At 37.8% G+C, this 144179-nt stretch overlaps 2 protein-coding genes across 7 annotated transcripts; both read right to left on the bottom strand.

The window, feature by feature from the left end:
* Positions 1-57017: 57017 nt before the first annotated feature.
* On the bottom strand, positions 57018-117311 carry LOC306877482 (chromodomain-helicase-DNA-binding protein 9-like). 5 transcript variants are annotated; one of them, XM_079429248.1, is made up of 39 exons: positions 117210-117311; positions 107108-108779; positions 89112-89506; positions 83411-83519; positions 81928-82074; positions 81633-81701; positions 81085-81140; positions 80768-80885; positions 80534-80620; positions 80282-80419; positions 78648-78769; positions 77476-77719; positions 75973-76149; positions 75734-75877; positions 75374-75629; positions 75071-75281; positions 73514-73709; positions 73267-73437; positions 72899-73084; positions 72391-72501; positions 71747-71943; positions 71143-71342; positions 70872-71031; positions 68337-68426; positions 67691-67794; positions 67486-67603; positions 67313-67370; positions 66709-66757; positions 66340-66592; positions 65299-65504; positions 64309-65181; positions 63013-63173; positions 62565-62795; positions 60456-60633; positions 59770-59909; positions 59422-59643; positions 59167-59304; positions 58954-59058; positions 57018-58281 (listed from the first exon to the last, which is right to left on the bottom strand). In XM_079429248.1, the coding sequence occupies exons 2-39, from the start codon at positions 108644-108646 to the stop codon at positions 57406-57408; spliced, it is 8835 nt and encodes a 2944-aa protein (XP_079285374.1). In that variant the 5' UTR covers positions 108647-108779; positions 117210-117311; the 3' UTR covers positions 57018-57405. The 5 variants fall into 5 exon arrangements, with proteins under 5 accessions (XP_079285374.1, XP_079285375.1, XP_079285376.1 ...); XM_079429249.1 differs by having other exon boundaries at positions 60456-60630; XM_079429250.1 differs by having other exon boundaries at positions 62619-62795.
* A 1024-nt stretch (positions 117312-118335) lies between these two features.
* On the bottom strand, positions 118336-130005 carry LOC306879284 (AKT-interacting protein). 2 transcript variants are annotated; one of them, XM_079432099.1, is made up of 10 exons: positions 129932-130005; positions 128411-128514; positions 126954-127162; positions 126566-126630; positions 125946-126046; positions 122736-122824; positions 122542-122640; positions 122058-122165; positions 119521-119581; positions 118336-119361 (listed from the first exon to the last, which is right to left on the bottom strand). In XM_079432099.1, the coding sequence occupies exons 2-10, from the start codon at positions 128450-128452 to the stop codon at positions 119254-119256; spliced, it is 882 nt and encodes a 293-aa protein (XP_079288225.1). In that variant the 5' UTR covers positions 128453-128514; positions 129932-130005; the 3' UTR covers positions 118336-119253. The 2 variants fall into 2 exon arrangements, with proteins under 2 accessions (XP_079288225.1, XP_079288226.1); XM_079432100.1 differs by lacking the exon at positions 129932-130005 and adding an exon at positions 129367-129510.
* Between the last annotated feature and the right edge of the window lie 14174 nt (positions 130006-144179).

Raw genomic sequence — 144179 nt, 5'->3', positions numbered from 1 at the left:
TATATTTTGTTGTTGATATGGACTACGTTGACGAGAGTGATGTAGTAATGTTCACTGTGAAGTTTACATTGTAATGTACCTGAGAGAAAACAGATCTGACCATCTAATTTTCACCAGTAAGAAAAAAGTGTTTTAAAGCTTGTTGTTTTGCAGAATGTCCCAGTATGACACGAGAATAAGCCCTGAAGTTAAGAAGAACATTTTAAGTAAAATATAATTATATTTTCATGTTTTTTTCTCTGCTCAAACCTTGTCTGTGGTGTAAAAAACCCCCTGGCCAAATGCCCCCAGAGGGCATCACTTCCCACTTTGATAATTACTGTAGTTACCATGTTCTGAACATCACATCCTTTCTTTTTCCCTCAGATGTAATCAATCTAGGTGGTTGAATAAAAATATTTGGACTTTATATCTAAAAATTTCCAGTTAGCATCAGCTAACAATATTTACTTATTTTCAGTATGGTTATGAATAAACATTCATATCTGTCACTCGGCTAGTTGATCTAAACAATATAAAAATGTATACTGATGATAAACAATATAAAACATAGGGCTAAATGCTTAGCATTTGAATAAAACTGCTAACGTTACAGCAGTGGGGAATATGAACGTGCATGAGTTATTTTATTTAATCTGTGTTATTTTAATGTTTCGTTTTTTGACCTAAAACAGAGACACTGTCATTGATGTGTTTGCATTCAAGCATTTCAGTGGGCTTAAATAGATCACACGTTACAGCAGATTTAGTTCACAAACAACTGACAGTTTTGACCTAAATATGATTTTCAGTTACAATAATTAATCCTAAAATTCGACATTATTAACTTCTCGCAGCATCAGTTGCCCGCCCGCGCATGCTCACAAGATATATTATATATATATATAATAGTTGATTTTCACGCCCTGGCTCTTAATGAATGGTTTTTCCTTCTGGAGCATCAGTGAGTGTTTGAACACTTTCTGTAGTAGTTGCATATGAGTCCTTCAGTTGTCCTCAGAGTGGAAAGATGAATCTCAAAATCATACAGTCATTGTTGGAAAGGGTTCAAATACACAAAAATGCTGGAAAACCAAAGAATGTGTGGGACCTGAAGGATTTTTCTGAAGAACAGCAGGCAGTTTAACTGTTCAGGACAAACAAGGGACTCGTGAACAATGATCACTAAACAAAAAACACAGCTTTGGATCGTCCAGATAACAACACAGTATTAAGAATCAAGTGTATGTAAACTTTTGAACGGGGTCATTTTTATAAATTCAACTATTATTTTCTCTTGTGGACTATATGTAAACATATTTTATGTGAAATATCTTATTCAGGTCAGTACTGAACTAAATAAACAATAACATGCATTTTGTATGATCCCTCTTATTTTAGTATAATAATTAACATTTTGCAGATTCTGAAAGGTGTATGTAAACTTTTGACTTCAACTGTGTGTGTGTGTGTGTGTGTGTATATATATATATATATATAGCGAGCATGGTGCATCCTCTCATTAGACAATTAATGTGTCTGACCAAACCAGCCGTGTGTTTGTATTGATCCCATGAGATGAGAAATACTTAGAAAAGAAAAGGACCCTGGCCTGAAAGGCCTGAGATAAACCATTTCTGCTTCACAACCTTAGTGTCTTTAACGGCATTCTAAATATATAAATCTTATTATATTGATATCCTCAAAGATTACAAATATTCTCTCCCTCTGTCTTTCTCTTCCTGACTCTTCTCTCAGTTGCCTGAGTGCAATAACACCAAACAATAGAAGATCAAATTTAATAGGGCCATATAATAGTGCAATAAACAGAAAACATCACACTTAAGTTTCATTGCCTTAGTTAAAAACTAATCATTAATTAAACGTTTAAAACTCGTTTTTTACTGCACAGACAATGACTCTTTCAATATCACACCAAACCAAAGCTCAATTTCTCAACTCAGTAAAACACTGTGTCATTTGTAATACTGTTGTGCCTGAATTAATGAACTCCCAGAAGTGAGTCGCAGTGAGTCGTCTTGTCCTCTCAGATATAAATTCCTGAAAACTGAGAGTCTATATGAGCAGGGTACATGGGAACGGCAAATATGAATGCCATATGGACCATGTTTGAATCGATTGCTGGTCAGAAGAAATTAAACTTTAACAACACCCAAGTTTTTTCTTAAAGTAAACTTTAGGCCTCAGGACTTTTTATTAGAAAGCTCATGTGTAAGATGTCATGCCAGTGCTGCTGTTTTCTGAATAGCAAGTACATGCACTCTTTGTCTCATTGTCTCTGGTCAATAGTTTGTATGGTTTTATGTTTGTCTTTTCTTCATTTCTGTCTCACTCTACCTTCCTTCCACCCCCTCCTCGAGGGCAATGGTAGTGCTTCAAGCTTGAAACTCAATTTCTCAGCCTTTGAATGGACAGCAATTGCACTGAGCTAACTCAATTGTTGAGATATAGCAGCACTGGCCCTTCAATAGATTGGGGCCTCAGCTCTAATACTACATCTCTCATGAAACAGCCAAACACATTGCTATTCCATTTCAACCACTGCACTTACAAACTGAAGCCTTCAAATGCAGGCTATGCTCAGTATTGTAGAGGAAACTAAACAAATCCCATGAATATATTTAGCAGCAATTTATTTATTTATGTTACAGTTGTGTGTTACATCACTGCATGTTGCTTTTTTTCCTATAACATACATTGTAAAATAGTTTTTGCGCCCAGAAGTGAAACAACAAACAATGACAGTAAGCCATCTGAAATAACCTCTTCAACAAAATACAAAATACACATTTGTGCCCAAAGTTTATTTACTGGAGAGATAGTAATTTGTAGAATTCAGATAAACATTTTGACATTGCGATGACTGTTACAATGGCCCAATTTACTCTATATTTATTAAATTTACCCTTTATGGTGATGTGCATTTTCAAACCTATATACAGTTGTGCAAAGACATTATAACTTATTGCATAATTACAAGTTCAAGAAGATTGTGAGTGAAATGGCATTGAACTGTTATATGTAAATTCTCAATGAAATGGAAGTAGAGACATACTAGCTATATTTTGTTCAGATATATATATTCTTGACATTTTTAAGTTATGACATTTTGATTAAAAATGACAGTGTCCAAAAAAATTGAAACATGCATGGATGAATCATTCTCTATAAAATAATCTGTATTTTCATTTTAACACCAACGTTAATAGCTTATTCAAGAAGGAATAGCATTTATTATGGTGAAATAAATTTATATACACTAAAAAAATCACTATAACATTTTTCTTTCTAACCATTTCATACTGTCAGTGTGTCTGTCTAATTTCATTTTTATGAATTTTAAGTGTTTCAGCATGAACTTGTTCATCAGTAAATGTATTCAAAGCATTTGGGAAAAAAACTTAAGGCAGCGATTAAATTTGAGATGCAGTTGGAAGTCATTTTCAAGCCTTTTTTAATGACCTAATAACAAACAAGATTTCTGCAAAGGCACACTGGACTAACAACAGTACACATTAGCAAAAGAAGCACAGGGCTTGTGAACAGAGCTGTGTAATTATGTGGCAATGCTCTGCTCCAGCTGGGTTTAAACTGCTGATGGGGAAATTTGTGATAACTGCTGAAAAGTAGGTGAAATGCCTGACTAAAATAAAATGTTTTTAATGCAAAATCTAGATAAAGACTCGAAGCTCTAAATCCTTAACAATTACAACTAGGACGTTTCCTAAAAATGATTTTTTTTTCTCAGCAATACTTGAAGTGCTCAAAGCAAGATGAAACCGAATCTCAGAATCGGTCGTCCTGACAGGCTGAATCATGGTTCTCCCTGAATGTGAGAAGACAGACCATAAGTTAGAGGCGACTGGCTGTTGCTGGCTTGTTATTCTCTCACATAGTCAGCTGTGCCGAGAGAGAACAACATCTCAAACTTAATTACCTCTCAGGTCTCTGCATCATGCCAGAAGTTCAATGTAGAGAGATGTCAGGAGAACACAGCCATTATATACATGCGTGTATGTGAGAAACAAAACAAACAAAAGAAGCACGTATAGCATCTACTTCAAGTCTTCACATTAGCCTACAGGTGCCTTCATTGTGAACAGCTAACATGTAATTATGTTTTATTGAACAACATCTCTGTACTTTTATTTATCTGCTCACATTAATAAGCTGAGAGCTTTTATCATATGAGCCCAGAGCTGTTACTCTGCTACTGGGACTCTATACTGGAAAGTAACGGCATGTTTACTTGCTATCCTGACAGTAATCCTTCAGTTTTATGCAGTAAATGGCTGTAGTGTTTTCTGCTTTATTGAGTATTACTTTTGTTTTATAGAGCAATTACTGCTCTGTGGCCTACATTGAGTGAGTGAGCTTGCAGGTCTAGCACGTACGGTTTGAAATGAGCATTTTGCGTCGTTCGCTGATGACACGATGTGCCACCCGAAGACACAATGAGATGCTTTGCTCAACACAAAGCTGTCAACTGTGATTGATGTGTTTTGGAGTAAATAATGAAATTTACCCACTGACGGTTAGAAAGAGCCAAGTGTTCTATAGGAGAGAAAATAATGCCACTTTCTTGAGCTCTAATCACCATCATAAATATACCGTTTCTATGATTCATACACACACTGTATGGAAGATTACAAGCCTAATTAGATCATGAGAGCCAGCCAAAATATGTCATCAATTACACACAGCTGTGCATTACTGCATGAGCTGTAGAGATGGAGAGAGAGAGAGGAACACAGACTTATGGATCTCCATCACAGAGTGATTTCCACAGGACACAGCATAGACAACAAGCAAACACACTCTGTACAACACCTAACTTTAGCTCCGTCTAAAGCTCAGTTCATTATTGATATAAGGGTGGGGGATTCGCATTTGGCTTACAGAACACTCTCTTCTCTCAGCTCGCTCGGCCAGCCATACGCTCACTCTCACTGCATGGAGAGCATAAGATAAACATATAACATATTTAGCAAACCGCAGAATGAGAGATGTCAGGGTATTGAGTATGCCATGCAGAGCCCAACATCCATCTGCAGACACGAGTAGCCAGGGCCGTTTCAGACATTAGGTACAGTTAAGATAAGAGATATGTGATTTTGGCCTCAGGTCCAAAATTGCCTCTCTACGAGTTTTAGAAAATAACCCCAAACTTATTACTTGATCAGGTGTTGGTGTTGTTAGTGGTATTATTGAAATAAAGAAAAATTGTCTATACAACTCAACAGAACTATAAATCCATATAAATGAAAAAATATATGTATATAAATTAAAGATTCCTATTAACATAATGCAATAATAATATGATACTTCTATTATTAATATTATTATAATTAATAATTAATACATATTATTGTAGTTGTTGATAATAAAATGTTATAAGTAGCATCATATTATTCATCTGTTTGGAACTTTTAATGATTCCACAGAATGACTTTGCAAAAACCCAACCACACTACTTAATATAATAATTGAGTTCTATGAAAAATCAATATAAAACCTCTCAAACAAAGGCAAACGTCAGTGCAGCTGGAAACTATAACTCATTTCAAAGAAATAAGACTGTTAATTTAGCCGGTGTTCTGGGAAACCAGATTCCTCAGGATTGAATGAACAGAACTGGCTCCATAAAAACTGACAGATCCTCTCATGTCTTAATAAATTATGATGTTGCTATGATTTCATGTCATAATTAATGTTTTACATCTGGTTTGGAAAACTCCCTCATTACATAAGACAGAAGTTATGGTCTTGGAAAAGACCTAATATAATTTGGTGTCATTTCATGTAATAGATTAATATAATTATGTTTACACTCATTATACATATATATATATATATATATATATATATATATATATATATATATATATATATCTGCACAGTTTTGTTTATTTAACTGGTTTGCACTCTATCTGCCATGTGCCTTATGCCACTTTATCTATCTCTTTTTTTCTACAATGTCCTCATTTGTATATCTGTTTGTATGTACATATATTTAAACTGTATTTATCTGTATTTTTACATCTACTGTCAGTGTTTAATGTTAACTGTGCGCATCAAGGGTCTGAGAGTTATGCAATTCTCTGTATGTATGTGCTGTACATGTGGCAGAATTGACAATAAAGCAGACTTTTACTTTTGAATTTGACTATAATATTGGTTCTGGAATCCTGATAAATAGGCCCCAATTCTTTGCTATTTGTTTTAAGTATGGCATTTCCACAGATGTATCAACAAGAACATACACAAACACCTCAAAACAGACACTCAGTTTGTCTGTCTAGTCTCACCATTACCAGTACCAGCTGTAATGTCTATGGTTTATAAAGTAATCTGTGAGGTAAATAAACAGACCATTAAGCCAATAAAGAAATAAAGAAAATATACTTTTGGTTGATGTTAATTACTTTACATACAAGCAATTTTTCAGTTCTGATATTTTCAGGCTTCCTATTCAGCCATTAAAATTAATGTCTTGATGCTAACCTTAAAGTTTAACATTTTTTAAGCATTGAAACTAGTGTTATCTAAAGAAGTGGTTCTCAAACCTGTCCTGGGGACCCCCAGCCACCACATATTTTGTATACCTCTCACATAGTCCACACCCATTTCAAGCCTTGCAGACGCTACTAATGAGCTGATGAGTTGAATCAGGTGTGTTAAATGAGGGAGACATACAAAATATGCTGTGGTTGGGGGTCCCTAGGACAGGTTTGAGAACCACTGGTCTAAAGTACCAGGACTTCTGTCAATATTTACATTTTAAAAACATAACGATAACGATTTTTTTTTTTTTTTTAGCAGGACTTTTCACTCAGTCAGTCAGCTTGTACTTTCAGTGAACTTAAGTGATATCAGCTTCATAGCTTATAAAGAGATCGCTCTTAGGTCGATTTCTGTATATAACCCATTCATCATTTGAATAAAAAAGTATTTTTTTTTATGCTCCTAAGTTCTAGTGCTATCAAACGATTAATCATGATTAATCGCATCCAAAATAAAAGTCTGTGTTTACATAATACAGTCATGGCCAAAAATATCGGCACCCTTGCAATTCTGTCAGAAAATGCAATACTTCTCTCTGAAAATTGTTCCAATTGCAAATGTTTTGGTATTCACGTGCTTATTGTTTTTGTTAGCACTGCAACAACACAAAAAAAAAACTGAGAAGAAAAGTCAAACTTCAATAAATTTCACACAGAACTCGAAAAATGGACTGGACAAAAGTATTGGCATCTTGTCAAAATTGTAAGAAATAATTGCTTTTGAAGCATGTGATGTTCCTGTAATTTGTATTTAGACACAACTGTGGCAAGTAACAGGTGTGGGCACTATAGTAATCACGTTTGCAACCATTTAAAATGGAGAAAAGTTGACAACCTTTGTGAAAAGAAAGAAGATTTGTCTGTGTATTTGAGAGAAAAAATTGTGGAAAACCATGGACAATCTCAAGGCTACAAGTCCATCTCCAGAGATCTTAATGTTCCTGTGTCCACTGTGCGCAATATCATCAAGAGGTTTACAGCCCATGGCACTGTAGCTAACCTCTCTGAATGTGGACGGAAGAGCAAAATTAATGAAAAATTACAACGAAGGATTGTTCGAATGGTGGATAAAGAACCCCCGATTAACTTCCAAACAAATTCAACCTGATCTGCAGACACAGGGTACAACAGTGTCAGCTCGCACTATCCTTCGCCATCTGAATGTAAAGGGACGCTATGGTAGGAGACCCAGGTGGACACCACTGCTGACACAAAGGTATAAAAAAGCAAGACTGGAGATTGCCAAAACTTATGTGACAAAACCACAATCCTTCTGGGAGAATGTATTGTGGACAGATGAGACAAAAGTAGAGCTTTTTGGTAAAGGACATCATGGCACTGTTTACAGAAAAATAAATGAGGAAGAGGAAAAGGAAAAGGAAAAGAACACAGTCCCTACAGTCAAACATGGTGGAGGTTCAAAGATGGGCTGCTTTGCTGCTTCTGGCACTGGATGCCTTGACTGGGTGAATGGTATCATGAAATCTGATGATTACCAAAGAACTTTGGAGCGCAATGTAGTGGCCAGTGTCAGAAAGCTGCGTCTCCACCAGAGGTCATGGGTCTTCCAGCAGGACAATGACCCAAAACGCATTTCAAAAGCACTCAGAAATGGTTACAAACAAAGCGCTGGAGAGTTCTGAAACGGGCAGCAATGAGTCCAGATCTGAATCCCATAGAACACCTGTGGAGAGATCTCAAAACAGCAGTTGGGAGAAGGCATCCTTCAAATCTGAATGACCTGGAGCAGTTTGCAAAAGAAGATTGGTCCAAAATTCCAGTAGAGAGGTGTAAGAAACTCATTCATGGCTACAAGAAGCGACTGATTTCAGTTATTTTTTCTAAAGGGGCTGCTACTAAATATTAAGTTAAGGCTACCAATAATTTTGTCCAGTGCATTTTTTTGGGTTCTGTGTGGAATTGTATCAGATTTTACTTTTAGATGTGCTTAGATCAGATGTGCTAAAACATTAGCCACATTTAAATCAAGACTCAAAACTCATCTGTTTAACTGTGCATTTATTGAATGAGCACTGTGCTATATGTCCGAACTGACTGCAATACATTTTATGTATAATCATTTTCTTTAAATTTATTTTAAATCATTTTCTATATCATTTTAAAATTCCTTGTTTTTATTATTTTTATTTCCATGTTTTTATTGATTTTAATGTCTATTTCACTTTCTTTTATGTAAAGCACTTTGAATTACCACTGTGTATGAAATGTGCTATATAAATAAACTTGCCTTGCCTTGCCTTGCCTTTTATTCTCCATTTTTTTTGTGTGTGTGTTGTTCCAATGAAAACAAAAAAATAAAAAATAAATGTGAGTACCAAAACATTTGCAACTGCAACAATTTTCTGAGAGAAGGGTTGCATTTTCTGTCAGAATTGCAAGGGTGCCGATATTTTTGGCCATGACTGTATGTGTGTGTGTGTGTGTAATGTGTATATTTATTATGTATATGTAATGCACACACATTCATGCATATATTTAAGAAAAAATTTGGTCCCACTTTATATTAAGTGGCCTTAATTACTATGTACTTACATCAAAAATAAGTACAATGTACTTATTGTGTTCATATTGTTTGCAATACCAAATTTTTTTGGTCCAACATTTGCTGCTATTGAGGTGGAATATGGGTAAGGTTAGGGACAGGTTTGGTGGTATGGGTAGGCTTAAGTATGGGCTAAGGTTTAGGGGATGGGCCAACAGTGTAATTACAAATGTAATTATAGAAACTAATTACCTGATGTAATTACATGCAGGTATTTTATATATGTACAATGTAAAAACATGTATGTACACAATAAGTGCATTGTACCAAATGATTAGTTTAAATGTAAATACATAGTAGTTAAGGCCAATTAACAAAGTGGGACCAAAAATATATATTTATATATAAAATATTTATATGTAATTGTAACGTGGGATTTCACCTTTGTAAATAAACTGCACTTGGGTTCATCACTACGCTCGCCTTCAGTGGACTCTCGTTACAGTAATCTAAATTATATATACGTAAATACATACAAATATTTTTTTAATATATACATATGTGTGCATTTATATAATAAATATACACAGTACATACACATATATATTAATTAAACACAATATTTTATTTTGTATGTGATTAATCGTTTGACAGAACTAAGTAAATAATGCAAAGTTTCGGGTGTGATGACCATATTAAAATGCAGGACTAAATCTAAATTGTGATGTTTGACATTGTGATAGCAATGCAAGAAACAAACATTTAATCAATCAATAAATATTTAATATGATGTATCAAAGTGGATCTGTGCATTAAACCTTGCAGTGCAAGTGCAATAGACCTGCTACTAGTTCTGTTATGTTTCTTTGAAAACAATTGAAACTGTTCTGGTGCTTTAGAAGCTTAAACAAAACACACACACACACACAAATAGTGTATAACAAATTAGTTAAAATACTGATCTCCCTTTTTAAATCAGTCACATAAGGACAAAGCATAGATGGCCCTGCAATGCTTCTCCCCTGGAGGCAACACTCTGTTTGAAGTGTTGCGGTTCCTATCAGAGCTGAACTGCATCAAAGCCGGAGGAATGCTGATTGGGAATTTTTAAGGTAAGTCACCTCTATATTGAGATGACACATGGGTACACACTGGCACTGCTGGTGTTTAAAGGTGGCAGCATCCCTCATTCTCCTTCTTATGCTACTTTTCTTGAATGTCAGTGAAGAACTTTATTCATACTCAAATAATGCTCTCAAAGATTCATCTCTACTTTTACAACGTTGAAACCAATGGCATGAAATAAGATTTGAAACCAAGGACATCTATAATTTATAGAGCAGGTGTTATTTAAAATTGTTTTAACAATACCTAAGACACATTTCTCAATACATTTCAAAATTTTTCACAAAGTTCTACTAACTTTCTACTTGGCACAGTAGTAAAGTTCACATCCAAAGTGCACAAAACTACCAAAACACTTCATGTCTCTAATCAAGTCATTCTTCCATAACACTCGCAAAGGCAGATCAAACATATTCTGACACTCATAAAACCATGACCTAAAAAACACTAAAAACAGATAGCATTACACAGTGTTTTCTTCTGTAAAATGTATTTTCAAAACAAGACAGCCCTTTACTGTTTAGAATTCACTGCTGCATTTTACATGGCTCATGTTTACATTAACATTATCCTGTGTACAGGTAGGTTCAGCCATATATAACAGTCTAACAGTATTTCATGTAGTTCTATAGGGTATTACTGTAGAAAATGTATTTAAATATGCAAATTGGCCTGTAGGTACATCGAATTTTGGTGGTGGTTGTGTGAACAGAATTCATATAATTGTAAAGATGTAGTCACTGAATGAATTTTGTGCCAAAGCAATGTTATTGGATCCACAGTTTAGGAACTTTTAAGAAATGGGTTCTAGTGATTGTTTAAAAAAAAAAAAAAAACTGTAATCATATTTTGATAAACTCTTAATGGGAAAGTTGGTGGGGGCATTTATGTATATTTCACAGTGCAAAAGAAGAACTGTAACTGGCTCTGGGCCTACTTCGTCCTTGTACTTTTTTAGCTAAATTCTCAATATATCAAAATATCCAGAAGGCAGTTCCTGTCATGGTTGTACCAGAAGGAGGAAGGCAAATGAAACAGCTGGTGCAATCCACAGTTTAATAATAACAAAAAAGCAGAAGGATGATGGAGAACACAACATAGTATAACTGTGACCAGGCAACCAAAGACTGTACAGTCTGAGGCTTAAATACATACACAAATGAGGGTAATTAACTAGACACAGGTGAACAGAATGAACTAATCAGGGCAACTAAAGCCCAAGACACACTGCACGATTTTCAGCTGTCCCAGACGAAAGACTGGCATCATGAAAAAATCGTAGCGATTTCTGATTCGCTGCGATTGTTTCACGATGCCAATCTTTCGTCTGGGACAGCTGAAAATCACGCAGTGTGTCTCGGGCTTAAGGAAAACTAGGTCACAGTGGAACAGGCCAACTGAAAACACAATGAAAACTAGGACAAAACATACTGAACGTGTGACATTACCCCCCCCCTCCCGGAAGGCACGTCCCGCGCCATAACAATTCCACTGGGAAGGGGGGGTGGGCACCCTGGAGGCTGGTGCAGAGCAGGAACAGGGCGGAGACAAGGGAGATCAAGGCCTGGGCTGAACTTGGGATCTGTGGCCCTTCCTGGGCCAAACGGGGGAACAGTAGGCCTTTCTGGACTTGATTTGGGAACAGAAGCCCTCTCTGGGCTTGATTCAGGAACAGAAACCCTCTCTGGGCTTGATTCAGGAACGGGAGTCCTTTCTGGGTCAAAGTTGGAAACGGAAGCCCTCTCTAGACTCTGGTCAGGGGCTAGAGCCTTTTCTCGACTCTGGTCAGGGGCTAGAGCCATCCCTCGACTCCGGTCAGGGGCTACAGCCATCTCTCGACTCCGGTCAGGGGCTACAGCCATCTCTCGACTCCGGTCAGGGACTAGAGCCATCTCTCGACTCCGGTCAGGGGCTACAGCCATCTCTCGACTCCGGTCAGGGGCTACAGCCATCTCTCGACTCCGGTCAGGGGCTAGAGCCATCTCTCGACTCCGGTCAGGGGCTACAGCCATCTCTCGACTCCGGTCAGGGGCTACAGCCATCTCTCGACTCCGGTCAGGGGCTAGAGCCATCTCTCGACTCCGGTCAGGGGCTACAGCCATCTCTCGACTCTGGTCAGAGGCTAGAGCAGTGCTTCTCAAAGTCCGGACTCCGGTCCGGATCCGGACCCGGAGGGAATTCAATCCGGACCCGCTTCTATTTCATATTTCAAGAACACTAATTATATTTCCTACTTTGATAAACACACGTTAAACTTGTAAATCATTTGTTTATTTATTCTTATTTTTTTATGTCTTTTGGAGAAGGTCCGAAATTGCAGGCGAGATATTGAAACGTTTCCTTCATGACATTTGTTGTCATCATGACATCCAGTGAGCGTATGACGTTTGACGTAATCGGGTGACATTTCACCGCTAATATTTAATTTTTTTTGTTTTGTTTTGCTATCACTTATATTATGGCAATTTGTCTTATAGCAGTGCCCAGTGTATACATTTATTTGTGGCGGCTTGTCACAATATCAAAACTGACCGCTACAAATAGATTTTCCAAAAGGCTTATACTTCGTTGAATAAACTGAGCACTGCGCGTTTCAAAAATAAAATGCTGCGCGGGTGTTTTTATATGAATGTATCTTTTAAAAGAACCGTCCGTTTTCTTCAGAAAAGCTTTGATGTCAATTTTAATTTGGTCTTTCCTGTAATGGCTGATAAAGTAGCGCTTATTTGATTACAGTCGTTACCGGGGAAACAGCTATATATCACGCTCCAGCAGCGCCTCCTGCTGGCAGAGAATCAACTTGCATTTGCTAGTCTGCGGGAAACACTGGTGTCTGTCAGCAAACATAAACAAAAAAGCATGCTTCAGAACTGTTTTGAGAAGGTGCTTAAGTTTTGAGCCATGTATTATTACTATGAATTAGGCTACTACTACTACTATTACTATCTTATGCCCTGCAATAACCATTTACGCAAACTCTCTTTTGATATAAAGGGAAAAAAAGAGAAAATCTGCCCAAAAAATCAGCATCATGTATCGGCCATAGGCTGCCCTGATTTCTAAATATCGCCATTGGCCAGAGAAAAAACATTATAGGTCGACTTCTACTGCTGACACTTAAATTAATTGTTTTGCCACTTTTGCACTTGCTATTAAAGTATTTTGAATGCAAAGGGAACCTTTTTTTTTTAAATGAGTGTTTATTTGTTATATGTTATGTATGTTTATTAAAAACACGTTTTGTAATAACCAATTGTTCCGGACCTTTGACACTGATGAAAATTCAGATTTGGACCTTTGAATGTAGACTTTGAGAACCCCTGGGCTAGAGCCAACAGCCTTTTCCTCCTCATACTCCTCTTTTGGGTAGATGTGAAGGAGATAGCTGCTGTCATCCTAGGGTTTAGAAATGGAGCGACCGGTGGGCCTGACAGTGGAGCGGACGGCGTTTCTGGACTGAGGACAGGAATGGACATGAGAGTTGGAGACGGACGAAGGGAGGCGGCATTGAGCGCTGAACAGACAGATGTAAAAGCTGGATCTGCCATTTTGGTTTCATAGAAAGAGAATGTGCACCAAATGAGTTGCTGTAAAAACCGAATATTTTAATGGTTGTGGACGAAATAGCGTCATGCAATAATGATCTGCAGTGCCTACAATCTTCATTTAGATGAATGTTTCTTCCTTTTCCTGGCCAAAACATTTATAGGCCTACCAATAAATAAATAAATCTTGGTTCTTCGAGCAGTACACAGGTATCAGCATGCCAGCTGCTAATATACTTTCACAGGGTACACCTGGAGCATGTGGTGCTCCTTGTGTTAGGCCATAAGAGCAGAGAACAGAAGAAGCTCCCCAGGGGAACCGAACCTTGCTTTTCCTTTCATGCTCTTGTGCTCTTTCCCACCTGTAATAAATATACACAGCAGCGAAATGCTGAAACTTACTTTTTGATATCTGCTAAGAGGCTGAATCATAATGCAAATAGGAAGATGAAGTGGTTACATGCAATTTTAAAACTAAGTGAAGGCTAGATAATATCTAAAGGTTTCTGATTTATCGACCCTTTAAAATTTTGAAAAATGAATTACTCTTAGAAAAGTTCTTGCGTATAGCACAAGAGGATTAACAAGTTTAAAATGTCAAAAGCAAGCAACCCAACTCAAACAAGAGGGTTTTCACTAAAATAAAAAAGGAAATGTGGCTACTCCTTTTAGTACAACCAAATTGAATTTGATAGGTAAGAACATTAATACAAGCTCCCAACCATAATTAACTTCTTTATATATATATATATATATATATATATATATATATATATATATAGCGAATGCTGCACTCAGTATCTCAAGATATATTACACACTTTCAATAACTCCAATATAATTAAGTAGTCATTTTTATAAGGAGAGTAATCATTTATCCTCTTCTGTAATAGGCTATACATCAGCAGGCGCTGGTACATTTCATTCTTCCAGAGGAAAGAGAAAAGCCGAATGTTAATGATTTGCTCCCGCTAGCATAATTTTAATTATGGATTTTCCCGACATGATCGATTTGAGGAGAACCATAGTAATACAAGTTGTACATTCCACTGTATTAAATATTTGATATCCATTACATTTTCATGATTAATGTCCTGGAAAAAAATCAGTTTCTCTAAGCCCTTTGGTTTTTATTGCTGGCTAAATTAACAGTCTTATTTCTTTGCCCACGAGTTATAGCTTCCAGCTGCACTGACGGTTTCCTTTGTTTGAGAGATTAAACAATTTTTATATTGATCTTTCATAGAAATCTGCCCTTATATGAAGATTTAATTAGTATTGCCTCTGTGAATCCAACAATACAGGATAAAGTTTTTGAACCAAATCTTATTCTTTTCACAAGGCATTATTTGTATTTTCCCATTATCTAATTTTTTTAAATAATTATCATTATCCTATTTTCGAATTCTTGCTCATTTTATTACACGTAATGTACACTGTTAAATGGACAGTTCATGCAAAAAAAAAGACCTCACCTTTATGTCATTCAAAACCTGTATGAACATGAAAGACCATATTATGTTTTCCCAAACAAAAAAAGTCAATCGGGTCCAATGTTGTCTTTTTAGCCCATTGACTTTCATTAAATGTATGGACAAAAATCTTCAAAATGTCTTCCTTTGTGTTCTTCCGAATTGTCAGTTTGGGGTTCACTGTCCCTTTAATAGTTAATGTAAACTCACTGTCATCATGTCTTTGTTGATGAAAGTGACATGCAAGGCTAAAGCCACTTATATAAGGGCCGAATCCCTTATGTTTGAATGGAATTTGTCATTTCTGTTTAACATTCTCCTTGCAGCTTCTGTAAAAATTAGCACATTTCTACTTGTAATACAGAATTAATTCCCCTGTCTCCTCTAAATGTGTTTTTCCTGCTTTTTCTCTGTTTTAAACAGAACTTATTTACAGCAGTGTGCTCTTGAGAGGTGAGCCAAAGCACCCTGCTGCGTAAATCTTAATGATATTGGCTCCCTCTCCTCAGGGAGACAGTTACTTTTATGCCAACTTCTATATCACACATGTCTGATGGTGCAAATTTAATCTCACACTTCTGAGACATGTGATCTGTTTCTCTCTCTCTCTTTCTCCACCTCTTTCTTTTTATTGAGCGTTACAGTGGTATTTACAGTATGTTTTCATATATGATATAAAAAGACTAGACTTGAGACTTTTTAAACTTTTCATTACTTCTAATCACATGCCTTACAAAAATAACAAAAAAATAAAATAAATACAAAACTTTTGTCTCACAATAAATTGATGCATAGCTTACTTGGAATGCTTGACCTTGACACAATAAACCAGCTGCTAAACAAGCAGAGATGAATTTGGCATAATGTTCCCTAAGTATATTCCACACAATCTGAACATACTCTACATTGAATGTAGTGTTAATCAGGACTAACAGAAGTAAGTGATAGAACATGATAGTATCTGTTCCGCTTCACAACACAACATTTGTCCTGTGTAGTTTAATTAGCTGAATATTGTCCTGTTTAGATCATATTTTGTCTATACTACTTTTTAAGTGACGACAAAGTCCCTTCCATACAACTGAAAATGTGCCATAGGGGGAGAGTACACACAGATATTCATGTTTAAATAGCTACAGCAGATAAGACAGCCCATCGAGCAGAGCAAAACAAGGACAGGACATACAGGCGAGGGAAGAAAGTGGTCTTCGTTTTGACATCCATTTGGACAAAAGAAAGGTTTAACTAATCAGTGTCCTCAAAAAAAAACATTATAATTATGCTGATTTGCTCTCACTATTCACTTACCTGTATGTGGTTCCAAACCTGTATAATGAACACTGTTTGGTTACCAACGCTCTTGAATATATCTTCATTTGTGTTGCACAGAAGTAAGTCATATAGGTTTGGAGAGACATGAGAGTGAATAAACAGTGAGATAAGCAATATCTCTTATACATCCAATGTTTGAAAATCAAATTCATGACCTTGGCGCCGCTAGCATCATTAATGTAACATGCTGCTCATCTTGTGGGTTGAAAGAGCAGCAAAATAAATAAATAAATAAAAAACTGGTAACGATTTACAAGTTCAATGCGCCTACATTTTTTATTTTACCTTTATTTAACCAGGAAGTCTCATTGAGATTTAAAATCTCTTTTTACAAGAGAGACCTGGCTAAGGTAGCAGCCATACAGTAAGACAGTTTTAAGAATACAAGTACACATTACAACAATATTTAAACATATCTTCTCAACAAAAAACTAATCACAAGCTTCCAATACCACTCTCTTTATGATGCCTTCACCAATTCACCAATAGACACAAATTTATCTAGTTTTAGATCTTTTTGCAAATTATTCCATGCCCAGGGTGCATAATATGAAAAAAACAGTTTTCCTCAGTTCTGTACAAACTCAAGGTAATAATGCATTATTTAAACTATAATGAGAGATTTTACAGCTTTTATTAATAAAGTTAATGTTAAAAGTTACAAATGCTAATACAATGTTAACATTTCAAGTTGTATAAATTAACATGAATGTATTACAAACAAACATGAATTAATGTCCTATATTATAAATTAGCATTAACCTAGAGAAGTAAATGAAAATCACTGTTAGATCAACGCATTAACTGCAAATGTATTCAATCTAAAAACACACAACTAAACTGTACAAGCTGGACATTTGGGCACATACTGTATATGTGGTAACAGAATTGCATTCTTCCTCTTCATGCAACATCAGTATTCAGAGAGGAAAGAAAAGCCCCCCAAAATGGACTTTTCATCCTCTGCCTTCTGTTGCTTAAAGAAATTATTCTCTTGTAGCCCAAAGAACCTCTGGCATGTAGATTGGATTTCAGTGTTATTTTATTGAGGTACCAAGAAGGGACTAGAATGCCGTTCCAGAAAAATCACACTTGACCATTTACTGCTTGCCTGGGATTTCTCCCCTCTTCCATTACACCCCCTTTTTTCCATTCTTCTTCTAACCCCCCTCCCCCATCTTCCTCTTCTTTTAACTCTCTCTCTCTCCTTCAATCTCTTTCACTGTATTTTCTTTATCACAAGTCCCTTGTCAGCACACGTGTTTTCCAATTCTCAAGTTCATTATTGTTAATAAGTCAAATGTATTGCATCTCTCTCCATCACATTGCTATGTTCAGCTACAGCACATTTTTTGTGCATTGTAAACCAATTTACTCTCCTTCCACCAATGCAGATAGTATTAAACAATGCCCTAAGAGCACACAGCTGTCTGAATACGAATGATTTATTGCAGAGTAAGAAGTCTGTGCGTCGCTTTCTACGACTCTGCAGTGTAAAATAAGCTCATTTATATTCCATATTGCCACAGCTGCCGCACTTAATATTACTGTCAGTAGAAGCTGAGCCGTGAATTCTTCTGGATACAGCCGCAGTGGAAAGGGCCCATGCCATCTTAGGGATGTGTACAAACAATATTAAACACATTTCATCGTATTATGCGTTGTGTAGGAAGCAGCTCTCTGATATAAGGAAGCAGGTTGAAGCAGCCTGTGGGTATGCTTGTCTGATTAAAGAGTTGTGTTCCTGATGGTCTTAAAAGGGAAGCTGGAGGTGATTGCTAAAAAATGGACTTACATGTCTTAACACTTGGACTGGCAGTATTTAAGAGTCATTGAATCAGTCATTCAACTGATTCATTCAGGAATGAAAAAAGTCAAGAGTTGCATCTGAATATGTATATTTCCCTATTATATAGTAGGTGAAAAACAATATTTGAAAAAAGTGAAAACTGATTACTTTATAAATGAAACACTGTTTGTTGTTGGCGGAGCAAATATATAAAAAGTAACTGTTAATATTGTGTCCAAAATATAATTGCAATCAGGGTTAATTAGCATGCTTAGTTTCTGGCGTCATCATATTTGAATGACTGCACGAAGATGAAATTAAGGCTTGAAATGACATACCCTATGAGCTAGATGACATTTATTTAATGACTGACTGCAGAAAGACTGCGGGGAACATGAGTTTGTAGTCATGGTGATAGTCAGGCACTGAAATGTATTTTCTCCTTTCTCTGTCTTTTCTCCACTCACAAGAGATTACACCTATCTCTCTTCTCTACCTCTGTCTATTTGCATCAGTTATCTGTAATTAAGTCAAAAGAGGCTAATTGTTCTTTATAGCATTGAAAACCTTCCATATGCACACCTAGAGCGCTCCTATTTATAGTGATAATTGCAGTTGTCACACAATCTTATGGCATTTATGTACAGCAGCATGGGGTTTACATGAGTTTTCATTAACTATTAAAGGGATAGTTCACCCAGAAATTGAAATTCAACCAAACAGTTGCTGGTCTCCGACTTCCATAGTACTGAAAAAAAAAAAATAACAAACAATTTTAAAATACTAGTCCATCTAGACCAAAAACTGCCTTCTTTTGTGTTCAAATATAGGAAAGTATGTCAAACAGGTTTGTAACAACATGAACGTGAGTAAATCATAACATTTTCATTTTTGGGTGAACTATCCCTTGTAGAGAATGAAGACACTTGAGTAATACAGTACAATTAATGTGTTCAGAAATGAGAATGGGAAAATATGTTGCATGATGCTCAAACAAACCAGTGTGTGTAATCTACAAATAATGTGTATCATGAGCACCTGCATTATAGCTAACATATACACATTTACTATGTATATTATTTGTTTAATAAACATGTTTAGACAGGCTATCCAAGGCTGTAAATGCCCCGGAGAGATCATACAAAAGAGCAGCGATACCACAATCACACATGCATCAGACACACACACACACACACACACACACACACACACGTAAACATGTCTCATGCTTTGCATCACAATTCAGGTTAACAATGGACACGAATAAGGGAAAAACAGTGCCAATGTTCTTTTGAGTGTATGTGTGTGTGTTTCTCTTATCAAATTTCAGTGCTGGACTAGGTTAATGGCCATTCCTTTAATTAGCCCCTCTGACAGAGAATAAGTGCCCTGCCCCTTTAAGAGCACAATAGAAGTGCATTTGTATTCACACAGAGTACAACATGATGTTCTTTGGGTGACCCCCACCATTAGCGGGTAGAAACCTGGGCACAGACAAATTTGCCTAACAAGAAAGAATCTCTGTGTTATAAGAGAGAAAGAGCAAAGCTTGACCTTAGCCAAAAATGTCAAACATCCACTAGTCTTCAATATGACTTAGAGTAGTTTGTCATCAGATTTAATCAGAACATATAGGACTGGAGATTTTGCCCTTTGAGGCTTATAAGGGGTTATTGGCTGGAATACTAAATGTTGAATAGATAGTGAGATGATGTTCAAAACAGAGTTGTCACAGTTGCATTTGAAATGTGAATATTGTCAATACAATATAATATGATATATCATTGTAATTCTTTGGGAATAGGGAACTACAACTATACAACCACAACTATAATGATAATGAATGACACAAAAGAACAATCTCATTGGAACCACTTTCAGAATATTTTTTTTTTTCCAGCTCATAAATTATACAGCAAAAACAGAGTGCCAATCAGAATCCACCCAACTTTAAAGAGCTTGAGCATTTAAAGTGGCAGCTGACAAAACTGCAATGCATGCTTATAAACAGAAGGTGATTGTGCGTTGGTGTGGATGCTAATATAATGTCATAGTCGCTCTTTATCAGTCCATTAATGTGTTCATTTGTCTGTTAATCCATCAAATCCAATCTACCTCTATAAAAAATAATTCAATATTTTTGGTTAGCAAAGATTTTGTTTATGCATTTTCAGTATTTGGATGACAATTTTATGCGTTATGGATCCCAACGTTGAACGATCGCCCTAGGCCTTTTCACCTCATGTCATAGGTCACCATTCTGTGTGTGGCATTGATGATGCACATCTCAAAGGTTGCGAGAGAGATTTTCAATAGTTGACCTTCAGATTGGTGGCAATATGCAGGTTTGGTCTTTCAGTAATCATGCTCAATCTCATCAGTCGGTCCCCTAGGCCTGTGGAACATCAGAGTTTAGAGAGGTTTACACAGGCAGTCACAGTCAACATATGCTTGGTGTGACAGTATCAGCCCTGTGATCAGTGTATCAGCATATGGGCCTGCACTCTATCAAGTGTCTGGAATAAACTTCCAAAAATCCCAGCAGCCAAACAGGAAACAGAGTTCAGTGTAACTCCAACAAGAGCAAGTTAAGCTGTTGATCTATTGACTTCCCCTCCCTACTGTACCAACCCCGTAGCTTGTCTTTGATAAGCCTGCCAGCTCAGCTTAAAATGCTGTGAGATGAGGTTTTGAAGCAAACCGATGAAGGACTCTGTATCAACATTATCTTGTAGCCCAGCTACAACACATCTCTAATTCTGTCTGTACAATGCTTTAATAAGCCATGCAAGCCTTAAACAAATGCAATCCAATTCAGCCTTAGATCAAACAGAAACTCTGGGAGAACATTTTCAGGCTTTGTTGCTGGGCCAAATTTAGAGTGGTTTCCATTATGGAGCAAATTACAGATCTACTTTTATTTAGTTGATAGAAATGATTTGAATTATTGATTATTTTATTGCAATACAATAAAAGACAGGAAACACCAACAATGTAAGACACACACTAGAACAAACAAAAAATAATTAATTAATTAATTAATTTTAAAAAATACAGCAGAAAAAGTAGAATATGAAACATGGATATTTAATTATTATTACTAATTACAATTATTATTATTATTATTATTAAGGCCATTATATTTATGGAAAGTTGTTTTGCCGTCTACATTGTGTGCAATATAGAAGAAAAATATATCAGAAATATTCAAAAGGGAGAAGCAAGGAAGTGATAAGTATAGAATGCAGGATCGTTTTAGAGGGAGGAACTGAAAGGCTCTTATGATGTGTCGTGTGCATGTAATCAATAATGTGAAAGAAATATTGCTTTGCTGTGCTCCGAGTAAAGAGTTCTCCTTGCCATTTTATTACATATTTCTCTCTCTTTCATATGGTAGGCACAGCTCTCCATCTCAATTGGGAACAGGAGCTCTTATATTTAAAATATTTTTCACAATTTTACACGTGGGTCATACATTTTTAAATCTCATAGCGCACAGCTTCTATACTGCTGTGTATTCTCCACCCAGAGAGAGAGAGAGCTGTGGTGCTTTTTTAGATATGCACACTTCTGCAGCTATTTCACAATAATCAGGTTCAGTAAAAGTGAGATTGACTAGGACTGTGAGAATGAAGAGGGAGGGAGAGTTAAAGGAAAGACAATAAACTATTTGACATCTCTGCTGTACGAGCAACAGCTCCTCTTGTTTTCTTAGGCTTCCATCGCTGCTTGTGTTGTGATCGGAGTCAAAGACCCGCTCCTCGCAGCATAAGGGAGGGGTGCAGAGGGGGATGGTGCTAGATCCTGGGGCTAGATGTTGATTTGAAAAGAGAAAAGAAAGAATAATAGTCTTTGATGTTTAGGAATAAAAGCTCCTGCCTCTCAGCTTTGAAGGCTGAATGTCAGGAAACCGCAGACTAATTGGTAGTGTTATCTCAGAGGATGCTGGGCTAGTGAAGAGACTGCTTACATGAGAGCGGAGGGCTAAGCACCCTACATAAACTACCTATAGGTGCATCGGACTCAAACATGGGCAAAGCACTGATTGTACTTCCGTCTCTAGTGTTTCTCATGGATCTGATCAGTTATCATCAGATTTGCTTTCATTTATCAATAATGGTTGGTATTGCATATAGTGTATGTTTATATTTCTTGTATCAAGTTGACTGAATATGGAGGTAATATTAATGAACTCTTTGTATTTAAAATGACTTAAATTACTTATTACTTGTAGCTTACTGTAATATTACTTTCATGTTATGACCAATAATCAATAAATGACTGGTTTTAAAATTCTATTTTATCGAAACAAAATAAAAATGAAACATTAGAAACTAAAATAACTGCATGTGAATTCAAGCATCACAATATTATGAGTGTTCACAATAATGGATATTCATTTTGAGCTTTACTAAAGATTATATCTAAAGGGACAATTCACCCCAAAAAATTCATTTCCTCACCCTCATGTCGTTCCAAACCTGTATGACTTTTTTCTTCTGCGGAACACAAAAGGTACTTTAAACAATGCCATTAACCAAGCAGTTTAAGGTGGGAAAAAAAAGAATATAATACATTTTTCATCAAGATCTTAAACACAAGGGCAGATTTAACAGCAGACAAAGGTAGAGAGCTGCCTAGGGACCCCTGAAGACAATCAGGCCTGTACCAACCACCATAATAGAACTGTTCAATGTCTCCAACAAAATTAACGACAGAGAACAACAACACTTCTGTGCAAGCTGTACAATGAAGTGAGAAAACCCAGGTAAATAAATTGATTTGAGAAGGACAGACCACACTCCTGTCCTTGCCTAGGGCCCCAACATCACTAAATCCATTCCTGCCTAAACACACTGTCATAAGTTGAGAAATGTACATCATTGGGAATTTTTTTTAGAGTTCAGCTGAGAGTGATATTTCATGGTGTTTGTGAAATGTGGCTGGTCAGAGTAACAGAGCGGGACAAATATTTTGATTGCGTTTCCCCTCTGATATGGATATTTAACCTCCACACTGGTGCGGATTTTGGGATCAGTGTGAAAGCTGTGATGGTTTCACCCCTGCTGCAACCGAGCCAGAAATACACTGATGTTCCTACAAGCAAAATTTGACTTCTATCACATTAGTAGAGCCATATCTTGTACATTACTTTAACAGATTGTACCCTTCATGATGGCATAAATTATTAACAACACAGATCGCAAGCAAAATGCAACCTAGCAAATCTCTTTTACACAGCTAAATTATTGATTTAATCTTTTAAAAACTTCAATCTGAAACTTTCCTGAACACCAACTAATCTCGATACTCCGTCTGAAAAGGAAAGAGACTAAATAAGGCTTACGTGTTCAGATTATTTACAGTTCTGCTATATCAAAGGCTTTAAATTCATATGAATAAAAGAAGCAATATTGGTACCGAGAATCACAAGCATTCCCAGTAGAGAGAAAAACAGAAAGAAAGACAAAAAGAGACAGAGAAAAGATAGAAGAGAGTGAAAAGAGACAGTGTTTGGAACTCATTAATAATTCATCGATCTGAGTATTTCTATGAATGGCATTATTCAAATTATGTTAAGTCACATCAGCCCACCTTCTCAGCTGTGAAGAGTTCTTAACATGATGATGAAAGAGGTGTAATTTCCCCAGTGTCAGACACAATGTTTGAAAGACCCCTGTGATATGAATCACCTTCAGCAGTAGTTATGACAAATTTTCTCTGTTGCAGGTTTTGCAGACATAGTTATCATGCACTACGACTGAGGAACTGTTTCAATGGAGAATCGCTTTTCAAAGAACATCACAGTTCATCTGCCAAGACTAAGTGAGTATTTTTCATTATCCCAAAAAAATAAATAAATAAAAAACACGGGGTGTGCTGGCTTGGTGTGAAATGAATGCCTAAACTACTGGTGTAATGGTGTAACTGATTTGCTCCTCAAAGAGTATATGAGGCCTAACTATTTATAACTATTATATATCAAAATATATATATATTTATATATATCAAATATAAATAGGCCTAACTATTTACATTTCACAACATTTTATGGTATGACTGCAACAACAACAACAACAAAAAAAACACTAAAATCAATTGAATTTAGGCATCATTAAAAAGTGCAGTATATGCAAGTACAGTGTATTAACTTTGTAAGATGTTAGATGACAGTAAAAGGTAATACTGTACATAAATAGGAGGAAATATGCATACACAATTAAATATCCAATGTCAACAGATCTGTTTCCAATTTCAAATGATATAAATTAAAGCAAAATTATAAAAAAAAAAACTGACATGTTACAAATAGTGCGTGTGCTATATCATAATGTTACTTCAATCATCATTACTGATCCTAAAATTACACTCAAAACCAAACATTATTTTAAAATTGGTATATTTTTAGAAACACATCTGTGGACTCTATCCCAGCCACACAGCCTGTGCAGAATCTGATTTCCACAAACTGTGACTGACAACATATATTTTTGCAGTAACCTCCTTCAGTCCCCTATCCAGGTCCTAGATGGGTCAATAGCTGTGATTCAGTAAATTATAGTAAAATGGCAGATGCTGAATTAAAACATGGCAGAAAAGAGTGTGCTGATGAGACACAATCAAATGGCCCATAATTCAGTCTGATAGAAGCACTCTGTTGCCAGGTTACACCATTTGGAAATTTAACCTTCCAGTTTTGCACAGAAAAACCTCACGTTTTGAATTTTTCACAGATTCAGTATTAGATATTTAACAACTACAACATGTCTGTTTTAGACATTAATTTATTTCTGAGTTCCTGTGTATTTCAGTGGATGGTAAAATCCAGGAGGTAATAACAATCACCACATATTCACGTCAAACCCATGACATTATATGCTCGTGACTTGCTGAGCACTGGATTTATGTAACGGCTGGTTGCTGAAATGATGCAGCTAATTTAGAGCGAGTAGTTAATTAAAAGATTAATGAAGGGCAATGGCAGGAGACAAAAAAAACAGACTGATCAATTAAACATCTGATTAAAGAGATATATAAAGGTATAAATGCTGTATGCGTCTGTCTGTACTAGTAAAAAACAACAACAAAAAAAACAGTAATCATCAAAAAGAGTAAAGATTCCTGCTTGTACACACATCATGTTGAAGAACTATAGACTCTCAGCTGAATCACTCACTTATCTCCATATCTCCCAACTTCCTCAGAGATCCTAAAATACCCTAGATCACCAATTTGTCTGACTGACAGTTCAGTTTAGAAATGGGTTTAAAGGGATTTCTCAGGTAAGACCTAATTTCCACCAAAGACAAAAGAAGAAAAGCAAAATATAAAAATCTACAACTGTGAATTAGAAATAAATCAAGCCTCTTTGGCTTCCTAAAGACTGTAGAGAGCGGTATAGTCCCACTGGGATCATTCGAGTTATACTGTGACATTCACCACATACCTGAGGAAGAGAGCAATAGAATGAGAATAATAACGCTACGACAAAAGAAAGAACAAATAAATGAGTAACAGAGAGGAAATGTGGTAATGAAAGGGTGAGTGAGTCATAAAGGGAGGTAAAAAAGCACACTTGAAAAAGGCTGATTTATTTCCTTCTGCTATGTGTTTAATATCACCGTATTTATACGCAACATCCATTGAATGTAATTTAGCCTGATGCCAAATGAAATAAAAAAGCATGATGTGATGACAAACAGACCAAATATGAATTATATATTAATATCTAATGCATATCTCTATGGTCTCTCTTTTTAAAAGCTCTTCGCCCTGAATGCCATTGGTCACCGCAGGTACACAGCAAAAGTGGGGTCTGACTTAACAAATTGGCTTAAATTGAAGTCATCTGCCCATCACTTGTACAGTATGCCGTGTACATGAAGAAGAGGTTATTATCATTAATGGAGGAGGCTAGTGAGGAGCACCATCTCTCTGCTCGTGGACGGATCCAATGGAGCAGTAATATTCTAATTGGATCCATCCCATTAAAAAAGCTTGTTTTCCTTGATTACTTTGATGTTTGGCTTGGAGCAACGGGGGCAGTTCCATTTATTTACTCCCTCTCTCTCGTTCTCTCTCTCCTTGTCTTAATAAATTGGCTCAGCAACTGAACTACAGCAAACAGACTCAGCCTCATTCACAAAACACTCTATTGCCCCCTACAGGCGAACGTCCGAAAAACAAACATTAGCTATTCTGAGCACGTGGCGCTCTGGGAGAACAGAGTAGATCAAAACAGGCCTCCAGATTTATGATTTCATTCTGTTGCCCCATGAAATTCCTTTTAGCTGTCTTGTTCATCAGTGAGATTCAGGAATCATTCATGTCACCTTGAACACAACACAGAAGTTGCATGTGAGTTTTCAACAGCGATCTAAGATTTTTGTCTGAAATAGTTGCATTATTATATAGTTAATGCAAAGATGTCTTCTCACACCAGCACTGTCCCCAGAGTCTGGTTTCATATCAGCCAAGCGTTTAGATACAAAAGTGCACTGAGGCTGCCACTATAATCCCGGATCTTAATTAAACTAGGATTATGTGTCAATTAGGGGACTAAAAGAAACAGAGATATAATACAAGATAAAACAGTATTTCACGGTTAACACACTGAAGAAAGAACAAATTGAGGACACTGGCAAAGTAACACAGAGAGAAAACGGGGAAGGCAGAACAGGAGTAAAATGTAAATTCAAGCCCATTACCCACTGAAGCAAGAGTGAGGCAGTCAGCCCTGGCACAAAACTTCCCCACAAACTCAAACTATAATACACATATTCACACAATCCTCACATCATTGATTTGAGCATTTCAATAATCTTTTCCCCTAAATGACAATGTTCCTGTAGTGTTCTCACGCATCAATACAGAGGATGAATCTGATCTGATGAAGGTTTTTGAGTGTTTTTACGGCATATGAGGGCCAAAGCTAACACACTGATGAAAATCACAGCACCTTCCAAACGCACACTGAAGCCACTAATATCAGTGTATTTCAGTCCTGATCTAAAAGAGATGAATACTGACACCCAGAGAGAAGTGTATCCTGAGGCCAAATGCGTGCTTAAATATAAACAACAACACACCACGATACACACACACACACACACACACACACACATATTTACTTGGCAATCTAAAAGGAGACATTTCATAAACTTTAGACTGATGAAACTGATGCATTTCTTGCTGGTAGTAAAGAGTAAAGAAAAAATTATCGGCATTTCTACAAAAAAATATTAAGCACCACTACCGTTTTAACATCGAAAATAATAAGAAATGTGTCTTGAGCACAAAATCAGCATATTAGGAAAATTTCAGAAAGATCATGTGACACTGAAGACTAGAGTAATGATTGCTGCAAATTCAGCTTTGCCATCACAGGAATAAATAACATTTTAAAATATATTAAGAAAAAAGTTATTTGAAAATAATCATATTTCACAATATTACTGTTACTTTTATTAAATAAATGAAGCCTTGATTTCATACGTAACCTGAGACGTTTTCCAGCATCTTATGCATATTGACCTCATTCCAACAATGACTGTATGATTTTGCGATCCATCTTTGTAATTTATGTAATTTATTCCTGTGATGCACAACTATTACAAAGGGTAGAAATACTGATGCTCAAGGCGACAACACAATGCAGTAAGAGATGGGGGGGAGGATGTGTAAACTTTGAACGAGGGGATGATGTGTGAATTTTGTGTGTAAAAAAAATGATGTGTAAATGATTTTGTTTAAAGATTTATGTTTTTATTTTAGCATTGCCCCTCAGAAGCTACATACTTGCATGTTTCCCAGAAGACAGCATAAGTACAATTTACCCCAATCACTCTATGTAGTATCACTATATTTACTAAACTCCAACCACAACTCTACATCTAAAACTAATCCTCACACAAACTCAACAATACTAAAAGTAAGCATGATTTGGCAACCTTTGAGTTTCAAATCTTCTTACAAGTTCAAGCAGCTAGAGTCAAAGCTGTTTACAAAGAACACTGGTGCCTTGTACAAAAAAAATAAATAATAAAAAAAAAGATAATGGAGAATCTACTTTAATGATCAAACATATACCAGTTTAATAGATAATTTAAAGTGATTATACAACACAGCAATTAAGATGGGACTCTAATGAACTGCAATACATGCATTTGATAATTTAATAAAATTACCCACAGACTTCAGACACTGAGGGTCAGCATAGTAATGTCTCCATTAATGAGTTATTTAATTTAGACTTTTATCACACAATGACTGTTCAACTTGAGTTTGCATTAATAAAGTCACTTTCAAAGAGCATTGTTCCTGTGACTTTCATTTCGTAATTTAGGCTGTACTGAATAAATTAAAGCTCTGTCAGCAATTTGATAAGCCTTGCAAACTTTAGCTGCGTTCCTATCAAGCTGTACACTTCTTCCTTTCTGCATCCTCTCTCGCTCTCAAGATAGTGCTGCATTCAAGTCACTCAGATTAGTGATTGTGATTAGAAGGTTTCTCTTAATTAACCTCCGTTTTTAATTCCTTATGCAACTCATTTTCAACAGAAATAAAACTGTAGCAAAGCCTCATGGGATACCTGTAGCTGAACAGCTGCCTTTGTTTAGTTTATATGACTGTGTGCGAGGAAAAGAGTTTGTAATTAGTGAAATCTGGACTGGATTTTTATCTGGATTGGCAGTTTGTTTGCACAACAGTTGGCAAAACTTGCCAAATTAAGTTCAGCAATAGTCACTTACAGTGAGTGTTAATGTTCAGAAGTGTTTAATGGATATTCCACCCAAAAAATATTTTGTTCCACAGACAAAGTATGTGATTTTTGAGCGAACTAGTCCCTTAAAGTCACAGTTAAGGCTGTTCAGATGAGTCAGATGAATCTGCAGGGACTTCCAGAGGCGACTGAGCAGTCAATATCATCTCGTGCTTCACTGATGAGTGCAAACCACAGCTATGTTCTGTGTAAAACATCATACACAAATGACAACTTTTAGTGCCTTGTGCACAATCCATTCTCTTTCACTGCAGAATTAAGCATGAATTGATAAATGTGATCAACACTCAAAACTTATGCTTTGGATTACACTAACAGTTTATTATTAGGAGTTACCAGTCACTATTAATTATACACCCACCCAGGAGTTGTCCACAAACTGAAATGTTTTCTTCATCAGTCATTTGAGAGCTGAGGCCTGAAAGATTAGCAGAAGACAATCATTTGTCTTTTTCTGTCTCTCTTTCTATGGACAGACTCTGCTAATACTATTCTACAGTATAGAAGTTCATACAGCACATGCACAAAATATATATGTCACACACTTATTAATGTCTAATATATATATATTACATTCCTTTTTTACCCTTTACACAAAATAGTGTTATTTAAAGGGCTCGTATCTTACATATTGTTATTATTACTACCCTTGAGGTTCATATATAATGTTGTTTATTTGCCAAATCCAATAATTTTTCACCCTCTCTCTAACCTTTAGAAATAAACAGTCTGTTTTCCACTGCTGAGCAAAGTTGAGGCTGTGAAAGTTCAGAATAACTTTTTGTTGCTCAGTTTCAGTAAATGTTCTTTTTGACAAGGAGAAGAGTTCTTGGACCAGATTTACTAACAGGTTGTGCCAGCGCAAACCATCTTCTGGCGTTAAAATAGTACTGTCAGGATTTACTAAAGACGCACAGTGAAGAATTAGCGCTGAAAAGGCGTGGACAAAGTTATTTTTGCACCTGACCTAATTGAATATGCATTTGTAGGAGTTTCTCTTTCAGACACAAAATTCATGGGAGGTGAGTATTAAAATGAATCATGCAACACGATTTACTAACGTTTGTGCTCGTCACTGGTTTTTGCGCTATTATTTAACACCCCCAAAAAAGCATGTCTTAAAGCATGCGGTATTTTGCGCTGCTCTTGGTAGATTGCGCTGGTCATTATGGAAATGATCTGGCTGTGTCTATGTTTTTAATATGCGCATTGTTAGTAAATCACCTGCAGAATTTTCCCCACCCATCACCGCTTTTATGGAATTGCGCGCTAACACTAATTTGCCCTGTTAAGTAAATTTGGCCCCTTGAGTTCTAAAAATAATTTTTATGCTATTTAATCTCAAATAAAATGTAATTCCTTAGATTTAGAATTAGATTAAATTTCACACAACAGATGTGTTTGTCAGCACACATTCCCCACCTACGCAGGGACACACATTCACATGCTATCTCTTCCAGATTTGTTTATGTCATGTTAATGAACATAACATCTCTCTCCTCTCTTGTGCACTAATAATTAGTCATTTAGCAGACATGTCTATTCAAAGCGATTGGACAATCACCCTGGCGCAACCTGGAGTTAAGTGACTTGCTCAAGGCACAATGGTGATAGCTCATGGCTGGCTCCTTACAGGGCCTCAACCAGCAAACGTCCGGTTACTTACACTTAACCACCACACATACCATACCACATAGCGTACATGCAGATACATGAACATAAATACAGGATAAATACATAAAGTGTAAATAAAGGCTACTACACAAAAACGTCCGGTAAGAACCTTTACCCTCATTTTCCGTTACGTTAGTGCTGTCAAAGGATTAATCGCGATTAATCGCATCCAAAATTAATGTGTTTTTTTTTTGGCATAATGTGTGTGTGTTCTGTGTATATTTATTATGTATATGTAAATGCACACACATACAGTTGCCACGGTTTGGTTCCTGTTTAGTTTCCCCTTTGCCCTTTTTTGGTATTTCCTGTTCTAGTTTCCAGTCGTCAGTTAATCATTCATTCTCATCACCTGTGTTTAGTTAATTATCTTGTTTCCTCATTTGGTTTATCCCTTTATAAGTCCTCAGTTCTCCTTATGTCTTTGTCGAGTCTTAAAGTTATGTTTACATTGTTTGGAGGTTGATTTCTTGTATTCTGAAACTCTTGTTTCATGAAAAGCTGTTTTTATAGTATTGTATACTCACCCGCTGGTTCCTGAATTCCTTAGATGAGCGTTTCATAACAACAGTATATATTTACATGTCTATATTTATATTCATATAATTTATATTATAAATAAATATATTTATTATATAAAAAATAATATATTTTTCTGAAATATACGTGTGTGTGTATTGATTTATACATAATAAATATACACAGTACACATACATATCTTATGTAAACTAAAACTTTTATTTTGGATGCGATTAATCGTGATTAATCATTTGATAGCACCAGTTTCTATATGTGGAGTCCCTGAGACAGCAGTGATGCGTGTGTAATTTCAAACTTGACCTCTCACAAAAATCTAGTTACCACAATGTAGACGTGTTTTTGTGTTATTTATATTCGATTAACATTTCCATTCAGAGGTCAAAATAAGTAATAAAACGAAGACAAGAAGAAGATAAGAAAAGTCAGTAGAAGTAGGACACAATGTACAGTATCAATTTGAAGCAATTTTTCCTGGATTGAAAAGGGTATTTTGTGTTTTAGGGATAAAGGACCACTTGATACATAATGTCCTTGCAGAAAATTACCTGCACCCTTTCCGTTTATCTATTTGTTTTTCTTACAGTGCAGAAGTGCATCTCTACATTGTGTATATTAGCAGAGAACGTTATCAAGTGAAAATCAATACACTCTTTTAGACCCCAAACATAATGTTAGATTGTTCAGAAAGAAAGGTTGCAACATGTCAGCAAGATGAAATTTTGTTTATAAATAGTCAAGATGAAGACACACCATCAAGTACCAACCGGAATGTTAAGTATGTTACTGAGCTATTAAAATGGCCTCAGGGTCTCTCAGACCCCAAACACAGGGGTTACACACTTCCACACAATCACGTTCACCCAGACCCACTGTTTCTTCTCCGCTTCATCTCTAGCTATAAATCAATTCTGTACTATAATAACAGATACAGCTGGCAGTCTAATTTGCTTTTGACTGATAACATAAAAGAAGCTGTTTCTCTCAGTTATGGTGTTGATGAGCGCTTTTAAAATAGTGCTGTGTTCTTATGTTGTGAAACAACACTCCAGCCCGTGTCATCTGCCAGTGTCATTTCACACATCGCTGAGTGTGAATCAGTTTCATTCCTGGGAACAATTACTCCACATTTCTCTCTCTTTCCCCTCTCCTCTCGCAGTGCGATCAGTCCTTTCTCTTGTTAGCGCCGCGTCGTTGCCCAGACCTACACAGACAAGTCAACAGAACATTCTTATGGCATGACAGGTCAGACTCAGCCTGCCAGGGTTTGATTTCTTTTCCTCTCCATGTATTTGTCCTCTAATCTGAAAAGCTGCAGTGAAAATTTTCACTCTGTTATTTCTTTCGTCTTTTTCTTCCCCAGGCTAAACAGCACCAATGACCCCTGTGAACTTCATGAAGAATTTCTTGGGTTTACATAGCGGGAGAAAGTAGGCTAGCTAAACAAGAGAACAGCTAAAGGGATGAGAGCTCTCCAAATGTTAACACTACAACACGCATAAAGAATGATAGCCTAGGGGTACGAGAGAGGAAGAGAATGAGAGAGAGAGGACTGACAGTTACAGCTTTGTCTGTGGTAAAGATGAGGGGTGTCAGGAGTTGCCATGCTTCAACAGCTAAAGAGGTTAATATGAGAAACAGTAAGAGATGCCGAAGACAACCAAGAGAAATAGAGAGCAAAAGATCAGCGCAGGCCTGGAAATTGTGGCAACATTCACGTCTAAACACTCTTCTTCAGAGAAAACTAAAGCGTTGTGCAAAAACACGTTTGTGTGATGAATCGAACGGATCGATTTAATTATGCTGCTATAATTGTTGTCTAATGTACAAAATTGTTAACAATCTTGCACCCTCACCCTTGAAGGAATTGTTTTTTTCTGGTACTGAAAATATAAGACAAACTAGAGCTTCGTCTAGAGGTGATTGTGCAGTGAATTTTAGAGCTACTGATTTTGGTCGTTCAGCTTTCTCTGTAAGGGCTGTTAATAACTGGAATAATTTACCAATTACTATAAGACAGTGTTCTACTTTAGCACACTTTAAGCTACATTTGAAATCATGGTTAAAAACGAGTCAGGTGTGTGACCATTATACCAAATACAGAGTATTTATGTATTTTTAATGAAATTGAGTTTTTTATAATTGTTTGTAGGATGATGCTTTGTATTATTTATAGGGGATATTTTGTAGAAATTTGGTTTGTAGTTTCTATGTGAGAAATCATATTTTTTATGTTAAATTTTGGAGGGATTTTACTGTAAATGGTATTATACTGATGTTTTTCTCACATAATTTGTTTTGTATTTTCCTGCCCAGGGACAGCAGATGAAATTTAGCTCTGTAGCTAATTCTGGGGCAGTTTTCTGACTGTCTATTGTCCCTGTCAAATAATGAATTAAATAAAAAATAAAAAATCACAGTATGAGCGTAGGCGTGTGTCTGTATTTATGCATTTTGAGCTCTGCAATGTTGTGGTACTTGTCTTTAAAACAGCCTAAATTTACTGTGCATTGTGTCACAAGCGCCATATTTCTCTATATTCTGCCAGACAGCTTTACAAATAGACGAAGTACAACAACATGACAGTTTTTGTTCCTGAATTACTTTGCTATAGCAGACCACGTGAGTTAAACAACCAACAAACCATAACTTTTCCTGACGTTTCCCTCCCCCTGGTGACCATTGATGGATTCTTCCTGACAAAGCATTCATTATCGCGCACAGCAGAATGTACCTTTCTCTTATCCCAGACCAGACCACTGCCCCCCTGCTTTCCTCTCTCGCTTTTCACCCAGTTTGTCTAAACTGAGATGATTTCCAGTAGAAAATGCAATGGATCCTCCTCTGCACCATCTCAGCCAGCAGGATTTGAACTCAATCAAAAATTTGAACCTAATATTTTCACCTTATAATCACTTTGTCCCTCATTTTGCCACAAATCGGGATGTCCAAAGATCAGTGCATGCAATCCTGACCCCCTGACCTGTTTATAGTTCACCAAGGCAGGTGATTTCAGGGGTTCAGGAACCCAGAGGGAGCAGTAAGTGGTCCGCAGAAAAATTGAAAGGTAAAATTACTTAAAATATATTTTTAGGCCATGCAGACAAAGTTAGATTAGGATTAGCACAACAGTCGTAACATATTCATTGAATTTGAACATGTTTCAAATCACATTTTAAATATTGGTCCATGTCATAGATTTCTCACAATTAGGTTATTTTATTGTACTGACCACAATAGTTTGTAACAGTGAGACATACAGTTTCATGAAAAAGAAAAACGTATTTCTAAGCTTTTTTTGTTGTATCTTTTTAGGGAGTTTTTCCACAGCAGTCACCTTTAGCTGCTCAGTGAGGATTTATTGTTAAATAAATTAATGTTTCTCTTCAACCTTAAACATCAAGCATCTTCTACTCTAGTAGTGGAGAGGGGAAAAAAGTACACTGCCAACTTAAAATAAATATTTTCCTGATCATTTGCTTTGGCTTTAACACAACAACAAAATAAAATCCAACTATTTAATTTAGGGGGGAAAAAAACATTGTCTTTATAGTTTTCTCTAACAGTATAAATAAGACCTTATACATGAATATATAATATGAATATATAACTGCCTGAAGAGGGTCCTTCACAAGGGTATCATAATATTTGGGAGTCCTTGACATTAAATAATTTCAACCCCCCTGCCGCAAGGGAGTGTGATGAATATGGTAGTTCATACAGCCTTTGAAAAATAAGGATGCATATTACTGATAATAATTCTTCAGTGTGAAGAGGCGTTCTGCTGAATCTGAGGCAATTCTTCATGCTCAACATTTTCAAGTAAACAAACATTATGAGAAAAGCTTTAAGCTCAAATTCATACGTCAAAAATCAGAACATCCCTACAAAATTTATCAGCCTCTGAAGCTCATTTCAGTAGAAAAAGAGTTGATTGTGGTCTCTCTGGCATACCTTTTCAGTGCACACAGTCATTCTTCATGGACAGATTGCTTCCATCTATCCCAACCAATTCAGCTCTAGATGACAGCTAGCATTAGCATTCTGCACTAGCTACCACAGCATGTAGCCACGCTTCAATCACAAAGCTCTCTGACAGCTCTAATAATGGACACAGGCTGATTTATGAGGCCGAAGATGTTTTTAAAAGAAAAATAGTAGTGAATAATATGTTAGGGGAATACATGCCAAAGAAGTTTGCGCACTGAAAACTGATTATTGAAAACTTCTCCACTGTTTACTAGGAATAGCATTAAAACGGCTTTTAAAAATGTATTTCATGTTGGCTATATTGTCTAAAAACAAAAGAATGCTAGTTTTACTTACTCGGACCATGCGCATTTGTTCAGTGAATTTAACACGTTAACGTGGTCTGGCGAAAGACGGGACTAGACGATTCTGCACTTGAAAAAACTAAATACAAATCGCTCGGCTGGAACTGAAGTCACAGGCACGCAGAGAGATAACTACAAGCAAGCAGAGAGTTTCGAAAAGAGCCTGGAAATCCCGCAGCACCACTGAAGTGAGTCTTCGTTTAGAAGAATAGACGGCGCGGATGGGATCACGGACCGCAGCAACGGGTTGTAGTGTATGAAAGATTGACATTTTCTGGCATTTTGGCTAGCCTCCAAGCTAACGCGTGCGTGCCTGTATTGAATAAGATTACGCATCGCTCCAGTAGAGTTATTGTAAGCCAATTTGACATTACACAGTTTACACAACTTTTCCATCTCCTTCTAATTAAAAAAAAAATCCCACACCTTGCTGGTCTTTCGCGTGGTCATTTTGAGCTCGCCGCGCAACTGACATGAAGAAAAGGCATGAGAGGTCTGAGGTAAAAATTTAGTTTCTGCCCAGATATGCTTTTAAAAATATTTATATATTTAAATATTTTGATATGTATTCTTTCAAAAGTTTAATTTTAACTTGTTATTTAAAATGTTTTAAATGTAACGTTAAAATTATGGTAATTTGAATGATAAAATCATGGGGGGGGGGGTGTTCTCTCTCGTGTAATAGACTATTGTTTTCAGTGTCGACTAGTAGGAGCTGTACCGTTTAGTCGACTATACCGCACATCCCTAATCACATGTTTACAAAATAATACAGATATAAAATAAATAAATAAACATATATATATAACTCATAAACAAGGAGCAGGCAGAAGTCAAACGTTGAGATAATAATGATCTGAATTACAGAATTAAACATAACAAAAAGCCATCAAGTCCATCAAATTGCTCTGCATATCTGGATGGGAATAATTTCAGTCGTAACAAAGTGAGTCGTAATGTAATAATTCACTGTGTAATTATCTTGAGCTAGTGAGCAGAGCAGAGAAGATGCTCTCATTTAGCTGGGGTCCAGTGAGACTGCAATCAGTACAATATTACACAAATATAAACACATTATCTCTCATTACAGACCTCAGACATTCTGACTTCATCACAAACGCACACACTGGATTTAGTCCAGCTTGTTGCCATGGAGTCATCAGGGACGGAGACTGAACGACGGAGAGACTGCACATACTGTAACAGACATAACAGGTGTGTTGTTTGCTCATGTCGCACTGCTGTATTATTCTGTTATATCTGTTTGCATTATGCTCATGTGCCGTTGTCCTTGTTTCTCCTGAGCAGCAACACATGGTTCATGCTCTGTGAGTTTATCTGAGAAGACGGGTGTAATGTCTCTGAGCCCGGGGGGCCACAGACTGACTTCTGTACACATACAGACCCTCTCGATCCACGAGAGTCTTGATGACAAGTGTGCTTCTGGTCAAGGGCACTAATCAGGTCACTGTGATCAAAACGCTCCGGACAGGACCACCATATCAGAAGATCGCAAGCAGAGAGTGGATGTCTGCCCAATGTTTGTCCAACCCTCAAAACCACATCTGACATCAGGGCTCGTGGAAAGATCCCCGGTGCCCCAGAGACACAACATCCAACTGATAACAAATGACAGCTCATGATGAAGTACACTCAGAAGACAATAACATTATTTGATTTTAATGTAATAAAAATAACATTTAAAGCTATTTTGAATCATTAGTCTTGAGTTTTGACTCCTTACTATTACACTACTAAGGAAACTAAGTAAAAACATCATTAGGTATTAGTCTTTAGCATCTTATATTTACGTCTTTCAACACTGCGTTGAGGAATGAGGGGACTGAGATGATCATAATACGAGTATATCTTTATTTTGATATTTAGACCTCTGGAAGGGCTCATACATGTTTCCCTTGAGCACTCCTACTAGAGCAAACCAGCTACAACGTGTCTGCCTGCACAGGCTAATCTATTAATTACTGACCCGTTAGGACTCACATGGGGCTGATTAGAAATAGCTGTTGGTTTGTCTTTTCAGCTCACAGACTGTCTAAGCAAGCCACTGAGTTCTAGTATGAGACTACGAATATGATCTGAGCATTGATCTGCCTCATTTTTAAACAGAAGGAAACATTTTCCGTGGCACAAGAGTGCCTGTTTCCAAACAGGTTTCTCAAATACTTCTACCATTCCTTCAGTACTACCCCAACTACCCCATGTCCAAATATGCACTATTTCCCTAAAAGCAGTTCACCAAATAAGTAGTATTCATGAAAATTAGCTGAAAACTGTTGCTGTTCAAAAGTTTTGAGGGGTTTCTTTTCAGCAAAGATGAATTAATTTGATCAAATGTGACATAAAATGTTAGCATTTTATAATATTTATAATGTTACAAAAGATTTTTATTTCAAATAAATGTTACTGAAAGAACCCTGAAAAAAAAATATATATATATAAAAAAAACAGTTTCCACAAAAATGACTGTTTTCAGCATTGGAAATAAAGACTGGACTGGACTGGAGTAATGGCTGCTGAATTACTCATACATTTATCATACAATTAATTTATACAAATAAATATATATAGCAAACAAAATGTGATGACAGAAGACATTCTCATTCACCATTTAATTAGCTATATGAAAAAATAACTGAACGAAAGAGGAAGGAATAAGAGCTTGAGGTAAACAGTTTTATTTTTTAGCGCCATGCAGCATTTTTATTGGCTGGTCAAACGTGGGTCGTAGCAGCAAACATACTGTGCGATGATCATGCTCAATTTCTGACACTGTCAGAAAATTATCGTAGGCTCTCTTTGGTCGCAAGACCATGACAACAGCCATATTTTAACGTCTCTCACTGTATGACACAGGACCACCAATTAGGAGCCACGATCACGGAAATCGCCACGATTGTTTCATGATGCCCATCTTTCGTCTGGGACAGACGAAAATTGTGTAGTGTGTCTCAGGATTAGGACACACTGCATCCACTGAGATTCTGAAATTAGTTTCTGAGGAACACTATTCCATGACCAGTCAGAAAGTTGCTGTAGAGTTCAAGGGCTATTGGAATAGAATAAAACAGAACAGTACAAAACAGAACAGAACCATCAAACAGGGCTGTGTCCCAAAAGCAGCAAACCCAATTGGTACTGATGTTTTTTATAGTCTACTTAAGGTAACTGTGATTTTGAGAAACGCAGTCTTGAACAACAAAACAGAACAGAACAGATACTGCAGTCTGTCTGAGAAACAAAAGAGCTGTGTGTCTGTAAGTGGGCGATTCCACCTGAATAGTTCTCCAGACAGAGTTTGTTTGGTGATTTTGTGGAAAAGGTCACAATGAGCTTGGTATTGAAATGCATTGGTTTTTATTTCACAGTCTATTGCCTCCCACTTCCATTACTACTAACTCACGCAGTCTCTCCATCTCATTTAAAGCACAGCAGAACTGACAGGATGCTCCAAATGACTTGTGCTCCGCTCCCGAGCAGAACGCACAGAATGCTCACAGCTCCAAACAAAACACAGATAACAAATGAAGCTGTGGAGATAGAGCTATCAATGAACACAATCAAAAAGATAATAAACACTACAAATGCAATTGTGCCACAGATGGGGGAAATATGTATTACTGTGAATAATGAGTGGTGACTAGATTTCTCCAGTCTCTCTTTAATGTTTCGTCTGTGCTCATGGCCAGCAGGCAAACGACGCAATCACATTTCATCAAAACAAGCTCAAAGAAAAGCATTTTTTCCTGGTTTTAAGGACACAACATGCTCGATGAATATTGTGGCTCATTAATACAAAGCACTGCCTTCATTACATTCATGTGCGATATGATGTATTAAACAGCAGCTGATGCAGCATCACCTCTAGTGTTGTATTATGACATATTCCTAACTGTGTTTTCTTTCTCACTTCACCTTATCCAGAATAGCCTCTGGCTTCTCATTTTAGCTCTGGCAACCGCTACACATTTAATGGGTTTTTGAACTGTCAAGGCCTCAGGGTCAACACTCCACAGAATGAGCAAGATATCTGAATGGAGCTTGTTCACTCCCTCTCACACACACACACACTTCATCTGCACTGCAGTGTTACATTGAACTCTGTCTGTCTCTGTCTGTCTGTCAGTCTGTGTGTGTGTGTGTGTGTGTGTGTGTGTGTGTGTGTGTGTGTGTGTGTGTGTGTGTGTGTGTAATGAGCAGATGTTCTCAGCTGTCAGTTCTCAGATCCAGAGGGAAATCAGATGAACTACATACTATAAAATTAAAGTACTGTGAGAGCAACATGCTCTCATTAACTATGTTTTAGCTACACCAATACCTGATCTGTTACAGTTACAGTACCATCTCCAATTAAAACTATTTATATTCACCTACAGTATACCCATAAGCTCATCCAAATACATATTTATACCATTTTGTGTACAATTTCATTCTGTTTTTCCATGCTTGATATATATTCAGTGTATCAAACAATTGAATAACCTTTTATTGGTCTGACATTAGCTGTTACCACATGGTTATTCCTATTGATTGATTGCATTTGACTCGTTTGTTCTTTGTTATCTCACTCATCCTGCCTTAGATCAATGCTGTTGCTTGTTAATCTCAATATTTATTAAGATATCAATGTCAACATTCTATTGGTAAACAACTTGGGCTCAACATGGGAAGCTGTCTGATAGTTTCTCATGAGATCTGACAAAAACTGACCACTGATAAGGCATATTAAAACAAACAAATATGGTTTACCCTAAATCTCAGGACAAGATCTTGAACTAAGTTCAACATTTCATTGTACTTGTGATAACTTTGGTTCATTTTGTAATATAAAGAAATAAAAAGGTAAAAATGTTGCGCTTGAAAATAATATATTTAGTTATCAATTTATCAATATGTTTTTGCTGTATAGGAACTCTCCAAACTGCCTGTATAAAAGTCTGGCATTTAATTGGGGCTGTGAAATACAAAAGAATGCAATAAAATAGATTGTTCTCAGTGCCTGTCTCTAAAACTTTCTCTTGGCTTCTTTTTATTAAATATCTACGAGGAGACTGGGGAGTGTTGGAATTATTTAGTTTCAACATCTGTAAAAGGGTTCATATTCTCTGCAGTATCTGTCTGTCAGTTTGATATCTTCGCATACTTATCTGCTTCACATTTATGTAGTTTAGAAATCAACATTTCTAAACTCTCAATACAAACAGTACTACTGTACCCCACTACCAGGGTGAGTTAACAGCAAAATATGGATATCACTTTCATTTTTGCACATTTGTTTACAGTGACAACCTAAATAATTAATGATTGTTTAAACGAATGGTTATGCAATCTACCTTGTCTTAAATATTTTAATTAAAAACATACAGGAAACATGTTACTCATTCTCACCATTCTCAAAATCTGTTATAACCCTCACCATCTGCTCAGAGATATTTCTAGATCTTTTTTTAACACATAAGTCTCTCATTAGTTTTTCATCTACAACTTCTACTGTCATCTCAAGAGGATGGTGGTCATGTATGATAGTGAATGATACATATATACAGCGAGTATAATACAGCGAGAATAAAAATCACGCTTTCTTTCTTTGCGTATATGTTTAGGTGTTGTTATGCAAATCTTCCCACACAGTGACATAGACATGTGGGGGAGTGTTTGAATGAGCCATTTTAGGGGGGCGTGGACAAGTCTTAACTTTTATAAAGAATATCTCTTTGAGATTGAGGCTTTAGTCTTTGCAACTTTAGGGATCTTATCCATGCATGAACAGCTTGTAACACTTTAAAGAGAAAGGAAAACTTGAAATCGCATCATATGACCCCTTTAATCACCAAATCAGCATATTAGAATGATTTCTAAAGGATCATGTGACACTGAGCACTGGAGGAATTGCTGTTAATAATTCAGCTTTGCATCACAGGACAGAATTGCATTTGAAAATATATTAAAACATAAAACAGTTATTTTGATTTCTAGTATTTCATATTACTATTTTTGATCAAATAAATGTAACTTTGGTGAGCATTAAAAGACTGCTTTCAAAAGCATTTAAAAAAAGCTTTTTTTGTTGTGTATATCTTTCTTGCTTACTTGTCTTTGTATTGCTTTGGCAAGTCTATATTATGACAACCATGACAGCCAAAGCCTCACTAAGAAAGAGAGAAAGAGAGAGAGAGAAGAGAGAGGAGAGAGAGAGAGAGAGAATGAGAGAATCTGGGATGATTTTCCCTTCTTATAATATCTTGGCTCTTTGACTGCTCTGGTTAATAACACACAGTCCAGTCATCATTCTCCAGTGAACTGGTCTTCTGGATTGGCCATTTCTAACCCACCTTCACCTCTGTGGAGCTGCTAGTGAGGTAAAGGGTTTTAAAGGATGTAATTCTATTGTAAGGTTACAATGGTACAGTATGAGTAATTTTGGGCAGTGTTTCAGCTGCAGCACTGAAAGGATCTTAAATGCCTTGTGCTAACTGATGCCATTTGTTTTGAAGTAATCTGATATTTAACAGGTGGGTGTGTTATTGCATGGCTATATGATACACTAGGCTGTTCGACATAATGGAAATCTGACTCGAGTCCAAACTATAATGCCCTCAAATTTAATCACGCATAGTTTGGCCTCTGCTCCCTTCCTCTCTCGTCTCAAACAGAGGACAGAGAGAGTTATTTATGATTGGACTCTAATGGTTCTCTCTCCCCTGAAATGCACCTATTCTCAAAGAGACGAGAGAGACAGTCACATGTCAAAAGCCTCTCCACAAGCAATTTAACCCCACAATATTCTGGCTTTTGCATCATTTAGCGTAATTGCTTGTGACTAACTGGCCTGCAGTACAAGTACTTGATTTCTTTGAGACGAGAACATGAATGTTGTTCCTCTACATTAAAAATGTAAATATGAAAGAGCACTAATGACGGTGTTGAGTGCTCTCTCCATCTCTCGCTCGCTCTGTCTCTGTCCTCTCCAGTAGAGTAGAGAGATCTATATTACTTCTACATGCTGATGCTCACCCACCCACTCACCAACACACACATTAATGACATTCCTCTCAGATGAGGCTCTGCCAATGCAAAATTAACTCAGCTTTCGTATTCAAGTGCATACAGAATCATGGACATTGACAAGCAAGTACACAGCCTGGAAATGACATAGAAACATGGTACAGTGAAAGGGAAATTTCACTCAAAATGAACATTCTGTCATCATTTATTCACCCTCATAAGACTCCAAACTTGTATACAATTAGGACATCCTTTCTGCTGCTGAACACAAAATATGATATGGTCACACTTTAAGGTCCAATTCTTGCTATTAACAAACCATTAACTATGACATTTGCCTCAATGAACAACCAATTTGCTGCTTATTAATAGTTAGTAAGGTAGTTTAAGTTTAGTTTTTGGGTAGGATTAGGGATGAAGAATATGGTCATGCAGAATACAGTCAAACCAAAATTTATTCAGACAACTTCAACATTTCTCACATTATCACAGTTTGTTCGCTAGGCCTATAGTTTAGTATAGTAAAATGGTAATAAAATATGACAAGAACTATTATCAGAACAAATTCATCTTGATAATTCCATCCTTCTGTTAGACTGTCTCACAAATGAATTAGGTTGAATAGCTGCCAGCTTTTAGCTGTTAAATTTAAGGACACAATTAGATAATACCAATTTAGGTCAACCAGTTACCAAATAATGCTTAATTTTGTTCAGTATGTGGTGTAAAAATGTCACATTAGCAATTGAAGAAAAAACACTTAAGCAAAACAATTCCAGGTTAAAGTGTCTGAATAATTTTTGGTCCCAAATGTTTTGTCAGTTTTACGGGTAGTCCACTGTATGAAGAATTTTTGGGTATAATATGTCACAGTTTACTTTATTTTGCTATCCTCACTTACGTAAATGAATTAGCTATAGTTTCCTGCACACACTAGTAAAAAAACATAAAAAATTATATCTGGTGTCTGAATAATTTTTGGTTTGACTGTATGTGCTTTATCAGTACTAATAAACAGCCAATATGTTATAAATAGGCATGGTAATAAGCAACTACAGTACTTAATAGTGAGAATTGGTCCCTACACTAAAGTGTTACTGATGATATTTTGCGAAAAATGTATCAACTATCTTTGCTTATACAAAACCTGTTGACTTTCATTGTATGGACAAAAAAAAAAAGGTTAAGGTATGTTTCAAAATATCTTTCACAGAAGAAAGTAAGTCATTCTGATTTGGAACAAAATGACAGTGAGTACAATTTTTAATTTTCTGGTAAAATACAATATCCCTTCAAATGAGAATTTTTTAATGAGTTCAAACAGTAGAGCATGGTGTTAGCAACGCCAAGGTCATGGGTTCAATTCCCAGGGCAAGCAAGAACTGAAGAGCTCATAAAATATGTATCTTGAATGCAATGCAAGTCGCTTTGGATAAAAGTGTCTGCCAAATGCATAAATGTACATGTAAATGAAAATGCTATGAAAGCAATAGCCACTTTTCCAAACTGGCCAAACCGCTCTCGTTGCTTAACCATTCGATTCCGTGCCGGCCTGACCTAGCCGGTACAGTTACGGTTCATTTTCCACTGTGGGGCTGATAACAGATCTCGTAATACAAACGCGTCAGTCATTGCTTTGGTAACACAAGTGTTTATATGCGTTATGAGATGTAAATAGCAACCATGTTATGGAGGATGGTCAGATATTTTAATTTACTTCACTCAAATAGCACACTTGGCCAGTTACAGATAGAAACTGGTAGCCAGACAACAAACAAGTGACCGATCGTGAGTACATCACTACACGCATTCTACCAGCATGATGAGAATTTTGGGCCAAGAACGGTTTGTATTTATTCTGTGCCAAACCAAACTCAAATAGAAATATAGCTGGTTTTTAGAACGGTTTGCCTAATGACTAGTATGGATGGGATAGTGTATGTGGTGAATACAGAAATTAGGTCTGATGGCATTATAATGTAAATGAACAACATCAGTAGGGTTTATGGCTCAATAAAACAATCAATCAGAGATCCATCTGTTTTTGTGTTGATGAGGTGCAACAATGTATCCCTGACAACTGCATATTCACCCTATAATTACAAAATTACTTGTTCTAGGAAATGTGTGCTGTTTCCATGACTCATGTAACTATTGTACTGAAATTTCAACTGAGAGAAAGATTGAGGGTGAGAGAGAGAGTGATTTGATACTGTTATATGAGCTCTGAGAGGCTTACGCAAGGGAGACACAGTGATATGCTGTGGCCTTCAATGTACCAAAACTGGCACAACTACTACACTCACACACCCCGATACCTCTAAACATAAACAAACTTTCTCACACACACTCGCAGAACTGGAGCTAATAACTCAGGGCCTCCATTGTAATTTTCTACGGACCCCTCATTGTTTAAAAAAAATCTAATTATGCTTTATGAATCAATACCCTAAATCATTTTCACTCACTTGGTCTTCACATTTTTTATACATTCCACATCTCAAGCTCTGCACAATAGCAACACAGCACCACAATACCACACCAAACAAGTTAAAAGTGTTTCATTTGTCAGCAAACTCATAAATTGCATTAAGGCTAACATCAGTTTTGGCAAATTTGCAGGCAAGCTGCTGACACAGTGTAATGGGTTGCTGTTTAAACAGTGTACGGTATTTATACATGAAAGTGGAAAACTAGTTTTCAAGGATTTGAAACTATCCAACGTTTTTAGCAACATCCATAACTAATAATGTATGTGGCATAAAATCAAATAACTGATTAATAAACTGCAATGACAGTTTTAATATTATTCATGCACTAGCTAAATTTGAGATTTTGGGCTATTTTGCTTCTTTAACAGTCTTCTTTCAGACTAGTTCAAAGAAAACATCTGAAATATAGCCTAGATTTAAGTGTTTATTTTATTACACATATATTTGCATCCGTAGATTTCTTTTACAATACATATTAAAACAATACGTTTAAAAAATGAGCTACAAGTGTCCACAATATTTTTACTGAGGAGTTTTTGTATCATTTGCTTGATTTGTGTAGTATTTCATTCCTAAAAGTTTGTGTCAAAAAAATTGACACAAATGTTGGACCTGGCTTCATCCAATGTACAGATTACTGTAACTGAAATGCATGCGAATTTAATGAATTCTCCTTTTGTGTATTTAAAACATGTATATTTATTTCAGAAAACTTGTAATACAAAACAATTGCTTGAATGTACTGTAATCAATGAGCTGGGGAAGTATGATGATGCATCAGTTACATTTTGCGTTAACTCAGCTCAATTCAGAAACAAAACAATAGGCCTACCTCAAAAAACCATTACAAGATTTCACATTCATCGGCATCTTCACAGCATATCTTTGCATGCATCAACTCTATTGACTAAAAAGTAATCATTCTATGTAAACGATTCACACCATCATGATACATATTAAAAATACTGAAAAGCTTGCTCACCGGTACAAACAGTAGGCCTAAAGATGGGGCAATAGGCCTACTTCTTGTGAGCCGGACCAGACCTGCGCAATTTCCCCGCTAGCGCTATTAAGTGCCATGCACTGGTATAGTGGTATATTTATGTAGGCTATGCATTGGATAGCTGTACATGTGCATTTGTTGCTGCCATAAAGCAATCCACACTTCTTGCGTAACGTATCCGCTTACCAGACAACAAGTACACAGAAGGCAGACATTCATAAATAATTAATTATTTAATATAAATAAGTAAATAAACAAACAAACCAACTTGACTAATGGGGAGACCATATTGCCTAACAAAGACTGCACTTCTGGAACGAAATCACTTTATTGGTATCTGACTCTAGCTCTATATTGTCCCTCCAATGTCTTTGGTCTTGTTCTTATTTTTATGTTTATTTGTTTGTTTTATTAATGGTAATAATCCAGTGAGATTTTTGTTTGCACAAGGAGTCTGACAACAGCCAGTGCAAGATGCTTCAAGAAACCTGCCTGCAAAGCTACAGTACTGTTAAAAGTTTTAGGCACTTGTGTAAAAGTGCTGTAAAATGAGGATGCTGTCATAAATAATGTCATAAATAGATTTTCTTTATCAATTAACGTCTATTAATGACATTAAATCAACATTTGTTGTGACCATCTTTGCATTTAAAGCAGCTTTTTGCCCTAGGTGTACTTGTGCATAGTTTTTCAGGTAGCTTTGCAGGTTGGTTTCTTGAAGCATCTTGGAGACATTACCACAGTTCTTCATGTTTCTTCATGTCATTCAGTAAATTTTTGATTTATATTATCCATTTTCATTTTAGTTTTATTTTATCTTTTTTAAAAAACATGTTATTATTAATTTTTATTTCAGTTCTAGTTATTTTAGTACATCAAGTTAAACAAAATGAAAATGAGAAATGTTGCCTTGGCAACTATAGCTGAAATAAGTTTTTTTAATATTTTATCAGTTAACATTTATTTTGTTTAAAGTATCGAGAATGTTTTTTTTTTTTATGGTTTTAGTTTTAATTAACTTTAACAACCATATCACACGGTGCATGATTTGTGAATTTATTAATTTCTACTGTGACGCAGAATGCATTGTCACTACATCAGTAATGCAGGACTTGAAGCTGTGACCCTCCAGAATCAGTGCCACCTTTTCACCCCATCACTGGTGGCCCAGCACACACACATATACACACACCCTTTATATGGGCTTCATCTCTTATCAAAATGTGGTATTTTACAGGATTCTCTTGTCCACATTTACAACAAGGGATAGATGATATTTTAAGGTCAGAGTGACATGGTGGCTGAATGAATGACATTTAGAATATGTTTTCCCATTTTTCTCCATTTTCGCTGAAAAGACTTCTCTCTGCCTCAGCTCTGAAAAAAGAATAAGAAAAAAAAACTCATCTGGGAGATGAATGGCTACACCTGCCAGGCAGGCATTTTATATACACACACCAGCAGCTTTCACATAATTACACTGCAGCTGCCAGAGAGCTGCTTTCACTCTCATTCACCTTGAGACAGAGCAGATCACACAGCACACACTCCACATGTACAGTCAACACACACATGATGCACATACAGGGAACCAGCTGCTTTGTCTCACTCACCTTGAAGCAAGACAGAGATCAATCATACACAACTAGCTCTACTATAAGATACTGTATGTGTGGACTTATTTAATTATTAATTATGAATGTGTAGTTCAATTCAACTTTACAGTCTTAATGTATGTGTATACACTCAGTGGACACTTTATCATCACACATTACATCTTCAGTTCTTAATGTTGCAGATACAACATGGTGCTGGAAATGAAGAGAGTGTCATTCAACTGCATCTATCTGTTGGAATTAAATCTAGTGACTGTGGAGGCCATTTGAGTACACTGAACTCATTGTGGTGGTGTTGTGTGATGAGCCTGGAATGACGTGTGCATTGTGATAGGGTGAGTTGTCCTGATACAAGTAGCCATTTGAGAATGTGTGTGAAATGGCTGCACATGGGAAGCAGTAGGCTACTTCATAGGCTGTGGCATTTAAACAAGGTTTATTGAAAAGAATCTTGAAAATACCACCACTGATATGAACCATAGAATACTGCAGTAACCAGGTATTTTTGTAGGCTAAAACCCGGAAATGAGTCAGCATTTTAGCACTTTGTGGGCTAGCGTTTTAGCACTTAGCATTTTAAATGTCCGAAATAAGGTCTGTGGTAAAAACAAGCTTAATATATTCTCATGTCTCAAGAAAATACATCAGCAATAAGTTTTCAAAGCCTTTACTTGACTTGAAAAAGGCAGTTGTTATTGATGTTGAAGTCATGTGACTGTGTTGCAGTTTGTTTATAGCCTGTTTATCTGTTTACGTGTGGTTATTGTATTTAGGCTTTAAAATGCATAAAAGTTGTAATCATAATGAACAAAACATGTAAGAATCAAAACGCTTGTTGGTCACAGAGCTTATTTTCTGTAATAATCCAAAAGCCAATGGAAAAATCTTATTGGGTTTCTATTTAGGGAACCCAGAGGATGTACACTTCCAGGTTGGCCTACAAAAATACATAATCATGAAATCCAAAACTGAGATTTATCAAACCAGATGACATTTTCTAATCTTTTACTGTCCAGTTTTGGTGGTCACGGTCATTTTTCTCATGCCTTTCTCATTAACAAAGGCTTGCTGCTTCAAGAATGGTGATAATTTTGCTTTTGGTTCATTATGTATGACTTTTGCGTGTGAAAATCCCATCTGCAGATACTCTTATTCATTCACATGTTTGGTTTGAACAACAAGTGAATCTCCTGTCCATCTGCATGCATAATCTGCGTGCTGTTATTATGCATGCTGCCACATTTAATACAGTTAGATATTTGCATCAACAAGCCGATGTACATGTCTAATCAAGTGGCTACTGAGTGTATACGAAATATTTGAAATAAAGAAGAGGAACCCTGTCAGAGAGAATAGTATATCTCTAACCTCCCAAAACATCCCAGTATCCTCATTCCTCCAAGATCTTCTTGTCTTATTAAACTGATATGAAAAATGTGATATTTTAGGAAAATGGATTTCATTTTTCAGAGGTGTAAATTGAATCATCTCAGATCCAGATGTTGGTCACACTGCATACAGAATTACCCAGTGAAGCGATATTTCTAAAGCCAATTGTCTGTGACAACAATTAAATTAAATTGATGTCAATCAATGGCTGCACTAGACTATGCTCCCACAGAGGAGCGCGTGTATTAGCATAACATTTCGTTAACATCAATGGATCATTTGGTTTAATGTAACCACAGAGATAATGGGTATTTGAAGCATTCATATTAATGAACTAATAAAGAGAAGATAAGACACCGGCTCACTGCAGGTGTGTTTGCTCTCATCAATACTAAGAGGAAACGGCAGGAGAAATACTCTTAAGTCCTTCTTTTCATGCATCACGTGAAATTAAAAAGCTATTAGGTGCTACATTTTCTTTAAAAATGCTTTTCATTTATCTCCTCAAACATTTTATTCATTCACAGTATCCATTTGCGTAATAATAATATTTTGCAGCAATTTCCTGCTGTCTTTCTGATGAGACTGTGAAACTGGGCTTTATAGAATAGCTTTTCTGCGAGCTCAACCCACTCTGTGCTAATAATCTAAAACATGCATTTCGCATTAAATGCTCTCAGCAAGGGGTGGAAGCTGGAGAAAACGCTCATTCCATTATAGAGCACTTTTGCCCCCTAGTGTTGCCTAGCCGTTTGTGCCAATTTTATGAGTCTGGTTGTGCCTACATTATGAGATCAGACTGTAATAATGCAGTAAAACCTAAAAACACTTAGCCTGCATTATGAGAAGCAGAACAGTCCCCACGAGGAAAACATCTTAAATACAGTTTTAATCAAAATCTAAAATGAAAACTGTTTGGTTTAGTTGCAGCCAGGGGTTGAGAATATAATTAGCTTAGTATAAAAATAATAAATGTCAATGGAAAGTCCCCACTCTGACAAAAGACTTTTAAACAACTTTGTAAATTAGCATTATTTTTTTAAGGCTCCTTATAACACATTATTGTCCTTTATTACTTAATATAGCTACTATGTAACATCTTTAATTTGTTGACTTTCTTTCTTTACTTTGTATTATATTAATTAAATTTTTTTATTTTATTTTGAACTTCTGACATATCATTATTTATTTTTTGTCTTATGTGTTGGTTTTGTTAATATTACTCGTTTACTTGTTATTTTACATTTATATTGAATCATTTAGCAGTTTTAATCGAAAGTAACAAATGAGGACAATAGAAACAATAAACTCAACAAAAGGGCAACACTATGTAAGTGCTGTGACGTGTCCTAGTTAGTCTAACAAAATACAAAAAAAATAGTTTTTATTAATTAATTTATTAATTTATTTATCTAGTTGTTTGCTTGTTTATTTATTTTGTTAATAACTTTCCAATTTCTCATTGTACATGATCTCACAAAGGTTCAGTTTTTATCAAACATTAATAAGCTTATTTAAATTGAGTTTTTTTTTCAACTGCTTACACACATTTTCAAAATTGCCTCTTTTTTTTCTTTTTCAAAACTTACACACCTATCCAAGAATTGCACACACAAAATGCAAAAACATCTCTTGCAAAATGAAGCACGGCATTTGCAAACACCTTTGCCATAATATTAATTCCTGTTAGATGTTTGTGTCTTACATAGACAATTGTGTGATGTGTTTTGCAAAAAGTGTTGCAAATTGAAAACTGAGTCAAAGGCCAAGAATTAGTGTATGGTTCTGCAGATTTGGTGTGTGGTTCTGGTGTTTGAGTGTCAGGTTTCAGAATATTTTGTGTGTAAGCAGTTGAAAAAAAATCTGTAAATAGACAGAGAGAGGCATCTGCTGGTCTTGGAAGATATTTCAGGTTAATTCCAGAGCTCATGTTTTTTGACTTCACATACTTTACTGAATTATCATAATGGTAAAAATTAAAGCGTGTGGTTGTTTGTGTGTGTGTGTGTGTGTGTGGGTGTGTGTGGGTGTGTGTGTGTGTGTGTGTGTGTGTGTGTGGGTGGGTGTGTGTGTGTGTGTGTGTGTGTGTGTGGGTGTTTGTCAAATAAATAAATAATGCATTTTTCATTTCTTAAGAATATTTATTTACATTCTTAAAGAATAGAATCGGCTAATAATATAAGAAAATCTCTGCTAATGTCACAATAACAATGAATGTTTAACATTTGGCACTTTCCTCAGCAGTCTGGTCATACAGGGAACCAAAAATACATACAGAAAGAAGGTATTGAAGTAGTTATGATGGACAGAGATGACATGATACATACACACACACACACATATATATATATATATATATATATATAGGCCTATATATAGATATCATGTAAAGAAACAGGCTGGTGCAGATCTCCTTGCACTCTCCTGGAAACTTCAGCCGATCACAGCTGGACCGAATAGAAACGGCAACTAACAGATAAAAAATATAATATCAAATACATGATATCTTCTCAACAGTTTCTGATGCATGTCGCTCACTAGAGCAGATAAATAAACTAGTATGCAATATTATAATACAAGCTGATATCAAAACACAAATATGTGCATCTTACCATAGAAACTTGAGGAAGGTAACCAGAAAATGAACATTATCAGCTGTCTTCTGTCACAACTTCATTATTCTCTGTGTGTGAGATTTCATTGACATTGTCCTCTTCTTCTTTGTCCGATGAGTTGGCAGATTTGGGTCTATCTTTAGGCTTTTTGGATGGATCCGTGATTTCAGTACCTTTACTTGTGTTGCACCCCATAATACAATCCAGAGATTCCTGTATGGAGTCTTCAAAAAATTGTTTGCAAAGTATCTCAGTATAAGCAGATGTTGTCCAAAGGCAGTAATGTGCTCTTTAGAAATGCATCAGTAAAATCTCCTGCCTAAGTACGTTTCCTTTGGCACTGTTGTGGAAGTCAGGGCTGTGATTTCTATGACAACACACTGAACTTCCTGTTGGCATTGGTGCAGGTACTGCAAACATACTTCAGCATGGTCCCAGTTAGCAAGGTTTGTTGATTCAGATTGTTACAGACTGTGTGTTTCACCTGCCAGGCAACGTGAGTTGACATTTAACCTGATGACGTGCAAAGACATGGTTACTGATAAACAGAGCAGGGCCGCTCTGTCAATCAGAGTCTGTCCGTGGTAACAAATCACAGGCTGAACATGCAGAAAAAGCCCCTTTCATTAATCTGTGTCCACAGGGTCAAAGCATTATCTACACGGCACATGACAGCACTGACCCACTGATTCATTTTACAGGTTGTAGCACTTTCTGTCAAAAGGTTTGATTTATTAATCGCTATTTTATATTCAGATGCCCTTTAGTCTACATAGACTTGTTAAATCGACTCAAATTCAAATGTTATACTGTATGTTAAGAACCATGGAGAGCCTTCTTAAAATATAAAGATGGCTTTATATACACTGTCATTCAAAAGTTTGTTAGCATTTTTGTTGTTCTTCATTGTTGTTTTTATTCTTTGAAAGAAATTACTTTTCTTCAGTAAGGATGCATTAAATTGACCAAAAGTGACAACGCTACTAAATTAATATTTGAAATAAAAAAGAACTTTTCTTTTTTTTTATATACAAAAATGTTAATCAGCACGACTGATATTAATAAGAAAGGTTTCTTGAGCTCCAAATCAGCATAAAAATCAGCTTGGTCCGTAGGAATAAATTACATTTAAAATATATTAAAATAGAAACAATTAATATTATTTGGTGAGCATACTATTAAAAATAAAACATTTAAAAAAATCTTACTGATTCCAAACTTTTAAATAATGTATAGTATATATAAGACCTAATTATACTGTCTGAAAGGTGCAACACAAAATTACGTGTTTGGCTTTGATATTGTTAATGTATTGAAGTCAAAGCAAATTATTATATATCTAATATAAAATGCTGATTATTTTCCTGTCCACTATTAGAGTAATGTTAGTGTAAAAAAAAAGTTTTTTTTTTTTTTTTTTGCAGCATGCAACCAGTATGCATAAATATATATTTACATTGTGTTGTCAGATATGATTGATCGTATAAAACAGCGAAGGGGAAAAATGAAACAAGTGAGTAGCTGAGACTGCATCAAATGCCTCATTTGTCTAATCAACAACTTGATGAATTCCCTTGATGTACAACACACTGAATAGTTGAGTACATATCATCATCGTGTGAATACAGGTGTGTAACATCAGGCAGGGCTGTTTGTCTTCTGATGAGATTGGCAGAGCTGCAGCTGTAGAGATCTCTCTCCAGATTACAAACATCCCGAGGGACAGAAACAACTGTTCTGATATCAGGAGCACTTGTGTTGCTCACTAATTCATTTTCTTTGTCCCACGTTTCATAGACATGGAAGTAGCCAAATGTCTCCATGCTCAAATCTCACAACACACATCACGGTCTTCTGTAGTTAGGCTAGTTTACTTTTAATGTACTTTCATAATTCTGGAATGTACAGGGGTTGGACAAAATAATGTGAACACCTGCGAAACAAGCAATATTTATTTATTAAGATGTGTTTTACCACCATTTGCCTTTAATACTATCTCCAACCTTCTTAGAAGAGATTCATACAATTGCTAAATAGTCTTCAGCTGAATGTTGTCTATCAAAACATCTGCCAGTTGCGTTAGAGATGTTGGAGGAGGGAACTGGCTTCTCAATCTTTTTCTGCAGAAAGGTCAATAGTGGCTCTAGTCAGGTGATTTGGTTTTATGATCGTGACACTATCTTTTTCACGTTTTAGCATTAGTTTCAGTGATTCAAATTTGATCAGTTGCAGCTCTTTCATGGATGTTGGCTTTGTGAAGTTCTTTGTGGTCTGTTTTTGTGGAAACACGATCTTCCAGGTAAATGAGGTTTGCTGTCTGTAGTACTTTGGCGTTGACACAATCCTCCTTAGTGTTTAATGTCTCTATCATTCTCTTTCATGTTTCACCCACTATTCTTCTTCTCTGATGAATTCTAGCCAAGCTTTGTGTACGCTGCCAAAACCGTAAAGACTGTTGTTCTCCATTGGGAGGTTGAGGAGGTTACAGATGCCCCTGGTAAATGGGCTGCCATGATTTGTTCTTTTTGGAAGTCTGACAAGTCACCCATTTCACATTTGGCTTGAAAACGTATACTACAATGATATACAACCAAGACAATACAGACAATGAATATATATATATATATGATAATTGCAATGCTTCCGTTTTTCACTGTAGCTAACAAAATTTATATTAACCCCTATCATTTTTTCTCATTTTGTCCAAGCCCTGTAATGATGTGTGAAGTCACAAACGACCAAAAAAAAAAGAATATATGTTGTTTGTCAATTATTAGTTGTCTGTTATTAGTGCAGTATTACTGTAGAATTACAGCCAGCATTTTCCTTCTGATCATGTCAGATTTCTGAATAGGGTGAATTTAATGTTACTCTACTTCTCAATCATTATATAACATTATTAGGCCATCACTGCATTATATGGTCACATTCTGTGCTGCATGTTGTTACCGACAAACGTGTTTTTCGACAAGTCTCATTTGTGCACTGCACTGTCATACCTTAAAATACTTTAACATTCCAACCACAATCAAACAAGCTCAGTTTATCATCACAGATTAATAAAAACATTTTTAGATTTTTAGACAGTTTTAGATTTTAATAACTGGTGTTTCAGCTTAAAACAAACAAATACATTTGACAAATTTCACATGAGACAAGATTTTTCTGTAGAGTCAGAATATGTTTAATAAAAATAATTAAACCTCAATTTCTTCTATAGAACTTCATAGAAAGTAAATCAATAAATTACAAACTTTTTAAGACATGAATCCTGCACTACAAGAAGCATTAATTGACTACACAGGCCACAACTTGCAAGTATTGCAACTGTCCAAAAACACATTTAGCCAAAAAAAAAAAGAGGGGCTTTAATTTCAAAATATTAAAAATATGAAACAAAATAAGCCATGAAAACAAACGACTCTTGTCCGTCAATTCAATCATTTACATAATTGAAAACAAACGTTTATTTGCAGTAGTGTATTTCTATTTCATTTGCTGTTGCATGGTGGATGTCATTGTCTTTGTGCCACAACGGCAAGTCTTGCCCTGATTCTGGTCAGTAGTCCAGCAGTTCATAACGCAACAGGAAATACAACCAAAATATTGAATTAATATACGAAAAAAAAGGAAACTCAACATGAATGTCCAATTCTCAGTCAAAGCTGTAATTCTTCTCAGAACATCACTCAGTGAAATGAAATGCTAACGCTGCGGATGTCATAAAAAGAGGAACTAGATAGGTTTCATGTGCGGGTTTGGGAAGAAGTGGAAAGCAGCAATACCTGTACACAGTTTCAAAGTGCGTGGCTCAGCACGAACTAACTGGAAAGAGGAAGATCTGATGCCACAGTGGAGAGGAGACGTCATTCAGAACATCTAACGAGGCAAAGTTACACTGAGATAGATAAGAGAGAGGGCATCTGTGTGAAACCATGGAGGAAATCAAACATGCTTGGAAAGACCCATTAATATAACAGTGTTCACTAGTGAGACAGGCAAAGAGTTGCATTGTGCAGTGCATCCCGAAGAAATTTGCATCACAAATGGAAAACTTCAGAAGCCGAACCTGAATATGAACAAACGTGACGCAGCAGAGACTCGCGTGAATCGAATGAGCTTAACAGTCTAGAACAAGCACATCAGCACACATAACAGAGAACGAATACGTCCTGATTCAAAACGCCCAATGAGGTTCATCATGTTGGCCGAGGTGCTGGATTGCGACGAATCGTGTTATGAGAGACAGACACTGAAGTATGGCATAAGGACACTTCTAGATCAGTCATTTACATCTAACAGCAGCGAGGCGACTACGTGGATCTGCATTTTGACAGACTAAAGGAACGTGTGATTTTTGACCTTTGTAACATTTAACAATCCTACTATCAATTCATCTGCACTAATAGAGTAACTGAAATACTACTGCAAATACTTGAATTCCTCTCAATACTCTCACGTGGATTACAAATGCGATGAGCTAATATGACAATACTGTAGCAGTCTGTGGAAAAGAGAGCATCATGTGCACTTGCTGTTTATCACGAGGGGGTTTGCACGTGAAGCTGACAGGACCTTGGACACATAGATTTTCATGCAAATTGAAGCAACAGTGTTCATATGCACAGAACATCACACACACACAGTGCTATCTGAATGCTAAAAGAAACATGAATATATGGATGTGAAGAAAGTGATCTGAAACTGAATGGTTATGTTTGTAGCAAACATATGCACACACATTGATTTGAGGCTTTGTGAGGAATGTGTCCCTTAAAGAATGAATGGTTCACTGTGGATGTCACCGTACAGCATGTTGGCAAGATGGATTACATGTTCCCATGTACAAAACTCAAATCTTTGGGTAAAATAGCTGTATGAAAAGAATTTGAAAGAAAGAAAGAGTAAAGAAAGAACAGACCTTGGGTAGGAGGCAGAGTCTGGGCCGGTAAAACAGATGCATAAATCACAAGAGAAGTGAATGAACAAGAACTTGTGATGGAGGAATGAACGAACGAATGAACAAACAAACGAATGCAAGGTCTCTACAGCTTCAGTGACATTCATAAGCTGCCTGTGTGTTATTGCTGTGGATCTGTAGGTATGCTCTGTGAAGTCTATGTGTTCAGGATCCTGCTCAAGTATTTACAAATGAAACCCAAACAGTCGATGTGTTCTTTCTCCCAAAACAAAATATATTAATTATACAGCTCTGCAATGAGCAACGGCGTCCTCATCTCTTTAATAAAATTAAATCCCGACATAACTATAACAATAATGCCTTTTAGTTTTTGCTTCTTGTCTGTTACAATTGTACATCATGGTGTAATACAATTTCACAAAGTTTTTTGTTTTGTTTTGTTTTTCGACATGCAAAACGTCTCTTCGAAACAACATTGTACCTAAACAAACACTGAAATCTCAATTCAGTTTCTCTAGGATCTCCGTTTTCCGTTTTTTCCCCTTCATTACACAACACTTTAGTTATATTTACATGGAAACAAAAAACATGATGTAGTAAATGCAGGATAATTCCTATATGTGTTTATATGTATACATTTCTAAGAGATGTATATAAATATATAATATTTATTTATACATGTATAAAGACTCAGTCTTCGTCGCTGGAATCGGAATCCTCAGATGACTCGGAGGAGCTGCCGGACTCGGAGGAAGATGACTCCGCCTTCGCTGAGCCCTCTGGACCACTGGTATCCTTCTTTTCATCGGGCTCCTCCCCCTCATCGCTGTCTTTGTCCTCCGAGCGGCCGGGCAGCTGCACCATGGCTTCGGAGGCAGCAGGTTGCAGTGGTGGGGTTGGCTGAGTGTTTGCAGCTTGCGGCTGGTTGGCCACAGGCAGGTTAAGGCCTGGCGTAAGAAGCATCCCTGGGTAGAGCATACTAGAGAGGAGAAGGGGGTTGAGGGCCAGTGGGTGGCCTGAAGCAGACGCACTTGTTTGACTGGAGTTGGCGGCAGTTGAGGTGGTGGCTTTTGAGCTTTGACCCTCTGTCCTTTCCGCTTTGCCATCAGGACTCAAAGTCTCAGCCGACCCTTTGGGTGTGGCAGACTCTCCACTGCTCTTCTTTTTCCCGTCATCATCGCTCGACAAAGCCACACCCGCCGTGTCCTGTTGTCCGAGGATACCGCTCATTCCGAGGAGGTTCGGCAGACCAGTCATTCCGGATAGCATCATCGGAAACATGGTGGCCATGTTGGTGGGATCGTGAGGCAGTCCCATGAGGCCGGTGGTGAGTTGGAGAGACTGGAGGCTCTGGAGGTTGTGCTGAAGAGCTTGAAGACTAGGCAGGTCCAGCCCGGCGAGGAGGCTGTTGGTTAGGAGTGGGTTGAGCCCCAGGGCGGCGTTGGCACTGGCCACAGTAGATGCTTTTGCCAAAGCGTTTTTGGGACGTCGTCCTCGCCGGCTCACTTCTTCAGGAACAATGGGTCCGGTCAATATACGGTCAAACATACTTTCAGGAAGGTAACCCTGGAAACACAAACACATCTGTTATACAAGTAGGAAAAAACATCCATAACGTTATGGTTTCCTTCAGGTTTTGGTCAAATTAGAATCATATTTTAGGGCTGTCATCATTTTCGTAACAATTATTGTGGCCAAAAGAATTCACGATAACACTATTACTGCTAACTATACTAACTATTGCTAGCTTTTACTGCTAGAAGTCGAATTCATCTTGAACTTTGTTCATTTTGTGCTTTCTCTTTTTTGGACAATGAATCACTCAAAACATGAGTGTATGGAGGCGGACAGAGAGGTTGTAACCATAACTGTGCAAAAAGAACTTGCTGTTGATTGGCACTTCCAGCAGACTGGGGTGTCTAACACCACTTCTTTTTTATGAAATCCAAAAACTCCCACACTGGCAAGCTCACTTTTATGAGTGCGGGTAGAATGTCTCCTTCAACATGATTTTGTGTGGCAGCAGTAGCTACACAATGTGTGCAGTTGTCTTCTTTCTGAAAGGTGGTAGCCAGCATTACACAGTGCTGGATTGTTTACAATATTATCGAATGTATTGTACTAACTTATTATTATTTTTTAAATACTATGGTTATCATCATGTCGGTATAGTGCGGCACCACTAATTTCTGTTAATGCGCTATATTTGAAATGAATAATGTTTCTCTTTTTACTCACAGACTGTTTAACAACGTCAGCCCACTCTGGTGGGACACCATACTCTGGATTCTCCTGCAGGAACCGACTTAAATCTTTCAGAGGAGGAGCAAATGCACCACCAATCTGGAACAAAGAAATGTAAAACAAGTATTACAAACAACACTCAGTATCATTAAAAAAAAATAAATGAAATAAAAATGTCCATAAAATCTACTACCATCACAAACTCACCTTGCGAGCATTTCGCCTGTTGATGATCTGTACTCGCTCTTCTCCAGTTAGGCTGTTGATGTCAATTTTGTTTGGGTTTCTGCAGCGATGTCTCTTCTGTTTTGGTCTGCCATCTTGAAACTGCAGCTTGTTTGCGGTCTGCAATAGAGGTATGATCAGAAACTTGCATACATATTTTTACAGACAGTCATCTGAAATAAAAACTTGTTTGTTTGTTTTTTAAATCCAGAGATTAATAAAAAATCTGCTATTTACGGGAATAAAGGATCCCACATCTGCCACGAAGCCTGGGTGCTCTTTTAGCCACTGGTCAAGATCTTTCCGTTTTGGAGCGTCCTCGCCGGCTAGTCGCGTCCCATCTTTGAGGCTGATGACGGGAACGCGGCTTTCCATATCAAGGGTGCTGGGCCCCTGAGGTGTGCTCAACCCAGGGGGAGCGGATGTACTGGCGACACTGCTACTCCAGCCAGCAGGAGTCTGCAAATATAGGTCATGCATTCGCCTTATTGATACTGAAGCATGCCAACTTTTTAGATTTCTGAATATAAAATGAGAAGTAAAAAACAAAACAAAACAAAAAAACAGGTCATATGCAAGTCAAACCTGCTCTGCCATCATAGGAGGCTTGTTTCTGTTCATGAACAGCAGGTCCATCCCCTCCACATTCTTCCGCCGTCCTCTCTTCTTCTTTATTACGGGCTGTCCGTCCATAACTCCATTCAGTCGCATTTGCTCTGGCAGTACTACAGTAAGACAAGGAACATGCACTTTTAGTGTCATCCAGTACTTATATTGCATACAGTGCCGTGTGGTTGGTGGGTAAAGCAGATATCTGGTTGAACATGTGCGCCCTTGGACCACAAAACCAGTCGTAAAGATCAATTTTTTGAAATTGAGATTTATACATTATCAGAACGCTTTTCTGAAACCTTTCCATTGATGTATGGTTTGTAAGGATAGGACAATATTTGGGTCGAGAAACAACTATTTGAAAATCTGGAATCTGAGGGTGCAAAAAAATCGAAATATTGAGAAAATTGCCTTTAAAGTTGTCAAAATTAAGTCCTTAGCAATGCATATTACTAATAAAAAAATTAAGTTTTGATATATTTACGGTAAGAAATTTACAAAATATCTTCATGGAACATGATCTTTACTTAATATCCTAATGATTTTTGTCATGAAGAAAAATGTATCATTTTGACCCATACAATGTATTGCCACAAATATACCTGTGCTACTTATGACTGGTTTTGTGGTCCAGGGTCACGAATATGCTTGAACATTACCTTGTGGATAGCTGTTCTGTGTTTTGGTGTAGTCTGCAAGGCTGGTATCAGATGCGTTCTGTAACTCTTGTAGCCGGGCTAAGTACTGCTGCTGGGCGAGAGGTCCCTCCTCACCCTCCAGGGGGCGCTTCAGAGGCAAACCTTGCTTCTGGAAGGTCAGTTTAAGGCTGCCCTCCTGCTGCAGGACACAGGCCAAGGGTCAGAGGTTAAAGACACATTGCTAATAGGGCAGGTCCCTATGAAGCCTATGATACTGGTTTGAGACCAGTGAAGAACAACGAGAACAGTTTCCACATATAGAAACACTCATACGAGGTTATAAATGGCATCAGGTTTTATACAGAAAAGAATTTAAGCAAATCGCCTCTAGTGGGTTGAGGTAACACAGAAACACAGTGAAGTCATACGGCTTAAAGCTGATGTGTGTAATTTTTTTGGTGCACAAATACTTTTTCTATTCTCAGTTTAATATGCAAAAAAATAAGTTGAACATTGGTTGATTCTCACAAGTTGGTTTTATCAAAACATTGCTTTGTGTGTTTGAGCATCACGACCAGTTGGATATTAGCAACATTAGCTCAGCTAATAAGAAATATTTCAACCAGGACTACTTGTTTATCAAAAATAGAAATGTATACATGTCTCTAATGCTCACCCACACAGAATTTTATTTGGTCAAAAATACAGTAAAACAGTAACATTGTAAAATATTAAAATGAATTATATAAATATTTAAAGGTGCCATAGAATGGAAAACTGTCTTTACCCTGGCATATTTAAATAATAACAGTTCTGTACATGGAAATGACATACAGTGAGCCTCAAACACCATAGTTTCCTCCTTCATATGTAAATCTCGTGATTAAAAAAGACCACTGAAAAACAGGCGAATCAGAACATAACACCGACTGTGACGCAACAGTCGGGATCACTACACCCCCAACATTTGCATAAACCCGCCCTTGTTCTAAGCCGGCCGAACCATCAGAAGCTCTGCAGGTATTGTAAATAAACAAGCGCGGACAACAGCGAAAATAACAAAATAAATTTTATGTTCCAGGCCGTGCAGGGGGTGTGAAGTGCAGGGATGGGTTGGTGTCTGTATTCAGAAAGGCACAGAAAGCAAATAACGCGAGCCACTAAAGGGACATGGTTAGCTCCTTGCTAGCGGTAGCCTGTTACAGTACATACGATTTCACTCTCAGTAAGGAGAGATGAGGATGATGGCGAATGACTTACAGATCCTGAGCACCACTGACAAGCATCTGATCTTGTGAAATGTGTGGTAAGTACTGTTGCTCTATAATGTAAACATAGTTTGTGTGATCGCGTCTCTTGAAAGTGAACTATAACGCGATCGATGGATCGTTCAAAAGCAGTTTCAATGCCTCGCATATTAATAACGGCTCCCTGATGCCTGCGTTTTATAATACAGTATAATTACCCGACGATATAACTGCGAGAGAAAGTATTTAAATATATATTTTCCTCCCTGTGCTTCCTTCTTGCTGATGAGCCGTACTGTGAAACAGCCAATCAGAGCAGAGCTCATTATTATTCATGACCCTGCCAAATAAGCCAATAACAGACCGTTTCATTCTAGGGAGAAATCCTAGGGTTGTAAATGGACATGTAAAATCGTTTCTGGAGATTTTTTGCCCTTACCTAAGCCACATACCTTCTGTGTAGATATCAGAGAACAATTTAAAATACTGTATCAATGCATTCTATGACACCTTTAAATAAAGTATAAAAATTAATATAATATTATTACACACTTCACCTTTAAAGCAAAGGACAGAGGCTAAGACTGATTTTGTGCACTGGGTTTAGTTTAATGTGCGAATGTTGCAACTTCAGTGAAGAGCAAGAGTCACAGGAATATACCATTGGTCTCCAGACAGATATAGAAAGCAAAAATGCTGAGAATGTAAACTAAAAATTAAACTGAAGCTGCAAAATTTTCAAAGCAAAATGAAAGGAAGAAAGAAACAAACAAATACTGGAGGAAAAGGGGGAAGACCAAACAATAAAAACAAACAAAACATGCCAAACACTGCAATAACACTGCAGATCGGCATTTGTGGGGGAGAACGTAAAATAACATACGTCATTGATTTTGACTGAGAACTCCTTTTCTCTGTCTGCAACATGCTTCTTCACCTTTGAACCCTGAGGGGAGGCTGAAGGGTCTTCTGTGAGTGTGGTTGTGTTGTCCAGGAGTTTGGTGGTGTAGAAAGAAGTCACTGCATTGCCTTCGTATGCACGACGAACCCCTGGCCATTTACCCTTCAGCACTGCCTGACATATACTGTCCAACCGGTTTATCATGACACGGTCCTGCAATGCGTGGACAATATTAATGTAAGGACATTACAAGTAAGTACTGTACTTTAAGGTGGAACATTATGATTGTGGTGGGGTAGAGAAAAAACATATTCCAAATATTCCAAACTTTTTAATAAATGAAACAACACTGCTCTTACAGTGACAGAGCCGAAACTAAGATACACTGATAGAGAGAGACCAGAAACGGATGTTGGCCTGGGCTGCTCACCTTTGGCCAGTAGGAGGCAGCAAGCATATAACCTCCCTGGAAAGGGTGGGGAGGGTTAGAGATACCGTTGGTCACATGACTGTCCTGCATGTCATCTTGTGTAGTGTTGATAGAGGCAAAGCTGTCTTCGTCAAAGCCTTTAACACCAGGCACTGCTGAAGCTACCGGAATACAGACAGAGGCAACAGTGTTATACTGATCAAACATACTTTAAACATTATCCATTTCACGGTTTACAAACTCAAACAACCTAGTACATTTGTCAAAATGTACTTAACGCTCAACTTGACCTTCCATTTCCAGTGTGATGAATGAACCAGATGCAATATCAATCTCTTTTCTTGACTCAGCTGACAGACAGGACATTTTTACATAAAATTGGATTCAAACTATTTACTTCTGCAATGACAACAGAACGCCACTTGCTGAATGTAAACATGTAATAGAAAGAAGATATATCGCAACTTTGTAGCATGTTAAAAGCTTATTACATAAAAGCTTCACATATTTTTAAGAAATAGTGGGCAGTATACAGTATATAGGGTGCACACTGACGTATGCACTACACAAGCTGTTTCCCATTTTAAGCCACACTGAAGATATACATATTGAATAAAGCATTTCTCTCTCTTAAAATAGTCTCTGGGCATGCTTTAAAACTCGTGACCCTCATAACTGATTAATGCATCAGTGAGTCAAGTGAATGGACACCTGAATGCTGTTACTGGGTCTGCCTTCTACCCGAGAAAAAGTGCTTAAAATCACTTTTGCACTGGCACACACATGCAGTCATATTTTTTTTTAAAACAAAAAAACACTACCATATACTGTACACTGTTCACCACACACTATCATTTAAAATTTGGGGTTGGTAAGATTTTGAATATTTTTGAAAAAAGGGCTCACCAAGGTTGCATAAAAATGATATTACAACTCAAATTATTTATTCCTGTGATGGCAAAGCTGAATTTTCAGCAGCCATTACTCCAGTCTTCAGTGTCACATGATCCTTCAGAAATCATTCAAATATGCTGGTTTGGTGCTCAAGAGACATTTTTTGTCACAGTTATTGTTGAAAACAGTTGTGCTTCTAAATAGTTGATGAACAGAAAATTCAAAAGAACAGCATTTACTTGAAACTGAAATCTTTTAGAACATTATAAATCTCTCTATTGTCACTTTTAATCAATTAACTGCCCTAAATAAAAATAATAATTTCTATTAATTAAATAAAAACTTACAGTTACTGTAGAAAGGCGACAGCTTACTATTTAAGTTAATCAGATAACTACTCACCGTTCTTTGGTACCTCCTCGCTGTCACTGTCTTCTGAAGATGAGGATGACGATGATGATGAAGACGAAGAGCCTGAAGAACAGGAGGAAGACGAAGACGAGGAATTGGATCCAGACCGTGATGAAGACGAGGATGAGGAAGAAGATCTTGAAGAACTTGATGAAGAGCTGGATGAGGAGCCATCCGAGTCTGAGTCAGATCCCGACCCCCTCCTGGCCTCTCTGCGGCTCCGTTTACTCAACTTCTTCTGTTTTCGAGTTACTGAGTTCGGCGTGAGCGGTTTTGTTCTGGCCGCCACCATCCGGCTCTCGTTCTCTCCCACTTTGTGGATGTCATCTTTCTCATCCACTCCTGAAGGTGTGGGTGGTCTGATAGAGGGTGTCTCCAGCTTGGGATTTTGCTCTCCACTCTCTTCCTCTCCCTCTGACAGCGGCTCTTCCTTCAGTTCAGTTTGGTTTGGGAGCGGCGAAGCAGAAGCCTCTTTAGCCTGAATATGCTGGAGGGGGGTTGGGATGTGACACTGTCCCAGTGAAGGCGTCTGATTCTGGGCTTGGACTTGTACTGCAGTTCCCTTGTTCTGGCTGTAGTTTCTCTGTGCCTCTATAAAGCAGAGCTCCGGGTCACGGAGGATATGGTAGTCTGTTCGGCTGACTCCGTGTTTGGCCGCCCCAAGCAGAAGATCCCGATCGTGGGATCCTGTTTCCCACCACACTGGAAGATCTGGTCCTGGCTGGCACAGTGCGAGACGCTCGTAAAGCTGTGGGTGACGCAACACCTGTTCTCTTATCTTCCGCAGCAACTCAACTCTGTATAAGGTACGGGAGGCACGCTCCTCTGTGATTGGTTGTATAGCAAGAGAGGAGTCCATCATATCTGAGGGGAAAGCAGGCAAAAATTGATGATGAATGAGCACAAGATAATGTATTGGCAGACTGGCGGCAAACCAAGTTGAGCATATGTTGTGCATCGATAGATGTTTGTGGCACTGACCTCCCTCTATAGCAGGCAGGCGACAGACCCTCCTGCACATGGCAATAAAGGCACACAGGTACTTGTGTAGACTCTCGTCGGTTTTCTTGTGCAGTCGAGCCATGGCTCTGAACTTGGTCCAGTCAAAGCGGCCCAAATCTGGATCAAACACTACCCCAAATGTTGAAACCACGCGATAGAAATCCGCCTCCTCTCTCCGCGTCCACCTTTTGAGAAATAGAAAAAAAGATCAATTCATAAACAAAGTTACTGGCCCACACAAAGAACTTCTAGACAAAAAAGTGAACCGCAATCATACAAAGATTTATTTTATAAAGTTTCTTAAAGCTGCACCTAGTAATTCTGTGGTTTATATTCGCCTTTTTCTCGTCTTAAATCCAAGTAGTGGATTCAAGATGTTTCTGTTTATTAACCCCGTTGAATGGCTGATCATGTGGGAAGCTGCCCATTTTATGTCAAATAAAACAGCTTTTTCTAGGCCACATCTCATGTTTGTTTACATTATTTGTCAAGTGTTATTCATTTATTTTTTTAAAAGCATAAAAACATACTTGTGCATTCTTAAGTCGAACTAAAGCTAAGCTGGAATACCCTACATTACTAAAACAATATAACACTAGGAATATTACACTTGCAGACTTTTTAAATGGTTACAGAGAAAACTGGGCATCAAACACTGAACGACTGAGGATCACACACCACATCAGACTTTAAAGCTTTTCTGAAAACAACAACAAACTCACACAGAAACAAGCACCTCATTGCTAGGAGACACATGACAATGGAAAAAAAAAAAAAGTGTTCTAAAATCAGCTCAAAATTTTAAATGTCTGGATGGAATCATAGTCTAAAGCCTAAAAAAAATGAGAGACTAACCATCATCCACTACATGATTTTCTGTGATATCTATCAACTCCAATGGCCAAAAATCTACAGACTGGCTCCGATTTCATGCAACTAGCATTAACTCCTCCACACTTCAAATCGAAGGGCAAATGTTAGTGTAGTGTATCACAGCTGACGTTAAATATAGTCTCTCACCGTTGTTGTCTTTCAATCTTAGCAGCAATTTTGGGATTGAGTGTGTCGCTGATCGTGGGGGGCAGAGGGTAGAGGGCAGGGGTTATGGTCTGCTGTGTCTGGTGAATCTGAAGTATCTGTCTGCTCTTGGTGAAACGCTGAGAAGCAGTGATCAGACGTCGCAGTCGGGCCGTCAGTGTGGAGGTTGAGGGCCAGTACATCCCTGATCCAGCACCCAAAGTCCCACCACCACCATCTAATACAGACCCTCCTTCTGCACCAACACACAAGCACACTGCTAAAGACTAGCAATAACTTAATATTAACTCAAAAGTGTTTATTTAAAAAAGGGAATGAGAAACACTATATAACACTATATTTTGTCAATACCTCCGCCTGTATCAGTGATGACCAGGTCTCCTGAGGAAGAAGCATCATCCTAAAGGTAAGAGCACATGTTAAGTCATAGAATTTTAACTAAATTTGAATTGAGGTAGCACACAGGAAACTGTTGTAAATGTTTGTAACAGTATGTTTTAGTATGAGTTATTGTGCATGTTGCCATACACACAGCATATAAGATATTTCCAGGAACATTATATGTATTCTATATACATTTATACTGAAAATTAAATGCAAGTTCCTGCAGTTGATTTATAAAATGATTATAAATACTGTAAATACACACACAAAGTATTTTCCAGTATTCTACATATCAGGGAACAAATAGGCAGCCATTTAGTCACAAAACATATTGAACTAACAAACACCTCTGTTTTTTTACCATGTTTATTGAAACTACATTCCTCTTCGTGTCATGCCAATTGAACATACTATGGGCTGTGGCCTATTCAATTCAAATTCCAACTCATGAATTGAAAAGGCAACCAACTCTAAAATTCGCCCATCCCTGAAGTCACTCTAATTGATGTTCTTTGAGCTTGTGTGTGTAACATTCTTATCAGGCCCAGTTCTCTCTTCTCCACTTGCATACCTCCATATCATCCTTCAGCAAAGCTGGAGCAGGCTTATACTCAGGGTCGTCCACATCTCTGCACACACAGATAAAGCACACATAAACAAACATCTCAGAGTGTTACTGCAGGCAGAAACTGATAAAAGACTTCCTCTATCTGTATGAATGGAGCACATATTTGTGTCTCTTACCCATCCATAAAGTCGTTTCCTCTCTGTTCAGCAGCGATGGCCTTATCGTCTGGCCGCCCAACCCTTTCTAAGAAACACAGTGCTGGATCTGCACGAATAGTGTTGTACTTCTCATAACCTACAACACATACAAACAACCATTAGATAAAAGAGTAAACCTACCCACACAGAAAGCCTTGAGCGTAACAGAGCTGATCAGACTCACCGTGCTTAAAGACTCCTAACAGCAGACATTTGTCCGAAAGCATGTCCCACCACAGAGCAGGCATCTCTGAATGATCCGGCTCAGGAACCCAGATCTCTATCTCACTGCGAGACAGCAAAAAAAACATTTCCGCCATTGTTAGCAGTAACATGCTATACATCTTAGTCTAAGGTTATTTCAGGTTTAGATTTTGGAACAGACCACAATTTAAGTATGATATTGTCATTTGCTGAATTTATTTTTGGTGAACTATTCTTTTAAATACGGATATTGATATTACATGTGTATGTTCCTGAAGTTTCCTCAGCAGAACAGCAGATGGCGCTTTGATGTTCCTCTTACTAAACATACTGGCTTAAACCAGGACCTATTTATAATCCCAATATGCAAAGGGATCTATGATACACAAGTGAATTGCTTTATATTATTAGGTTTTGATCAGTTTTATATGGCTTAAAATGAAATACAAATTACCAGCATGTAAAAAAAAATCATTTAAAATACTAAGAACTCTTATAAACTGAAATTACTGGTACTGCTACTTCTACCACTATTAGTACAATACATGTAGAATACGCTCCTCAGATGTTTTGGTTTCCCAGGCTAGTGACAGTAATAAGGCGAGAGGATCCATGGCAGTGCTTACCTGGCATCTGCCCCATCCAGCACTTTTTGGCACTGTACTCCAATCACCTCTTGTTTCAGATAGTACAGCATTCTAACCCTCAGCAGCACCCTGCCAGACAGAGACAGAGCGATTGAGCTCAAAGTGTTCTATATAAATATATTTAGTTTAAAACATTTAGAATGTTACAAATGATTCATTTAAAAAAATGTGTTGAACTTTCTATTGTAAAACTGTAACTGTTAATAGCACTGATAATAATAATAAATGATTCTTGAACACCAAATCAGCATATTAGAATGATTTCTGAAGAACCATATGACACTGAAGACTGCAATAATACAGTAGCTGCTGAAAATACAGCTGTATTGCAGACACAAATAATTTTCAGACATCATTTTTAAATTGTAATAATATTCCACAACATTACTTTTATGTAGTTTTGATCAAATAAATGTAACCTTGGTTAACAAGCGACCTCTTTCAAAAACAAAAAATCTTATTGTCCCCAATCTTTTGAATAGGACTGTAAATGGGTTTATGTGTACTATTTGATGCAAAATGCACTGCCATATGGCTAGTGTTAATAAGTGATAACACATACAGCCTTTTCATTTTTTTCTTTTAATGAAATTTGCTTCAGAGAGCATGCATGACAGTAAATGTAGGCAATGTAACCATTCAAAAACATCAACGTTTAAAAACAGTTAAGAAAATTTAAAAATCCTATATCGGAATCCTATACCTATATTTTTAGAACATTTGTGTGAGTGTGTATGTATATGCGAAGCATGACTGGGAACTTTGCTTTCAAGCTTATCCACATCTGTCCATGTTATGATCTTCATGTAGAGAATTTACAGTATTTCATACTTAAACTCACACTTTCACCGTAACATTAGTGGCATTTCAGCCCTGAGAAAAAATGCAGACGCATACAAAGCTGACAGCTGTGTCCCAGGTCATCGCTTAATGTGTGTGTGTGTGTGTGTGTGTTAAAACAGGACAGCTTTCTAAACAATAGGGAACTTTCTCCAATGGCAGAGAGCCCTAGATGCAGCCAGCCTTACAGTAATAAACTCTCTTAACACACACATCCTGGTCCAGAACAGTTCATTTATCAAAGCACAATCACACAGTCTGGTTTATAGCATGACATGATGCTGCTTTCTAATGCAGGAACTGTTAAGCGTTTGTGACAAACAAAAATACAGAATGGGAAAAGCCAGCCAGATTTGATTGTGAGTTTGACAACGTAAGTGTCAAGAACTGAAGAGCGTGACCTGAAAGCACCTCTCATCTTCCATTACCTAAGAGAAAAACCCCAAAACAAGTGTGTGAGAGTGGGCTCTACCACAAAAACATCAAAGGGGTAAAATGGGAGATTCCCCTTTTATCACTGCATCACACACTTCCTCCAGAGTGGCAGATATCGATCTAATGAGGTGTTCACATGTAGCTGAGTGGCTGTGTGGTTGAAAGTGGGTGTTACTGCTGCTTTATGGCCTAATGTTATTGGTGGGCTGCACAACAGGCTGTATTTTTCAAAAGTCAGATCATAAATGATATGTACTCACAAACACACACACACACACACAAACACATATACATATATATATTATTTAGCTCTGCATGTGGGCAGAAACAAATCATATAGAACTGTGAAACTGCTCACAGCAATATTAATACTGCCTTCCTTGCCAACACCTGACTACAGTATCTCACCAGAGACGGATCTGTGAGCTTTAGTGTCTTCATGTGAACATTACCTGAACATCACTTCTCATTTCCCTAAGGCTAAATTATTCTTAATTTGTCAAAACCATTGACTTGCCTACATTGCATTACCATCAGCTGTTAACAAAAACAGCAAACAAATGACTGGTCACTTTGTTGTTACACGGTGCTGTAATGTGTTAACCTCCATTAACACCAGCCATATGGCTGTGCATTTTACATCAGATCATGCAAATACAGTTTGGGGGTCAATACGACTTTTTTTTTCAGAAAGAAATTAATATTTAATTTTAAAAAGTAAGAATAAAGACATTTATAATGGGGACGATCTGTGTCAAATAAATTATGTTCTTTTGAACTGAATTCTGTGAAATGAGAATTCTAAAAATATATATTATATATATATTTTTTCTAATTTTCAAAAAATATATTAAACAGTATAACTTTTTTAAACACAGATACATTATAATGGTAAGAAAGTTCATTTCTTGAGCATCAAATCATCACAGAATGTTTTCTGTAGAATCATGTGACACTGAAGACTGGACTAATGGCTACTGAAAATTTAGCTTTGCATCACAGGAATAATTTACATTAAAAAAAAATTATAATATAATTATAAATATAATAATAAAATAGAAAACTCTAGTTACTTTCAATTATAATAATCTTTCACAGTATTACTGCTTTTACTGTATTATTTGTCAAATGAATGCAACACTGGTAGACATGGCGTCTTTCAAAAACACCATTTTATCGACCCCAAATTTTTGGTGTATCAAACAGTAGCGTGTATTGTGTTTGCGATGCAATACTCACTTGTTGCAGTGATGTTTCAGATGCTTCTTGTACCCGTCATCAGACAACATGTGTTCTGGGTTGTGTTTTCGGATCCATTCTGCCTTCTGGATATCAAATGAGCTAGACTGAGTCTTCATCTTCTTTCCTTTTCTGCCTCGTGGCACTGGAGTCGACAAACCTGCAGAAGTCACATAAAAAAAAAATCAAAATAATGTCACATGCTTTATAAAGAGACATTAATCCTGGCTGTAGCAAAATGCAAAAGGTAACTGAATTGCAGTCCTCATACCCAAATGGTTCTGAAGTTCCTTGGTCCTGCCGTCCTCTGTGGGAGCAATCAGATCCCACATGAAGCTCTTGATTTTATCATCTCCACGGTAATGAACGAGGCAGTATGCTAGGAGTGCTCTGCATATCGACTCCACATCACGCTCGGTCAGCTGACGCTTAAAGCGCCCATGAGCCAGGATATCCTTCCAGCGGCCCCACCTACGACCACAGAAACAAATTCAATGGTTCAACATTTCATCATCAGTGTCAAGAACTCTGCCTGAGAAGAGTCTCACTTCCTTTATTTGCATCTTTGCTATAAAGTTTATGTAGTGTATTATATGTATATATACAGCACAATGAACTTTTAAACATGTTAAATTGATCAAAAGTGATGGTAAAGTCATTTAAAATGTTACTATTTCAAATAAATGCTGTTCTTTTGAACTTTCCACTTATTAAAGAATCCTGGGGGAAAAAATTTTTAAGCAGCACAAACGTTTGGTCAAGAAACATCTTTCAAAAATAAAAATCGTACATAATTTTTAAATAGTTGCGTATATATTGTTATTGTACTGGCATATAACAAAACCCATATCGGTAGAGCACTAGCCATCACTCACCCATACACCAACAGATTTTTCTCCACCCGGAAGCACTCTGTGCGGCCATAGCTGTTGAGGCGGTCATGCGGCCGGCGGAGTTTGGGTTTGTCATCTCCACTACTCTCCCCTTCAGAGAGCTCGGCCAGCTCATCCTTAGTAGCGCTGAACGGCCGGGTCTGTTTCCTGACACGAGGGGTGTCGATCACCAGACTGTTCTGTAGCAAAACCACATCAAATAACAACAGTTAAAACAGAACCACTGACCTTTACTGCGAGCAGTGCTATGCATTTAAATAAGGCCAACCGCATTCACTAAAACTGATGTTTGCTCTCAAGTGCAGCACTTACAGCTAAAATACAGAAGAGCCCACAGAAAACAAAGATTGAGTTATTTCAAAGACTACATTACATTAAATACCAATCATGTTACCCAGCATCCTGTCATCTCTTACAGCAATGCCCTGCTCAAAACCTCATTTCTGGGGGTTTTCCCATCAGCCACTGACAGTCAAAGGAGCTTTCTGTAACTTGATTCTTTTATTAACACAGATGTCTAGGCAGTTATCAAAGTAATCCTGGCACTGAAGAGTCAGCTAGGAGCAAGCGGGCTTTTCTGCTACACTGTTAAACTTTGATTATGGCAGAGTTTGTGTATAACATACTCTGCCATTGACTGTATCCATGTCAATCTCTGCTTTCTTAGCCCACTTGTCCCAGAAGTTGGGGTCATCCAGAGAGATGTCTGTTCTGTTCCCTGAAGCTACAAAACTGGCCTGTGAACACAGCAAAAACAAATGAGAACAACATGTTAAATAATGTCTCTAAAATGACCCTTGCAGGTCTTAAATACATATAAGAATTAGGACTGCAAAATATCAGACAAAAAAAAAATACATTCCAGTATTTTGTTTTTCTGATAATTATTGTGATATGATTTTTTTTTTTAATGACTTCAAAAGATATGTTTTAGAGGAAAACAAACAAGTGAATAGTTTTAAAAAATATTTCCACAACTACTGTAAAATTATAATACTAATATTGCATCTTAATTTCTTAATTTTCAAACATTACTCCAAAACTACAGCTACAGTACAAACTATAGGGAGCCCTTAAAGCTTCTTTTTATTTAGATATATTATTAGAAATAAAAGATGAAAGAAAGAAGCTGACCTTGGCAAAGGTGGAGCCCCGACCCTCAGATTCAATAGTGATGGTCTTGGTTCTGCGTTGCAGGATTTGGTCAATGTCCTCTTCACAAAATTTAGCCCCCTCATCTTCCTCATCCATGATGGCACCATAAGCTCCACGCCGCAGAAGGTCCTCAATCTCCTTCTTAGAGAGCTGCTGCTGCATCTGCTATAAAAGTTTGAGAGAGAAAGACAGTGAATGGAATCAGACAATATATATTACACCAGTACAAAAAATATCCATCACCAACACCATGCAAATCTCCATGTAGAGAACAACAATGTAATGAGGGCTGGAGAAAAAAACTAAAGAAAAAACCCCTGGTACATGCGTAACATTTGATGACTTACCCCTCCTCCTATACTGTTGTCTCGTCCGCTCATGCTCTGAAGCACTGCTTTATCCAATCCCAGCTTTAGACTGGCTCTATCGAACATCTCTCGCTCATATGAGTTACGTGTGATTAGTCTATATACTTTTACTGCTTTATCCTGTCCAATCCGGTGGCAGCGAGCCTGAGCCTGTAGATTAAAAAAAGGAAAATAAGCCAATAGGAATTTTACCATCAAGTGTGTGTGTGTGTGTGTGTGTATATACCTGCAGGTCGTTCTGAGGATTCCAGTCAGAGTCAAAGATGATACAGGTGTCGGCAGCTGTGAGGTTAATACCAAGCCCACCGGCTCGAGTACACAGCAGGAAGACAAATCGATCGGAGTCTGGTTTACTGAAACGGTCTATTGCTGCTTGACGGAGGTTCCCACGTACACGGCCGTCTATCCGCTCATAGAGGTATCTGAAAAAGGTCAGTTTGACTTAGAAATTACAGATCGATGTACTTTATCGAGTACTTCCACACAGTCGGTGCACAGACATCATGCATACACTACTAGTCAACAGTTTGTGGTCAGTTTTTTATGTTTCTAAAAGAAATCTCTTATGCTCACCAAGGCTGCATTTATTTGATCAAAAAACAGTAATAAAAACAAAAAAACTAAACAAAACAGTAATTTAGTAAAATGACATTAAACATTTCTTATTATTATCAATGTTAAAAAATGTGTTAAGATTAATATAATATATCTTAATATAAGAATGTTTAAACTGATTTTTTTTTTCAGGGTTATTTGTTTAATAGACGGTTCAAATGAACAGCATTTATTTGAAACAGAAATCTTTTGTATCATAACCATAAATATCTTTATTGCAATTCTTAAAAAAAAAAAAATTAAAATAATAATAATAATAATCTTACTGACTTCTGAATGGTAGTACTGTATATGCATATATTCTACCATCAAATGAGTTTCATCTATACAAATTGACATTACAATACATTGTTTTATTGTCATTCCCTAATGAACTAAATGTGTTAAAAGAATATTCCGGGTTCAATAGAAGTAAAGCTGAATCAGCATCTTTGGCATAATGTTGATTACCCAAGAGCAACGTTGCATTAGTACGTCCCTAGCTCACTCCTAAAACTCTTTCCATCACCTTTTCACTAATTTTTCTTTTCCATTCATGTCTTTTATTGCTTCCACTCTTTTTTAGTCACATGTTTTTTCATGTTACTTCCTGCTTTCTCTGACCCACTTAGGGCAGAGCTGTGCCTATGGGACTGTGTGCCTGATGTGAGATCCCTGGAGTGTCTGTGTCCTGCAGCACCCTAGCTGCATCAGCCAACATACACAGCACTTAGTTCGCAAACAGTACACTATACACACTGCTAGACTGTCACAGACACGCTGAGGCAAGAGAAAAATGAATGAGACTTCTTTCTTTTTTTTTTTTTTTCTTAGGAAAGAAACTAATCCTAGCCACTGCATTAAATGGTCATGTGATATCGGTAATGCAAAGGGCCTCAACAGCAGAGAGCTCTGTATAAAGGGCCAGAGAAATAAGGAACATGTGAATACAACTCAAAGCAGGGTAAGCAAAATGTGGCATTGAACTCCTACCAAAAAAGCTTGCTATTTTGATTGATTAGATTGCTTGCTAAACTGACATTTATACACTGTAATGTATCTAAAACAAATATAGCAGAGCGAGACGTCACAGTTTGCAGTTAAACACCATGAACTCGGCAGGAACACGGCGGGGGCCATTCATAGCATTGAAATACACCTTTAGCATGTCGCCGTTTTCGATTCTCACCTTCTCTGGATGAGGTAGTCTTCCAGGATGTCCAGGCAGCGCACCATCTGAGAAAAGATGAGCACTTTGTGTCCACCGGCCTTCATCTTGGGGAGCAGCTTGTCAATGAGAACGAGTTTACCTGCTGACTGAATCATAGCCTGCAGGTGGAAATCTACTGCTGCGGGGCTGTACACCTCCTTGAAGTCCTCTAAGATCTTCTCCTCAGCCCCTAGAAGAGAAGAGAGAGCAACAGACTTCTTAGGACCTTGCCTAATGTAGGCTTGTTGGTTTTGGCAGCAGCTGGGGTTTAAATGGTTGTACCTTTGATGAGGTAGGGATGGTTGCAGCATTTCCGCAGTTCCATCATGGTGTTAAGCAGGTTTGGGACGTTGGCTTGGCCAGCTCCCTTAGCCAGGAATGAGAAGTTCTTCTCCAGGATGGCGCGGTAGTATTTCTTCTGGATGTTGGTGAGCTCCACTTCAATGATGGTCTCCTCTTTAGGGGCCAACTTCTTCTCCACGTCTTCCTTAAGACGACGCAGCATCATCGGTTTCAGGATAGCCTGGAGTTTCTGGACCTACATGCGCAAACATATACAAACAAAGGAGAGTTAATACTGCATATACAGAACATAAATAAATTTAAACACAGTAATATAGAACGTATATACAAACGCAGCACCTGCTCCTCAGTCTTGAGGTCTCCAAATTCCTGCATGAAGGTGCTTTCAGAAGGGAAGCGGGTCGGCTCCAGGAAGTGCAGCAGACTGAAGAGTTCTTCTACTGTGTTTTGTAGCGGAGTGCCCGTCAACAAAACCTTATGTTCCTAAGAGGTCAACAGATATCAAGTTAAAAACATAGGAAAAGAAAATACATCTGTGGTAAGTTTTAAATATAACTATAATAATGTCTTTTTTATACCAGACTCATAAGTTTGAAGCCCTCCAGTAGCTTGCAGTTCTTATTTTTGAGCCGATGGGCTTCATCAATGATGACACAGCGCCAGTCTATTGCGTTAAGTTCTGGACAGCCTCCCAATATCATCTCAAATGTTGTAATGACCGCCTGAAACCGGTAAGCACCTCTTATCACACGACCCTGTAAGACAGAAAGCGAGATAATAAGTGCCTGCAAACATTTTCCAGTTTTTTTGCGCTCCCTGAGGTTTTGCACGGTACACCAGTATACAGTCATTAGGTGTAAGTGATATGACAAAAATCATATATAACAGCAAGGGGATTTTTATTTCATCATAACAGTATATAAAACGATATAGGTATTTTTGCAGGAAATTCAACAAAAATGCATTTCTCACACACACACAGGTTTGTTTTTGTGAAAAGTGGGGACATCCCATAGGCGTAATGGTTTTTATACTGTACAAACTGTATGTGCTATTGCCCTACACAAAACCTACACCTAAACCTACCCCTTACAGGAAACTTGGTGCATTTTTACTTTCTCAAAAAAACTCTAATATTAATAAGCCTTTTGAAAAATGGGAACATGGGGCAATGTCCTCATAAGTCACCTTCTCCTTGTGATACCCATGTCATAGCGATGTCATTATACAAATTTATGTCCTCATTTGTCACAAAAACCCACACACACACACACACTTTATAAATATATATAAATCATAAATTATACACATACACATTAATCATGTGGTTATGCCTATTTTTGATAACAGTGAATTAAAATCTTCATAAATGAAAGGTAATTTTTTGCTCCTCTTTTTTTTCATAACATGTAGGATGCAAACCACTTGGTAAAACCGATTTTATAAAATGGAATGATCCAAACTAAAATATATGATTATGCATTACAAATTAACTTAAAATTAATTTATAATATTTATATTAAATATTATTATAATTTTTTTTCAATATTCATTCTGACCAGATGAGCAGTATCTGTTATGAAAAATCCAATATAAAGAAAGCAATTGAATTCTGTATTAATGCAACAGATTGCAATGCTTTTTTTATCTATTCCATCTATTATTTCTTCATCATATTACTCCATCTTCACTAGTAGTTATGCAAATATATCCACTGTGGCATTAGTGGTACAGGATATATCAAATTTCATCCCAGCTGACACATTTCTACCATTACGAGGCACTGTATATGCTGAAATACCACCTAGCCATAACAGTGATGTATGATTTTTTTGCATATCAAGCATTGCTTTATGGACTCAGACATACACTCTGCAAACTTCACAGTTAAATTTAGTTTGAAAAGGAATAAAATAAACATAATTGAGCTGTGGCTTGCTTTTTTCCCCTTTATCTTTCTCCTTCACAAAACATGATACTAAAAGGTAACCAATTCAAAAGCCTTGAATTACAGTTAAGAGGTCTAGATCAATGCGAGGCTGACCTTCCTCTGCTGTGTGTGTGTGGGTGTGAAATCTCACCTGAGCATCTCTGAAGTACATCTCATACTGCTGGAGCATCTGTCTGCTGACCACACTGCCATGGTACACGATCACGTTGAGGTATGTCCAGGTTCTGAACTCTCTCTCCCAGTTAGCGATGGTAGAGAGAGGGGCGATAATGAGGAAAGGCCCCTTGATCCCTGTGCGATAGATCTCATCCAGAAATGTGATGGACTGGATGGTCTTTCCCAGACCCATCTCATCCGCCAGAATACAGTTACGCCTGCAAATTGAGACAGAGGAGCATCAGAGTTTTTGCCTTTTTAATATTTCCACACACAAGACAACAGGCTATATGACAAGAGTAGGTGTAAAGGTCCTTGCACACCTTACGAGTATTTTCAAAATTTTCATACAAGTTTTTTTATTTGTTTTTCAAATTTGTCATCCTTTCCTTTCAAAATCTTTGCTATGAATACGAAAATGCAGAAAATCAAACCTGATCTGAATTTTTTTATGATGGCAAAAGTTTCGGAGGCGGTGTGTAAACGAGACTGACACAACGTGAGGTTGTACTTATTTTTTAACATGCAAACATTTCGAACAAAAATTTCAGACTCAGAGTGCAATGACCTTTAAACGGATTCAAAAATGAAATAAAGAATAAAATTTGAATGGAAATAAAATAGCTGTGCTTGACACAATGCCTGTTGAAATGTAGTGCTACTGCACACACAGCCACACATAATACATACAACAGTGAGCGTCAGCATATCCAGAGCAAGAACAAAACAGAGAAAAGCCTGGAAATTCAGCTAATATATTATAGTAACATTTAAATAACGTTCAAATTAGGTTTGTAAGTTGCTTTTGTACAAAAGCATCAGCCAGATGAGCCGCTGGAATTTAAAGTTATTTAATTCATTCATCATCTCATTGATGGTCTCAATGCTGTCTGATGTCTGAATTGAAAATTAGATTTCCACAACACTCAACACACACGGCTCTCTCTTTCGCCTATCTGCCATTCAATTATCTATCTATAAATAAAACGCAAGCAAAACAACAAGGACGCAAAGAAAAGCCATGCAGATATTAGCTCACAGATGAAACGTACACCATTTGCTGATGTTCTATTCAGCAGTTTTATTGACATATATAAGGAAGGATAAAGAGGAAGGATCCCTGTGTCAGGCTGAGCGTTCACTTACCTGTTATACCAGTTGAAGAGAAGCCAGTTGACCCCCTCCAGCTGGTAATCCCTGAGACAATTTCCATTACAATACTCTCGTGATTGCTCCCGCTTCTTCCAGTGACTTGCCGGTGGACGCTCCTGAGAGAGCATGGAAAATTCAGTAAATGCTATTCAAGCGCCAAAACATGCATTATACATGCTAACTACCTGCAGTACAGTTTAACCAGGCACTATTTGCTTTGTTACACCAATTCGGCATGCATATTTAAATACTTTGTAGAACAAACGTCTCCTTTCTATATAAATTATAGACACTTCATAAAAAGGAAGTTTGTGTACAATTTCTAGTGATTATAGCAACAGGAATTCATCAAATGATGGAGAAGTGAGTAAGCTGTTTCCCTACTAAACTCTGCCCAACGATACCCCCCCTCACACACCACCACAAACTCTTCACCCCTCCTCATCATTAAATCGGTTAAAAAATAAAAAAACCATCCAGAGTACTATGCACTGGAAATTTTTATTTCTATGCACTTTCAATGTTCATTGCACTAGTATTTATATATCTTAAGTACAGCTTATTCATATCCATTTGTAATTATATTCATAGTTTTTGCTCATAGTGTACATACATTTACTGTACAATCCATCTGTATAGTATGTTCATATCACCCATCTGTATATCATACAGATAGTATTTAAAAATTTGTAAATTATGTCCATAGTACTACTGCCTTATCTGTATATTCTGTACATATGTAACATATTGTAGGCACTGTATATCCTGTACCTCTGCTTATTGCACTTCTGGTTAGATGCTAACTGCATTTCGTTGCCCTGTACCTTACATGTGCAATGACAATAAAGTTGAATCTAATTAATTATATATCCAGTGAAGCGCAGTTTAGGTATGTTAAAGAGCTGTTTCAGGTCCCTGAGGCTCATTATACTGAGAAAGAGAAATATAAAAAAGGGGGACCCACACTCGGAATTTGTGCTCTGCATTTAACTCATCCAAGTGTAGACATAGTAGTGAACATACACCCGGAGCAGTGGGCAGCCAATGCTGTGGCTGCCCTGGGAGCAGTTGGGGGTCCGGTGCCTTGCTCAAGGGTCTCACCTCAGTCATGGTATTGAGGGTGGAGAGAGTGTTGGTTATTCACTCCCCCCACCTACAATCCCTGCCGGACCTGAGACTCAAACCCACGGCTGCCTCTTTTATATATGGTGAATTCATAATTTAAATAATAATATCTTATGCTCACCAAGAGTACATTTATTTGTAAATAAAAAAAAAGTACAGTACAAACTGTAATATTACAAAATGCAACCATTACTCCAGCCTTCAGTGTCACATGATCCTTCATAAATCATTCTAATATGCTGATCTGCTTCATTTCTTGTTATTATCAATATTGAAAACAATTGGGCCGTTTAATATTTTTGTGGAAACCATAATGATTTTTTTTAGGATGATTAATACATTTGATGAATAGAAAGTTCAAAAGAACAGCATTTATTTGGAATAGAAATGCTAATGGATACTTGCTAGATGAAAGTATTGATTAAAAAGAACATGTTTGAATAGTAGTAAAATATAAATAAAATAAAATGGTATAAGAGGGAGCAAGAGAGAGATGGTCTCACCACTCTGTTGGTTTTTGGTTTTGCTGCCTGCAGCTTTTTGAACTCTTTAATTTTAGTCTGGTCTACATCTTCCTTCAACTCCCATGTGCTGTCCTCATATGGCAATGAGCACCATTTCACCAGGTAATACACCACCGGCTACACAGGCACACAAAAAGAAGGTTTTGAGACTTTCACAAAATAATAAATAAAGAGAGAGCTACATAGAGTGCTAACCGCACACACGAACACAATTCACAGAGCAATGGCTACCTCTCCAGTGTCCTTGTCCTCACAGTATGAGACCTCAAGAACTCGGTCCACCTCTACATAGTCGGGATTGAATAGTTCCTCCTCCATCTTAAAACACACACACATACACATAATTAATAATTACAAATAAATCCTGTGCATCTCCTCAGTGATTATTATGACTAAATGAAAACGCATCATACTAAATATTTTTTTGTGTTCGCTGAAGTTACAAACAAACACAGGCATTCTTACATCAGCAAAGAAGTGTGCTCTCTGCGCCTGTTTGATCTTGAAGCGCTTGATTTTCTGCTGGATCCTCTTGTCTTTCTCTAACTGCTGCTCCGTCGCCCACTCACAGTGAAGATACGAGCTACAACACACACAAGTTTACATAATTGCTGAATGCTCCTTACACACACGCTAAATTATGCATGCTCATCAACACATGACTAAATAGCTCTCTGAGCTGCTCCTGGTTATTAGCAATATGAAAAACTGAATTTTTTACAGCTTGAAAGCTAACAGAGACAACCGTTAAAGCTGATAAAAGCAGTGCCTTATTGACTTACTAGTTTTTGTACTTGACATAATACTCTTCAGTTTCTACCATCACCCCAGAAGAAACCTGTTGAATGAATGAAAAATAAAAAAATATATAATACACAATATTATTAAAATAAATCATCAATAAGAGTTATTTTGTCCCATTTCTGAACAAAGAAAAACTAATTAATAATAAATAGTTCATTTTTCCCAATAAAAGCTAAATTAAGTCTCTGTTTAATGTCTGATAAATCATATTAACACAGATAACTCAGGGGTAGAAGCATTTGCTAAATTAATAAACAGATTAGCACACATATTAAAGTTTAATACAGATTAAAACTATGAGTATTCTGCTAGAAATGTCACATTATTTGTTACAAGATTAAAATTCCAGCATATTTCAGAACAGCTATGCACTAAAATCTGATCACAACTGGTCACAGGAAGTGTAAGTGTCATGTGTAATACCATGTGCAAACAGGGCTATAATTTCCAGAATAAAGCAGAATGAGATCTAAAGATGAGTAAGAAAAACACACTTTATAAAACACAGAGATCATGAAAATCTTACCTCTTTTTTCACTACACGAGATGCCATGATTTTATCAACCACAGTAGCATCTTCCTCAGTCGGGTTCTCCTATAAACCAGCATAAACCAGATCAGAGACTCTTCATACCACAACATACACTTAAACACACACAATTTCCCTCTCTCTCACACACACATAAAAGGATGCATTGGCTTTACTCATTCTAAACATAGCATCTTATATTCAAGATCAGAGAACTGCTTGAGCATGCTGGGACACATCATAAGAAACAATTCCGTGTGCTGCTAACTGCAGTGAGATTTTATGTACTCACCACAAACAGTTGCACTGCAGGCTGTTTGTGAGCATTGGAGTTGCTCTTCTTGGCTTTTACGATGACCTTCATTTCTTCATCAGACAATCGAGCCTCTCCATCATCCTCATATTTCTTCCTCTTGACCTTCCGGTTCGAACGTCGCTTCTGTAGACACACAAACAAAAATGAGTGTGATTTCAAGAGTATGTTTCAATTTTTTTTCACAGTTCTTTTTGAAAGAAGTCTTTTATGCTCATCAAGGCTGAATTTATTTGATAAAACAGATACAGGTTTATTGTGAAATATTATTACAATTTAAAATAACCATTTTAATTTTTTTAATGTAATTTATTTCTGTGATGGCAAAGCTACATTTTCAGCAGTCATTACTCCAGTTTTCAGTGTCTCATGATTCTCCAGAAATCATTCTAATGCTGATTTGGTGCTCAAGAAACATTTCCTATCATTATCAATGTTGAGAACAGTTGTGCTGCTTAATATTTTTGTTAAAGCCATTATAAATTCCTTCTATGATGAATAGAAAGTTCAAAAGAACTTCATTTATTTGTCTGATTATTAATGCATTAATGTTGAATAAAAGTATGTATTTTTCAAGTCATTCAACTCTTCTGAGCAGTGTATGATACTTATGCATTCAGAAAATTAAATATAAACGCATAAATTTTACATTAATGACAGCACTTTCAAATAAATAAATAAATTAATTAATTATTAATTGAATTTTAAATATTTAGCAAAAATCATATTACAGTTGGGATAAATTTACCCCAGGGGACTTGTTGAGCCATGTAAATGTCACTTTAGATGACCGAGAGAGGAGGAGAACCCCTGTGCACGCACAATTTTATTTTTCACTCAGCAAATCAGAGATGCCCATCAGGGGGCCTTTAATAAATTAGTATAGCAGAGAGAGAGAGGGAGAGAGGGAGAGAGAGAGAGAGTGTGTGTGTGTGTGTGTGTCTGTTCTCCCAAATATAACATGACCTAAATGTGTACAAGTTCAAGTAAATGGAGAGGATGAGAATATCTCAGGATGACCAAATTAAAGACCCACCCGCCCTGCCACGAGACCCCAGTGTTTCCCAAAATGCACATGGCTGTGGCTTTAACTCCGACAGCCTAACTGAGTCATCACAAGAACACTGCTTTAATTAACACAGGGGTATTTAAAGAGGATAATTATATCTGGAAGGGTAGAGGGGGGTATATCATGGATGGAGGAATGAGAGATTGAATTCATCTGAGGGTATGGCAGTCATCTCAGCCTCTCTCGCTCTTGGACTGAACATACACATGCTGCAGGAAGCACCACTGTATTATGCAGTTTAAAGAATGACCAACGACAAAGTGCATACAATTTGTGCCACCTGCTCCAGAAATTACAACACACAGAAATACATTTCTTGCTAGATGTTTATATAAGACAGCATGAAAGTGTCATCCAGGCATTTCAAGAATAGATAAAAAGCCCAAAGCTCACCGAATCATCATCTTTAGAGGATCGTCGAGTTGGTCTGTCATCATCAGACAGCTCTTCAGAGGAATCTGTCTTCTTTCGCTTCTTCTTTCCAAGCTTTATAACAATTTTCCTGTATGAGAGAAGAACACACAGAGAGACCTATTTTAACACCAATACCCACTGGAATTCAGTCAGAAGAAACCAGTATTACTCAAAACATTTTATGGAAACACACCAAATGTCCACTTTGTTGATTGCATCAATCCTGGCAAAAGAACTGATTTACTAGTGATTTACTAGCACTTAATTACTATATTATATTATATGATTTTGCTTCACAAAGCACGCCTTCCACAAGGAAGCTAGCCTCTATTGCCATTTGCAATCATATGATTCTGGATGGTAACGCCTCTGCATTAATTTTGAAACCTGAGGTAATCTATAATATGTTTCTAAGAGGCTGTAAAACTGTAAAGCCACTTTTTTTCATTTGGTCACAAATAAAACAGACACCACACATAAAAACTGGCACCATAAATGCACACACGCTTTCATATCTCTCATTGATTTTATTAACTAAATCTAAACTTATTAAAAAACATTTTGGGTAATTGAAATAAAGCTGAAATAAATAAATAAAAGTTGCTTTGGCAACAAACTGAAACATGTTTAAGTAAAATTACCAAAACTGAAATTGAAATAGTTAAAAATATATACATTTATTTATTTAAAAACAAAATAAAACTGAAAATATAAAAATAAAAACTAATTTAAATATGAATAAATACATTAATAGTAGTATATAAATAATACTAAACACAGGTTTCTTAACTCCATTGTAAATGTCATGTAATGAAGCCAAACAAAGTCAAATGATTTCACAGAATTCCATCTTTCATGCTGGACACTAAAAGCGGTCACACTTTAGCAATCTCTCCTCTCAGTGCTGGGCACACAGGAAAAGATTGCCAGGACATCAGCTGTGTGAATCACTCGCTCTTTCACTCTCGCTCTCATTCTGGGTCCTGCTCTGTGGATGATGTTACACTTCACTAGTCTCCGGGACAACGTGACTTCCTGGTTGCCTAGCGACCTGATCAGAGTGAAGCTGGTGGCGTGGGTGGAAGCAGTAATGTTGTATCCTGTGAGTGACACACGAGCTCTACTCAGCAGCTGTGAAATGAGACTGAGAGAGCTGGTCTTTACTGCACTCTGTGTGTGTGTGTACGGACAGAGCTGGACTGACACCCAAACATCTTTCTTTTGCTCTCCTCTGTCAAGGGATCAACACATGGGTCCAGAATCAACCACAAACTTTCTGTTATTTTATAAAACAAGTATGATAACATAGAAAAATAAAAGGTAGATTTTCTATAAATTAAAGCACTTATTTAGCAGTTTTCATCTTGTATGATATATTACATACGAGTCAGGAGAAAATATTGATTTTATGCCTCACATTTTCATGTTAGTGTATCAAGAACAGAGCTCTAGAGTAACAAGACAAGAAAACAAATATAAAAGATAAAGCTCTTAATGCAAATGCAAAAAGATATGCCACAGTCACTGATCTTTCTTTAGCAAACCATTTGTGTAGATTCACAAACAGCAGCGGGAGTCATCGACTGTCATTCTTACACTGAATTCTTAGCATTCTTAGATTTATGACATGCACTGTGTTAGAATTGCTGAAAAAGGCACCAGTCAACAGGCCATATGGCCAACACTATTCACTCTGTTTTGAAAAGGAAAAAGGAAAAATTCCTGCTAATTAAAGTACACAAATTCTATCATTTATATAATATGATTGATCATTTCACATTGCTAAATCTCTAATGTATAAAAAATGCTATGCCAAAACCACCATCACAAATCCCAGCTGGTCAACGCTTAGTTAGTATCTCTGAAAGGAATCAATTGTCATTCTAATGGTAGGGCCCTATGAAATGCGTTTGATTTTTTTTCCCAAATTCTGTTCTTTTTTTTTTTTTTCAAATTCCACTTTTTTCTGTTTTAGTTTCTCTGTTTAATTAATTGAAATCATAACTTACACAATTTAGTGTAAGCTTAGCAAATGTTAGATTTTTAAGGCCCTATGAAATGTTATGTTTTTCTCCAGGTATGTTTGTATTAAACGAAACTGCACTTCTGTGTCATTAATTCACACAGACATATTTAAAATGGTATTTTTGTAACTTAATATCCACAGACACTAGATCATATTGTGTTTTGATTTAATTGTACTAACTTACTTTTGATTTATGCAACCAAAATTTGCCAAATTCCGTGACATTCCACGTTATACTGTAAATTCCGATTTTATGACTGGATCACGGAAGTCATATGGCCCTATAATGGTTGTACTTTGTCACATAAACTAAAGTGCTCTAAAAAATATCTTTATAACAGCTCAAAGTCAACTCAACAAACAAAAACACATACAACATATAACAAAAAGTAAATATAATATTTTTAATTATTGACTGCAGTTACCACTGTATGTTTGGTAAGTCATAAAGAACATGAATATTTTAGTGTGTGTGTTTCTCTTACTTTTTAACATGCATCTGTATTTAAAGGCTATATGAATCAGAGCCAAACACATTTAAATGCATGCACACATGCTCGATGGATGAGAGTGGAAGGTCTTTGGAGGCAGACGCAGAAGGCTGCATTAATATTTCAGGGTTGTATCCAAGGCTACATATACGCACACACTCAATCTTTCTCAGTCTTTTCCCTAAAAGCTCCTACAAACACACGGTTGCACAAACATACACATAAAATGTGTTTAAAATCAGCCCTGCGATGAGAAACCCACCATATATTTATTTTAAAAAATTATTTTCATCTCTTTCTTTCAATATAATGTCTAAATAAACATCCAGTATCACATCTCCATTACACGCTCGACACCTCACGACACAACACTTATCATACACGTATCATAATTGAATTAAAACAGTGCTAAACGTGTGAGAGACAAACTCAGTGTGTCAGGGAGAAAGTGAATTTTTGGTGTCAGTCTCAATCCGTCTTGCATGGTCTGCTTCACTTTTGCCCAGCACTGCATCTGTGACCGCACTAAGGAAAGCAAGTTTGCACTTATAACAACCTGATTCTTTTGTAATCAAATTAACAAACACACGAATACATAAAACATATCAATAGAAGTACTGATGCAATAGCATGAGGGGGACAAATCTGATAAATGACTGCATCTACACAGTCATAACGTGCCTGACAGACTGCACTGTTATAAATATGGGTGTGTGTGACTGGCTGCAGTCTCTAGCTCGGTCTCTGAGATCACATGGTCTGCTTTAATGGCAGCTGTTGGCTGTAGTGTGCAGTTTGGTGCAAAGCGGGTCAGTAGGTTTCTGGCTTTGCTCTCCACTGCAGGCTCAAAGACACCAACTCTGCTATTTATGAAAGCAAGATCTAAAGGCCCACCTCTGCCTCCTTGTCATAACATAACACTCAAGCATTAATAAATAGCAGCCTCTTATATCAGAGCGGCAGCAACGTACATTAGAGTGTCAGCAGAGTAATGCTAGGTGACAAGATCCTGTTCACCACACTAACACAGCAAAACACGCTCAATAAAAGCTTGCCAAACCAGACAGGTAACTGAGTACTTTACAGGGAGAAGGAGACCACTTAGCCTATTACCACGTCAATATGCAAACATGTCCCTCTCATTCTGGAGTATCTGCAAACCAGCATTTAAAAGCCATCAACGTCTGCTTCCTTCTGTCAGATGTGGTAAATATTGCAATCTATAAAACATGAGACAATAAACTGTGTTAAACAAGAAAAGAAATCACCCAGTTAGGCGTTGAGTCTGAACATACACGTCTTGTTTGTCTTGCCTTTACTGCTGAAGTATTTGGGTCAGTCAGATTGCTAATCCATTAAGCACGACGAACAAGTCACAGAAGAAATTCAACACACAGCGGGAATGTTAAACATTTTCACGCTAGCTTCGTAATCTCACCAATGGACCATACGAGAGCACACAGCCTTTCTAAGAACAAAGCAGCATCTAGACTGAATTGTAGAGTTTGAGATGATATTTAGTGGCATAAAGTTTGCGGAGGCCTACACATAATGCACATGATCTAGAAGTCTCATTCTTCCATTCAGTCCTCCGTTAATGCAGATCAGATGACATCATGATGTCATAAAGCCCTGCATGTATGACTCAGACTTATGATCTATTCACCTTCACCAGAATAGGCTCTCTGTGTGAGCACTGCTGTTACATGTGAGGTACATAAACGAATCATTAACCACAACAAAAAAGGGAGAACACCAGATTACTGTTTGTTCCTTTGCCATGTTTGTAGTTACAAAAAAGGCTGATAATTTTTCCATTCAACCTTCAGATCAGGGATTTTCAAACCAAGGTCCAGGGACCCTCAGAAGGCCTCAAGGGGTACCAAGGTGTATTTAAATTTTCTGAGAATTTTTTTTTTTTTTTTCAGTATTTATTATGAAAATCATTTTGAAACAATACTTTTCAGATAATGAAAAAATAACACTTTAAAAAACAAAACATGACAATAACATAACTTTATAATATAACACTTCTTTTTTTCTGATAATCCTAGTATAGCCTAATCTTTATATTTTAGAAAGGTAGTTCTTTGCATGATATTGAGGGGATTTGCCATTAAAAAAATTTGATCAAAAATATGATTTCATATTACTCTTCAGTACTCAATTCTCCAACATTTCTGGAGAAAACTGCTAGTGCAGTGTTTTTCACAACCGCAGACGGTTATTAAAAGTGGTCCTTGGTTCAAAAAAGTTTGCTAGAATGTTCTGTAAGTGGTTAAAAAGTGAAAACTTCCTGCATAATCTGAGCACAGTTCTAGAGCCAAAGACTTCCTAACAGCTGAGGACAGAATCATCCGAATGTGACTGAACGAAAATGTATCTGTAAATATCTAAAGAAACTCTGACACCTTAATACTTCCTGAACTGAGTTTTACAGAGCATTTTGCTGTGCTTGCCATATTTGCAGTGCTACAATTTCGTATAAAAAAAAAAAATATATATATTTTTTACTTTTGCTGGCAAAAGTTGCACTCAAGAAAACCTGACAGGAAACACTTGATATGCACATAAACTCTCAACATTTGCATACAAGTTAATGCGCTAGCCTGGGGTGAATTTGCTCTAATTTCATGTAAGTCGCAATGTGCATTAAGGAAAAATAAATGGCTGACATAACATTTTTGCACTGAAATATATTCAGTTAAAAGTTGAGGCATTTCTGCTTTAGTCGAATGTTCACAAATGTTCTTGAAAATGAGAAACTTCATGCCTAACAATGGCCTTTACTCTTGACTATATTCACAATATTGCACAGTCTCTTCTACCTTATTGCTTCATTAAATGTTGTTAGCTTGAAGCAGCAGTTTAACATGACAGTCAATGCTCTTCACGATCTAGGGGAAATCATCATCAGATTTAGACTTAATACACAAACACATGTTAAGGACACATCTGTAAGCAGGAAGACTTGCAGTGATTAGCTGCATGGCTAACAGCATGCAGATGAAGACACAGAGATGTTCTTGGATGAATAGAATTCATCACAGATCATGACAGAAAGAGCTGTGCAACACTTTTCCACCCACTCCATGATCAAAACACCAAAGAGACAAAATGTTACCCATCCTTCAGCTTGGGGAGAATGTTACAGCGGTCTTACCCAATTTGAGCCTTTTGTTTGGACTTGGATGACGTCACAATCCGGGCCTTCTTGGAACTCTTTTCCTTGCCTCTGGACTTGGAAGAACCGGCCCTGTGACTGCGGTGCTGTGACGAAGAAGACGGGAAGCTTTCTGGACTCATGATGCGCGGAATATTTTTCTCTCCCCTCTCTCGTGCTTTGGCGATGGCCTCTGAGATGATTAGATTGGCCTTCTGTTGTTTATCGTCCGAAAGGGGTGACTCCATCTGCTGTTCCTGCTGCTGTCGCTTCTGTGCCCGCTTCTCTGACACGGATATGTACGAGGATGATGAAGAGGAAGAAGAGGAGCTGCTCTTCACTGGTGGGCTGAGTACCCGCGGCTGGCTGCTGGGACCATTAGTGTTCTTAGGAGGCTGTGAGAAAAGAGAAAAACAAATATATTACCACCCAAACAAGATATCAATGTTCTCCATAGGACTGGCTCCATCTAGAATTGTTGTGTAGGCAGGACTGTACAGGAAGCCAATAGATAGGCTTCTATTTCAGGATTCGGTAATTCCATATGCTAAACCCATGATGAACAATACACTATTTAAGATACCATGACGCCATGTAGACTAGTCTGACGGTCAATGTAACAGCGCTATTGGACAAGAAACAGAACGATGAGCTCAATTCAACAGCCATAACATTACTCCTCTAGTCATGACCTAGAAAACTTGGACTCAAGCGGATGTAAATACTTTAATAGGTTTCTTATTAAGGGGGACAAAGTCAGTACAGTGAAACAGTTACTCTGCACATGATTAAAAAGGTTCTGTTAAGCTAACTTCAAGCACAAGAACCTCACTCTAAAACACAGACGTCTAAAGAGATGCCAACAAACCAGAATGTGCAAGATCATTCACAGACGGGGTACGAAGTTAACAGCCGCCACCAGCCAAATGCTGGTAGTTTTACACATAGAGGCGGCTAATTTTGCTCATCTACGGTGGTTCACTTATAATGTGCATTACAAAAGCAAAGCTGATGACTGATTTCTAACTATTTGTCATCATTACAGTCAAATCTAAACTGGGCTCAAAAAAAGTGTAAGACAACAGTGTAAATGGAAAGTTAATAGATGTTAAATTCATAATGTAATGCAAGTAGAGAGAGATTTTACATGCAGATTGATCATATTTTTTTCTGTTTTGTGATTCACATCCAAGTGAAACGAATCATCATAAAAAAATAAAAACAGAGTGAGGACTTGGTTTTGATGATTGAATGCAGGAATGTGAACTTGCAATCGATTGTAAGAAAAGGGACTCCATGTAGGTGGACTAAATGGTCAGAGGATCCATCATGCATCAACAGGGAAAAGTATGTATTTTCACCAGAAGATCCAGTTATAAAAAAATATATATGCAATAGACGAATGGTTAATATAATAAGATTACTACGTTCATTCAGGAAATAGATTTTCATTTCATGTTGATTTTAACTAAAGTGGAACAAAAGAGACCAGATATTGTGTTTATGCAAAAACAAATGCTATTTGGCACCACTTAAATTGGTCTTTGTGCATTTTTCTCCCGAATCACAGTCAGTTATATCATATATTTGAAATGGGGGGAAAAAATCTGAGTGGCAGGTTAAATTGGGAATTTTGCCAACCATTTTGCCTGGTAGGCAAAAAATTAATTACATACCTTGTTGACAGAACATTTCTAATTGGCTAGCTTACTGATTGGCTTAAACATCTTACTCCCCTGATTCTTTTTTGCAGTTACAGAGTCTAGGGCTGATACTGAGACAGGTGTGATTTCTCACGACACCTATTTCAATGAAGCCTGTCAGGTTGTAGAGATACTTGTGCTTACATCAACTCAAATACCGTTCAAGTGTTTGGGGCCATTCTTTACCCAGCTCAATACTGGTTGAGAATTTAATAAGCACACTAGTTACTTCATGACCTTGCCAGCAGACTAAACGTAAGTAGAGGTTCAAGATAAAAATCCTTGGAGATCCCATCTCATCTGATTGTTGCTCAAGCAGTGCAGCATGGTGTGCCTGAGTCCACCCACACATACTGGATGACAACATGGGAAATCCTCCATCTTTGAACTGCTGCATCATCAATGTTCCTAATGCCTGGGTTTCATAATATTCACTGCCATCCATTCATGTGGCCAACCAGCTATAAGGGAAGATAAAGGAATGGTTTGGCTGACTGCACAGGCAAATGCAGCACACCACTGGGGCTGCGCGCACACACACACACATTCACCATTTTATTAGTGGCTTAATCCTCTAAACATCAGAGATATCATTAGTAAACATAAGGTATAGGGGTGTTAATAAGTCACAGTTCATCAGAATATCACACACTGATCAAAGGTCAAGAGACAAAATCGTCAACCTGAGAGCCCGTCTATTCACATAATCCACCCCTCACCCCATGAAATAAAAAGACAGACATGTATAATTCACAGCACGATCATATAGCAGGCGGAGACATGCCAACTTTTATTATTCATGCCTGTTTCGCTGACATGCAATCTCCCTTTTTCCTCCATTTCTTGCTCTCTTTCTCACTCGGAAAGCAGCTAAAGTGAGTTTGAACCCATAAAGGAGGAGAGAGATCTTATCTTTTACTTTATTAGGTTTTACGTTGCACGCTCGCTCTTTATAAATATGAGACACGGCCAGAGCAATGTTCCAGTCATGCCAATAAAGCTTTGTTGACTCAAAAAAAAAAAAGACAGACATAAAATTGGATCACCCGGCCTGCGCTTTCCTGGCAGCTAAATAAAGGGAACTATCTGGAAAGAGTGAAACAAAAGAAAACAGAGTGGGGGGTGGGTTATAAACACTAACTCATTTGGTGGCTAAACATGAGCTGGAGAGCAGAGCTAGCTCTAGTGCAATATTCACACTAATCCATTCGAGGCGCGAAGGGGTAAGTTAAATCAGCAGGAATGGAGAAAAGCTATAGGGGAAGGCAGGAGAGCATATGTGAGAAAATGAGTAATAGAGAGAATATGACGTGAGAGAGAGAGGGGAAAATGCAGCAAGCCGTGAGCACTGCAGCTATGTAACACATCTATAAATAACTGAAATTACAGGCTGCCAGCGCCGCAGCGATTTCAATCCCTCTCCACGCTCAGGTCATCACCGTCTCCGCTTAGAATGAAACTATGCTGAAGCAGAAACGTGCACGCGGCGCTGCCACACAATGCCTGATGCACACATGTGGCACATCCTACTGCACCTCGGTGAACGAAAGCAACGAAACAAGGAGAAGAACAGACAGAGCCAGAGAACACCGAGTCAAGAGCAAGATAACACAGCCTTCCCTGTTAGCACACAAGGGAAAGAATAAGAAATGGAGAGAAACAGTTAGCACAAGATGGCGGCAATTGTGTAGCCTGCCGCATGAGCCTGTAGCTGTTCAGTTCCTGCCCCCTCCCCCACCCTTCCCTCCTCCTCCTCCTCCTCCACCCCCCACACACAAACACACACGCGCGCTTGCTCACTCACTCACCCGTCCTCTCGGCCTGTTCACCGTAGACATGTTTTTTCTTTTCTTCTTTCCCCCCTCTTCCCTCTCTCCAACCGCCAACAAAAGCCTTGCCCTTTCGCCGTTTTTTCTCTCTCTCTCTCTCTCTCTCTCGCTCCCTCCTCCCTCTCTCGCTCACTTGCCCTCTCTCCCTCCCTCCCCCGGCAGGTCCGTGGCTGAAGAAGCCCTGTTCACCTCCTCCTCCTCCCCTGGCCGGGCTGCATGGAGCCGCGCTTCACGGAAAACGAGGGAATGAGGAAGAGACAGACGAAGAAGCCACGCTGGTCCGGGATTCTCTCATTCTGCTGTGCGTAGCTGAGCTCGGTCTATTATTTTGCCTCCCTCTCTCGCTGACTCTTTCTCATCGATTCCCTCCGTCCGTCCGAGAACAACTGTGCTCGGTCTCTCCCGGCCGTCGTTTTCTCGTCCTCTCCTGTGTACACACACACAAGCGCAAAGACCGACAAGACTTCTCGTTCCTCTTCCTCCTTTCACATCCCAGATGAAGGTAGGATTGCTAACACAAAAGGTTTTTTGTACTGGCTCAGTTGGACGCTCTGTAGCTTGTTTTCCTTATTTCCACTTGTTTTTTTTTTCCTTCCTTCTCCCTCATTCCCCTCCCCTCTCTCAGGCTGGGGTGTGTGCGGCGAGCAGGAGACGCGAACGAAGCAGAGAGAAATGAAAGCACAAAGCAGCAAAACGCACCAGCATGAATATTAGAGATGTCGTTAAAATCCGGACTCGTTTTTCTCTCTCTCTCTTGCTCACTCACTCCCTCTCTCTAGCTCATTGTGAAACAGGAGGCCCAGCAGAGGGTGCTAGCTGTTATTACATTAACTTTCACAACTTAACCCCAAAACTACTGAATTTCTCTACTTGCCAGGCACAAAATGCACAACAGCAAGTGTTTAAGGAAATGACTACACCTACACATACATTCAACAGCTAATTTGTGTCAAAACAGCATTGTTTTGACCTAAACAAGTAAATTAAATCACAATTATAATTTGAAATATGTCAATCATGTCAGCAATTCAATCATCAGGTTTATACACACACATGCATACAGAAGAGGGGCAGGTGGTATGAGTTCATGTGCTGCTGCCTGGATAGACTCACAGGAAGTGACAACAGCTACTCAAGGGGAAATGAGGTCATGCCCTGACTTTCCCAAAGTGTGACACATTGGCCATATGCAACTGTGCACATGCACTGCAACAAACCTCTAGAGCCCACACTTGCAGCAAAAATGAACTGCACTATGAAAAAACAGAGGAGGAATGTGTATTTATGACACACCAAATACAATTTCAGGCATATAACCACATGGGTGTTTTGACTATCTACTGAAATCACAAACGAAACTGGGTCATTTTAGTTTAAGAATCTTATGGAGGAGCAGAGAGATTAGCTGTGGTTAGGCTGAGCCTTGAGACTGGAGTAGATCAACTTCTGCAAGGTTAAATTAAGGCAAGACAATATATGCGAACTGAAAGTCATCTGAAAACACCTCTTCTCACTAGGTGGCACATAGTGTAGCTGTGTCTGTTGGTGCATGTGCACGTTCCTCTTCCGGCAGTATGCTAGCAACAATAAAATGTTTTGCGCAGTACAAACAGGCTTTGTGTGACAGACAGAGATAACAAAACAGAGACAGCGAAAAGAAAAAAAAAGACAGAGATAAGGCCTTGAAGTTTGGACTGGTGGAAACAACTCAAAAACCTCAAACACCTTATATGATCATCTACTTACATAAAAATAAATAAATGAAAAATCATAATATAAAATTAACACAAATTAACTAAAACTGTATAAAAATAACACTTAAATAAATAGTAATTAAAAACTACTGCCATTTTGAATTATTCAGTCATTGACAGCACTATTGTCACACACACTCATGTTTTATGGTGACATTCCATAGGTGTAATTGTTTTATTACTGTACAATCTGTATTTTCTATCCCCTTATTCTACCCCTAAATCTACCCCCTCACACAAAACTTTCTGCTATTTTAGTTATTTAGAAAGCAAAGAAAAGAGTGTGCTTGTACACTGTAAGGAGGAACACATGGCACAAACCACCTCTACACTATGGCAACCAAACAGTTAATATGTAAATAAGATGAAATAGCAGCACCAAGATATTGGGAGGAGTTCAGCTCTGCATAAGAGAGAGAGAGCAGGAGAAAGACAGAGAGCTCTATTCCTTCAGTTCTCCATCTGCACAATTTATTTACAAACCCGCCCACTTTCAGACCTCCTATATTAGGTGGATATTTTCAAGGATATTTCAAGCCTGTGTGTGGCAAATGCTTAAGCCACCATGGAGGAAACACACTGAAATGAATGTGAACTTCTTGATCTGTACAGTGCAATCTTGACAAATTGTGCTCCTTTTAACAAGGTAGGAGCTACAGTAACCTGGAATATGACCAATCCCTTTGTTTTAGTGCCTGTAACTATTCCAGATATCCAAGCAGTCACATGAAGACATCTTATCAGTGCATGCAGAAAGGTGCAAACAGCTCAGCAGATTTCGGTCATTATTAAACATTTTGTATTTTTTCTTTTTGGTCAAAAATACAATAAAATTGTGAAATATTTTTTAAGACTTTCAATATAACTGTTTTCTATTTTAATGGATTTTAAAAATTAATTTATTCCAGAAATAGCTGAATTTTCAACAGCCATTATTCCAGTCTTCAGCGTCACATTATCCTTCAGAAATTAAATATGCGCCTTTGGTTGTCAAGAAATACTTAATAATGAAAACTTATTGATATGTTATTGATAACTTATTAATATACTGTATTATGTAGTATAAATACCTTATTAATCTCAAAGGATGCAAGTCCTTGAGTTATACAAGCTGCTAGCAAAGCACTACAGTTTACTGGTGTTCATTCTCAGCTTCAGTGCGCACAGCTTGAGCAGCAATGCATAACATTAATAACTACAACTGGGACTGTCGTATACATATCATTATAAAGACAACACTACTGTAATAAAAAATTGTGAATTCTTTGGGGTTTATTTGCCGTGTTCAAACGCATTGTTATGGGAAGAGCCAAGAACGCAGTGTTACGCATCTGACTAGTGCATAACTTAGTTCATGAGTACAACTTGTGTATATCCATATTTTTGTGCATAAAGTTGTAATATTATGTTTATGTTCTATAAATATTTGATTCTCAAATAGCCTCATTAACTACGCTAAAACCTTTAAGCTGTGAAAAATTTTGTACAAACTATTTCATGATCTTGCACCACCACCTCTTAAACAATGTGTGACTTTCTGTGAGGACAATATCAGGCATACTAGGTCATCAGTTAGAGGTGACTTCAACTAAATTTCAAGTTTTTGGACAATCAGCTTTTTCAGTTAGGGCAGCAGAAAGATGGAATTTAATACCTGTTTATATTAGAGAGTGTACAAACTACGCTTAAAGTATGGCTTAAATCAAATATGTGATCATTGACTTGATTTTTTAATTTAATGGAGTATGATGTGATATTGTATGTGCAGATGTATTGTAGGGACTGCAGATGCAAATGAGCTTTATAGCTAACTCTGGCACAACCCTTTTGTTGTGCATTGTCCCTGTATAAATACACTAAACTAAATTAAACCCCGTAACTGAAGTAACAAGCGCTTCAGTTTACTGGTGTTCATTCAGCTCTTCAGCTACAGCGCACGCAGCTCCAACAGCAATGCTGCTGTATAAAACAGAGGTATTCATTTGTTACTTTTTCAAAATTATTGGTGCATTATTAATAATAACCACCAATTTAATTTTTCTCTTATTATTTTCATCAACAATATGGTTTAGTAATTAAAATCATTTCATTATTGTCCACTCAGAGGCTATTCCAGTTTATTGATTTATGGCGCATGCATTTTGATTCTTTACACGCAAGTGATGTCCATTGACTTGTTTCCATTATTTATACATTATTTTATTTGTAAGACTTTTTTTATGAGGAAATTTGGTAAAAGGAGAGTAAAATTATTTTTTAGACGTACACTGTTCAAACTAGGCTGCTTATGTTGAGGTGTTTGGGACGTGGCTTTTAATGATGAGACCTTTTTGTAATCAGGCTCTCAAAAATGATATTATAATTTGGATTTAGACTTATAGGCCAACGTATCGGTTATTGGCTTTAAAATATAAAGGATTATCGTTTATCAGTATCGGCCCAAATTTTCATATCGGTGTATCCCTAGGTGTGCTGCTAAATATTTTTGTGGAAACCATGATACATTTTTTTTTCAGGATTCTGTGATAAATTGAGAATTCAAAAGAACAGCATCTTGAACATTTTAAATCTGATCAACAATTTTTAATGTTACCTAGTTTTGATGAATTTAATGCTTCCTTAATGAATAAAATTAATAATTTATATAGAAGTTTTATCTGTCTATCTCTTTTAATCTTGCCGACCCCAAACTATTGAATGGTTGTACATTGAAGGGACTTTCAAAGAAACATCTAATCGCCAAAATATCCTGTGGCGTGCCATTTTAAATTGGACCAATAAGCATTCCCCTCAAACTAGGGATAGTTGTTTACCTCAAATATCTTTTCATGATACTTCAAAGCCAAAATTGAAAATATAATTGGGTGAATCTAACAGATCTAAAGTGTAACTAGACTTCTAAAAATTTCTCTCCGCCATCGTCACTAATTAAAGTTAATTACATTTTTTTTCCAGAAACATTTTTCTCATATTGGTTGAAAGTCTCTTCACATTCTGATAGCAGTCAATAATTAAAGTGGTCTATCGGAAGTCTCAGGACCATATAATGTTCATCCAATCATTTCATAATTTAGCCCCGGGGTCCATTTAATATGGGGTTTCGGTACCCATTATTACCTCAAACCCAGGTAGCAAAATGCTAAAAATACTCCTTGGCATTTGCAACACCCTAACAAACACCCACAAAACCCCAGCGTCATGGAGGTAACTTTCGCACAGTCAAGAAAAATGTACAAATATACTTAACAGCCAGTTCCTTTTGCTATTGATAATGAACATCCTCTGTGTTTAACAGTTTCTCATACAAAGCACTTTCTTCGAAACCTTGTTAAATATCACACTTTCACACACACAAGTTTTCTCACTTTCATCTAGAACTCTTACAGCCTAACACTGTAATGATATCCCTGGCCACAACCTAAAATCTGTGTCCTGCTTAGGTGAAAATGAATTACACTGTCAGGACCTGAGAGAGAGAGTTTAGAATCCATAATTAGGACTAGACTGCAGACTAATGTGGAGTACAGCAGATAGAGATGGAGGGATGGAGAGAGAGAGGATTAATGAAGGAAGGCCTGATGTGTAGCATTGGTTTCCTGAACCCATTAAACACGACGGCTATTAATGACCCATACAGAACACACCAAACCCCTCTAAAACACACACACACACACAACAAAACACAACAAAACACAATGCACATACACTCACAAATGAGAATATACATTCAGTATTGTGGTACAATGATGCAGGCATGCTCAAACACACACTGTATGCACAGTGGTGTGAAAAAGTGTTGGCCCCCTTCCAGATTTTTTTATTTTTTTGCATGTTTGTCACACTTTGTTTCAGATCGTCAAACAAATTTAAAAACCTTAATTTAAAAACTGCATGTTGTGTTTACTTGTGCTATCTTTGATTAGTATTTAAATTTTTGTTGATGATCTGAAACATTAAAGTGTGACAAACATGCAATAAAATAAAAAATCAGGAAGGGGGCCAACACTTTTTCACACCACTGTATACCTACATTCACTCGTATCAACATGAGGGTGAGTAAATGACGGAATTTTCACTTTTGGGTGAACCACCCCTTCAAGGTTACACTAACTATTACATCAACTAAATATGCATGACTAATCATGAAGACTGCTGTGACTTCCCCAACATAAAGTATACTGGAATCTAGTGCTCATGTGTGTGGGTAGTACAGGTTCAGAGTTTGATTGGGTGACCTAATCTGCCTCAGAGGATTAACATCATCACCCAGTCTCAGTCTACACCACTCTGCTCACTGCAGGGTTATACCAAACAAATAAATAAATACAAAATAAAAACGCCCTGCAAGTATGAATTAGGCCAGACCAATTTATTGCACAGTGTTTAACTATTTGATGATCAGTATCTGACAATAACAGACCATTTTCTTCAATATGTGTTAGAACAGATAGAACAAGAGACAGACAGACAGACAGCTAGATGAGGCCATGAGGAACCCAGGAAAAAAGATACTTGTGTGCCGATTCAATATATTGCAATAATTGAGTATTACGATTATATAACTATTGCAATTCCATATTACAATTTATTGTGATTTTTGTTTGCTTGTTAAAGACTAGACAATGGAAAATACTTGATCATACCGTTCTGTACCAAGACTGTAACCTATATGATGAGTCATATTAACAAAACAATGCATCACATCTATCTGAACTTATATTTCAGGAGCATACACATAAACAGTGTATATTTTAAAGTACATTGAACCATTAAACTTTCAAGTACCAAACCCTGAACTTGCACATGAATATAATAGTCCAATGTTCAACAAAATGAGTAGAAAAAATACTTTCTGAAATAACGCGCTATGTTATTTTGCATACCGTTTTAGTCATGTTTAGTCAAGTTTTCCCGGCAGTGTGTAAAATCCAAAGTGTTTCCACACTTGGGATTCAAAACGTGAAGGTGCAGAAAGAATTCTCGAAGAGGTCTGATTCTCTGCCTCCATTTCTCACGCCGTCTTGAAATGTACACAACGTCATCTAATGCAGCGGCACTGCGCACGCAGAACGATCCTTGTATGACATCAAAGCACCCCGAGAGCTACAGAGAGCAGACGGCTCCACATGCTTTCGAATCGCTCTCGTGGTACTTTGATGTCATACGCTGATCGTCTGCACGGTCCTGCTCCAAGTCGAACACACCTATACATTTCACTCTCTGTTGGAATGAAAGTGGCAACTTCTCCGCACCACCTCTTAGGAAATTAAAATAATTAAATATAAATCGATTCTGATAAACCAATCGATTTTTCTAAATCGTTTTAAAAAGAATCGTGATAGTTAGGTGAATCGATTTTTTCTCCCACCCCTAGTGACTAAAGAAAAAAGTTGGGAGAGCCATATATGAAACCTGTGTTCTACACTGTTTAGCCCCCCCCACTCACCCTCGTATCTAAAACATGCATACTTTTTTTTTTTCTCAAATTTTATTTGAATGGTTAAAATAAATGTTAGTAACTAGTAAAAGTTAGTAAATAGAGCATATCAAAAGCATGTTTAACCAACTGCATTCATAAAACGTTAACATTAAATAATTTATTAAAAATCTTTCAATATTAGGGCCTATGAAATTTTTTATTTTTTCAGTAATTCTATGTTGTCTGTTTTAATTGTTTCTGGAACAGTGCTAACCAAATGAAGGCATAAAACAATTTGATTATTTTTCAAATGTAATCAAATTAAAATGTCATAATTCCTTCTAGTTTCTGACCAACAGTGTAGCACAACAGACATTTGCTGATAATATTCAAATATGGAAGAAAAAAAATTGTGATATTCCATAAAGTTTCAATAATTGTATTATTGTTATTAGTAGCAGTATTATGACTATTTAATATTATTATCATTATTATTATTATTACTATGAGAAGTAAAGTCTAGTGTACAATAGTGACATCTCTGTCACAATTACTTCAAATCAAGCCAAACATTTATTTTGATGAGCTATCATGAAGTCAGAGTGTCTGTGTGTATAGGATAACTTTAATCAAATGAAACTCATGAAATTAACTTTTAGAGTAGCTCTAGAGATGTGAGAAGTTTATGTGCAGTGTTCTCATAAGAGATGGCAGACAGAAAACACCATGAGCATCACATATGCTTGAGCATGTGAAGACGACAAAACTGCCTCTCTCATTCATGCAGACTTTATATTTAAATAGCAGTCTTTTTGCACTTTAATATTAAAAGACACTAGTCCATACTGCAATTTAATGGTGCAGCCCGACTTTTGATTTATTCATCCAAAATTTCCCAAATTCCATGACATACAGCTTATACTGTAAAATCTTTTTTTTTTTTTCTCACCACAGTAATTTAATGTAAGTGAGCAAAAAATATGTAAATGATTAAAGGAAATGCACTCAATTCCTCTCAGATATATCAGCCCTTTGGATTTTTAAGGAGAACATGGTTGTGAAACAACCATGTTCTTTCTGTAAACAAACCCAGCCAACGGTCGCTCAACTGATGAACTGCCATGGCTTTTACCTGAGGCTCCTGTTTATCTACTGACCAATCAGAAACCAAAGACCATCTCCAGGCCAAACATAAACAAACAGTAACCAAATCAAACACTTCTCCTCCAAACTGCAAACACTACAGCTCTAGAAAGATAAAACAAGCATTTTCCAGCTCAAAAACAACATCCCACACCTGTTAATCTCCCTGTGTATCCTGCGTGTGTGTGTGTGTAGAGGGTTAAAAAGATCCAGCAGGATTTCAGACAGTGTCATCGCCCTGAACTCCTGACATTCCTCTAACCCCCCGCCCCCCCTCGCGTGAGCTGAGAAAATGGCCGGCTAGCTCAAAGACACACTCACACACACAAAGTCTCTGATCCCAAAGTCCAAGCGTGTTAATCTCCAGACTGAAGTGATCACCACACATACACCAAACACTTACAAACACATGCAAAGTGAGAACAACAAAGTAAAAAAGGGCTTGAGATAGAGACCTACTGTGTAGTTTGGCCTGGCAAACTTCCCACATGCTTTTTTTTTCTTATGACTCGACTAACCCCTCCCCCTCTTTCGACGTCCTCCCTCTTCCTTTCCTGTCCTCCCTCCCCTTCCGCTGCACAGCAAAGTCCACCTATCTATAGAAATGCTACCAGAAACCCTTCCTGTTTACCTTTAACCCCTCATGTCCCTCCCCAGATCAGTGAACCTGACGTCACCCGTCATTCGATGCTGACCTTAGATCAGTGCTCTAGGGAGAAACAGAGCTGTCAGACTGGTTGAATGAGGGAATGTCCATCTGTGGTAGTCGGCTAGTGGCAGACAATAGAAACGAATGCACATGCATACCGAACTGAACTAGGTGAAGGAAAATGGGTTCGAGACACTTCCACACACAGATGGGGGGCACAAGCACTCAAGACTCAGACATACAGCGGGAGGTGATCAGGTGTCAGGTTACGGTGCTGGTTGGAGGCTCTGCCTGACAGACCGGCTCAGTTATATAAACCTCACAGACGCAGGGTCAGGAAGCAGCAAAGCAAGTTGGCCACGCACAGGCATGCACTCACACAAAGAGGCGGATGAACACACACAGACCGGTTTTACTCACACAGCGCATTCACACGGCACATGGTAGGAGGCCTGCAAGCAAAAGCACACACACACACACACACACACACACCGTACTTCACACCACATTGGTTATTGGGGAGGCGGTAGACAAACTTTAGCCATTTTCACTTTTGCATTAAGACACCTGTATCTTTTTCCCTTGGTTTTCTCCACACAGACACAAACAATGAATAAATCTGAAAAATAGAAAATTAAAGGCCAAAGTATACTTTTTTTTACGTGTACAATTGCAATTCCTCTCCTTGCCTCCTGGCCAGTGTTTGTGCAATCTCTCGCCACAAGTTAAAACCCATATAAATATCTTCGCATTCTTTCATGCTACACTTGTACAAATGAGGATATTTTCTAACCTCTTCGCACAATCTCTCGTCTATGTAGGTCTCTATTGTCGCTGTAGCTAAACCGCATTCCGGTTTGTTCTGTTTATGCAGTTTTTCTTCGGCTACCTTGTGAATTGATACCTTCACGACAGGGTTGCCATTTTGCAGATAAACTAATTACTGCAAGAGAGTTAAATGCACATGTGCGACGTACTTTGTACGTGCAGTTAAAAAAAATCTGGCGGTGCGCGTACAGTACTATTCTGATGATGAAATTCACATCACACGCACTGTATGCTGTCCCTCGCATACGTGTAAAAAGTGAAGTATACTTTGGCCTTAAGCAGCATCACAAAAGCTTGATTAATCTGCACTGGAAATGTCAATAATGTAAATGTCACTAAATTGTAAATAATCTAAATTATTATAATTGTGTACATATACACTCTCAGAAAAAAGGTACAAAAGCTTTCACTGAGTACCTTTTCAAAAAGTACAATTTTGTACATTTTGGTTACCAATATGTAGAGTACGAGGTACCAGTAGGAACCCTTTAGGTACAAAGGTGTACCTTTCAAAAAGGTACCGACCCAGAGAAAGCTTTTGTACCTTTTTGAAGAGGGTACAAAAAATGATTTAAATTAGAGACCCAGAAACCAACAACATCACAAGCCTTTTGATCAAAAACATTGTAAAAAAAACGGTAATATTGTGATATTTTATTGCATTTTAAAATAGCAGTTTTCTATTTGTATATATTTTAAAATACAATGTATTCCTGTGATGGCAAAGCTGAATTTTCAGTAGGCTTGCTGCGATAGACGGTGTTGGCGGTGATACCGGTGTTAAGCCGCAACACCGGTTACGTCACTTGCGGCACCGTCCCTCACTGTAATTTAGATTTTTTTAATAGTAATCAAATCATTTAGCGCAGTTAGAAAACAGACATTACAATTAAAACTGAACGCGGCTGCTCAATGCAGCACACAGAACGAACGACAGTCGCGCATCACAGATTAGATTTCATTTCTCACGTGAGGAGAGTGAGGCGAGCTGACAGATAAGAAGAGTGAGGTGACAGACAAGACGATGGCAGAAGAGTTTCAAAACGAAATCTAAAAGCGCCGGTTTTAAAAATATTTCAGATTTTGAAAAGCCTGTTGACCAGCCATTTATCTAAGGTGATATTGGAAGGTTTTTTAACATTTGTTTCTCATTTATTTGGTTCCACAGTATTTGCTGATTTTTATGTTATTTAAACTGTGATATTTTCCCCATTATTTTACATCAAGGTGTATGCAGTCCGTGCCTCCAAACTTTCTTAATCGCTAATAAACGTTCTGCGTTTTATAATTATTTGTTCCTCAGTCTTTACTGATTTTCAGTTGTTATTTTATATTAGGCATATAGCATGGTGTATTTTTATTTGTTTTGTTAATAAAAGTTATGTTTTATGTTGTATTTTGTTGTTGCTTGAATTGAATTCAAGCAATTGATGCCAAATATGTAAAAAAGTGTAAGTAAAATGTGCACGGTGCTTTTACAAGCCATTTAAGCAAAGGAAAGTGAGGGAAAGTGGGAAAACTGAAACGTGCTCAAAACACATTTCTTATTATCAATTAACTAATTAGTTATCAATTTAAAACAGTTGTGCTAATATTTTTTAGAACCTATTTATTTCAGGATACTTGCATGAATAAAAAGTTTTGTAACATCATGCATACTTTTACTGTCACCTTTGATCAATTAAATGCATCATTGCTGAATACAAGTACTCTGCTAATTTCTTAAAAAAAAAAATGGTACAGATCCTAGACTTTTGAAATGTAATGTAATGCATTTTGTCCAAATAAACAAATATTTTTGGCCATCAGTGGAGAAAGATTCTCTATGCAGCCATAATGTGTAGCTGCAGCATCTACCAGCAACTTCTGCTAACCTTGATTGGACACAACAACAAACCCGCAATTCATAGTTAGAAGTTAATACTCATTTCACGTGTAAAGAAGTCATTTAGATAGAAGATAAATGTACAGCATAAAATAACCTATTTACTTCCAAGAGTCTGAAAGAAGATAGAAGATATAGCCTATTAAAAAAAAATAAAAAAAAATGAAATATTATGACCCCTTTAAAAACAGATCCATCATCTGGATCCCATCCAGACAGTAGGTTGGGGGGTTTGTGTGTGAATGTGAGTGATGTGGATTGGTATTTGCATCTATGTTGCTGAATGTTCATTCTGCACAAAGAAAGCAGCAGCACAAAGGGGCTCTGTTCATGCCGTCAGCCGGTCTCGCTCGCTCTCTTGGGCCCTCACGCTATCACACCACCCTGTAACACTGTGACCACCACTGCTTTGCCCTGTCACTCGATCCAAACCGTTTTTCACATTTTACCTACACTGATTCTCAAACTGTCATATCTAAATGGCAGTTTATTTATTTAACCATCTTCAACATTTTAAATTTTGCTCAACAGAGCAGCTTACACAATATTATTTCATATTGATTCATATCACAAGAAAGGTTCATCAGAATGTGAAGATATGATATGACATTTCCCATAGACTGTTGTGAAAATGCCCCTTTTTTAACATAACAGATCTAACCTAAGGAAAATACCTGTGTAAAAGTACAGACATGTGTACAGTTTTTGTTGTCATGTAAGAGTCTAATGGGGTTTTATTTCTGTATTTGGGGGCTGAGTTGGCCTTTACATGCATTACATGATGGAGCGGTATCTTTGCAGTAGCGTGATAGAAAGTTCCCAAGTATGTAACTTGATTCAGTCTGAACATGTTCAACCATGATCTTGTACTTTCTACAAGCATTTAACCCAAGTAAACCACACACAAAAACAGTCATTCCCCTCTACTGCAGCTAAAGTAACATATAGGTGAAGAAGTCAAGTTTCAGTATTGAAACACCAACCCCTCGTGGTCCAGAGGCTTAGAAAGACATTAAAGCACAAACTCGCCCACGAGTCCCTCAGGGAGAGAGAGAAGGTCGAGTGCATCTCTCTCTTTTACCCTGGGACTGCCTCGCATTATACATCTGTTGGCTTTCCACAGCCCAGTGCACATGAATGGCTCATCTCTCTCTCTCTCGCTCAGACACACACACACACACACATAAATGCAGACAGACACTGCAACACAAACACACTCACTACAGGAAGTCACACGATATGAACCCTGATCCACATCCTGCCTCTGCTTTAAATAAGGATCTGTGAGGACAGACAGATTGGATAAAGGAGAAGATAACAATCCATCTCATTTGCTTTGGCTTTCATTATCTACACAAAGTCTAGTTGAGTTGTATTATAATCTACACCATTAGCTTGATGCACCAATAGGCTACTACAATTCAGGGCCAATCCGATATTTATTTTCATGTTATGAGCAATAACCAATAAATGGCCAATTTTAAATGTCAATAATATTTTGTCTAAATAAATACACAAAATATATCACAACTCAATGGATATTCATTTTGAGATCTGTTAAAGATCTCATGCAATTGTGTTATTAGCCTTTTTAAAGATTACTTTAAATGAGTGTTGAGGGCAAAGGGAATCTAAAACTGGAAATGATTATGCACAATAAAATATACTAATCTCTATATATCCAACATTGACAATACAGCAAAAAATTCTTCTATTGGCCAATAATCGATATTGTAAAATATATTACAGTCAAACCCTCTACTGACACACAAAGTGTGGAAAAACAAGAGCACTGGCAACTCATAATCTGTATTTGGGTAGGTGTTATTTGTGCACACATGTCTGACAAGGAGAGCACTCCGTGTGCCCAGCAGAACTGGTGGAAAGAGTTCACGATTGCGTGCGTGCGTGTGTGTGTGTGTGCGAGCGTGTGTGTGTGTGGCAGCTGAATCACTGAGCCTCAACTCCCTGTGTCAGCAGCAAAGAGCTGAGGGGAAAGACTGATGTTCCTGCATCACGAGAGAGAGAGAGAGACAGACAGCGAAAGAGAAAGAGTTGACACTGTCAGGCAGTACTGCTGAAAGCACTGCCAGCTGCTTGCAATCACAGACTAGACAGCACTCTTGGTCTTTTCCCTCTCTCTCGTTCTCCATTTCCCTCAGAAAACCTTATTATCAACATCTCCCTTCTGCCTGCACTCACACAGAAACACTAATCTCACATGAACACACGCAGACAGAAAAACCACAAGCCAGACCCACTCTAGCCAGCCGGAGTGCACCTCCCGCTATCCTACGGTTGGCCTGACCCACATCTTGTTAAAGCCTTAAGTACGCTTAGCCCCAGTAAGTCCAAAACACTACTGCAACTCCTAATCGGCTGCTACAGTTCCTGTCTGTAGGCCCTGGACAGGAGGAGCTGTGAATTATTTAATGGAGCCTGTCTGTCTTGTCCTTTCTCTTTCAGTTCAGCTGAACACTACAATATAGCCTGTTGTCAAAGTAGTCTGTTGTCTGCTTGGAAACATTCCAGTGGTCATTTCATTTCTCTCTCATCCATGTCATTAACTTGTACATTTCCTAATGGAGATAAACCAACAACAACCACAAAAACTCTGTTGCATATCATTCACTTCCCTTCAACATCAGCTCTGCAGACCCGATAATTGAAACTAAGAGTTCAAAGCTGTAATCTCTGATTTACTCCAACATCCCAGCACTGAACTTTTAAAGCCATCAAAGAATGTAAAAAACCTTTGGAAAAGATCTGAGAACAGATTCTCTCACCTGTATGTTGTAAACCATTGGCACATCCTCCATGCCTTCTTCGTCCTTCTTGTCCTCTTCTTGGTCACTCTCTAGTCCTTCATTTACCCAAGAGCGATTGGAGTTCTCTTCCTGGTCTAGTGCCTCTAGCTGAGGCAACAGCTCATCCCCTAAAAGGTCAGGAGCATCAACCAGGTCAAGTCTGTGACCGTGTTGCTGTCCAAGCAAGACCTCTTCCAGTGCCTGAAACCCATTACTGCTGCTCTGGTTTGTAACCAAAGGCCCAGCCACATCATGGTTCCTTTGCTCTGCCGTAGAGAATGGACAGTCTGCACCAAATGAGTTCAGACCATCTGGGAACACCTTAGAAGAGCTGAAGGGATCCTGGTTTGATTTTGAGCTATTTAAGGGGCACCGTTGTGCCGGACTGCCTGGTATTTGGACTCGTTGCTGCTGATGTTCCATTCCAGAATTAGACAGGAAAGGGCAACCAGTATCCAAAAGGTTTGAATCTGATGATGGAATGACCGTTGAAGAGGTTGTCATAGAGACTGTGGCAGAGGAGTAAGACTGGGTTGCATTTACTATAGGGGGAGGCTGACCAGTCAGAGTATAATGAGCAGTAGGATAGGATGAAGTGTGGCTAACTGAGTCAGCTGGGAAAGAATGGGTTGCAGGAGAAGACTGGACAGGGAAGGCCAGGTCACTGTCTTCCAACCTTGGACCTGTAGTAAAACCTTGGACCCCCTGGGATATTTGAAAGCCAGTGTGTTGTTGAGACGACAAAGGCATCATTGAGGCCTCAACCGTAGAGTGAAAGGGACTACCCTCCACACTGAGCGAGTTATGGTGGCCGTGTTGGGAATGATTTTGACGGACGTTGCCATCATAGTAAAAACCTGTATGTTCCTGATAGGTCTTGCCAATATGATGCAAGCCTTGATGGGCTATTTGTTGGTGAGGGAGCTGCAGCTGGTTTGAGATTGGGTGTTGACTGAGGCTGTGCTGTCTATGCTGTAGATGTTGATGTTGCTGACTGTACTGCTGATGTTGAGCTTGATGCTGCTGAAACGGTTGTTGCTGCTGAAATTGTTTATGTTGAAGTTGTTGATGATGAATTTGTTGATGGTGTTGATTGTGCTGATGATAGTTATTCCCTTTTTGATCATGGTTTCCCCACATGGGGCTGTTGTGAAGAAACAGTCCATTGGTCTGGGGCACTTGGTTCATAGTATGCCCTTGAAATGATTGCTGCTGTGGTAAAAATGCTCTTCTGTTGTTGCCACCTCCTTCTGGACCAGGAAAGGACTGTTCCATTGAGGTCTGTGCCTTCATAGTGTCAAAATGCCCCACAGGTTGGTTGTAGGGTAACCCATGTTGGATGGTAGAAGATCTGGACCCTGCATCCACCTGAAGAGTCTCCAAACTAGGACCCAGGTGAAGTTCATCATCCAAGGACACAGAACCAGGGGTAAACCCTGGATCATCCTGGACTAAGCTGTCAAGCCCTCCCCCAAATATGCTAGGGTCATCAAAGAAGTCCATGATGGGGTCGGTCATTGTTTGAGTTCAGTGCATTAAGTGTCTGCCCCCTCAGCGGCCCATACGACAGGACTGCTGAATGCAATAGGGCGCTAAAGACTGTCAGAGTTTGTTGAACCGCTGTGTGTCCATCACCAAGAAGGGCTACAGTCTAGAAAAAGAGAAACAAAATAACACATTACTTCAGATATGCAAAACACTTGGGATTCAGAACTATTTTAATAACATTCTGCATACTTTATTGATTAGATAATTAATTAAAACTTTTATTTTAAAACCGGTTTGAATCTAAAAACAATGTTTCAACATCATTTCATAATTCTCTGTGCTTTCCTAATAACTATAAGCCAAATTTGACTTACAGCATTCAGAGTGTCTTTAGGTTTTAAAGGGTTAGTTCATCCCAAAATGAAAATTCTGTCATTAATTACTCACCCTCAAGTTCCAAACCCATTCAATCCAAACCTGTAAGAACTTCGCCTATCTTCAAAATACAAATGAAGATATTTCTAATGAAATCCAAGCGCTTTCTGACCCTGCATAGGCAGCAATGCAACAGACATGTTCAAGGTACAGAAAGGTAGTAAGGACATCGTTAAAATAGTCCATGTGACATCAGTGTTTTAACTAATGTTATGAAGGTACGAGAATACTTTCTGTGCTCAGAGAAAACAAAAATAACTTTATTCCACAATTTATTTTCTTTTGTGTCAGTCTTTGACACGCATTCACAAGAGTACCACGATGCATACTGTTGCATGGACTACTTTAACAATGTTCTTACTACCTTTCTGGGCCTTGAACGTTGTAGTTGCGTCTTTGCATGGTCAGAAAGCTCTTGGATTTCAAAAATATCCTCATTTGTGTTCTGAAGATAAAGCTAAACGATGAGGGCGAGTAATTAATGACAGAATTAAAATTTTTAGTTGAATTATCCCTTTAATACAGAACACAGTTCACTTACAAGCATGACTGGCACAATTCAGTATTTGAGAAATTGCTTCAAATCAATTTCAAGTGTGAATTTACATTAAATTGGCCACACCCACATTCTGGGAAATTAAGTGTTCTTCCACCCTTGTCAATAAGCCTGCCTGTCTGCATAAAAGGCCTTTCCAACACATCTCAATGTAATCAAAAATATAAGCTTGTTTAAATGTGTATATGTGAATTACAGCAACTCAAAGCAAAGTCGGATTGACATCTGACATCTTCAATCAATCAAACAACAGATTGCCATTTCGTTAGGTGATGTATGCAGAAACAAAATGGCAATGCTAGCGTTTGTTTTGGCAGAAACGATTATCCACACATAATATAATGTACTGTTTTATATTCCATGTTATTGGAAATGTTTGCTAAGGAAATTTGATCATAATTTATACAAGAATGTTGACGCAATGATCAATTTATTTCTTTAAAAGTGAAGGTTTATCCTCAACTGTGTACCTCTCCTTGGGTTTCACAACAATCATATGACGTCATACACCCACATCTCTGCAAAGTCAGCGTTTCCAAGTAGGAAGTTCACAATCAAATGTTGTTCTATTAAACTTTTCCTAATAAGAAGCTGAGAATTACAACTTGCCAAAATAGAACTGAATGCAGGATAAACTCAGCAGCAAAGTGATAAGGAGTAGCAGAAATCTCAGCACAAAAGGAGTAGCACTGAGCATGTGATGTCATACTTTAAATACAAACCCGACGTTACATCACTCCATTACAAGATACAATACTGCATTGATGCTCTTTTAACATACCCATCTCCTTAAGTCAGACTCTGGCAATAAACTCTTCCAACACCCTGAGGCTTGAGAGAGGTGAAAGGGGAAGGAATGCCTGGGGAACATTTGGCACCATTAGTGGAACTCAGAAACAGGCATTACAGCAAGCACAACAGCTGAAGAGCTTTCAGCACTAGACAAAAACCAGGTGCTTCACACTCCCCTCCGACTTCCCTCAGCTATGGATAAGAGAGAGAGTCAGTGGGAACGGCGTATTTCTTTGCCAATTCCTAGTCAGGAGGACAGCGACAGGAGTGACTCGAGCAAAGTGGGACACACATACAACTCATTCCTTTTCACGCACGCACACACACACACACACAACCAGACAGAAAGGGTGAGAGAGATACAGGCTGTCTTGACCAACACCGGCTGTGGAGGAGGTCAGTCACGACCTGATGACTCACAACACACACAGATAAACAAAATGGCAGTGAACAGAAACCTAGACATGGTCCATTACTACAATACCACTCTGTGGTTTCAACCTTTTTTACTTCCATTAAATCTACAATAATTCAACTAACACACCAACACAGACTATATTCAATCGCTAGAAAAGAAAGCATAACACAAACTAGAGTTATCGCTCCACATCTAGACTACAAGATCATTTGAAATTGACTGTAACAGCTATTTTATATTGGTTTTAACTTTTAAAAAGAAAGAAAGAAAACACGAAGTAAGGGTCAGTCCTCTGGGCAGTAGCATTCAAAGAAGAAAAAAAACAACTCAAACATGAGCCTTATCTCATATCAACAGCAAACTAACAGCTCTGTGGGGATTTTGAATCATATGCAGCCATAACTGCGTCTGTCACCAGTGTTCAAAATTACAGGGCACCTCCCATTATCTAGGGCTGGCTTTAGTGTACTGTTTTGCAAGTAGTACACCTGTCTCAAACCAGGAAGCATTTGGGCAGGCACATTGTAATTAAGGCTTACTGTCATGTGAAGTCATCTAGATGAAACTGATATCAGACTACAAGTGAGACAAGCTTTCTGCATTTCACTGTTCCTTACAGATTTTTGAAGTCTTAAGTAGAGCCGCATAATTAATTGGAAAGAAAATAATAAATTACAGTAGCTGCTTTAAGTAGCCTAATTCTGAAAAGTGTTGATTAGACAATTCCATTTACTGCATTCCACTGTGGTTTTAATTTTACAACATGTTTATAAACAAAGTGACAAGGATCAGTGGTAATTTAGAATTATCTTGAATTCTCAACACTGTAACATACATATAGTAAAGCCCAACATGCAATGCTTGCGGACAGTAAGTTGACTTGTGCTGAACTGCAGGGCTCAAACAATCAGACTGAGTAAACATGCAGTGAGTGTCAACCTCAGTTATTATAAAGGAATTTCTAGTATTGCCACATTGCTTGCCTCCTGTATATTTATTCAAAATCGTACCATTTTGTTTGTGAAGTTGACCAATTAGTCACTGGCTTGATTTAGTGATGTACAGCACTGTTCAAAAGTTTGGGGTCATGTTTTTTTTTAAATGTTTAAAAAAAAAAAAAAAAAGTTTATTCAACAACGACACATTACAGGTGACAGTAAAGACATTTATTATGTTCCAAATTACTTCTATTTCAAATAGGCTAAAAGCTTTTCTTTTGAACTTCTATTCAAAGAACCTTGAAATAACGTACAAAGGTTTCTACAACAATATTAAGATGTTTTCAACACTGATAATGAGGAATGTTTCTTTAGCATCGAACCAGCATATCAAACTGATTTCTGAATTATCATGTGACTCTGAAGACTGGCATAATGACTGTTGAAAATTCAGCAATGCCATCACAGCAATAAATTACAGTTTTAAATATTAAAATAGAACTTATTTTTATTGTAGTAATAATAAATCATAATATTACTATTAACCATTTTTGATCAAATAATGCAGCTTTGATATTGGTATAGAATAAGATAAGATTTCTTTAAAAAAGCCCAAACCTTTGAGGGGTATACTGTATAAAATTGTAAAAAATGCAGTTCTCATTTAATTTTCGGTGTGTACACTACATTAAAGGGGTCATCGGATGCCCATTTTCCACAAGTTGGAGTGACGAGCAGATTTTAAACTTCAGCCACGAAACTAGCTAACTAGCACATTATTAGGAAAGGCGATTTGCAAAGATTCATAAAAAGAGTGAATTCATAAAAAACCTTATACTCACTTCTTCTATAGATGAAGCTGGATCACGAATGATTCGCGCAAACATAGACGCATTTAGGCAGATCGGGGATCGGCGCATTCACTTCAAAGCAAAAGTAACGTTAATCCTCTGTGTCTTCAGCAGCTCAGATATCAGGAGTAACTGGCGACTGCTTTATTCATTATTACACCCACCAACAAAACAACTCAATCACTTAATCGGAGACATCTTGTCTTCCCCTGCACCGGAGTCGACACAATGGTGAATGGATGACAGCTCACTCAGGGCAGATCTAAGGTAAGACGGCCTTGTCAATCAACTATCGTGGGAGGGGCCTGTCCAGAACTTCGTCATTCTGACAGGGCTCTCAGAACAGCCTGATTTGAGAAAGGGAATTTTATAAAAACCACTCGGTGGATTTTTATCATTGTAGGATGGATGTGTATACACACTTCCAACACACATTTACGTTCAAACAACTTGTAAAGTGAATTTTGCATCCGATGAACCCTTTAAGAAAACAGCATGCAATGACATAAAATACAGATATTTTAATATAAATTCTAATGATGGAGATCCATATTTATGATTACAATATCAATGAAAAATAAATAATCATTTAAAAAAATAAATAATAATAATAATAACAATAATAAGTAAGTAAGTAAGTAAGTCGTGACGTATTGTCAAGTATGGTGACCCATACTCGAAATTGGTGCTCTGCGTTTAACCCATCCAAGTGCACACACACAGCAGTGAGTAGTGAACAAATGCACACACACACACACACACCGTGAACACACACCCGGGCAGCCATGCTGCGGCGCCCGGGGAGCAATTGGGGGTTCGGTGCCTTGCTCAAGGGCACCTCAGTCGTGGTATTGAGGGTGGAGAGAGCGCTGTACATTCACTCCCCCCACCTACAATCCCTGCCGGCCGGGGACTCGAACCCGCAACCTTTCGATTACGAGTCCGACTCTCTAACCATTAGGCCACGACTTCCCCATAAGGCAGCCCTACTGCTGTAGCAATAGATTACCGGTGGCTCTTATGAAACATTGTGGCACAGACACAACAGACCCAAAACAGATTTATGTAAACACTCATTGCCAACCTTCCAAACCCAGCTAGCCTACCAGTTTTGATCAGCCTGTTTGGCTGTGAGGACTGATTTACATCGACCAGCCTCCAAGCAGAAGCATCAGGCCAGAAACATTTCTCTTGAGAAGAGAGGCCAGAGGTGTCTTCTAGAAACTGCATCAGTTCACAGCTGAAAGACACGCTGATAAGAGCCCTGCCGTGCACAGCTAATGGCCTGAGACTATCTATACAAGCATTAACACGTGCAACTTCCTACTACTGAAAAACACTGCGACCCCTCCCCCAACACACACTCTTCACAGAGTCTATCTTACACAAGTCTCTTTCACAGAGTAACCTACAATATCCAATTCGATCTGCATTTCTGCAACATGTCTTACATTCCTGGTTAATGAAAGAGTCACTAATATGAGTCAATGATGTGATTAAATGCGTTTCACAAATCTAATCCACTGGCTTTTGTCGTGCCAGTGAGAGTGCATGACTTCAACAAGATGAGGCTTAGTTGGGTGTCAGTGCTGCTTGTCTTGGACTGCACACGTCAACCCATTTCCGTTGTGAAACTGCCCTGTGACAGAAGCCAAGTCATTTATGCTAGAATCTGACTCATCTAAAGAGCAGGTAGAGGTTGCCAGGTGCCAGAGACCTGAGACCAGTTTCCGAACTGTATTTGACTACGGTCAGGGTTTTTTCTGGATGAGTGAAGCTGATCCTGGACCACCCCTATCAAGTAACCTCTTTTTTTAGTGATTAATTTTCCCACAGCACAGCCACACAACAGGTGGCGAGTGAAGTTTCAACGACTTCCACATCAAAAGTGGAACAACAGAAGGAAGATATAGCTTTCTTGTCTTTTTATGCAAGCTTTAACGTCTTGTGCCATGAGGAGGGATTGATCTCTTTAAGAACAATAAAATGTTTTAAATTTTAAAAATTTTTAAATGTTTTTTAAAAGACTTCACTTATTTCTTCCAGCATACGAACAAGTCTAGTCCTAGAATAACTTTTATAAAGGACTAATACATGCAAAACAAACGTATACTGGTAATTACAGTTCATAGCCAGGTCTTGCTGATGCAATTCAAGATGAGTGTGGTCCTGTTCAACAAACCTTTCTCTATTCTTAGCATACTTCTAAACATAAAGGGGGACCATACGTAAGATCTTACATAACAGTGTACAAATAATGAACTTGTTTCCATTAAGGAATGACGAAAGCCACTCCTTACAAAGAGAAGCAGAAAGAAACAACTGCTTGCTGGTGCACAAAAAGGCACAGGGCATACCACGATAATAAAAAGAGTTAGAAAATACATAAAATAAACACATTCTGTACCAGCCACTGACAACGTACCAGATGCAGTTCTTAGATGATGTATAAATTAATTTATGTAAAGCTGGCTGAACAAGATTTTCTCTTGATCTAATGGAAAAGTACTTCAATTATTTTCTATCTCATCATGACTCATGATGCTCATAGATCTTTTTTTTTCAAGCAGAGGAAAATGTATGTGGGCTCAAATTATCCTGTCCCTGCTGGAGCTTCCATTGACTCATCACTGAGTGACATTTTGCTTCCTGATGTAAGTTCAACAGCACTTCAGATGGAAATGGCCGTCGAGGTATTTATTGTTTTTGGAGCTGAAGTGCATCTCTAAATTCCAACACTTCCTGCTCGCAGCAGTTGATTCTGCTTTACGGCACATCACGCCTTGCCCTATATTACAAAACAAAACAAAAAACACTCCATATACATATAATTCAGTGTTTAATGTTTCCTTTTATGTGAGCAATGCACTTATAGACATTTTTATCCAAAGTGACTTAGGGGTCATTCACACAGGATGCTTTCTTGCGTCCATCTGTTTTTTTAATTGTTTTTATGTAACCAGCAATAGACACACATCACAGGCACTGCATTTGACTTGCCATGTCAAGTCAAAAGTAGAAACATAAAAAAGGTGTTGTACATGGTCTGTGTGAATAACCCACTTCAATGCACTCAAGGTGATCTATCTGCACATTTTGAAGGCTAAATGCAAGCAACACTCTCTGGAGTCCCAGCATCTTCCCGGGCCAGACTTTACATACTCAACCTGTGGTTTGAAACTACGGGCAGAACTAATATGCACACAGTCATACAAACCTATCACATACAGATCTGTTTACGGAGCTGAAACTAACAATGAATATTTGCAGATTTTAAACTAGCGGTCCAGTGAAACATACATGCCTCGTGTTTCTGAAGAAAACCTGTTGGGTTCCCCAGGAATGCAGAGCATTAGAGCACATGATCGCTGCGGTCTATGTAACTAAAGTGAGTTTTATATATATATATATATATATATATATATGTATATATGTATATATGTATGTATGTATGTATATATATATATATATATATATATATATAAGCAGAAACAAAAACACTGTTGAACAGAAGAACATCTAACTGAGCTCTGGAGGTCCCACAAACAATAAAGTACAATGACACTTGCTGGTTTTCTGTAAATTTACTTGAACATCATAATATTCAACACAAACACATATGCGGGTGATTCTCCAGTTAGGAGGAGTTTTTTGTCAACTGGGTTTATTCTGAAAAAAAAATTGAATTTATTTTGTTATATAATTTTAAAGGATGTATTATTAGGTTTTGATCTGAGAGTCAATGACATGTCATTATTTGAACATTTGAATTCATAAACTAGCCATTTATTTAAGTTAAAAATACAGTATTCGATATTCATCTCCAAAACAATGCCAGTATTAGCTATTGGTAAGGCCTTAATCAAATCGATACTCCAGTAAATGTGATCAATGTTTAAAAACATAATTTGAGAATGTTTCAAGCTCTCAAAGTAGACAAAAGTGCCTAATTGAAGAATCGCCCATATATCATGATACCATGGTATTACCACAGTACTTTGTGTGTGGGTCAGAAACCTCAGCATGTTTATGAGTTAATATTACTTAATACCATCTTCCAGTGGCCAAGCGTGTAATCCTACCTCTGTCTTCACAGATTACCTGTATGAAACTACACTCCAGTACAAATTAAATCACTGTCCCTTCCAGAACATCACCTGGCACGCGCGCTTCAGCCTTGAAAGCACAGCATTTCCAACTTTAAACGTGTGTCCTCCACATATTTGGTCACGACAGCGAAGGAACGTTATAATCCTTGATATACAAACTGTTATTTTGCTGTTACGTTCGTCCGGAGACGTCGATCTGGTCTGTTTTCTGAGGTGCGCTCGGTCGCTGTTAGTTCAGAACCACCGTTCGCTGGAAACACAGTGCTGTCCGTGTCTCGTCTTTCACGTGGAGCTCATATCGTGACAGTCTACCTGAGCTCAGATGCTACGAGTGTTTGCTTCATCCAGACTGGGATTCCCTTCAGTGTCTCTCTCTCTCTCTCTCTCTCTCTCTCTCTCTCTCTCATCAGGACTGACAGCCACCTGAGTTTCAGCACTCTCTAACCATCTACATTATATTTAGTCTAGGAGAGGAAACAAATAAACGAACTTACCCAAACGAAGCCAAATCCCGCGGTGACAGCGCGATCATTTACGGAGAGATAGAATAGCGAAGTTTTTGTCGTAGTTAATATCGCGGCTGCGCGACCTCAGCGGTTCCAGCGCTGCTGACGTAGGACGATGATAAACGTACATTTGCATATGTGTTACGTCCTCTGTGATTGGTCGAAGTTGAATTCGTGTGTTTGGAATAACTGGGACGCCCGTTTGAGTCCTCAAATTAAGTTTTAGCAAGGATCCATATCATGTCTTTAAAATGTTACTGTAATCTGTAGCATGAGCGTCCTGAAGGCAAAACGTGAAGTTAGAGCGTTCAACAAACAAGATGGCCGTGCCGGGGCGTCAGCCAATCAGCGAGGGTTTTACATTGATTGTGAATCAGCCTATGGTAATGGAGGCGGTGGGAGGAGAGAAGTGGGGAAAAGTTGCTGTCGGTGCTTCTGATATTTGATCACCTCTGGTGGATCTTTTGGGAACTGTTTCTTGTAAACATGAAAAATCCAGCAGAAACTGGAGCATGTCAAATAGAAAATGTGTATAAATCAATAACCTAAAAGACTAGTTTTATCTAGCACCAATTTTATAATCAGAGTACAATATTAGAAATGCCGAGTGTGTGTGTGTTAGGACACAATAAAAGTGACCCTAGACCAAGCCATATGGGTTATTAGATTTATCATCTGAAGGCAGAATAAATGATCCATTGATGTATGGTTTGTTAGGATCGGACAATATTTGGCCAGGACACAACTATTTGAAGATCTGGAATCTGAGGGGGCAAAAAAAACCTAAATGTTGAGAAAAATCGCCTTTAAAGTTGTCTAAATGAAGTCCTTAGGCAAAACATATTACTAATCAAAAATTTAGTTTTGATGGGAAGGATATTTACAAAATATATTCGTGGACCATGATCTTTACTTAATGTCCCAATGATTTTTGGCATAAAAGAAAAATCAGTAATTTTGACCCAAACAATGTATTGTTGGTTATTGCTACAAATATACCCCAGCGACTTACAACTGGTTTTCAGGTACAGGGTCACATATATATTTTATACACACACATAAATATATACACACACACATATTGCAAAATCTATCCACTAAATCAGACCAGTTTCATGATTTATGCATTTATTGGTTTACAAGTAAAAAAAAAAATAATAATAATAATTACTTGCACAGCTGAGCTCACATCAGTATACCTACGGAGACCGTCCAAAATAAACTTAAAAAAAAAAAAAAAAAAAAAAAAAAAAAAGTTGTAAAACAGCAAAATTTCTAAAATTTAAACCATTGTAAATTTCTAGATAAATAAATGAGAGCTATGGACTCTATAGAGGCCATTCATTTAATTGAACTGCTCCACTATTTACACAAACCCATTTAGATCAAACCGTTAGGACACATGTGAATAACATTACTGAACAATAAGGATTAACTTGGTGTCTTAATGAATAGTATTTGTTTTGCTCTGCATTTTACATTAAAACTATTTCATACACAGGATATTACACCAAAAAAAACAACCTCAACCCAAATACATCAAGACGCAAAATCAAAGCGTTCTGTCCCAGTCTACAAATGCATGCATGTCAAATTAAAACTTATTAACCAAGGGAAATTTTGTAGGGAAAAGAAAGTAATGGGAGAAAAAATTAAATCCATCAAATTATTAGTTCGAAAACCAAGTTTATCAATTAGAAGAGCATGGCCTACACAAATAAGTGAGGTGGTTTGTTGTGCCTGAAAACATTAACATGTGCAAGTAACAGTACTGACTAGAAGCATCTCGGTGCCGTCTGTGCGTTCAAGCCTCAGCACTGAAATGAACGAGTGGGGTCTTTAGCTCTATACTGGGAACGTCTAGAATTCAAGCCATTATAGCAGTTTAAAACAGTTTTCTTTTAAAGCTGAGCGAAGGTTTTGCGAATGAAGATGAAGTTCATAGAACTGCATCAGAATTCTATACATGTGGTTCGACGCAGCCACAGTAGCGTAGCGCCCCTCCTGGTGGACAGACAGAAGCGCTGAATGTTCAAGTCTGAAGGGGGTTATCCTCTTTGCTGAAGGGCTGAGTGGAACCAGGCTTCACCCAAGACAGCCCAGACACCGGCAGTCCTTTGCTATAATCCTCTGGCCGCCGCTACAACAACAAGAGTAGACCATTGGTCACATGCACCAGGGGTGTAATTAAATTTTCACAACGGTTTACATTCTAACCAACCCACATGCATCAGATACCAGGAAGAAGCCAGTTTTTACTTTGTTGTGGGGAGCAGTCAGGGGAGCGTCACACACTCACTTTATGTGCAAACATCTTCTCTTTTGCCTCTTCATGCGTCGCTGGATTCCACGGAGAGAAGCTGCAGAGAGAAAACAAACATCAGATGCGGAAAAACAAAAAGGAGTCCAGTCTGATGACTTACCACTGAACTTTTAACCCCACTGAACTAAAACTCCTGGATTCATTTTCACAAATGAATCTAAGTTTCAAATAGTTTGGCTATATTTACACAGCAAAAATCTTTTGACAGATTTTTGTCTTGCCTGTATTCAATATCTGCATTTACATTTATTCCAACCAAATTAGAATGATTCCACTGAACTGCTGACTCTCGACTTTTGAACAGCTGTACATAAAATTATTTATATAACTCATGTCGAATGTACAACAGATGCGATTAACCATGCTTATAACATGTTAATTTGCCAACACTGACACATTGAAGCTGTAACGTACAGTGGGGGAAAAAAGTTATTGATCCCCTGCTGATTTTGTACATTTGCCCACTGACAAAGAAATGGTCAGTCTATAATTTTAATGGTGGGTTTATTTGAAAAGTGAAAGGCAGAACAAAAAAATCCAGAAAAAAAAAAAAAAAAAAAATTACAAAAAGAGTTATAAATTGATTTACATTTTAATGAGTCAAATAAGTATTTCATCCCCTATCAAACAGCAAGATTTCTGGCTCCTAGGTGTCTTTCATACAGGTAACAAGCTCCTAAGCGAGTGCTCCTAATCTCAGCTCCTTACCTGTATAAAAGACAACCTGTCCACAGAAGCAATCAATCAGATTCCAAACTCTCCACCATGGCTAAGAACAAAGAGCTGTCCAAGGATGTCAGGGACAAGATTGTAGACCCACACAAGGCTGGAATGAGCTACAAAGACCACCGCCAAGCAGCTTGGTGAGAAGGTGACAACAGTCGGTGCAATTATTCGCAAATGGAAGAAACATAAAATAACTGTCAATCTCCCTCAGTCTGGGGCTCCATGCAAGATCTCACCTCGTGGAGTTTCAATGATCATGAGAACGGTGAGGAATAAGTCCAGAACTACACGGGAGGATCTTGTCAATGATCTCAAGGCAGCTGGGACCATCCTCACCAAGAAAACAGTTGGTGACACTACGCCGTGAAGGACTGAAATCCTGCAGCGCCCGCAAGGTCCCCCTGCTCAAGAAAGCACATGTACAGGCCCGTCTGAAGTTTGCCAATGATTCAGAGGAGAACTGGGAGAAAGTGTTGGGGTCAGATAAGACCAAAATCGAGCTCTTTGGCATCAACTCAACTCACCGTGTTTGGAGGAGGAATGCTGCCTATGACCCCAAGAACACCATCCCCACCGTCAAACATGGAGGTGGAAACATTATGCTTTGGGGTTTTTTTCCTGCTAAGGTGACAGGACAACTGCACCACATCAAAGGGATGATGGACAGGACCATGTACCGTCAGGGCCAGGGCACTGAAGCCGGCCAGGGCATTGAAAATGGGTCGTGGATGATTGGTATTCCAACATGACAATGACCCAAAACACACGGCCAAGGCAACAAAGGAGTGGCTCAAGAAGCAGCACATTAAGGTTCTGGAGTGGCCTAGCCAGTCTCCAGACCTTAATCCCATAGAAAATCTGTGAAGGGAGCTGAAGGTTCGAGTTGCCAGACATCAGCCTCGAAACCTTAATGACTTGGAGGATCTGCAAAGAAGAGTGGGACAAAATCCCTCCTGAGCGGTGTGCAAACCTGGTGGCCAACGACAAGAAAAGTCTGACCTCTGTGATTGCCAGCAAGGGTTTTGCCACCAAGTACTAAATCATGTTTTGCGAAGGGATCAAATACTTATTTGACATTTTTCTGGATTTGTTTTGTTATTCTGTGTCTCACGGTTCAAATTAACCTACCATTAAAATTAGACACTGATCATATCTTTGTCAGTTGGCAAACGTACAAAATCAGCAGGGGATCAAATAATTTTTTCCCCACTGCATTTGTAGCACAAAATTTGACAGAACTAATGAAAACAACTGGTTTTTGCCAGTTATTTAATTTGCAGGTTGTTAGATCTAGAATTCTACAGTGATTTTTTCTTATTAATTTGAGTAAGAGATTGTGCATATGAATTACCTGTGGTCTGTGCAGCATCTCTATCCTTCATCTCTATCTCTTCCTTCAAAAACACTAATGTAAATCACCTCATTGATGAAATATAATTAAACTAGCTTTCAAATAAATTTTATTTACAATATTCATGGGGCACTGGCTCAAAACATGTTTCTATGCTCCCGAATGTGCAAAATCTCTTATCTATAATATAAAGTTTCCATCTCAAAAGAAGCTGCAAGTTGTGGTGGCTTGGAGTTCGAACTTCAATGTAGATCAGATGTCCAGATATCAGATTTAAAACCACATTTGTGGATCAGAGTAGAACCAAAAAAAAATGAGTTGTTTACATGTGTGCAACAATATGCAATCTGTGTCTGAGTTCCAGTGTAAATACAGCCTAAGAGTTCATAATTGTGGGGGAAAACTTCACAATACAATATCTGAGTGCTGTACTTGCCTTATTGCATAAGGGTCATCTATCTTGGGCTGATCAAACAGGTGACTATTGCATAGCTTGACACTGTCTACCACCTTGCTTTTGAATAGCTGGATGTCTTTGTCATACCTGCGCAGAAAGCATTGATACAAGTAAGCAAAAGCAGCTGAGTTTATAGGACTTCAAAACAAGCTGAAAGGCACAGCTAAGAGGAAATGAATGTGGGGGGTGGGGGGGGGGGGGGGGGGGGGACTAAACAAGCTTTCATCTTGATGTATGAAATCAAGCTTGAGGTTGGAATAAGCCTGTAAGCTCTGTATGGCTTTAGATGCACAGGAAGTCAAAACATAAGCTTAGACTAGCACAGGCAATGGCCAAGCACATGAGAGAGATACTGAAGTTACTTTATTTCACTGAAATGGAAGCAACTTCAATGGCTGACACTTATTTAGTGTATGTGCTGGGAAGAGTTCAAACTGTGGAGACTGAAAAAAATCTAACTCACAGCACTGCAGCCTCTGGGTTGAGTGGATCCATGGTGTTGATCTTATAGAAGATTGTGCGGGCATACATAAGGACCTGCCAGATATGATTGTGGTTTCGCCTGCAAATTTAAATAAGTATTCCCAAAACAACCTTGATGTCAAAAAGGTCAATACAGCAGGGTTTTTTTATTTATTTTTTTTATTTTAAACAGACCTCCATTTGGTGAAAGCTCTCCTCACATCCAGCTCTCCAGAGACCGGGTCCACTAGTGGGTGGAAAACTGGTGTGTCGAAAACAACCCTCTGAGAAAAGGGGGAAAAAACAAAAAACACAAATGGAACAAAAGAACAACAGATCAGCTCTTCTGGTGGAAGCAAACTGAGATGACATGGGCATTGTAAAAATGTGTTCCCAAACATTGAACAATTAGTTGCTCGCGAGTTAAACATGGCTATTATCGATAGACATTTCCATGATTTAAAGGGATAGCACACCCAAAAATAAAAATTCTGACATTAATTACTCACCCTCATGTCGTTCAAAACCCGTAAGACCTTCGTTCATCTTCGGAACACAAATTGAGATATTTTTATGAAATCTGAGAGTAGTAGAATCATTTATTTTATGCCAGCATCATTGGCTATTTTCATGGCTAAAACTATTTAAAATGACAAGTATAACAAATACAATAAAAACCAGCAAACAAACAAGTTATATTACATAAGATTTTTTACATGTATAAAAATTCTAAAGCTTTTTCAGGCAAAATTGTATGAAATCTGAGAGCTCTCTGATCCTGCATGGACAGCAACGGAAATGTTTTCAGATCCAGAGATGTAATAAGGACATTGGTAAAAGTCCATGTGACATCAGTGGCTCAACTTCAATTTTGTGAAGCTACGAGAATACTTTGTGCTCAAATAAAACAAATAATTTTATTCAACAATTCTCAAAAAAAAAAAAAAAAAAAAGAGGGTGAGCAATTAATGACAATTTTCATTTCGGGGTGAACTATCCCTTTAAGTGTTTGTTCATTTCTATGAATAATAATAAAAAATAAAAAAATCTGAAAACACACAAGCATGCAAGTAAGAAACTATATGTTGTAACTAAAATGAACACATCTGACTTGATAATGATGCCAGTAATTTTCTGTTCCTAGACACACCCTGATGACATTACATCATACAGTTACAGAATTTAGACTGAAGTATTTCAACATTCCATTCGGCATTAAAACAATTAAACTTGTAAAGACTATAGCAAAGTTTGATTTTACCATGTCTAATTTAAAGCTGCAGTCCGTAAGTTTTGCCTCTTGTTGAAAAACCTGGAATTGCAGTTACTTGCGAAATTATCTTGACTGCACGGGTTGTGCTCCGGCACGGCTCCAGCGCGGATTATTCTAATGTTTTGTATATGTAGCTGTCAGTCACCGCACCAGTATGAATCTGTACTTGGTAATCACAGATTTTCACCCATGTCTTGGAATATATGACCCAAATAAGAATTTTCACCGTATATGGTCATCTGAACAAGTAACAAGTCTGCCACGTTGTTCTGACCAACTGAGAAAAAAAGCATTACAATAAATCACGCTACCAATGGTGATTAAATCTAACGATCGGTTAGCTCATATCAAATCAAACCATGCAAAGTATTATTACGGTTATACTTTATTCTCAAATTATTAATGTTAACAACATCAGCATTGCGTAACTGAGTATAGTGTATTAGCGTGTAGATTTCAATTTCTGTACAGTCTAATATCTAATTGTCATACCATTCGAATTTCATATTAAGAACCCAAAAAGCAAACAATTTTTAACCCAAAAAGCAAACAATGCTCCCTTCCAACTGGTAATCTTTAAAATACAAATCTTGTGTAATCCCAGGCTATCTGTAATCAGAAGCACATTTAAAACTGGAATTTAAATTTCATTCACATGAGTTTCAAATAATCCTATCTACATTACAATCCGCCATCAAAATGATTTTTTTTTTTACATTTAATTATTCCAGCTGCTATGAGAAAAGGCTATAAACGATGCGCCACCTGCAGGATCCCCACATGTGATAGCCTACTAGCCGGGACACCTTTATGTTTACAGACGTGACATAATGACACAGCAGCATGCTTGAATTTCCTGTGAAAACCTACCCTTACCACTCAAATTATAAAACATTGTTATAAGATAACCGTTGTGAATCGGGCTAAAGTAAGGCGATAGTTTTGAACACTGGCTGGTTATGTACTTGCTCAAATATTGAACTTGGATCATTGTTAACCAAAAAAAAAAAAAAAAAGCTACGGACTGCAGCTTTAAGCGAGAGATTAGCCAGCAGAGGTGAAAATTTGTAGTCTTCGTACAAGTCAAATTCTACTAAAAGAAAAAACAAACAAAAGTTGTTTATCATTATCAGTCTCCTGTGTCTTTTTTTTATTTTTATAACAGACCTTTACATGACAAATTCTTCTCTGCACAATCTGACGCGTGTTGTAGCCTGTAATTAAATACACCATGCTGGTTTCGTCTGGCCAGAGGAGAACTGGCCCCCCGACTCAGCCCATTCTCTCCCAAGGTGATTTTCTCCATTCCTTACCACTGTAGCCTTTGGCTTTCTTAGTTGGGGACACTTAATTTCTGGCAATATTGTCGGCTTGATTGCACAGACATTATTTGAGAAGAACTGAACTGGACGATGACGTCACTGAATTAACAATGAACGGTTGCAACACTATTTTCCTGTTTAACACTGTAAAGCAGCTTTAACAGAATCTGTGTTGTATAAATTGCTATATATACACAAAGAATACTGCATCACATTCTCACAGGCAGTAAATGTTCATTTACAGCGTTATTTTAAGAAAAAATAAAAAAAACATTTCTGCTATACCAGTTCCTTGGTTTTAGATTGCACTAAGGAAATACAAGCGCCACTTTCAACACTAGTTTCGGCAATCCCAACTCCTAACAGCTCTGGATCGAGGTGCAGTTTTCTTCATTTATCAACAAAATGCCAAGAACATGCATACACACTCTTGGTTTGATATTTTAAAGCCACAAGTATGCAAGATTCCTATTCTCCTGCTTCATCATAAAATATAATGCATAAGGCGCTATGCACAGACATTCTTTTCTACTTGGTCACTTTTCCTTGAAGAACTTTTTAAAGCAAGAAACCGTCACCATATTAAACTTGGGCTCATATTTAATGGTCTAACATTTCAAATAGTTCTAATTCATGGTGTGTAGCTTCTACAATGACTGTAAATGAGTCTGCAGATAAAAAAAAAGGCCTAACTAACGTTGGAAGTTATTACAGCGAATCATGGATAGAATCAACACGTAGCAAAACCTTGGTCATGGTACAGCAGAAAAGTCAGCGGAAAAATGTGTGGAAAGTGTATACTATACTTACAGGACAGTCTCCATCTGGGTAGTTATCAGGAATGTAGACGGTGAACTTAAACACACTGTCTTGGTACAAGCCATGTCGAATGAAAATCACACCAAACCACACTGCAATAGAAACAAGATATTGATGGATACTTAAATGTCATAGCAAATCAGCAATATAGCAAATGAATTTAACTTTTCAACTCCGTTATTGAACATTGATAATTTCACAGGTAATCTATTTGAGGATTCAAAACAAGCAATAAAGCAACGACTAATGCTGTGCTCCATTTAAAAACAGGTGTGGGAGTCTTCTATATGTCTGACTTATGACCATATTGATTTCCATGGTCTGATGTTTGGTAGATTCATAGAGAAATAAAATGCCAATCTTAGTATGTTTTGCATGCGTGAGAACATATTACATTCGATTTCATTAATCATGCACATCTCCCAAAACACCAACATATTCACGTGACACTGAAACTCCATTTTGAATTCCATACAAGGTTCCAAGTTAATCAACTGCACATTCTGTTGCATTCTTTTGGAAGTTCTTTTGGAGTTGAATGGAATGCAGCATAAGAGCGTTCTGTGTGAAAGCATCTGTGACAGACAGAAGAGAGAGGAAGACATCCTTACTTAGTGCTGATCTGTATGAAGGCTGTACATAGATGCCAGGGAGCTTCTGCTTGATCACCAATGTGCTGCAACAGATGGTCATAATTGTACATTTCAAACATACACCTCAAAATATGCTGTCAAACTTAAGGGTGTTGCTAAACAACTCCAAGACAACAATAACAAACGTGATGCATTTTCTTATTTAATTCAGTTATATGATCATAAAATTATATTCAAGTATGAGATGTTTTAAAAATCAAAGCTTCATTTATTCAACATCTTAAAATAAAATAAAAAAAATACCCCATCAAAACTGTTTATCCAAAACGTAGTCAAAGCCTGTGGAACCCAGTCTTTTGTACAGTTACCCATGAAAGCCAATAAATAAAAACAGAGCATAACTCACAACTCAGCGAGCAGCGAGTACTCCAGGTAGAAAGGTCCGTATGAGGCATGGGTGCCATTGGCAGACTGTGTAGAGGCGGCCGGCGAGGCGGCTTTAGTGATGGGGATGGCATTTTTTGGGAGGGAGGGAAGCTGCTTTTTACCAAACGGAGGACGAGCTGGACTGGATCTCTGCTCCCCTGGACCACCCTGCTCCTCACCGTCAGATCGCTGCATAAACAAAATCACACGTATTTAATGGTTCTACAAACTATAGAAACCTTTTATTTACAATAGTTAATAAAGTTTTAAAAAATTTAAATTTCCAGGGCCATCATCTAATACCCAATATGCCTGATAATAAAGCCAATGTCTACAGCTGAATATCACAGAATACGGTCAAATACACCCTTCACAGAAATTACTCACAGCTAGTCCATGTGTCTATAATAAATCAAACAGGGAGCAGTTGAGTCATGAGTCAGCATCCATTAAGAAACAGCTGAATTTAACGTCTTTACGACAGCTGCAAAGCCTCGCCACACCCAAGTCAGGACAACACTTTTGTAGTTTACCACAAATAAACTGTTAGCCAAATCAAAAGCACTAGTTAACTGCAATTCTCAGACTTGAGCAAGAATTTAAAACCATAATTCCAAAACAAATCAGAATTGAGTGACTAGCCTCCATCATTCTGTAAGAAAAAAAGTCCTCCTCCACTACAAAAGCTTGTGACTTCAGAGAGGCTGCTCTGTGGAAAATCACCTTTAGACCCGGAGCCTTCCACGTGATTTCTTATTGAAGTCACCTGTTGTAAACATTACTCTGTGACCAGTCATTTAGACTTCAGGTAAAGGGATGTATATAAGCTAACAATGTCAGACATCATCTCTAACCATTAGGCCACGACTTCACGGGGGAAGTCGTGGCCTAATGGTTAGAGAGTTGGACTCGTGATCCAAAGGTTGCGGGTTCGAGTCTCGGGCCGGCAGGGATTGTAGGTGGGGGGAGTGAATGTCCAGCGCTCTCTCCAGCCTCAATACCACGACTGAGGTGCCCTTGAGCAAGGCACCGAACCCCCAATTGCTCCCCGGGCGCTGCAGCATAAAATGGCTGCCCACTGCTCCGGGTGTGTTCACGGTGTGTGTGTGTGTTCACTGCTGTGTGTGTGCACCTTGGATGGGTTAAATGCAGAGCACAAATTCCGAGTATGGGTCACCATACTTGGCCGAATGTCACTTCACTTCACAAATTTGTTAAACAAACAAAAAAAAAAAAACAAAAAAAAAAAAGTGTCAACTAAGTCATACATTTGTATTACAAGTACTGCTTTTACAGTACATTGTCTGACAGGAGAAACGGTGACAAATCTTGTCACTCACAAACTGATCTACCGGCTAGTTTAATAGACCAGAAATAAAGAATCAAGAAGTCAAATGCGTTTATGAGAAGACATACAGGTGGACTGCCATAATTCACCTTACGACCAGCGTTTGTCGACATGCTCCAAAATGGGTTCATTACTCATTGAGCTCTCGATGGGTGTATGCTTGCTCACGGTTTGGTGGCATCCGAAGAATTCACTGTGAGAGAAAGAGACCGAGAGAGAAAGAGGAAAAAAGTGCTGATGAGAGCCTGGACATTTGGAGAACACAATGGGCAACCTGATGCTTTATGGCAGCTGGTGGCAATCCTATCCCCACTAACCATGTTGTAGTCAGCGCTAGTGAAAACTTCAGTGAGCTACCGTCTAATATAGAAGCTTTTAGTCTTTTACATGACAAAGACCCCCAAATAGTATCATCCTGAGAGACCCCTAAAACGTAAAAAGCAGCTATATATTCGTATATATAAAAAGAACCAATTTACACTAAATTAATATTGTGTAAATAATAATTTTGCAGAATATTTAGTTTCTCTTAGCTTACATAATCACTATAGCTTTTTTATTATCGATTCATTTATTAACTTTAAACGTATTGCGTATTTTTACTTTTAACACCAAGTTTTCCATGGACCCCAAAACCTCTGGTCTACAAGAGCAAACAATCAAAACGGTCAGATCTAACAGACATTGACTCAAGGCCCGATAATTCTCCATATAGTTGATCTAGAATTATAACCAGGGTGAGGGAAAGCCCAGCTGTAATATCATACAGTGACAGATATCAACGCCTGAGACACTGGACGAACCGCCTCTACTACAAACAAGAGCTCGGACTTCTCGTAACGCAAATATATTGCCTTTATTTCTACCTGCCACCCACTGAAGGAAGCTTTGTTTGGTGACCGGTAAAATTTAGCGTTTAATGAAGTGTTCTCTGGGTGAAAACACAGTTTTTAAAGCAGAGTTTGCGTTACTGTCACGGTATTTGTAGTATGGCTAGACTAGCCTTTATTTAGCAAAACCTCCATAACTAACAGGTTCCACTTACCTGAGACAAATAATGTCACCTGGCTGAAGACATGTTACACGGTAACTTGTCCAAATGTGAAACCGTTTGATTTAAAGTATTTTTTGTTTATTCTTAACCCTCAACTAAACCACCGTCGACCCTGTTATCCGAATAATCTCAAGCAAATACCGAACACACCTCTACCTATCGTGACAGGAAAAGGCGGGACATAAACACAAGTGAGAGACGGTAATTGGCTCTCTTTATGAGTGACAAGCCCTTCACCCTATCAAACGTTCAATACAGCAATCCACAAGGTTAAATGTCTCCAGGGTAACATTTAGAGAGCAAATATTCGGCACATACCGATCGTTTTAGATGGAAAATATTGTGGGAAAGCCATCAGCCGCAAAGTGTACAACGAACGTGGTTTTAAATCAGCTGACAAAAAGACTTGCTTCTTATGTTGTCAGGTCAAGTTATAAACTGAACGTTTTAACGGACGTGAGTTGTGGATTTGAGCTTACAGTCCGATATACACGGGCATACCTACGTTAAACATTCATAAACATTTGTAAATCCGAATGTACTTTGAGAAACTCACCGTGCTAAACTCAGGACATTTCACGCGTTTTAAAAACATGTAGACACCCTCCCCGCTGACGGACGGCACAGAGTGAGCCCGCGCGCTGTCATTGGCTTATAGAGACGCACGGGGCACTCTATTGGTGCATTTGCCTGTTAATCATGTCAGACCAAGGTAGTACATTCGGATTGGTCCTTTATATAATGCTTTTATGTGAATTTATTAAACAGATTCACTGGAAGCTATTCATACATAATGAGGTCAACTTATGACGAGCTTTAGTGTACCTACAGCCAATAATTGTTTTAATATAAGACAAATCACTTGTTATGAAAATGAGAATATGTAATAGAATTTCTTTCTTTATTTTTTTTATATAAGCCTTTATAAAACCAAAACATCAAATATTCCTAAACTAGAAATAACGTGACGTAGCCTATCAGTTTCCTTCATAGGCTATACTAAAATAACAAAAGTTCCGCGTTTTTAATCATTATATGAAATGTTTGGAGATATCTGATGACGCATACTTCACCTTTCACTTCAGCGTTGTAGAAAAGTTAAGACGCAAATACATTTTCCGCATACATAGTCACTGGCAAGTGGATTGACTGATTTTGCAATGTCCCCTTTAGGACAACAGAGGGAGTCAAATACTAGGAATCAGAGTAATTCAGCAATGTCCCTTCCAGACGGCCTAATTTCACCCTCTCTAAATAAACACATAGGCTTTTGCTTCGGAAATCAGTAGTCATTATCAAAACTGATTTCAATACATGGTCACCATAGTAGATTACATATAGACAGTTTCATGGTGGCCTGCTACAGTAACATATGAGTGTTTGTCCTGCTGTCTTCTGGAGTAATTGCTATGTAAAATTTAGTACTTGGCGTTTGATTGATTGATTGATTGGTTGATTTCTTGAGGGAAATGCCTAATAATAATTTATGAGGAACAGAGAGAAAAAGAAAAAACGAATTAACTGCTTCACCGATTTACCTAATTGAGGAAAATGACATTGTCCAGAACTGAAAGTGGAAGCTAATTATTGACTTAATTATTGTTTAATTATCTGATTCCATTTTGTTTTTCAACGCAGTCTGCTAATAAAAGTAATTGGTCTGTGGTTTCTTCATGCAGCCAGTAAACAAAGCAAGGTCACTGACTCATTGACAGAATGAATTTGACTGGATTGCAGTGGCATTTCCAAAATGTAAATGTTGGACACGAGAAAGGTGATTACACTCAGCCTCATATGCAAATACCCTCTGGTCTACCTGAGCTGGATAAGTTAAGAATGTTGCCAACACAGAAAATGAATGTTTGCTTTGTTCAGCAAATAAAATAATGTGCCAAATTATGGTTTCAGCCTGATCTTTTTAATGTCGCCTTGATGTGAAGTCAACGTTTAATATTTTATATGCTCTGCTGTGAAATAGCTATATTTGTGTACAGTTTTCTGTAGGCAACGTTGGTACTGTCTCTTAGGGATTGTAATGTATGAGTTCACCTAATGAGGTCTGACCTAAGAGGTCTACAGAACTCAAATTCAGCGAGTCTTTTTGTGCTCCCATTTAGTCTTTAACATAAGCAGGAAGACCTGTTTAAAAAGCCTTTTTGAGAAGACTTTAAAATGATGGATTTCCAACAGGCTTTCAGAAGGTTTTTGCTTCCTTAGTCCATTGTTTGAAGTGAAAAAAGCAACACTAATGAGGGGCTGGGTTGTTGTTTTGTCCTTTTTTGTTAGTATTGATGAATGTACCAAACTTTCTAAAAAGCAGACACTCAGTAGGCCATTGTATTCGAAACTGCTGATGAAAAATATCCTGTGCTCATCCTCTCCATCACTCTGCGTCTCCTCTGAGACACCAAGGGCCTGCTTATTCTGATCTGCAATTTGGTTTAAATGACAGTTAAAAATTGCAATTGGCAGCCCCCCAGTGAAATATGCCACAACGGCAAAAGCCATAAAGCAGGCAGAACGAATGACTTCACGTCTACATAATAAGTAATAACAATGTTAGTTTGAATAAGAAAAGCCAAAGCTGGATTCAGATGCAATATTCATCGTTGGAATATGCACGACCGGGGAGAGGAAAGAGGAGGGAAAAAAGCATCAACCAAGTCCCACACACACCAATAGTCTTGTCTTATCCCTTAGGCTATGGCCCAGCTAGCACCTCAATGCAGCAATTATTTGCTATAATGACTGCAGTTCAAATAAGCCCGGAGATTTTATTAAACCAAATGAGGAAATCTTCAGTGTATTATCACCTTGTGATTGACAGTGACAAGTGTTGGGCCGGCTCAGATGTGAGTGTGATGAAGAAGCTCTCTGCAAAGCTCTCAATAATGTTCCCCCTGATAAAGTTGCCTATTGAACTCCAGCGAGAAGAGAGAGCAGAACTGCACGCATATTAATTCTCATTGTCAAGAGGTGGTTAAGGGAGCAAGGGCAGACAGAGGAGCGAATAGTCTGGCTGGGCTGGAAGTCCCTTACACTGCCCGGGCTGGCATTTTACTGCACTAATGAAAAGGAGATCTATTGTGCCCGATCATGTGCGTAGATTTTACTATATGACAGTAATAATGAAAGAGAAATATTCATATTAAAAGCAAAGGTCATTCACAGAGTAGGCTAAGCTTTCATAAGCTGCAACCTTTACAGGAAAAGACAACCTGCGATGCAGATAAAGAGGAAAGAGGAGTTAGAGAAAAAGAAAAAGCGACAGAGAGTGCTGTTTCTTAGTCTGGACAAAGGGGGGAGATAATGCACTGTTCATCAGCTGTGTTTACGCACAACTAAACCCTGCTGTAAGGGATAAGGGTTTATTTTGAGATAATGACCATTGTTCTGGCTTACACAGACTATTAAATACAGTTCAACATATTGCTGGTCACAGAGCATAGTTTCTGCAATAACCAAAAAGTCGATGGAAAAATACTATTGGGATTTTGTCAAGGGAACCAGGGTGATGCAAACTTCCGGTTTGGCCAACAAATGTGTATGGTTATGTTGGCTGTGTTCGAAAGCTTAGGCAGCTGACTTGATGCCTCACTGCCTTGAGTTGGCAGGGAGTGTATGTGCACAAAGGCAACTTGTGAGAAAGCATAACGGTTTAATGATCTACAACAAAATATAGAGAGCTTCAGTGATAAGAAATAACATAAAAAGTGAAAAAAGTTGGTCAAAAACCTACATTTACACAAACTGACAATCATTCAAAACTTTCAGGTGCATTTTTTAGCTCGACACACGATTGTGGCAGCAAAATATCAGATGAAGGCATCTTAGGAGAAGGAAGTGAAGCTAACATTGGAGTCGGATGTGCCTTGATGCCTTCCTATCTTGGAATGCAACCACCAAAGGCAGCATTTTTCAGCTTTCGGACCTTGCCAAAGAGTAAACTGCTGGCAGTGCAAAAAGATGGCCTTTGAGGTGTTTTTTGTCAGCCAGTTTTTGGCAAGAACCAAATTGAGTCACCTTTATTTATAAAGTGCTTTATACAATACAGAATGTGTCAAACCAACTTCACTGTGATAAACAATGAAAATAACAGAATCATGGTGATTCAGATTCTGATGATTCAGATTCTGCAATAAAGCAGCTCTAAAAAGATAATAGTGCCATTATAACCACAATCAGATGAAACGTTAATCATGTCAGAAAAATAAGATGTTCTTATGAAAATATTTGAGAACAACTTAGGTTTTTTTTCAAGAATTGCATAGTTTATGAACTGAAATCTATGACCGATCTAATTGATAATCAAATGAAATATAATCAAATTGTTTGCAGTCAGCATGAATGATAGGTGTCATAATTCACTATTGTTGTTTGGGTATGTTATGCTAATCTTAACAGATCTGCACGCAGAATAATATAACTTAATTTTAACTAAGAAACTAGCATCCACACAACAGTTTTAATCAAAAACATAGGCAAACTCACTTTTAATAACCAGTGCACAGACAATATGAAGAATTCTCTTTAGGCTGGATGCTCTGGTCGATCTTTTTTTAGACTCAGGCAGAGTTGCTTTGAAAGACAGTGCACACATTATTGTCTGCGGTATGTGAATCAGCGAGTAAGTGATGTGGGCTCTATGTCCGCATATGCATCACACACGCCACCATTTATTAGAGCTGTGCACTAAGTACAGGCCATGTTATTGGATTTGAGTACCGACTCCCAGACACGTTCTCTGGCTCTGGATATATATTAAGATGAAGCAATCTCGTTTAATAACACCCAAACTAATAAAAGGCAGAGAAGATTGGAAATTGGTCTGTCTGTCTGTCTGTCTGTCCGTCTGTCCGTCTGTCCGTCTGCCTGTCTGCCTGCCTGTCTGTCTACCTGTCTACCTACCTATCTATCTATCTATCTATCTATCTATCTATCTATCTATCTATCTATCTATCTATCTATCTGTCTGTCTATCTGTCTATCTGTCTGTCTGTCTGTCTGTCTACCTGTCTGTCTGTCTGTCTGTCTGTCTGTCTGTCTGTCATTAACTTTAAACGATCGTTTTCATTATGTTGTGCACTGGTGTCAGTTTTCCTCCAGAGAAGGCTAGAGCATCCGGGTATAATGAGGCTGCCGCTGATTGGCTGCAGGCATCGATCAGCGAGTCCATCTTCCGCGACACTTCCCAACCTCCATCAACAGACGCGGCCGCGCGATTGATTAGCTAGCGAGTCTCTTCGGAAACATATTTATTTATGTGTGTATGTAGATAACTTAGACGTCCATTACTGTGATTACCTTTTAGAGTTGGTGGAACAACAGCTGCTCAAAGACAGCTCATTCAATATTACTTAGTGAGAGCACCTGTCCACACTGAGAGCGGAGCAAGAGATGAGATGCCTAAACAACACACCACTTCCATTTATTCGTCGTTAATATTCGTCTTAATCAATAACTAAATGTCGTAAGTAACGTACTCTGGGAAGAGAATTAAAGGGGGGAAATATTGCTTACAAACCGAGTATTGAAGGTAAGTATGACTTGAAGGAAATGTTTGTGGACACAAGAGGGCGCTCATACAGCGTATTTAAGCTCCGAGCACAGCAACGGTGTCCCTTAGCCTGTCCGATACCATATGAGCACAAGCACTATTATAAACAAAAAGTTTTAAACCAAATGCCCTCATGATTACGGTATTATGAAATCTGTATGTAGATGATTATATGTAGGCTACTATGGGCTATAAGGCTACTGAGGTAATTAAAATATTATTTTCCTGTATATTACATTATTATAAATCTAAATATACTATATTATATAAGCTGCTTTTTAAATTACCACAATTGTCTTCATGTGATCAAACAGTTATGTGCATTTGTGAAGGATGGGGCAACAGAGAAATAAAAGCAGTCTTAGCCTACACTATATATACAAAATACAACAGTATTTTAAGAAAGTTAAGTAACGTGAATATAGGCTAGTACTAGTCTCAAATATATTGTATATAGCTCAGGTTATTAAATTATAGGCTATATTTTTTAAAATCATATATTTTATTTTAAGCACTTAAAGTTAGATACTCTGCACATAGCCTACTTCTGTTAGCTTCACCCGCAGACGCTTAAAACACAAGCAAAAGCATATAACACAAAATCAAATGAAAAGTTTAAGTGAAACAATTTGCATTGGGATTGGATTAAATGTTAATTCGTTCCCAAACTAAGCCCCTAACAATCTACTCTCTTCCATTTTTTTCCCCTCTGATTATTTTTTCCACACGGATGCGCCCATTCATTAAACTAAAATTATAAACATAAAGGATATCTCGGTATTCATATTTCCTCTTTTTGTTAAAGCTCAATCAACCATAATGTCCTAATTTTTCTCTCCGAACCTCATTTCGCATTATCTCGCTAACCAAAGATGGGTGTCCCAAAAGGGATTTATTTCATTTATCGGGATTATTGAATTAAATTAAACTAGACACTTAACGCAGTAGGGGCCCGGCGAGCCCGTCTACTTAAAGCTGAACTTAAGTGTGATTTAGGCAAAGACAGTCGACTTCCATTCGAGAGAAATCTCAACTGCTTTTGTCTAAATCACACTTATCGATGTTCACTAGAAAAGCAGCGAGCTGAAGTGAATTTAACGCGCGATTATTTTTTCTTATACAGTCACGCAGGCTATTTACACATTTTTTAAAATAATTTAAAAACTGTAGAAAATGAATCGAGACTGGATTAGTGAAAGTTAAATTAATCAGTATGAAAACTCACCTTTTGCAGCAGAGCATTTACAGGCACATTTGGCAAGGCAATATTGAAATGATTTTCTATAAAATACTAATGAAATGTTTTTGAGCCATTTTCTCTGAGCTGCCGAGCCTGCTTAGCAAATTTGAAGACAAAATCAAGTTCTTAATGAATTAAAAACTGTTTCATGTTTAATAATCACAGACAGGGACACACTTGTTTCCGGTCAGCAGTAATTCAATACATAAACAGCAGGTGGCAGCCTCTCTCTATCATTGCCTCCTCGTTTCTCTCCTGGGCTAAACTTCTAAACCCCTCTGTGTTGTTGCTTTCCCAAGCCTCGGAGCTCATGCCTGTGAAACGCACTGCCTATTAAAATGATTTTAAAAGGCAGCACCACGGTTATAACCATCATCTCCCAAAAGCTGGTGCCACACACAACAGCATGTGGCGGCTGCCGCAAACAAAGGCATGACACTTTCCTCCCAGATCGCCACGGTTACAGCCGCAATCCTGCCAGAGGCAATTACAGCCCTAACCAAGTGTGAGGTCTGAGAGAACCAATCACTGCTTATAAGATCAAGACCTAATGCCATACCACCCTCCAACACCTCTCTTCCCCACATTTCTTTCTGACCGCCTGAGCTTAAGGCAACAGCGCATTGATATTTCACACACTTGAGGGTTAGAAACTGCTATTTTTACTCTAAATTTGCACTAGATATTTAAGGGTTATGTTTATGCTCACACTATCAGTGGACCAAAGCTTGCTTCTCCAACATGCTTGTTCTCTTCACGTCCTGGGTCATGCACAGTTCATATGTGTCCATTTTTTTAATTTATTATTATAACTCAGGTTACCAAATGCTGTAAAACAGATTATTGACATTATATTACCAGATCATATTACCATACAAATATAGGCGAAGTGAAGTCTGATTCCCAATTAATGACTCCCATAAGCCTCTATTTTAATGAATCACAAACATACAACACAACAGTTAAGTCCCACTTCTGAGCTTGACTCTTAAGATTCTTTATAGTGAATCAGAGACATACAGCGCAAACAGTGAAGTCAGATTCTCAAGAGAAGAACTCTGAAAAGCTGGTTCTTTTTAGTGAATTGAAAACAATGTGACAAGTGATGTCTGATTCCCTAGGCCTAGTGAAAACCTTTTATAAAACCGCTTCCTTATAGTGAATCAACATCATGCAGCATGAAGTGAAGTCTGATTCTTGAGAGAAAGACTCTTATGAGCCAGCTCTTTTTAGTAAATCAAAAACACATACAAATTTCAGTTGGAGCAGCATGTGTCCCATCCGCAGCATGTGTCAGGTGCTGGTGTTGAATGCTGGGTACAGAACAGACACCTGAGACATTGGCGGTGTGCATGTGTCCCTAAACAACCCTGAACAAGTTCAGGTCCTCCAGCTATCATCTCATCACCTGCTACAGGAATCTCTCTGTACATCTCATCTTTCAAAGATGGAGAGACAGTCAACAAAGAAAGTGTTCTTAGATCAGCGTGTTCATGAAGGCCTAGCTCTAACCTGCTGCTTGGGGAGACGAGGACATTAGTGACAATGGGAAATCAGAGCATCTGCAAGCTGATGCAACGGATGAATATGTATAAGGCTCTTTCTCTCTCCGTCTCCTTCCCCCCCGGTGGCCTCACACACCCTCGGTTTTGCTCAGGGAGTCCGCGCTTCACGTGTGTAGCATTGCTGTCGCTCTGGCAGCTTGCTAAATAATTTGTGCTCTGTTAGTTGGGTCATTGGATAGAGAAGCTGAACTCTGAATAATTTATCCGCAGATACAATCTGAGCTGCCCTCTCTCATATCCTTCAGCTTTCAGACGGCTGGCTGCACGCACGCTTGCTCACAAACCTGTTACCGCTAACACGTTCATTTAGATGGAAATAAGCAGCAACAAAATGGGAAATACAGGGCTGGCGGACTTTGTCCTGATTGTGACCCAGAGGATCTGTAAGAATCTCATCGTCTTCCATAAACACAGAAAAATTTGCCTGCGAGCTTATGTGGACGGAAATGAGACAAAAGGCAGCATGGCCGATGGGCTTTGTATACCTACCTAATTGCTTTCCATTATTGAGCAGACAATGGGAACCTGAGGAGAGGGATGAAAGGAGTACAGTTGTTCTTGTTAGGGTTGAAATGTACTGTATTGATGTGGCTGTGTCTCAGATGTGCTGAAACAAATAGAGAATCGCACCTGATGGCTTGCCGTGCCTCCCGCAGAATATTAATGAGAGCATCCTTCGTTAAAGTGAGATCAGACACTTGGACAGAAAGAAATGCACACCTGAATACTGAACACAGAGCAGATGCACCTCCTGTAGAGCTTTTTGTTAAGGAATCAAGCTTTTTCGGCTTCTGGAACAGAGCACAACAGTGGGCGGCCACTTTCTCACTGGCCTGGGTTGCTTGCAGAAGTGTTTTCCCATTCATTTTCTCCACAGGATGACAGTTCTTCAACAAGCCAGATCTGAGATGAATCGCAACATTACTATATTTGAAAATTAAAAATAAAATCAGAAAGGGCTTATAAGTGAATGAACTTCAAATCTCATTAAGCTTTGCAAAAGGTTTTCAGATTAACAGTGATTTCTCTGTGCGTGAGAGAGCAATTGGTTTGATTTGTTTGATAAGATATATATTTAAAATTTTACTCATAAAATGATTAAATGTGACCCTGGACCACAAAACCAGTCTTAAGAGTATTTTTTTTCGAAATTGAGATTTATACATGATCTGAAAGCTGAATAAATAAGATTTCCATTGATGTATGGTTTGTTAGGATCGGACAATATTTGGCCGAGATACATATTTGAAAATCTGGAATCTGAGGAAAAAAATCTAAATATTGTGAAAATCGCCTTTAAAGTCGCCCTTTGAAGTTCTTAGCTATGCATATCACTAATAAAAAATGAAGTTCTGATATATTTATGGTAAGAAATTTACAAAATATCTTCATGGAACATGATCTTTACTTAATATCCTAATGATTTTTGGCATAAAAGAAAAATTTATAATTTTGACAATGTATTTTTGGCTATTGCTACAAATATACCCCACCGACTTGAGACTGGTTTTGTGGTCCAGGGTCACAAATGTTAAGATTATGATTTCAAAAAGATAAAAAGGCAAAGTTTGTATATTAAAAATACTTATTAAATGTAATTTTATTAATTAAAAGTATAATAATTGCAAATATTAAAATCTCACATTGACCTACATTGATAGAATCCCCATTCATAATCTAACAAACAGTAATGGCCACATGGTAAAATTTGAAATGTACCTATTTGCATACTGTAACGTGATTTGTTTTTTAAACATGTAAACATATAAGGCCCATTCACACCAATGATGATACCTATAACTATAGTTTTAATAATAGTTCTGCTTTGAATGGAAAATGGAAAAAAAACCAACAACAACTGACAGCCAATCAGTATCCACCAGTCTTTAAACAGCTCAAGCATTTAAAGCAACAGAAGACATAACCGCAGCCTTGCTTATCATACTCAAGACATTATCATCTCTTGATGTGGAAGCTAATATAATTATCGATATAGTTATCGCGAATGGGCCTTTATAGCTGTTACACTGTTAAAAGTCTTGAGTTGATTCTCATGCCATACACTCAAATTCTATTTCCTAAGCATACTTAAAACCCTAACGCAATTGTTGCTGCTTTACAAGCACAAGTTTTTCTAGTTTGTATTTTTCTGTACACAGAGAAGGACCTCACAACAGCTCTGGTGAACCACTGGGGGAACGATCAGCCAATTGCCATTGAAAATTTCCAACAGACAATTACAAGAAGGGAAGAGCAAGACAAAAAAGCAGAAAAGAGGCCAGTCATCAGATGACCACACTGTTGGATGTGTCTCTCTCTATCAGAGCTCACCAGTGTGGCAGACAGACTTGACTGGTTTTCGCCGCAAGAGAACTTTAAACTGGGAACATCCTGTTTGCTGTGAACAGCAACTACAAATGACATAATTACACTAAGCCAATGCAAATCACTCATTGTATTACTGTCCCTAAGATTCCCTTGCAGTACAACAAATTTTGCCTAAACACAGCACACATACTACATTTCTGTGGCTAAGAGCTGCAGATTGTGTGTGTGTGTGTGTAGGAGAATCTCTTGTACAGTATGTTCCAGTTGCTCTCCGGCAGAAAAACAGAATTGCATACATTTAAATACAGCCATAATGTGCTAATTTTACCCAGCCTACGAAGATGAAGTTTTCAAATATGCCCAATTAGTGCAATAGGCCTGACCCTCCACCCCTCACACCAGCTATAATGAATTGTCAGCTAATCTATCCCATCCCCTGGACATTAGTTGTCTGGAAGCATAAGCTAATATGAGCAGTATAGCCTCATTTTCCAGATCTGTGCTCACACCGCATGCCTCTCACTTAATGCTCCAAGTCAGATGTGCCACGAGCCACAGCTTTAATATATCATGCAAAATTAGGTCAATATTAATAAAGCACAGATCCAAATGAATGCACCACATATGCTGTAAGGATGGAGGTTTTAATAGAGGAAAGGTGTGTGAAATAAAATGTGCGTCTTCTGAACTGGAAAACGAAGGCTGTTTTTAGCAACAGAATGGCTGGAGAGAAAAGAAAGAGAGGAGGAAAAAGGGAAGGATAGATACAGAGTTGAAAATCCTCCATAAATCATGACGTTTTTACCTCAAACCAGTCTGCACATGAAAAATGTGAGTTTACGGGAATAACTCTGACTGTGAACAATGCAGCAGTGTGTTTGAGTGGGAGTGTGTTTGTGTGGCAGGTCTGGAAGCACTTTGCGTCCAGCTTTTCTTTTGTCTTAGTCTGGACAACTGTCCTTTGAAAGCTTCTCGCACGACCATAAATTCAAAGTGCTCTTGGATGACGATCTTGTCAACACACTCTCATAAGGAAACATCACTCTAGAGAGACTTATCATTCTTGTGCTGTATTACACCACTCTGATTCAGCATTCGCCTCATTTCATAGCTTTCCATTACTTTCACCAAGGCTAAACCTGTAGAATTTAGATTTGTTTTCCCTGAATGTCTGAGATTCTTTTACATAAAATGAAAGAGGACTTTTTACATTTCTTTTTTGAGAGGACTGATTTATACTTTCTTTCTTGAAAAATTGCAAAAGCATAACATAATAAGTCTTCTAAAGCCAAACACGTTTTCTGGGGTTTTTTTCTTTACTTTTTACTTAATCCAATGTTTATTTTCTTGAGTACAAATTAAATTACAAAAGCACCATAAAAGTTTATTGCAGCAGTGTAATATATTTAAGTCTGTTTTTCTTTTTTTCTCAAGAACATGCGGAACTAAGACACTGCTGAATATTTCTCATCTATTTATTTATATATTTTGTTTTATGTACAGATCCACTAGTACATAGTTGTTTTCACTGAATCTGTTGAACTAAATCAACTTTACTGTACATCTGGTTATGTCATCCTGCAGTCTAATATGCTATTCTTCATTCAAAACTCTCAACAGTGGTCTATTAAATCAATAATCTGTCTAATACAAGAGAAGCAGCATGTTATTTCCGAAACACTCTTCACAATTTAAATAACTGCATTTAAGAATCTATGAATAGGAAAAAAAGTTTCTGAGCAAAACGAGCTAATCTCCCTCATGCCTATTTCAGACCATTGCGTTTAATTGATAGCTGTTGCTTACATGAAAGAAAACACACACTGAGATTTAATTGGCATAAAACATACATTAGCATTTTTAAAAGCTGGATTAAAACCTTAATCCGAGCAAATTTACAGACAGCTCTTCTTGCGAAGAGATGGTCTCTGGTTAAATGCCCCTAATGGAGAATTACTGGCTGGAACACTGAAAGACACTCAGGGATGAAAAGAAGTTTTCCAAAAATGAAAGCTTGTACTTAAATTCTTTAATCTGCATTTTGAAATGGAAGATTAAGTGTAAAGGATGTCCAACTGACATGTTGAAAATCTAAGACATGTTGGTTTTTACGTCAACATATCAAGTGAGACGTCACCATAACCATAACCACACTCTTTACTAAACTTCATGTATAGGCCATATCATCACAGAGAACATGCATAGCCATCAATAACAAGTGACAGGTCATAACCTTTTGGTAGGTTGATGTAATCTACCTAATGGAAAATGACAATATTGAGAAAATAAAGTGCAAGAATAAACAACTCCATTTACAACCTGTTAAAACAAAGGCGTTGCAGGCACTGTTAGGTTGGTCTGAAATCAAACGCATTAGAAAGTCAATCCACTCCTCACCTGTGTTTTAATATTAATGTCCTCTCCTCTCATCTCTCTGTACATCACTCATCAGACAAGGGTTTGCACTCAACTCAGTGTAGGAATATTTTATTACACGGATTGTTAAAATCAGAACACTGTTCAGAATTAATAAACAACAGACTATATTGCTCTAAGAGGGAGAAATCCTCTTATTTTTTTATTAGCTGGTGTTACTGGAGGATCATGATTATTTTAGTGAGATTGTTCTGGTGAGGTATTTTAAAGTAAAGATCCATTAGACAGAGAGGTTTCTTCTGTCCATTCGCCATTATCAGAATCGCACCGCTCTCAAAAAACAAAGTTTTAACGTGATGTTTTTGACTGGTACCAAAAACATCTGTGCACACACATCAAGCTATACTGACATTCACACACACACACACACTGGAGCACAAAAAAGGGTCTACTGACATGTGTACTCTTATCCACTGGCTTGCTCTGCACAGTTAAGTTATCCTCACACTATTTAAGGTAAAAGACTTGCACCCACTTTCATTTTCTATATGAGCATGCTTTTTGTTATATATATATATATATATATATATATATATATATATATATATATATATATACATAAATATAAAATATTTCAATTGTATATATTAAAAGAAACCCCAAAAAATTCCCAAAGATATTTACAGAAAGAAGTAGAAACATTTGACAACACACCTGCTCTTTGAAAGGAAAATAAAAAAGACAAAAAAGGAAAGAGAAGCAGTAAGAGATACAAAAAATAAAGCTTTAAATGAAAGTTCAAGAAAGTTTGTTCATATCATTCATCTTGTTCAATCACAAGACTGCAGGGTCCAAAAGTTTACGACCGTAATGAAAAGCTTTTTAAATATTTTTTTTCCAAATTCCAAATTATTTTATCAGAATTACAGATCTTGTTAAGCACCCTTTAGTGATGTATACATTACATTGGGTACCTTTTCTTAAAAATGAATTTATTGAAATGAATTGTAAGTCATATATTCTTGCAATATGGCACTGTGGTTTTAAATAAGGAGCATGAGTGTTTTTTATTAACAGGACTGACATAAGCAATGGTATGCATCACCATACCATGCATCACTGACACTTTGGAAGAAGGTTAACTGTATGCTTCACGTGCTTGAATGAAGGGTGAAGCTGCTGCACGTGAAGAACACAGTTAACCTTCTTCCAAAGTGTCAGCAAAGAAAACATCACTCCTCAGTCTATAAATCACAGATATCCAGCCTCTCCCAAATCTCTCTTTCTTATTCTCTGCACCATTTCTGTGTGTCTAACAACTACTGGAATCAAAATCTGCTCTGAATTTGCGAAAAGAGAAATACAGATAAAGGAACATTTTCACCCAGGGGCTGAACAATGGTTTCATATTTGAAACTATATCCAAAAGCTATTTTTCTTTCCAGATTTTTTTTTAAAAGTTATTGTGTGTATGTGTGTGCATAATTATGGTTATCTTCTATGTCTGATGTGCATTAGTGGCTTGAGCATTGGCCAATGCAGTTGGACAGACCAAAGGATAAAATTCATAGGAGATTATCTTTTGACATGGCTTGGCAGCAAACACTGGCTTTTAGTGACGATAAAGCTCAATTGCTTTGAACAAACTGATAGGAATCATTTAAAGCTGCAAGGACATAAAGTTAAGTGGAATCCAATTTTGAAATAATTCTCTCCAAATAATCTGATGTTTCACTGG

This window comes from Barbus barbus (genome assembly GCF_936440315.1).
Source record: "Barbus barbus genome assembly, chromosome: 2".
NCBI classification, from domain to species: Eukaryota; Metazoa; Chordata; class Actinopteri; order Cypriniformes; family Cyprinidae; genus Barbus; species Barbus barbus.
The sequence above is the reverse complement of the archived record's forward strand: the minus strand, read 5'-3'. Positions and strand labels throughout refer to the sequence as shown.

What these genes read in the sequence shown, in the direction of transcription:
- LOC306877482 (XM_079429248.1), bottom strand. Translation starts at nt 108,646, where the DNA reads ATGACCGACCCCATCATGGACTTCTTTGATGACCCTAGCATATTTGGG. An exon ending in CTCGTGTAGTGAAAAAAGAG is followed by an intron (nt 81,141 to 81,632) that starts GTAAGATTTTCA and finishes TTCATTCAACAG; the next exon opens with GTTTCTTCTGGGGTGATGGT. An exon ending in TATGTCAAGTACAAAAACTA is followed by an intron (nt 80,886 to 81,084) that starts GTAAGTCAATAA and finishes TGTGTGTTGTAG; the next exon opens with CTCGTATCTTCACTGTGAGT.
- LOC306879284 (XM_079432099.1), bottom strand. Translation starts at nt 128,452, where the DNA reads ATGAACCCATTTTGGAGCATGTCGACAAACGCTGGTCGTAAG. An exon ending in CGACAAACGCTGGTCGTAAG is followed by an intron (nt 127,163 to 128,410) that starts GTGAATTATGGC and finishes TTGTTTATGCAG; the next exon opens with CGATCTGACGGTGAGGAGCA. An exon ending in TACTCGCTGCTCGCTGAGTT is followed by an intron (nt 126,631 to 126,953) that starts GTGAGTTATGCT and finishes CATCTGTTGCAG; the next exon opens with CACATTGGTGATCAAGCAGA.